The following is a 119,702-nucleotide window of genomic DNA, read 5'->3' as shown; positions in this document are numbered from 1 at the left end:
CGTGCCGGGGACCCCGAATAGGGCTCCCGCTGGGCGTCTCCGGCGGAGCGTTCGCCGTCTCGCTGCCTCTTCTCAAGGGGTTAGGGTCGTGCATTTGATGGAGGCCCAGGCCTGCCCCCGTGGCCTGGCGTCCGCCCGCAGGTGGGCGGCTGTGGGCTGGTGTGGCCAGGCCGCCCGAGCGCTGGCCGGATCGGGTACCCCGCGAGGGGCACCTCGGAGCCCTGCGGGCCCCACCTTCCGAGAAGGGACCGAGCTGGCTTTAAAGTCAGTATCCCCTCGCTGGTCAGCACGTGCATTGGTTCCCTAAGTCCTTTAAACAAAAATCAGTGCCTTACCGAGGCCTGGAAAGAAGACGTGACAAGTCCAGGGTCACACATTTCCAGAGTGTTGGAACCATGAGGACAATCGACAAGCTTGACTTTGCCGGCACCACCCTGCTTCGGCCCCCTGCACTTCGGCCCACCTTTGCCCCACGTTTGCGCCCCCCCCCCCCCCCCCTGTGGGGCTTGTGGGGCCTGAACTCTGGGCCTGAGCCCTGGCCCTCAGCTCTTCAGCTCAAGGCTAGCACTGTACCACTTGAACCACAATGCCACTTTCCAGCATTTTCTGCTTATGCTGTGCAGAGGAATTGAATCCAGGGCCTCACGCATGCAAGGCAAGCACTCTACCACTGAGCCACCTTCCCAGCCCCACCTTTGCCCCTTTTCTTTAGGTTTCCCCAACAGGTCTGTCAACATTTCAGGTGTTAGACCGTCATTTTATTTCTTCAGAAAAATGCCTCACAAGGTCTGGGAAGAGTGCTTGCCTTGCATGCATGAGGCCCTGGGTTCGATTCCTCAGCATCACATAAGCAGAAAAAGCTGGAAGTGGTGCTGTGGCTCAAGTGGTAGAGTGCTAGCCTTGAGCAGAAGAACTGAGGGGCAGCGCCCAGGTCCAGAGTTCAGGCCCCACGACCAGAAGAAAAAAACCAAAAAACGCCCAACAGGAAGTTAGAGTATTAGAGTTTGAATATTCAAATATTTGGTGTTAATGGTGCTTCTGAAGTGTAGATAATTTCAAGTGGCTTCACAGATTCCTTGATTCCTCATTTAGAATTTTCCCACAATGTTATTAATGCTAATTCTTTTGTTCTGAATCCTTGGTGCCAGCTCTATCCAGCAACATCTAAAGAAATTCACTTAAGTTACAGGCTCACAACATCCCGTAGTCTTTATGTACAAATGATACTTAAAGATCACCAAAGATGGGAAGAGTGGTAGGTCATCTGTATTCCATTTACTTGATGCCTACTTTCTCCTTTATGAATACCAGAATTTGGTTTTGTAAGAGAAAAGCGACACAGCTTGTTTGTTACGTTTTAGGTGAAAAGCAGAGAAAAATAAGTTTTGAAGTAATTGTGTGTGATCACAAAAATGTCTCCTGTGCTTAAAATTCTCCTATGAAATCATAGTTGTAATGCATAGCAATATTTTAAGTTGATTATTACAGTAGATTATATCACAGTTCTTAGTGGGTTTTTTTTGTTTTTTTGATTTTTTGGGGGGGTTCAGTTGTGGGGCCTGGACTCTGGGCTTGGGCACTGTCCCTCAGCTCTTCAGCTCAAGGCGAGTGCTCTACCACTTGAGCCACAGCACCACTTCTGGCTTTTTCTGCTTATATGGTGCAGAGGAATTGAACCCAGCCCTCATGCATGCAAGGCAAGCGCTCTACCACTGAGCCACCTTCCCAGCACCAGTTCTTAGTTTTTTTTCACTACTAAAGTCACATTTTATTTTATACTCTACGGTAGTAATAGTAGTGCTTTCGTCACTTGGATGTTATATAATTATATCTCCTGTAATTGAGAATATGAGTCTCCCTTTGATATTTATCTGTTTTTGAAATTTTGGCATTATTTGCCAAAATAATAATGTGTATGGAAATAATGTGGTTGAAAAATGAAAACAAAGTCAGGTCTATAATTTTTCTTTTCTTATTTTTTTCTGTTCTCCTTCTTCTCCTTCCCCTCCTTCTCCTCCTTCTTCCTCCTCCTCCTCTTCCTCCTCCTTCTTCTTCTTCTCCTTCCTCTCCTCCTCCTTCTTCCTCCTCTCCCCATCTCCCTCCTCCTCCTCTTCTTCCTCCTCCTCCTCCTCTTCTTCCTCCCCCACCTCCTCCCTCCCCCTCCTCCTCCTCCTTCTTCTTCCCAGCACTAAGGCTTGAACTAGAGCCTGGGTGCTATTCCTAGCTTTTTTTCACTTAATGCTGGCACTCTAGTACCTGAGCCACACCACCACTTCTAGTCTTTTCTGTGGTTAATTGGAGAAAATAGTCTCCCAGACTTTCTTGCCTGAGATGGGTTTGAACCACAATCCTCAGACCTAAGCCTCTTAAGTATCTAGGATTACAGGCATTAGCCACCAGTGCCTGGCTATATTTGGTTTTATTATATTGCTAATTGTATTTAAAATTTGCATGCCTTTTTTAATGAATGAAAAGCAGAAACTGAATTTAAATGATTAGATCTCTTAAGATGTCATTTATTATTTGTAGACTGTGTCATATGATGAATCCATATGTCATCAAGAAGCAATCTCTGCATCAGTTTGTACGAAGATCCCCTTTCCCACCACATCCAGCCTTGCATCATGCAGGTAAAGTTTCACCTCTTAGAGCAAAATATGACTGAGAAACTAATGGAAGTCTCAAGGATTTTTATGAAATATGAATTTGCAGATTTTTTTATTCAGGGATTTTTAAAAATGTAGTGTTTTAGTTTTATTTTTCTCTTGTAACTATTTGCACAGGTTATATCTAATAAACCTGTGAAATCTTAGATTCCTTTTAACATATCCCCTGGTGCATGAGTTGCTTGACAAGTGATTTCTGAATTGAAACTATTGTAGAAAGAAGTTATACATGAAATTTGTTTCCAAGAATCAGGCATATTTGAATCTATAGCTTTCCTTATTTTGATAGGAAAACTTCTAAAATCAAATTTATGGCTTTTATCTAGACCTTCAGATTTTAAATGTAGTTTTCTTTGTCAAAATCAATTATTGTAGATTTGTTGGCAGAATTGTGGATAGTCTTTGATTTTTTTAATATTGGAAATAAGTGTGAAGATAGAAGTTTAAAACAATTTTGAAGAATAATCACTGTACTATGGTTAGGGAAGCTTGGGAGAGTGTGTCTGTTTAAATGCCTCTATCTGTGGCTATGGGCTGTAAGCATATGATTCAAGTTGTCTCTCTTTTTATCACAATATGATCACCTTCCTTTGGCTATAGTCAGGTTTTGACTGCAGTGACTCAGGGCATGCCCTTAATCAGGATAACATCTTACCTCTTCTGTGCACTGGAGGAAAAGAATGCTTCATGCTTGCCTATTCCCTTGCACAAAAGAGTTTAGGTGTGTATAATTGAGTAACTCAGCACGTCAGACCTTTTTAATTAGACTTAAAATTTTGCAAGACTAAAGTATATGGTCATATATACAGGCTTTATATTGAATACCTGCTAATTTTAATATTGTTACTGATTTTAAGCACCACCAATCTGTTGTGGATGTCATAGCAAGCATAAAAAGAAAAATATTTTATATCAGATTCAACCTGTTTTAACTCTTAAGACATTTTCAGGAATATTTTTCTGGATGCTAGATCTAGGAGTCTTATTTGAAATACCTAATTAAACCAATTATGATTTTGTTATTCAATTTAGTCTTTTAAAATGGCTTGTCAAGTATGCAAAGAGAAAAGTTATCTGGTAATGTTACATATTTTCACAATTTTATTTCAGGCATTATGTAGAGAACATATGTTCATTTGGGGGTGGGAGCTGTAGTGGAATTTTGAACTCAGACCCATACACTTGCTAGGCTTTACTTGAGCCCTCTTATGATCTTAAATGATATGGTTGTTGTCTTTCACATTTATAGTTTTTATCTTCAAGTATTTCGTTGTGTAAGAATAATTTTCCTCAAGTGGACTGTGAAGCCAGATGTAATTCTTCAAATATTAGTAGTAGAGTGCCTAATATATGCAGAGACGGTAACTAATAAATTGTTAAGACGGAAAAAGAAAAAAATTGGTTCAGAACCAGTTGAAGGAACTTTGCAGTCCTTTATTCATAGAAAGTGATGTTACTTTTTTTTTGCCGGTCATGGGGCCTGAACTCTGGGCCTGGACACTGTCCCTCAGCTCTTCAGCTCAAGGCTAACACTCTACCACTTGAGCCACAGCACCACCTCCAGCTTTTTCTGCTTATGTGATGCTGAGGAATCAAACTTAGGGCCTCATGCATGCAAGACAAGCACTCTACCACTGAGCCACTTTCTCAGCCCATGATGTTACTTCTTTCTTTAATATTTCATTTGAAAAATTGTTCCCTTATAATGCAAGCTTCTCTTAGGAATGTCTCAGTTGGAGGCATAAATATTTTAAATAAAGTGCTTGAACATTGAAGTTTGATTTTTTCTTTCTTTGCAATTTATCTGGTCAACATGTCAGCAATTGATGTCAAATTAGGACATTAACTTAAGCAAAAGGTACAGGAGTTTAATTTCTGCTTCATTTAGAAAATGATTTAAAATCATTTCTCAGCTGTCAAGCTAGAACTTTCTCCCTAAAATGGCCAAGAAAAGCACTGAAAGGCAGTGAATATAACTCAGTGGTAAAAACATTTACCAAGCATGTGCCACCTACTATATGTTTTACCAAATTTAATCACTTTCAATTTAAATATAAAACTATTTCTTTTGAGAATTTTGTTTCTCCTAAAATATATGGCATGATGATAATGGCAAAATAGGAAGACTGATCTTAAGCCCATTTTCCTTTGATGCTTAGCATTAACTGATAAGAATTAACAGTACACTGGTTAAGATTCAGTACCAGAAATTTATCCAGATTTGAGTTCTGGTCATTTCACTGACTCTGAATGATTTGAGCGTTAATTTCCTCATTGATAATATAGGGCCCTGGTGGTTCATGAATGTAATTCTAGCTACTCAGAATGCTAACATCTGAGGAACAAGGTTCAAAGACAGCCTACGCAAGAAAGACTGAGATTCTTATCTCTAACCACCAAAAAGCCAGAAGTGGAGCTGTGGCTCAAATGGTAGAGCACTGTCCCTGACAGTGCCCAGGCCTTGAGTTCAAGCCTTGGAACACACACAAACACACACACACACACACACACACACACACACACACACACACACATGAGAAAAAGGATAAAGCTGGAAACATTTCAGCAGTATAGTGCTTACCTGTCATGCACAAAGCCTTGGGTTTGGTTCCTAGCACTGCTGATAAAATAAAAAGAAAAATAGACACAGTGTTTCTGAGATTTATTTTGTAACTAATAAAGGTTTGTTTAACCAGTGTGTTTATTGTTTTCAAATGATGAAAACTCCAATGCTATTTTTTTGTTCTGCAAGTTTCCATAACTGCAGGATAGTAAATTAAAGATACTGTCTGTTCTCTGTTGCATTAATGAATTCATTCCAAATATAATCATAGTCCTAGAAGAAATACACACAAAATGAGTCTATGAAGATACTATTTAAATATTTCAGAAAATAATTCACATAGATGTTCACTTATATGATATTTTATATTGTTACCTACAGTAATATTGGACAAGTTACTTAACATCTCTGAAACTCATTTCCTTTATGTGGTACAAAATGGCAAAAATAGTTCTTCCCCTGACTCCTGCCCAGGTTTCACTATGTGGACCAGGTTGTACTTGAGCTCATGATCTTCCTGCCTCAGTCTCCTTAGTGCTGGTACTACACATTTGTGTTTCTATACCTAGGTCAGTCACCTTTTTTTTAGTAGTTCATGAGGCTTGAATGCAGGGCTCAGGCACTGTTCCTGAGTTCTTTTGCTCAAAGCTATTGCTCTACTACTTTGAGCCAAAGGCCCACTTCTGATTTTCTGGTGATTATTTGGAGATAAGAGTCTCATGGACTTTACTGCCCTAGGCTGGCTTTGAACAACGATCCTCAGATCTCCACCTCCTGAGTTGCTAGTAACTTTTTCTTTTTCTTTTTTACTTCTTTTCTTTCTTTCTTTTTTTTTTTTTACCAGTTGTGGGGCTTGAACTCAGGGCCTGGGCACTGTCCCTGAGCTTTATTTATTCAAGGCTATCACTCTACCACTTGAACCATACTGCTACTTCCGGCTTTTTCTGTTTATGTGGCACTGAGGAATCCAACCCAGGGATTCATGTACGGTAGGCAAACACTCTACCACTAGGCCACATTCCCAGCCCAATAGTAACTTTTTTATAGGGTTGTTAAAAGCATACATTCATTTTACTTTTTATTTATTTATTTGTTTGAGTTGAACAAATTTATTTTTCAAAGTAGTGTTGTTAGAAATAAACACAGTGGGTTTAAGGTGTAATTGATTACATAGGGAAATTCCAAAAATAAAGCATACATGCATTTTAAACACTTGCCTATGTATCTGGCATATCATAAACAAATATTATTGCTGTTATAAATTGTTGAGCTTATTGTTTTTTTAAAAAATAGTAGTATTTTGGAAAGAAGTGACTATGCCATTGTATTATCTTAGTGTCATAGTGATGGAAATCTATAATTAGTACTAAGATAGCCATTGGTTCCAAACTGCAAAACAGATTTATATGACTTCTGAATTGTGATGTTTACTTAAGAGTAATATCCTATTTAAGAGTAAGATATTGCTGAAATCTGGTGAATAATAAAATTTTCTAAGTGATCATCATATTAGTATAAAATCCAGTGCAGCTATCTTAAATATAGGTGTATTTCTTTCTTGTTTTAACTACTGCTTGTTTTCTCAACTTGGAAAACAAAGCTTTTGGGGCTTCTCTTTTTTCTTTTGGTTCCCTGAAAAATGAGTACTTCATAGTCTATAAACTTGTTAGCTCCTCTTTTTTTTTTCCTAGCATAACAACCTCCTTCTTTTTCTTTTTTAGTGCGGCACATGTTTATTCAAACACAAGATACCCCAAATCCCAACAGTTTAAAGTTTATACCAGGAAAACCAGTTCTTGAGACAAGGACAATGGATTTTCCCTCACCAGCTGCAGCATTTTGCTCCCCTCTGGCTAGGTATATTACTGTTTTGGCTTTTACTGAAAAACATAAACAATTGATGTTGATGTTAAGACAGCCATATTTACCTATTGCAATTTTATGTGGCATTGCATTGATTTCAACATATTACATACTTTATTTTCTTTTCAGTTATGAGATAAAAGAACAGTAAGACTTGATGTTAGAAAACTTTTCTCGTGAGCTGGGGATATAATTCAGTGGTAGAGCTCCTGCCTTTTATGTGTTCATGATAAATTTTATGTTCTCTTTATAAATCTGATGGTTACAAACAAGAAAATTTTGCTCAATTCATTTTATAAGTGCCAAATATTTCACTCAGAACTATAAACTATTAAAATTATCAACTATGGCATAATTTTTTAAAAATTTGTCAATAGAATAGTTTTTAAATTCACGAAAGACAAGTTTAAATGTATGTCAGAAATGAGAAAGCACAAGTGATAAATTTTTAAAATGCACATCTGTTGAGCCAGTAGCCACAGGAATCATTTATAAAAAGTAATATTAAAGTCAAACAACATCAACTAAATGTTTTTCTTTTTGTGCATGCTAAGCACCCATTCAACGACTCAATTCTACTCCCAACCCTAATTGAAATATTTTGTCACTTCATCCTAATACTGATTGCTAAAGATATTGTGAACATAAAACTGAGATTACTGGGCTCAGTGGTAGAGCGTTTGCCTTGCATGCTCGAGGCCCTGGGTTCGATTCCTCAGCACCACATAAGCAGGAAAAAAAAAAAAAGCCAGAAGTGGTGCTTCCGTGAGACTCTTATCTACAATTAACCACTAGAAAAACCAGATGTGTTGCTGTAAGCTCAAATGGTAGAGTGTTCACCTTGAGCTGAAGAGCATAGGGACAGCCCGGAAGTCCAGAGTTCAAGCCCCACAACCGACAAAAAACACTGAGATTACTATTTTTATACAGATTTCTATACAGCAGTTTTGTATATCTCATTTAAAGGAACTAGAGACAAGTCACAGAAATAGATTTTAAACTTTCTAGTTATTAAATATGTATATTTCCTTTGACTTAAACATAAACTTCCCAAAATATGTCTTAGTGCATTTATTTTTTCACACTTTTTGACACTAACTATAATATGAAATGTTTTACTTGGTAATGAAATACATGTATGTGAAACATGTAGAGGAAATAGAAAAGGAAATACATTTTTGTCATCATGGGGTTTGAAATCAGTGCCAGGATGCTGTCCCTGAGGTCTTTTGCTCAAAGCTAGTGCTCTTCCCCTTGGAGCACAGCACCACTTCCAGTTTTCTAGTGGTTAATTGAAGATAAGAGTCTCATGGACTTTCCTGCCCAGGCTGGCTTTGAACTATAACCCTCAGGTCTCAGCCTCTTAAGTTGCTAGTATTATAGACATGAGCCACTAGCACCTGGTAAAATGAATTTTTGGTCAGTCGTGGGGCTTGAACTCTGGGCCTGAGCGCTGTCCCTCAGCTCTTTAGCTCAAGGCTAGCACTCTACCACTTGAGCTACAGCGTCACTTCCGCATTTCTGATGGTTTAATGGAGATAAGAGTTTCATGGAGTTTCCTGCCCGGGCTGGCTTTGAACCATAATCCTCAGGTCTCAGGCTCCTAAGTAGCTAGGATTACAGGCATGAGCCACCGGCACTCGGCTTTGAAATGAATTTTTATATCTCCTTTTTTTCTTATAATGTTCAGAATTATTTTTAAGTTATCATTTTAAATAAAATAATAAAATTCCAATGACTACATTATTGATTTTGCAAGTATATGCTAGAGTTTAGGAACACTGTCTTACAGAATAGTCACACATGTACACATAGTATGTGTTTATTGTAGCATAGTTGGTAATGGTCTGAAAATAGGGCTAGGAAGTTGGCTCAGTGGTAAAATGCTTGCCTCACATGCATGAGGCCCTGGGTTCAATTCCTCAGCACCATGTAAGCAGAAAAAGCCGGAAGTGGCGCTGTGGCTTAAGTGGTAGGATGCAAGCTTGAGCTGAAGAGCTGAGGGACAGTGGGTGCCCAGGCCCAGAGTTCAGGCCACATGACTGACAAAAAAAAAAATCATCTGTAAGCCAAATGTAAGCTCCTGAAAAGAAGGCTATCTGTCTCCCTTATCATTGTCTTGCTAATGCTTCAGACTCAGCTTGTTATTCAAAAATGTCCAAATATTTGCCGAGTGAATGAATGACTGAGTAAATGAATAAATACATAGTATTCTATCTTCAGGAAGGCTTTTGACAGTCATCCTTTCGTTTGTATCTAAGTAACTCATCTCTTTATTATTAAGTCCTACTACATTTTTTGCATGTACCACAGTTGTTTTATTCACTAGTTGATGAACATTTTCAGGGTTTGGGGGAGCTGTTAGAAGTAAAACTGTATGAATATTCATGTACAAGTCTTTGTGGAGCATATATTTTCATTTCTCTTGAGTCAGTACCTAGAAGTGGGATTGATGGATTGATGGATAAGAAGATGAAACAAAACTGGCCATGAGTGTATTAGCTGGTGATAGGTAGATGGAAGAGGTTCTTTTACTTTTATTGCTACTTTTCTATATGTTTGAAATTTTTCATATAAAACATTTTTGTTATTTTCTGTATTCACAGGCAGTTATTTAGAATCGAAGGAGTAAAAAGTGTGTTCTTTGGACCAGATTTCATCACTGTCACAAAGGTATATAGAGAATTATAGAAAATAAGGCTTGAAGTATTTATAGCTTTTTTGTAGTCCAGTGCCCTTTCCTAGAATCTTCATTCTTTTTTTTCACCTAGTATAGAGTTCCCATTCCTATTGTCTTTAACACATAAAAATTTTTAAAAATCAGATTGTCTTTTCTAAAGTCAATCATTTAAGAAAAAATTTTAAGTTGAAATTAATTAGCATCCAGACCTAACTACACTCTGAATGCTTCATTTTTCAGAAAAAAAAAAATCCTTGAGCCACAGCAAGTCACATGCAGTGTAGACACTGCATGTTGGCTAGACATATATGACTAGCCAACAGTGAGACAACACTCAACCTTGGCAGGACTAGAATTCAGTTTCCAAGTGTTATTTCAAGTGTCTTTACTTGTTGTTTAAAATGTTAATTGTTCTGAATTCTCAGAAAGCCCTTTCTTGGCTATGATAAAACAATACTCCCTACAGGAGTGAATTTGTTTTTTTTATTACATTTAACCACTTAATATTTGTTATTTTGTTACCTGTCTTTCCTTCCTATACTAGAATGAAAACTCCATGAAGATAAAGATTGTCTCCTAAAATAATGACTATTACATAGTAGGCATAAAAAGTCATTTTTTGAAGGAGACAGTGATACAGAATTTCCTGAACTAAATTTTGTGCTTCTAGTGCTTTTCCTCAAATGAAAGGTTATGGTGAGCAAATGTGGGTTGACTGACCCTCAGCCATTACCTTTGTAACCAATGGATAGATTTCTACCCAACCCAACCCAACCCAACCCAATCTTTGCTATATTTTAGTTTGTATTTCTCTCTCTTTTCTCTCTATTTATTGAGATAATTCCATTTGTTGAGGTAGAATTCTATTCCAGTTGTCAAATAATTCATTAAAATATTACCTGTGTGGGTACAAGCCTGTAGTTCCAGCACATGGAAGGGTGAAGCAGGGACATCACAAGTTTGAGGCCATCCTAGGGTATGTAGCAAACCCTTTCTCTAAGCAAAACAAAACAAGCTGGGCTCTGGGGACTCAGGCCTGCAATTTTAACTGAGTATCTCAATTCTAGGCCAGTCTTGGCAGAGAATGTGATGGTCTCTATCTTCTGGAGGGTAGTTGGACACAGCGGCATATTCCGTGATTCTAAGAAGTCTAAAGATTGGCAGATTACAGCTCAGGCCTGTCCCTGGGTAGGAATTAAGACCCTATCCTAAAAATAACCAGTGAAAAACCAAGCTGGGGCATGGCTAAGTGGTATCATGTTAGCCTAGCAAACATGAGGCCCTGAATTTAATATACATTTATTTTCCTAAATCCTAGACATATTACTAGTTTCATGCTATGTCCATAGCAGTGCCTGCTTCTTAAACCTTTTGTTTATTGCTTGGTACTAAGTTCATGACAAAAATAATCCCTTTATCCACATTGAGTCAGTTTTGAATAGTATTTTAAGTGTAGATTCTAGCTAATAGCATCTTAATCTAGACTATATTTCTATTTTCTCAAAAAGAAGTTTCCTTAAATAAAATAAAGAATAATCCATGTGCTGATGGCTCACACTTGTAATCTTGGTTACTTAAGACGCTGGGATCCAGAGGATCGAGATTCAAAGCCTTTCAAGGCAGAAAAGTCCATGAGACATCAAAGTAACCAGCAAGAACTGAGCTTGGAGGTATAGCTTGTGTGGTAGAGCTAGCTGAGCCAATATGAGGCCCTGGATTCAAACCTTGGTATTAGCAGAAAAAAGAACAAAACATGTTATATTTTTATTTTGAAGACATTGGTATTATTTAGGTATTTACTAATGATCTTTTTATTTATGGAAAAAATGTTGTCTAAGGATATAGATCAAACGATTTTATGTAATCTTTTTTTCTAGCAGAGTGGCCATTATTCCACAGCATCTTTGAATTTTTTCAACATTTTTTATGGAATATAATATAAATTGAACTTTTGAATAGCCGTGGAATGGCCTATGTATTTGCTTAAGTAGTTCTAACTTATTTTTGTTAAAAGAATGAGAGAATCTCTTTGTCTTTAAAAATAGAGAATCTGGGCTGGGAAGGTAGCTCAGTGGTAGAGTGCTTGCCTTGAATGCATGAGGCCTTGGGTTTGACTCCTCAGTTCCACATAAGCTGAAAAAGCCAGAAGTGGCGCTGTGGCTCAAGTGGTAAGGCGCTAGACTTGAGCTGAAGAGCTGAGGGAGGACTTGCAGGAGCTTACCATCATGGAGAGATCTGTCTGCCGGAGCCTCAAGACACCAGAAGAAATAGATTGATAGTTGATGAAGACCTCAGTGATACTGAAAGGGCTGTTTATCTGCTCAGTGCTGGTCAAGATATCCGGAACAAGTGTGATTGCAAATCTTCCAGTTTTGATGCGACAATCCCACTGCACCTCAGAGAGTCTTGCCAAAAGTCAAAGAGGTCCTGCATGTTGCCAGTATGGAAATGCAATTAACTGCTATGGTGTCATTCCTGACCATCCTGCAGGAAGAATGAGTGCCAATCCATACCCAGAATTCAGGCACCATAACTGACACACATGCACAAAAAAGATAGAGAATCTGTTCAATATTTTAATTGTCTGCATCATATGGTATCTTTTAATATTTTAATAATTCTTGCCTGTATAAGGCATGGTACATACAACACACTTGATAAAAGTTTGATGAGTGAATACATAGTAGACTGTTCCATTGTGTCTTTTAACTCTATATGTGATTCTTAAGTAGAGTCACATATTTTGTAGAAATGGGTGCTGTTGTAAAGTCTATATAGGAAATGTGCTTGGAAGGTTCACAGTGGTATTCTGAATTTGTCTTTGCCCTGGGTTTGAAATACAGAATTTCCCTTTATATGTTTGTAGGAAAATGAAGAAATAGATTGGAATTTACTGAAGCCAGATATTTATGCAACAATTATGGACTTCTTTGCATCTGGCTTACCCCTGGTTACTGAGGAAACACCTGCAGGAGAAGCAGGTAATATGTTGAGTAATTAATATTTATCTTTTTCCAGACTTTTCTATTTTGTTCACATTTGTCGTGATTGTAGAAGTGATAGGAATACAGATTTTATCATTTGATATGTTTGGCTTTGGTGCCAATATCAGAAAGGGTAAATATATGTATGGTTTTATTTATGCTTTTTGAAAAATTTTAATGTAAATTTGATGATTGCACAAAGGTAAAACCTTCCATTATGAATTATTTTTCCTGTGGTGTTTGGGATAAACCCAGGGTCTTGAACATAGTTTGACAAGCTCTCTATTACGGAGGTAAGTCCCTAGCCCTCAGTTACAAAGTCTTTGTACATGAAAGAAATAATGTAATGATCATTAGTTTGTCCTCCACTTACTTTTAACAGATATTAACTCTGTGTGTATGTGTGTATGTGTATATATGTGTGTATGTGTGGGTTGTTGAAGATCAGACAAATGCTCATTTTTTGCCATAGTTGCTTTAGATCCTTTTTTACTTTTTTCTGGTTGGTCATGGGCTTGAACTCAGGGCTTGGGCACTGTCCCTGAGCTTTTGTGTTCAAGGCTAGCATTCTATCACTTTGAACTACACTTCCAGTTTGGGGGTAGTTAACTGGAGATAAGAGCCTCATGGACTTTCCTGTCTGGGCTGGCCTCGAACTAAGATCCTTAGATCTCTGTCTCCTGAGTAGCTAGAATTACAGCACTAGTTTTTAGGTCCATTTTGAAATAAAATATTAATGATAATACAAATACTCTTATTTTCCCTTACCTTTTCCTTTTGTATTTACAGAGATGTGTGAACTTGGTTTGTTGTTATACTTTACTATGCATGTAAGTCTGCAGGGAATATATAGTATTGCTTTTTTTCTATAGTCCCAAATTCTGGGATTATAGACAAGTGCCACTATGTCTTCTTCTCATGTTTGTTCTTAACCTTTGAATAACTTGTGTTATACTATTACTTTATCATTACAGTGTGATATCTTTGAAATATATCCATTAAAAATATAGTTTTAGTTCATTTCAATTGGTGAATGATATTCTATTACATGAATAAACTACAGGTAGTTTGTTCCTTTTTACTTATGTTCCAGTTGGTCACCTGTATTGATTTCTATTAAAAAGACTGATGCAGGGGATGTTCTTATGTAAGTCTTTTGTATATGTGTAAAATATGTGGAATGCTTTTGTAGAATATGTTCCTAGAAGTGGTTATTGTATCATAAATGCTAATTGACATTTAGATCAGCAGTATATAAGAATTGCTGGATTTTAAAAATAATTACTTTTATTGTTATAAGGGTTATGTAGAGAGGTCACAGTTAACATAAGTCAGGTAAAGAGTACATTTTCTTGGTGTGTATGTATGTGTATGTGCCAATCCTAGGAACTCAGGGCCTAAGCATTGCCCCTGAGCTTTTTTTATGCTAAACACTATCATTCTACCACTTGAGCCACAGCCTCATTTCCATGTTTTGTGTTCATGGACTTTCCTGTCTGGGCTGGCTTTGAACCTTGATCCTCAAATCTCAGCCTCCTGAGTAGCTAGGATTACAGGTGTGAGACACCAGTACCAGGCTAAGTTTCATTTTTTTTTGTCATTACTTAGTATTCTTTTCTTCCCTCTGGTCTGCTTCCTACTTCCCTTTCTTTCTCTCTATTTTTGGGTCCTAATAACCAGGACTCATGCATGCTCAGTGTGTACTTTACTACTGAGCCAAACCCCTAACTCCTTTTGCTCTTTTTGTTTTTGAGACAGGGTTTCATTCTACAGCTCAGGTTGGCCTCATACTTGCTATATAATTCAGATTTGTCTGTCAGGACTGGCTTAGAATCATGATCCTTAGATCTCAGCCTCCTAACTAGTGAGGGTTACAGGTGTGAGCCACCAGTGCCCTGTACTATTTTTTTAGTCCTTGAAAATGAGCAAAATTTATAGATGTGCTAAAACTCTCAAGCTCTGACATGATAAGTATTTAAATATGCTCAACTTCATTACTAAATGTTCAGTGGATCCGTATTTCTTGTTTTCTTTAGAGAATCATGTTGTCCCCAAACTATGACGTATTTCCAACTTACATGTTGTTTGATTCTATGTTTTTAATGAATCATTAAGTCAAGAATTATCCTGTTTTCTCTCTCTGCTGTTTTCTAGCTCTTTTCTAGCTCTTCTCTTTTGTAGCGATTTTCTCTCTTTTCTAGCTCTCTCTTAGCTCTTTTCCCCAGCTCTCTCTTTCCCAGCTCTCTCTTTCCCAGCACTCTCTCTCTTTCCCAGGCCTTTCCCCACCGCGTGGAGGACCAAGATGGCCTGGTGCCAGCTAGTATGATGAATAAACCTACCCTTACCTGAAAAAATAGGAATTATCCTGTTTTAATACTTGTATGAATACAAAATTTCTACTATCATTTGTGATTGTTTCTAGGTTCTGAAGAAGATGATGAAGTTGTGGCAATGATTAAGGAATTGTTGGATACTAGAATACGGTATGTGCTCCTCTTTCTACCCCAAATCAGATGCTGCATAGGCAATTTTCATTATAGCAATGTACTCTTACTTGTCCATGAAGTTATAGTAGAGTGCCAAAATAAGCACAAATTAATAAAAGCTACAATAAGTAACTATAAAAATTGAATTTACGGTATATAATTTTTGTATTCATCCAAAAATATAATACACCTGCTAGAAATGTGGCCTGAGTGATAGAACCTGCCTAGCAAGCCAAAGCTTTGTGTTCAAACCCCTGTAACCATTCACAAAGGAAAAACATGAAGATTACAGATAGCTCTATGGTAGAGCACCTACCTAGCAAAATAAAGCCTAGAATTCATTGCCACCACCACTGGGAGAAAAAAAAAGATAACAGGTCTGTGGTGTAGCTTAGTGACAGAACACTGATGTTCAGTTCTTAGCTCTGTACAAGACAAAATACAACAATTAAAATACCCATAGTCAAGGATAAATTTCCTTTACAGTATTGATTTGGCATTGTTATATTGGCAGTACTGGGGAAGCCAGCAACTTCCTTAGCTTGCATTCTATCACATGAGCCATGCTTCTGTCCCTACTTTTTACTAGTTGCTTTGGAGATGGTATCTAGCAAAGTTTTCTGTTTGGGCTGGCATCTAATTTTGATCCTCTAGATCTCAATCTCCTGAATAGCTAGGCATGGGTTACTGGTGCCTGATAGTATTAACTTTTTTAGAAAGATAAAGGGGCTTTAAATTTTTCTTAGAAAATTAAAAATATCTTAATTTGGAGAAAATTGTGAGGAGAAGACTACCTACATTTCAGGCAATTGGCTATAAAGATTTAAGTTTAAGGAAGTAAAGAATAGTAGACTATGCTTTTGCTTACAGTAGACCACTAATCCATATTTTTTCAGATAAATTGTTTAAAGGCTTTAGATAAGCTGTCAAAGCCACCTAGGGTCCACGTACAAAGATGTGGTGAGAAGGGAAGCCCAGTGAAACTTTCCTTCAGCACTTTCTGATTGTTGGTATAATGCCAGGATATAAAAAGCTGGGCAGAGTATAGCAGCAAAGAATCAAAGAAACTATTAAGCTTTCTGAAAGTTTGTTTAGATGGGAAGAAAATTTAAATTCTGGGTTACTAATGCAGTCTTGGTTAGTAAGACTAAGATCCCAGAGAGCAGGGAAATTAAGAGGGTAAATTTACATAGTTAGTAACAATATTATATTCTAGAAAATCACCAAGAGTATGTTTTTTAATGTTTTTACCACAAAACATGCTAACTATGAAGTAGAGAGGGAGATAAGGGAGAATGATGTAGAGGGTGACTAATGAAGATACATTGTAAGCTCTTGAGCTATATACCATTCTATAGTGTATATATTGTAAAATATCATGTGTGCATTTTAAATAAATATATACATCAATAATTTTATCAACTAAAAATAATTAGCTTAAAAGAAAGGAAGTAAACATAACCCTCAGATTCTTCATTATGGGAATGCATTTACTTATTCTTAGCTGTGTAGGGGAAGAGATAAGTCAAACAAGCAGCAACTGGAAAGCCGAACAGACTTTTGGCAGTTTTATTGTGCTAGGGACAAAAATTGGAGTTTAGGCTGTGTCAAGGAGGTTGGACCTCAAGAAACAACTAGACTCTTGTTTGGACTTCTGGGAGAACTATACCCTTGAAATGGAATAAAGTAGAAATAACTAAGCTAATAGAGCTGCTTAATTCAAGAATAGATTGCTCTGGGTACCAGTGGCTCATTCCTATAATCCTAGCTACTTGGGAATCTAAGAATGAGAGGCTCAAAGTTCAAAACCAGCTCAGGCAGAAAAGTACCCTTTTCAACTCAAAGCTACATGGTGTGTGCCTGTCTTTTACCTTTTTAGGAAGTTGAGATTGTGAGGACTGATGGTCTAGGCTAGCCTATACAGAAAAGTTCACCAGACTTTATCTCAGTGGAGGAAGCTGGGTACATAGTTTGTGGCTGTCATTGCAGCTATTACAGGAAGCCTAAAATAGGTAGATCATGGTCCAGGCAGGTACCTGGATGGAAGTGAGATCCTCCCTCAAAAATAATCAGTGCAAAGAAAAAGGATAGTGATAAAATGTTTAGAAAGTGGGAAGCCCTGGGTTCATAACCCAGTACTGCAAAAAATAAATAAAATAGAACAGATGATCTGTTGCTAGAAGATAGGAAAAATCCTATCTGATGTAATATAGTACTGAATCACCTTATTTTTTTTCTTTTTTTTTTTTAGAGGGGAAATCTTTGTTTTTTTTTTTTAATTGTGAAAATACATACAGAGGGGTTACAATTACATGGGCAAGATAGTGAGTACATTTCTCATCAAGCATTGTTGACTCCTCCTTTGTTTCCCCTTCCCTTCCTTTTCCCTCCCCCCCCCCAGCCAACATTGTAAAGTTCGTTTTTCGACATAACATCTTGTACATCTCATTGTTGTAATGGGTTCACCTGTAACCCTATTTAAACAATTTGCTTTTCCCCTTCCCCTCCACAAATTATATCAACATCAAATACAGTGAAAACAGGGCTTATACCATGGGGGAGGGACATACAAAACAACAAAGAAATCATCTTATAAATATGTTGGAAACAATCGCAAGAAAGAAAAAAAAACATTTGAATCCTTATCTTGGGGTTCATTTCGCCTAACATCAACTTGTCTGAGTTTCTGTTTGTCTCAGACATATACTAGTTATTGCAAATCTAAAGGCTACTCAGAGGCAGATGATTCAAGCCATTCAAGGAGTCAGAAATTGAGACTAGCTGGTATAAAACTGTCCCCCAGTATGTCCTGGCCTGATTCCCATTAGGACTTTGAAAATAGATCATTAGAAAATTAGCTCACAACATCTATCTGCTTTATATTGTTGTATCTAATGCCAGGCCAGCAAGAAGACCCTGGGGCCACGTAGCTGTTTTTAGCAAACAGGAGTACCACATTTGTAACATAAACCTTTTTTTTTTTTAATATGCTGGTATTGGAGTTTGAATTCAAACCTTATTTTTTTCATAGAGTCCATTATTTAGTAAAAAAGTTATGTCATATATTGAAATTAGAATAAAAGAATAAAAGATCCATAGATAACCTATATATTAGAACTATCATACTGGTCTTTAAGATAACTATGACTAAAAAATTCAAGAAAATAGATGAAAAGATGAAGAATTTCATCAGAGAACTGGAATCTGTAAGAAAATAATAATTCTTGAGCTAGAAGTAAAATAACTTAAATACTCATTTAATTATTCTAACATCAAATTAGTTACAGCTGAGGAATGGATTTGTATACCAGAATATAGATCAGTAGAAAATATCCAGGTTGAAGCACACAGAGAAGAGAGAATAGGAAATTCAGGGAAAAAAACATGAGAGACATAGTATATGACAGAAGGGATCTAATAGTGCCCTGTAGGGTTTGAAATATACCTAGAATTAAAATAACATGACCTAAATATAAAATGTGGAGAATGTAAGTGTTTTAAGGTCTTGGAATCTAGGAAAACAATTCAATATTCTGTAGAGAAAACTGTAACTAGTAAAAGATTCTATAACAAATAACTGTGTAGAGGGGGGAAATTAAATACTAAAAAATACTCGATTGATCCAAAATGATAAGATAGTAATATAACCGCAAATATCTTGATAGTTGCATTTAACAGTATGTTGGTTGTCAACAAAAAATAAGGTTGTAAGATTAAATGTGAAAAACATGAATGTGCTACTTAGGAGTATGCACTTTAAATCAAAGGTCACAGGTTGAGAATAAAAAGATGAAGAAATGTATACTAATTGAAGAATGAATTAAAAGAAACCTATGAAGGTATATAGATATCAAAACATGTACCTTACAGCTAAAGATAGTATTACAGATACAGAGAGATCTTTTTGTTGTTGTTGTTGTTGGTGGTGGTGGTGGTGGTTGTGGGGCTTGAACTCAGGGCTTGGGCTCTGTCTTTGAGCTCTTTCACTCAAGGCAGTACTCTACGCTCTACTTCTAGTTTCCTGGTATTTAATCATCAACTTTCCTGCCTAGGCTGGCTTTGAACTAAAATCCTCAAATCTCAGCCTTCTGAGCAGCTAGGATTACAGGTGAGAGTCACCAGTGCCTAGTGACTTTCTTGTCGGCAAGACTTTCTTGTCATCAAAGGATACTTTTATGGTACAAGATGAAACAGTAGATTTTATTGTATATGTAGAATGTGTAAGGAACTACAAATTAAAAAAAATACAGATACAGACTGGACCGACAAGTATTTTATAAAAGACGATAATCAGATACCACTAAGCATAATAAAAAAGGGCTCAGCCTCAATCATTACAAAGCCACTAGAATGTTTAAAATCACAAAGATTGAAACTTCTTTACTGCTGTGGGAATGCAAGTATATATAACTCTGGAAAAATATCTGGCACTGTTTACTAAATCTGCATGCATTCACACTTTTTTTTCTACACAGAAATTTTTATTGTAAGTCAAATACATTTACTTAATATATGTATTCCATGTTTTTTGTTTCTTTTTTATATATTTTTATTGTAAAATATACTGTACAGAGGGGTTACAGTTATATGAGTAGGGTAATGAGTACATTTTCTGTTGAGCATTGTTACCTTCTCCTTTGTTTTTCTCCTACCATCCCTTCCCTTCTTACCTCCCCAACTCCGCCCCCCCCAAGTTGTAAAGTTAGTTTTCAACATAGTGTCTTGTACATCTCATTGTTACAATGGGTCAACCTGTATCCTTGTTTCAGCATTTTATTTCCCTTCCCCTCCCCAAATTAGAAAAATGTATATACAAGATGAAGAGGAAATAAGAATGGCCAACAGACACATGAAGAAATGCTCAACTTCTCTAGCCATAAAAGTAATGCAAATCAAGACAACATTGAGATTCCACCTCACCCCAGTTAGAATGGCTATAATCAAGAACTCTAACAACAACAGATGCTGGAGGGGATGTGGCCAAAAGGGATCCCTACTGCTTGTTGGTGGGAATGTAAACTTGTTCAACCACTTTGGAAAGCAGTATGGAGGTTCCTCAAAAGACTTCACATAGTGCTTCCCTATGACCCAGCAATCCCACTTTTGGGCATTTACCCAAATGATCACAAACAAGGTCATACCAAAGCTACCAGCACACTATGTTTATCACAGCATTATTCACCATAGCTAAGATACAGAACCAACCCAGGAAATGTGACACACACACACACACACACACGAATTCTATGCCTCCATCAGAAAGAATGACATTGCCCCATTTGTTAGAAAATGGAAAAACTTGGAAGTGAAGTAAGCCACACCCAAAGAAACATAGGTTCTATGGTTTCCCTTATTTGCAATAACTAGCATATTTCTAGGACAAGCACAAAAGGTCAAAAGCTATGTACATATGACCATATAAGATGATGCTTAAGTGAAATGAACCCCAAGATAGGGACACAAGTGGTTTTATCCTTGCTGTTGTTTTTAATGTATTTATAATGTACCATGTGATTTTTTTTTTGTTTCTTAAGTATGTTCTTCCCCCATGGCATAATCCTTTTTTTTTTTTTTGGTCCAGTCGTGGGGCCTGGGCGCTGTCCCTCAGCTCTTCAGCTCAAGGCTAGCACTCCACCACTTGAGCCACAGCGCCACTTCCGGTTTTTTTTTTCTGCTTATGTGGTGATAACCCCTGTTTTCACTGTATTTGATTCCGGTCCCCTGCATCTTGTATGTGCATTCACACTCTTGACTCAACAGTTTTGTTCTCAAGCATTTTCCACGTAGTAAAGACATTAACAAGAATCTTAATTGTGGTGTGGGAATGTGGCTTAGTGGTAGAGTGCTTGCCTAGCATACATGAAGTCCTGGCTTTGATTCCCCAGTACCACATAAACCAAAAAAGTGCTGTAGCTCAAGTGGTAGAGTGTTAGCTTTGAGCAAAAGAAGCTTAAGGGCAGTGCCCAGGCCCTGAGTTCAAGCCCTAGGACTGGCAAAAAAAAAAAAAAAAAAAGAATCTTCATGGCTATTTAGCTATTTGTAAAAGCCAGAAATTAGTTATCTAGTAATACTAATTCAAGTATCTATCAATAGTAGAATGGATAATAAATTATGGCATATTAACTTAGTGGAGTATTATGCAGCAGTGAGATTGGATGATTTAAGAGAAGAAGAACCCAGATACAAAACAGTGAATACACTTTGATTTAGATACAGAATTTGTCTTTGTAAATGATAAATTGAAGAGTAGACAAAGCTAATCATTGGCCATAGAAATTAGGATGGTAGTTATATCAACAAGGGAATGATTAAGACAAAGGGAGACGTGGTAACATATGTCTATAATCCCAGATACTTGAACTGAAATCTGGGCGTCAAGGTTCAAGGCAAGCCCAGGCAAATAGCATCTCAACCAACAAGCCAGGCATGGTGAGACACAGCTATAAGCCTTATGAGAAGGTGTGTAGGACCAAGGTCCAAGGCTGGTCCTGAGTAAAAATGTGAAACCTACCAGGCACCGGTGGCTTATGCCTGTAATACTTCTTACTCAGCAGGCTGAGATCTGAGGATCTTGGTTTGAAGCCAGTCCAGACAGGAAAGTATGTGAAACTCTTACCTCTAATAAACTACTCAAAAAAAAAAAAAAAGCCAGAAGTGATGGTCAAGTGGTAGAGTGCTAGCCCTGTGCACAAAGAGGCTCAGGGACAGCATTGAGGCCCTGAGGTCAAGCCCCAGGACTGGCAAAAAAAAAAAAAAGAAAAAAGAAAAAAAAGATCCTACCTAAAAAATAATTAAAGCAAATTGTTGAGGATGTGACCCAGTTGGTAGAGTGCTTCCCTAGCAAGCAAGAGGCCCTGGGCTCAAACCTCAATAGCACTGACAAAAGAAAAAAAAATCCCAAACTCTGAGCTATATTAAAATTTAAACTTCTGTTGTTTTAAATGTGTGACAAATATTCTGTGGCCCCAGGCCGACTGTTCAGGAAGATGGAGGAGATGTAATTTATAAAGGCTTTGAAGATGGCATAGTACAGCTGAAACTTCAAGGTTCTTGTACCAGCTGCCCCAGTTCAATCATTACTTTGAAAAATGGGATTCAGAACATGCTACAGTTTTATATTCCAGAAGTAGAAGGTGTCGAACAGGTATGCCAATATTATGTTTGTGTAAACATGAAAAAAATATGACCCAACTTTTTCACCAAGGCCAGATCTTTGTGTTTCAGTTGTTATCAGACTTGAAGCCTTTTTATTTTTTTAAACTAACTTTAGTATTTAGAAGCAACAGATATGTGCCAGGCATATATATATATATATATATATATTACTACATTTAATCTCCTAATAACACGGTGTATTAACTAAGTCATCCCCACTTTTTACATAAGGTAACAGAGACTCAGAGACACTGTTGTTCTGATTACAGCAGAGAAATTATGAAAAAGGGATTCAAGACATCATCCCTTGAGGTGGATTTTAGAAGTCTTTCAAAGTGGAAGAGCTCATTTCTCCACATTATTCTTTCCCTGTGTCTATTTCTCTCCCTTTTTTTCAGGCTCTTACGTTGGGCCTCATAGATGCTGTATGTTCCATATCCCTAAACCCTTCTTATTTTAACCAGCAAGGAGCCAATGCAGGAATCATCCTTTGTTGTACTGTGAAACAGAACTTTGTGATAGGGAACTCTTATCTATAGCATATTTGATTTTTTTTTTATCTGAACAGGCCTGAGGAATATAGATAGCACAGTACAACATTTTCTTAGTGTAGTGTCTCTCATGGTAGTGATTCTTAGCCAAGAAGCCTGGCCTTCTGGAGAGAAGTTATCAGGGAGGGGAAGATTATGTGGAGATTAGAAACCTGAGAAAACACTTTAGATAAATCTGTGTCCTTACAAGAGGGTATCTCCTTCCAGCTTCTCTGAGAACCAATTCTGAGTAGCAGTATTGAAATCTGTCCTTTTGGTCCCGTGTACACTAACCTTTCTTTTAAAGTTCTCATCAGTCTTCCATTTGAAATGAAACCCTACTTTAGCCCAAAGCTTCTTTTTGTGTGTCTCTGTCAGTGTTGTTCAGGTCTAACCCTTGAGAAGACTAGAAATCATATCCAGGTCTTTGTATTTCTCTGCAAAACTAGCCTTGTTTTCCAAATGTCCTTTACATATTTGTATGAAGTGAGTATCAGAAACTTGTGCTTTTGGCTCCCACCTGTATACCTAACTACTCAGGAAGCTTGAGATCTGAGGGTCACAGTTTGAAGCCAGCCATGGCAGAAAAGTCTATGAGACACTTGTCTTTAACCAGCAAAAACTGGAAGTGGAGATGCTACTCAAGTTGTAGAGCCTCAGCCTTGAGCAAAAAATCCAAGTGAGGGGCTGGGAAGATGGCTCAGTGGTAGAGCGCTTGCCTTGCATGCCTGAGGCCCTGGGTTCGATTCCTCAGCACCACATAAGCAAAATGAAAAAAGCCGGAAGTGGTGCTGTGGCTCAAGTGGTAGAGCACTAGCCTTGAGCTGAAGAGCTGAGGGACAGCGCCCAGCGCCCAGGCCCAGAGTTCAGGCCCCACAACCGGACCCCCCAAAAAAAATCCAAGTGAGAGCACAAGGAATTCAATACAAAAAAAATATCAAAATCTTATTCCAAATTTAGGAATAATTCCCTAAAATAGGAGTCAATTTATAATTTTTTTCTCTGTCATTTGTGGGGCTTGAACTCTGGGCCTGGGTGCTGTCCCTGAGCTCTTCAGCTCAAGACAAGTTCTCTACCACTTGAGCCACAGTGCTATTTACAGTTTTCTGGTGGTTATTTGGAGATAAGAGTCTCACAGGTTTTCTTGCCCAGGCTGGCTTTGAACCACAATCCTCAGATCTCAGCCTCCTGAGTAGCTAGGATTACAGGCATGAGCCACTGGTGCCTGGCGATTTATAATTTTATAAATCAGATATTGCTTAAATTGGATACACAATATTCCTTGGAAGTACATGTTCCCTTATATTCAATCTAAAAGAAAAACTATGAGAGAATTATTTTTTTCATTGTCTCAGAGCAGAACCAAATTCACTTAGAATTTGGTTAATATTTGTTGGTTGTTTTTTGTTTTGTTTTTGAGATGGAATTTTGCTGTGTTGCTCAGGCTGGTCCAGAACTGCTGGGCTCAAAATAATTCCGTATCTCAGCCTCCAAGTGCTGAGACTTCTTTGCTATCATGTGTGGCTCATCTAGACATTTTTTAAAACATATTTTTTGTTTCATTATCCATTATGGGACTCTTTAAAAAAATTGTACTCATTGATTCTTCCATAGAGTAAAAAAGAAGAAACATTTTTATTCACTTGTCCAGAGGGAGTGATGCATTTTGATTTTAACTTAACTGATTGTAAACATAAATTGCCATTAAAATGTAGTAGGTATGGTGAGGAGAAAAAGCATTCATAAATTTGTATGATTTTTTTTTTTTTGTCAGTCGTGGGGCTTGAACTCAGGGCTTGGGCTCTGTCTTTCCTCAGCTCTTCAGCTCAAGGCGAGCGCTCTACCACTTGAGCTACAGCGCCACTTCCGGTTTTCTGGTGGTTTCTTGGAGATAGGAGTCTCACGGTCTCTCCTGCCCGGGCTGGCTTTGAACCGCCATCCTCAGATCTCAGCCTCCTGAGTAGCTAGGATTACAGGCGTGAGCCACCAGCGCCTGGCTTGTATGATTTTTTTTAATTGAATTATATCACTTATGTAGGTGGGACCAGGGTTCATTGTTACATTTCCATACATGCTCTATATTTCAGTTTCCCTTCCTCCATCACAGTCACACCCTTAGGTAACTTTTCTTGTTTCCAGAGGTATTGCTCTTTCTTATCTGGATATACTTTTACTTATGGAAATGTTAACCTTTTCATTTTTTCTTTAAGTATTCATTAGTATTTTTCTTCCTTGAGTCTTCACACTTTTAAGAGTCAGTTATTTTTTATCTGAATAATACTAAAGTAAGTAGTTGATAGTATGGTATTCTGGGTTTTTCTTTTTTTAAGAGACATATTTTTGTAATACTTTTACAGTAATAGTTTAGCTTAGCTCTACAGTATATATTCAAATAGAATATATTATAATATATAATGAAACTGCTTTAGAAACAATATACAAAGTTACTTCAGTTTTATGACTACATAGTAACAGTTAATTATTTATAGTCTTCTTTACCCAGCTGAGACTTGGGACTCTGCTACTGGAAGCCTCTTTTAAGACACATAAGAGAGATCAGTTCTCTATGCATTTGTTTTTACTTTCTTAGGATACCAAGTTATGATTGTGAATTGTACTTAGGAACTGTTGATAGATTGATTTTTATTGGATTGCCAAGCATTGTTGTAGACTTCTTCAAGCAGGTAATTAATATTAAGACTTTCCAATCCTTTTCTTAATTCTTAAATTCTCTTTATTTTATTACTTTAGGTAATGGATGATGAGTCAGATGAAAAAGAAGCAAATTCGTCTTAAAATAATCTGGATCTTTTTGGTGGCACAGCAGTTGAACTTACTGATAACAAATAACAGGCTTTTGTTAATAATATGCTAAGGTAAAAAACAAAAAAAATCATATGCTAAGTAACTTGAGGATTAATAAAATATGCCCTGTCCTCAGAGAATGATATATAAATATTATATTTTGCTTTACCACATGAGTTATTTATAACCTCCTGAGTCATCTGTACACGTGGATTTTTTCCAGGGATATTTTTATTTTTGTTCATCATTTCTCTTGCTGCCTTTTTTGCATACTTATATGAAACAGTTTGAAAATAATTTTCTCCCACCTAATTTATTTGCTTTTTTTGTACAGAATAAATAGGGAGAATGCTTTTGTTGTGTGAGCTGTCTATAACAAGTTTAGTTATTTTCCACTTGTTAAAAAAAAAAAGGTAGAGACATGCTGGTGACTCATGCCTATAATTGTAGCTATTCAAGAGGCTGAGGTCTGAGGATTACAGTTTGAAGTTAGCCTGGGCAGGAAAGTCCATGAGACTCTTAACTCCAGTTAACCATCAGAAAACCAGAAGTGGTGATGTGGCTTGAGTGATAGAGCACCCAGGTCCTGAGTTCAAGCTCTAAGACTGGCACTCCCACTCCACAAGAAAGGTAGGCCAGATAGCTCACATCTGTAATCCTAGCTACTCAGGAAGCTGGGATCTAAAGATCGTGGTTCAAAGCCTGCCCAACCAGAAAAGTCATATTCCATCTCCAAAATAACAAACAAAAAGCCAGCTGGAGGTATGGCTCAAATGGTTGAGGCCTAGCCAAGCAAACAAGCAATCTGAGAAAGTATGAAGTCTTGAATTCAAACCTTGGTATAGTTGAATAAAAAAAGAAGTTAAAAAATTAAAAATAAGCCGGCGCCGGTGGCTCACGCCTCTAATCCTAGCTACTCAGGAGGCTGAGATCTGAGGATTGTGGTTCAAAGCCAGCCTGGGCAGGAAACTCCGTGAGACTCTTACCTCCAATGAACCACTAGAAAACTGGAACTGGTACTGTGGCTCAATTGGTAGACCACTTGCCTTGAGCTGAAGAGTGCAGGGACAGCGCCCAAGCCCAGAATTCAAGCCCCATGCTCGACCCCCCATCCAAAAGGAAGTCTATCTTGTGATCCTGTGTACAAAAAAATCTTTTTCCCGAGAGAATGCAAAGTCCTTGGGTGATGTTTACTCTTTTCTTTGATATTTTGTAACCTATGTACTATGATGAAAAGTTAACAAAACTTCAGTACTAATATATAGTATATCCTAAATTACATCTAAGAGGAAGGAACAGAATACTTGACTATATATGTGTATATACACATACATATAAATACAAACATTTAAAATGGGGAAGATGGATGACAGTTATAGTCTTCATTTCTGTAAGTCGCCACATGCTTTCGACTGGTATTTATCATTGTCTCCTTCCATTCCACATCCTGTATTTGCTTTGCCTTCAGTAAGCAACTCAACTGTCATTCTTACCTGGTGAGGCAACCTGAACCATCATCCTTGAAGGGTCTGAGCTATCGATGGTCCTTCCTGAACTGGACATTAATATAAAGAAATGTCTTATAATCCAGACACATTGTTAATTATCTTCATTGTGAAGTAGAAGTCCAATTTCCCCATTGTAATCAGGATCATTCATTCTATCCAACACAATAACTCCCTTCTTTGCCTTTATAGAGACATAAAAAAACTCAAAAGTGGCCAGGAGGCAGTCTGACCTAGTTCAGTGGAGTAATTGTTAGGTCTTTTAATGTTTCCTCCCTTTGGAACTCCAGGCCAGAGGAGTATGAGATCCTAGGAAGCCATGATTTTGCTAGTGGGTCACTAGGATAATAGTATTGCCACCCCTTAAAAGAACTACCCTCCTTCACAGACCTGTGAATATTGGCTATGGAGAAAGTATCATATATTGGGCACTGATTCAGAGCACATATAGCATTCAGGATATCCTGACCCCAGTCTTGAAAGGAATTGTGCCCTATCTAGTGCTGTAGCTAAGTCTTCAAAAGCCATCAGCTTCAAGGGAGAGGGAGCTATAGCTCAGTGAATTCAATGAGCACAGGCCCACCATTACACTTCATTGCTGAGAGTGAGTTACATAATCAGAAACAGTGCTGTGTGTGGAATACCATGATAGTAAATTGAATATTTAAGTGTGAGTGGTAATTTTGGCAAAGGCATTGTGTGCAAGGATGACACATCTATATGCAGAAAGTGTTGATTCTAGTAATGAAACATTGCTACTTCCATGATAAAAGCAGTCCAGTGTAATCGGCCTGCCACTAGGTATTGGCTGATCACTCTGGGGAAATGTTCCACTCTAGGGTTCAGTGTTGCTGACACATTGGACACTCAGCAGTGGCTGCAGCCAGGTCAGCTTTGGTGAGTGAGGCAATGACAGGAGTGTGTGGGAAAAGAGGCTGCCTGGTATACATGGACATGTCATCCTATCTGCTAGATTATAAAAATCCTATGCTGAAGTCACTCTTGAGTGAGCAGCACATAAGACACAAATATCTCCTCATTTTTTTTCCCTGCTGGAGTAACCTACCCCAAATCTTAAGAGTCATTGTGTAGGAATTGCCAGATATAAAGATTTACCCTTTCCTTAGAAAGAACCCCTAGAAATGCCACAAAGGTAGAAGACCTCTGAATTTTTCATTTACTTTCTGTCCTCTCACATTCATATTTCCCACTAAGAAGACTAGAGAGTTCTCACTCTCACACCATTACCTTAATGGACCAATATGGTATGTTGTGAGAGAAAGGGCAATCTCTGCAAACTAAGTTATGACATAAGGTTGGAGATTGGATGTACTACTAGGAGAAGAAAATGAATGTGTATGCTGACCTTGCCAGATGAAAGCATGCTTTTTTGGGAGGCTAAGTCCAAAGGATCAAGATTAAATGTCAGCACAGGAAAGAAAAGTCTATGAGATTCCATCTCTAAATAACCAGCAGAGGCTGGGAAGATGGCTTAGTGGTAGAGTGCTTGCCTTGCATGCATGAGGTCCTAGGTTTGATTCCTCAGCATCACATAAGCAGAAAAAGCTGGAAGTGGTGCTGTGGCTCAAGTGGTAGAGCACTAGCTTTGAGCTGAAGAGCTGAGGGACAGCGCCCAGGCCCAGAGTTCAGGCCCCATGATCAACAGAAAACAAATAACCAGCAAAAAAAAAGATAGGCTGGACATGTGGCTCAAGTCGTTGAGTGCCAGATGTGCTAAGTTTGAGGCTATGAATAACCAGTAATTTTCAATAATAATAATAATAAATATTTTCTCATGATCCAACTACTTATTTTGCATTTAGGTGCAGCAGTTTCTATTTTGAATTTGCAGAAATTGATCTCAAAGCTCTTTAAGAATGCTGAGGCTCCTCTCTCACACAAAATTATTTCTCACAATCACAATTTGAATTTTTTAAGACAAGTGAATAGACCTTTAATAAATTCATGGAGTTGGTGATTAAGCTCAGTAGAAATACCAAGTTTAAGGACCTGAGTTTGGTCCTCAGCAATACAGAGAGACAGACAGAGGCAGGCAGAGAGAGAGAAATTCACTGTAACATTCTAATTCTCTTATGCCTTATGCCTTTGAGTTTTTGAATCTGTTCCATTACAAAGCAGGTCCAGAATTTGAGCTCACTTACTGTGGGCCTGTGGCTTTAGGCCAGTAACCATTTTAAACATTTAACTCCCCAACTTGAATCATTAGATACAGAATTTCTTCTTAGGGTCCACATCCATCCATCTTATAACCTTAATATTTCCACACATCAGGTTCTTCACACATCCCCTATTCTAATTTTCAGAATTCTGTTCCTTTCCGGTTAGTGTTCCTAGTTTAACTTTAGGCATCTGTGAGACAGGTTATTTATTAACTTTACAAGATGTCAGAGCTAGGCATCTGTGGCTCATCCCTATAATCTTAGCTACTCAGGAAGCTGATTTCAAAGGATTGAAGTTTGAAGCCAGTCCATGTAGGAAAATCTGTGAGACTTTTATCTCCAGTTAACTAGCAAAAAGCCAGAAGTGGAGCTGTGGTTTGAATGGCAGAGTGCCAGCTTTGTGCAAAAAAAAACCCTTAGGAAATTATGTAATCACTTAATCACAATTTAAAAAAAAAAGAACCTGGGGAAGGTAGGGAGGGAAGGGATGGTAGGGGGAAAACAATGGAGGGGGTAACAATGCTCAATAAGAAGTGTACTCATTACCTTACTCATGTAACTGTAACCCTCTGTATAGTATCTTTACAATAAAAAAATTTTTAAAAAAAGCCCAAGTTTGGGCACAAAATAAAAATAGTCATCACAATAGGTAAAGTTTGTTTTTGTCACTAACTTCTGACTTCTTCCATGTCTTGATTGCCTTTGTCTACAACAACATACTAAATTTCACACTTGCTTATCTCTTTCTTGTTAACATATCTACCACTGTGGTTTGTTCAGCTTTGTCCTCCTCCTGATTTCAGGATTATTGATCTCATCCCAATCATAACACCAGTTTGGGGCTGGGAAGGTAGCTCAGTGGTAGAGTGCTTGCCTTGCATGCATGAGGCCCTGGGGTCGATTCCTCAGCACCACATAAGCAGAAAAAGCTGGAAGTGGCACTGTGGCTCAAGTGGTAGAATGCTAGCCTTGAGCTGAAGAGCTGAGGGACAGTGCCCAGGCCCTGAGTTCAGGCCCCATGACCAGCAAAAAAAAAAAAAAAAAAGACTCAACTCCAGTTTGCCAGTATTGTTTTCTCAATTGTTAACCAAATAGAAAGTAACCCTATAATCAAGTGTCTACTATTAAACTATTTACTGTACAATGTTAATAGCTGATAATGTCTTAGTGTAACTATTCTGTAGTATGTGTATGAGTATGTATATAGGTAAAGTGAGGCAGGTAGAGTGATGAGTGTGGAAGTCTTTTTTTTTTGTCAGTCCTGGGGCTGGAACTTAAGGCCTCAGTGCTGTCCCTGAGCTGTTTTGCTCAAGGCTAGCACTCTACCACTTTGTGGTTTTCTGGTGGTTAATTGAAGATAAGAGTCTCACAGCCTTTCCTGCCCAGGCTGGCTTTGAACCATAATCCTCCCATCTCAGCCTCCTGAGTAGCTAGGGTAGGACTACAGAAGTGGGCTATCAGTGCCCTGACGGAAGTCATCTTTGACAAGGGAATTTTCTGGTCCTATTTTGTAGGTACTTATCTACTTTTTTGGTGTGTGCTGGTATTGGGCCTTGAACTCACGGCTTGAGTGCTATCCCTTAGCTTTTTCACTTAAGGCTGGTTTTCTATCACTTGAGCCAAACTTCTAGGTTTTTGGTGGTTAATGGAAATAGTCTTTCCTGCCTGGACTGGCTTCAAACCATGATTCTCAGCCTATTGAGTAGCCAGGATTACAGGTATAAACCAGCAGTACCCAGCAATCTTCTAATTTTCTTTTCAAACCTTAACCAGTTAGCATTTTTCTCCACTCTCACCCCCTGCTTTTATTCTCAGAGCTCAGGTTTTTAAAAACTGAACATATTACAAAAGAAATTTAGTCAAAAAGATCAAAGCCCATGTCATCATTAGACTTCTGAGATTCTTTCTCCTACTTCCTTCTCTTCAGCTGAGCCAGCAGGAGTGGAAGACAGAACCTCCTCCTACTGCCATAAGGCTGCTGGAGGCAGGCTTGCCAGCACCTACATTGTAGATGAGGCTTCAGATGTTGACCTTGGCCAGGGCCTTTGCAAACAAGTCAGGCCCCAGAAGTACATTTCCACCAGCTACTTTAATGACAGCATGATTTTACTCTCTGTGAAACGCACTTCAATGTCATGCAAGATGAGTAGATACAGAGGAATTTGGTGAGAGTTGAGTGCTGGGCTGACACTTCCTATGAGCATGCCAGACACCTGATGAATTGAGGGCCTCACCTTGTTGTAACCGTAGCTTTCTTAGGAATCCTAAACTGTTGATGATAACTGAAGAAAATCCCTGGCTCATTTTTCACTGCTTCTTTTCAGTGGAGCACATGCATAGAGTTAAGAGTTAGTGGTGTATCTATAATCCTAGCACTTTCCAGGATGAGGGGGGAGATTGTGAGTTTGAGACCAGCCTGAACTACATAGCAAGACCTTATCCCTAAAACAAAATGAAACAACAACAAAAACAAACCGAAATGCAAAGATATCAAAGATTGAGACAGTATTCTTTTTTTTTTTTTTTTTTGTCAGTTGTGGGGCTTGAACTCTGGGCTTGGGTGCTGTCCCTCAGCTCTTCAGCTCAAGGCGAGTGCTCTACTGCTTCAGCCACAGCACCACTTCTGGTTTTTCTAGTGGTTTATTGGAGGTACAAGTCTCACGGACTTTCCTGCCTGGGCTGGCTTTGAACCAGGATCCTCAGATCTCAGCCTCCTAAGTAGCTAGGATTACAGATGTGAGCCACTGGCACCCGGCTGAGACACTATTCTTTTTCAGGGAGCTTCCCCTTCAGGAGGTAGTAGGAAAAGGCACTGATAAAACTGGTGGGAGTGAGGTCATGAAGAGTTGTGTGCATTCATAGGAGTGTGGGGCTTAACTTTATAGGTGAAGGGTATACTGAGAGCAGTGTGAAACTGATGAGATTTGTATTTTATTCACCTCCTGTAAATATATTTAGGATGAATTGGCATAGTGGTGGGACCAAAGTACTTTAGTGGAGGGGACAGCCCTGATGGGTACCTTTTGTTCTTGTCTTCATGGCTCCTACTTATATGTCTCAGGAGTTCAAGTTATTTCTTTTCTTTTGATATTTGTTACCATCTTTTCTATCCCTTCGGTACATTTTCTACAAAATTCCTTAAAAATTGGCACATATTTTCATTATACATTTCACATTTTAATAATTTTATTGCTAATTCTTAGAACTCAGATAAGGGTTAACCAAAATCACAAGCAGGGGAATCTTTTCTTAAAAAAAAAAAAGAAAGTAAAGTAATGCATATCTTGTAATCCTCGTTTCATGAAAGGCAACGTTAGGAGGATCACTGTTTAAGTCTGACTAGGGCAAAATATACGACCCTATTCCAAAAGTAACTAAAGCAAGAAGGGCAAAGAATGTTGCTCAAGTGGTAGAGCACTTGCCTAGCAAATGTGAGGACCTGAGTTTAAACACTTGGACCTCCAAAAAAATCAATGGCTTTTTGATGATTTAGAAATGGCAACTAGAAGTCTTGATAGCCTTGAGCGCAAATATATAGCCTTCAGCTATATATCAGGGAGGACACAGGACCATCAGTTTTCATGGGCCTAAATATATGAATAGAGAAGTGGATTTACATAAAGAGATGATAAAAAAAGACTCTTCTAAAATTATTCTTATTTGGCCAGGCACCTGTGGTTCATACCTGTAATCCTAACTACTCAGGAAGCTGAGATCTGAGAATCGAGGTTCAAAGCCAATCCAGGCAAGAAAGTCCAATGAGACTCTTATCTACAATTAAAACTGAAAAAGGTGGAAGTGGAGCTGTGGCTCAAGTGATAGTATTAGGGACAGGGACAGCACCCAGGCCCGGAGTCAAAGCCCCAGAACTGGTAACACACACACACACACACACACACACACACACCCTTTTTTTCTCTCTCCACACACACACACACCCTTTTTTCTCTCTCCACACACACACACACACACACACACACACACACACACACACCCTTTTTTTCTCTCTCCCGAACTGGTAAAACACACACACACACACACACACTTTTTTTCTCCCTCCCGAACTGGTAAAACACATACACACACACACACCCTTTTTTTCACACACACACACACACCCTTTTTCACACACACACACACACACACACACACACACATTTTTTTTCTCCCTTCCCTGGTCTGCTCACCTTTTCCTTCTGTTCATTAAATTTGATTAGGAGAGAAAACTTTTCTATTTCCTTAATTGTCCAAATTAGTTCCAGTTCCAGATGTTGCCTTTACTTCAGAGATGATTTATTTTCTCTTTTAGGTCTTAATCTTAAAGGCCCATCTAAGGCCTTTAGGTGCCTTTAAGTCAGGCAAAGTGCTTCCCTATCAGTATCTTTATTGGCACATAGGTACAAAGGTTTCTTTATTGTAGTGGATTAATGAGGTTGTTCATAGCTGGGATGGGAAAATATTGATCTTTAAAGTTTCTTCCTTTCAGCCTAAGTGCTAGTGGCTCATGCCTATAATTTTAGCTTCTCAGGAAATCAAAATCAGGGGATCATGGTTTGAAGCTATCTGTAGACTTTAACACTTAATCACCAATTAGCTGACAAAAAACTGGGCTGGAGCAATAGAACACAAACTGTGAGCAAACAAGTTGATCAAGAGTATTACATCCTGAGTTCAAGCCGTGGTAGTGGTACAAAAATATTTTTTTCCTCCTTTTAAGTGGTGCTTAAGTATCTTCCAAAATAGGTGTAGACAACTGGATAGCCATTGTGGAAGGATGGCAGACAGAAGAGAAAAGCAAGGGCTCCAACAGATGACAATAGTTGGAGAAGAGGAACTTTAGTGGTACTGTTGGTATCTTCCTGGTGTTCTTCACAGGTTTGTTGTCCATGAACAAAGACATTGCATAAGCATTCAAATCACATACTTTAACTCTTGAGCATTATCACCAAAGTCTGACCAGAACCTATACTATCTTTTTTAAGGCTTTGCATAACAAAGGGCTTTTAGTGAGAAATAAACTTAGTTAAGTGTGACACTTCCTAATCTCTTTAAAATAAATGGTAAAAAGCCCCCCCCATTTACTCCTATAAATAGCCTTGTAAGTTCAATTCTGCCCAGACTTGACCTGCTTTTTCACTCACTCAAAAATTATGCTCCTTTTATTGTGCATAGCTAGTGTCTATGCTAAGTGTTATATATAGACTCATTCTTTCCTCAAGAAACATTTAGTTTAGTGGGGACTTATTTAAAAAAATGATAAACTATAGAAGCATATTGTATTTAAAGGGCCAAGTTCTATGGAAGAAAAAAAGAGACTTTTCTGAAAAGGTAGCATATAAACAGATAAAACAAAATGTGTTTAGATTTAAGAGAACTTCTGATTTGCCTGTGGGAGTGTGTAGAGTGCTGGGTAGGAAGGAAATGCTGAGGTGTAGGATGAGGTTAGATCACTTATCTCAATAAGGTGGTAACACTAAGATGTGGGTGTGTCCTTGATAGAGGCCTGGTAACTATCTATCTTTAACAGAAGATGCAATTTACTTCTTCCTGGAAGCAGTTGCCCAGGTAATAATTTCACAGAACCATTTTTCCTCTCCAACCAAGTCTCTCTTGGCAGAAATGGTGCATTAATTCACAGAATTTCATTTGTGAGTCAAACATACAGATAGTCCCTCCAGGAGGGTCATCAGAAACAGACTGGCCGAGTTGAAGTCTGATGCAGTGTTGAGACAGTTTATCCTTCCATTGCTTTTCTCTTCTCCTTCTCTGCAATAACGTGGTGTGTGTGTGTGTGTGTGTGTGGGGGGGGTGGGGTGGGGGGTGCAGGGCTGGGGGCGGGGTGCTGGGGAAGGCAAAGGATGAGGTTGAGCATGGCTGTAATGTGTGGGACTTAGGTAGTAGGTTGTTGAATGGCCGGTCACCAGAAGGCTGGGCTGCGCGTGAATGGCGCTCAGCAATCAAGAATTCTGGTTCCTGTCTTCCTGACCTTACCTTTGCTGCGGTTCCTTAGCCTTAGGTTCCTTTTGCGTCCTGCCTTGTCTGTCCCTCAGGATCGCTTTTGAAAGCCTCTTTCTTTCCTTGGGCGAGCTATTTGCCTAGCTAACATTTACATCCTTCCCTGCCTGGCCTTGAGTTCTGTTTTTTTTTTCCTCCCCTCCCTCACGTCCTGGTGAGCTGCCTCGAGGCGGGCGGCTCCAGGAACTTCAGACGGATGCAGCCACGAGCCGCTGCCACGTCTCCACCGCTAGTAATCCAGCGCCTACGTGGGCCCAGGGGGCGGGGCGGCGCGGGGAGGCGGGACCTACCGTGAGTAGCGCGGACACGGCCCAATGGGGCTTGCCTGCGGCGGCGCGGTGCGCGCTGGGGGGCGGGGCCGGCGGCGGTTGGGGGCTGAGCCCGGGAGGCGGAGGTTTGTCGTTGCTCCGGCCGCCGCATCCCGGAGGGAGTCGTGTGGTCGCCTGCCCAGACTCCGGAGCTCCTTCCTCGTCGCTGCGCTCGTGTGTGCACTCCGGGTCTCGCTAGCCGCTCTCCCCATCGCCCAGCGGGCCGCGCCTCCGGCAGCATGTGCGGTAAGGGGACCTCGGGTGGGGGCGTGTTGCCGGGCGGTCCTGAGGTGCGGAGCGCGTCGCCGAGGCCCGCGGCGCTGCCGAGGCCGGGCGCGTGTCTGGGATGGGCAGGGGGCGTTGAGCGGCGGCTGCGGCCGCAGCCGCGGGAGGTGGGGGTCCCCAGAAGACACCTGGGAGGTTGGGTGGGCCTCTGAGCGGGGCCGGGGGCGGGCTGCACCGGGAAGGAGCCGAGCGCGGCGGACAGAGGCAGCTCGTGCTCTCGGGCCGGAGACACCGAGGTGTGGACGGGGCGCCTTGGAAATGGGCCTCCAGGAGGGGAGCGAGGCAACCTGTGAAACCGAGGGTGGCATCCGCAAACTTAGCCTTCATTCTGCGAGAGGAAAAGCGGATTGCAGCCGCCGCCGTCCTGACAGGCCCTCTGGAACTAACCGGGGTCCTATCACAATGGCATTTATGCATAGCATCTTACTTCCTGCCACTCCCCGCCTCCCCAGAAAGCCTCACCAATCGATAGCTCAGAGAAGCGGGCTGAGAACTGCCTGATCCCTGCGTGGAAGAGGTTCAGAACTGTTCCTGGGAACAGACCACACATCCTGGGTTATTTGCATGTACTTAGGGGAAACATGCTTAGTTATGAGTAATATTTATCGTCTATCATTTGCGATGGGTACCCATTTCAAATAGTCACTTCAAAGAATTTAACCAATGGCTTTTCTAGAACATTAAGAGATCCCTGTATTCCATGTGTTGAGAGTTCTTTTTATTATCATCTAAAAGTGTTGCTGAAAGGGGTTGTGTGAATGACATCCGACGTGACATTATACTTTAAAATTTGTCTTTTCTTTTTGAAATTGCTTTTCTTTTTTGAAATTGACCATTGATGTTACCTTCTGGAACTCAAAACACTTTTTAAAGAGAGGTAAGGTGGTAATGGAGTTGTTTGGGAAAGTTAACTGTGTAGCCTTTGACATGAAGAAACTGGGTAAGATTGTACTGATTAATGTCTTTTGTCCCCCTGTATTCACTTTATGTTAATTTCAGCTTCTGGAAGTGAGGAACAGGTTTAAATTTAGAGTAGATTAAAAAAACCCACAAAAACAGAAACACCTATAAATAGCTTACTGCAATTATTAGAGTTGGCTTCAGAATCAGTTATACTTTTGCTGTGTCTAAGTAGAAAAGTTTTGTAAAACACATGATTTAAATTAGTGTTGTAATATAGAGAATTTTCAAACTGGTTAAATGCCAGTGTGCTTCATTTGGTAATTAACTGTTCTTTAGTGACTAATTGTGTGTGTGTGTGTGTGTGTGTGTGTGTGTAGTACCCTGACATTCTGGTTGCAGGTTACTTAACTGTTCTTTAGTGACTAATTGTGTGTGTGTGTGTGTGTGTGTGTGTGTGTGTGTGTGTGTGTGTGTGTGTGTGTGTGTGTGTGTGTGTGTGTGTGTAGTACCCTGACATCCTGGTTGCAGGTTATTTCCTCATCTTGCTCCAGGAAGAAAGGATGTTGAGGTATTATAGAAGAAGAAAATCAGATCTGGTTTAGAGATGGGCTCAGATAAGGAAGAATTTTAGGGTGGTGTCTGAAGTGCTGGGAATTTTTATATAGCCAGTCAAGGTAACCGTTAGGCAAAAGTTTTACTGGTAAGGAAATAAGATTATGAAGAATAAATAGGCCAGACAATTTGAGGCATGTCCAACGTCTAGCTTTAACTAGCCCATAGTTGTGCTTAATTCCAGAATAGTACTCAAAATTTCCTCTCTAATGAAAAATTCAAAAATAAGATATGTGCAATTAATTTCCTCCCACATTTGTTTGTTATTAATTTTTGTGCTAGTCCTGGGGCTTGAACTCAAGTTGTTTTTCTCACAGCTAGCCTCTACTGCTTTAGCCATAGCTCTACTTCCAGCGTTTTGGTGGTTAACTGGAGATTAACCACTTGGGCTGGTTTGAACTGTAATTCTCAGATCTCAGCCTCCTGTGTAGCTAGGATTAAAGGGTGAGGCACCAGTGCCCGGTTCCCAGTCCTTTTTATTTAATTTGAGACTGAGTTTTGTTAAATTATCCAGGCTAGCCTACAACATACTAAACCTCCTGCCCTCAGCCTTCTTAGCATGTGGGATTATAGGCATTTGCCACCAATCCTGGCTTATTCTTTATGCTAAGAAATAGTTTTTTTCTTTTTATGGTCTTTGTGTATTTGTTTTTGTGTCTATATTTGGGTTTGAACTCAGGGCCTCACACTCATAGAATCATGTTTCCACTTCTGACTTTTTTCAAGTTAATTAGAGATAGGAATTTTCAGGATTTGTTTGCTAGGCTGGCTATGAACCTTGATTCTCAAATCTCAGCCTCCTGAGTAGCTTGGAATATAGGTGTGAGTGGTACCCAGATGGCTTTAGTTTTGCTGAAGTATCAAATATCAGGTCACTTAAATGTCTACTAGCTTTTCATAAATTGTTTTTCTGATTATTAAGTAAATGAATTATACTCTTTTGATTTTTGGAGTTTTGCAACTGAGATTTTGCTCAAAAGCTGCTAGGGGGGCTGGGTAGAGCTCTTGCATGAGGCCCTGGGTTCCATTCCTTAGCACCACATAAGCAAAAAGAAAAAAGCCGGAAGTGGCGCTGTGGTTCAAGTGGTAGAGTGCTAGCCTTGAGCTGAAGAGCTGAGGTACAGTGTCCAGGCCCAGAGTTCAGGCCCCACAACCGGACCCCCCCCAAAAAAAAAAAAAGCTGCAAGGGGACTTGCAATTTAAAAGTATCTTACAAAGGGATAAGAGGGATGGCTCACACCTATAATGCCAGCTACTCAAGAGGCAGATATCCAGAAGATTGCAGGCCACAGTAGGCAAAAAGTTATCAAGACTCTATCTCAGCAAACAAGTCAGGTCTAGTGGCTCATAACTGTGATAACAGTTTTGTGGAAGGCATAAGTAGGAAGATGGCTAAGGCCAGCATAGTCAAAAACCCAAGACCATATTTGAAAAGTAAGTACCAAAAAGGGGGTGGGTGCGGGAGTGGGTTTAGTATGGCCTGGTTCAAGTGGTAGCAAGCCTATCTAGTAAACTTGAGGCCCTGAGTTCAAACTCTAGTAATGCCTGCTTTCAAAATAAGATAAAACAATGTATTTGGAAATCAAATCCTTTTTTTTTTTGTAATTATACTGTCTAATGGTCTTGGAGGTAATTGAAGGATTTTGAAACTGGTTGCTGGAATGAGTCATAAAACCAGTACTAGTAACATCCTTAGATATCATATTGGATATAAAGTTGTAAGAGAAGATAATTAATTGCCTAATAAGCATTTCCTGTATTTTGTTTCCTAAAATGGGAGAAGTAAATAGATGCTAGTAATGAGAAGCAGAAGGTGGAAGGTCTTGTAACATAAGAGTTCTAGGAAGCCGGGCGCCGGTGGCACAACGCCTGTAATCCTAGCTACTCAGGAGGTTGAGATCTGAGGATCAAGGTTCAAAGCCAGCCTGGGCAGGAAAGTTCTCGAGACTCTTATCTCCAATAAACCGCTAGAAAACCGGAAGTGGTACTGTGGCTCAAGCGGTAGAGTGCTCGCCTTGAGCTGAAGAGCACAGGGACATCGCCTAAGCCCAGAGTTCAAGCCCCACGACCGACAAAAAAAAAAAAAAAGAGTTCTAGGAGATTCACAAAAAGATTCCAGAAAACTCCAAAGACAAACCTGATTACTTTGCTAAACTTGGTATCTTTTGAACTTTTCATTATGAAATCTTTTTTTTCACTTCATAACTTTTTAAGATGCTTGTTGAATCTTTTTAGAAGCTGCAAATTTTGACTGTGTATGGTCGGGTATCTAGAAAATATTAGAATATACTATGAAGATGGCCTTTATGCATTGGCATTCTGTGGAGAGGTGACTAAAACAAGGTATTGCCTTCAAGGAATTGCTCTCTGGTCAGAGGAAGCAAAGTGAATGCACATCCTTATTCATTGCCATTTCATAGACTACTGTAGAAGTTCAGGCAGGAGTGCTCTGGACTTGGGATATCTATGTGAGACCAAGAATATTCTAGATGATTGGGCAGGACTCTTCAGAGAAGGTGTTGGTTGGTAGGGATTAGTGTACAATGATGAGTTACTCATTAAGGAAGAAGGAAGTTGAAGGAAGAAATAAAAGTGCAAGGAAAGAAACCAAAGGACAGTTGTATAGTGGGTAGTGGCAGAAGTAGAGCTGATTTTATAATCAGACTTTTGCTTGGTCTAATTAGTGGAATTGTTTTATCATTGCATAGTCTACAAAGGTAGAAAAAGGGCGTTTGTAGGTTTTCTTTTTTCTTCTTTCTGTTTCTCTCCATTTCTCTCCTACTCTGTTTCTTCTACATTCCTACTTCTCACTTCAGTGTGGGGGATTGAACTGAGGGCCTTGTGAATGGTAGCCAAGAATGATGCATTAAGCTGCACTCCCAGTCTGAGTCATTCATGTTTAATGCTTCAGAGAAGATTGTTGCACTTGAATATGAAGAAGTCATTGTTAATCCCATATATGAAAGTAGAAAGGCTTGAGTTTTGTGGAGGAAAAGGTCAGTGAGTAATAATGAAGTTTAGAAGTCCTCTGAGAGTTTTGAAAAGTTGAGTGGTTTCTGACCTGATTATTTACTACAGAGTGCCCATTGTGTGATTTTATATTCTAAATACTCTAAATAAAAATTGTTCTAGAACATTGACCAATGAAACTTTAATCTACAAAAGATTGAATATTTATAGGGTTGGAGAAACATTTATCAAGAGAAGAACGAGGGGGGATAAACAATGTTTGACAAGAAATGTACTCACTACTTTATATATATAACTGTAACCCCCTTTGTACATCACTTGACAATAAAATTAAAATTTTAAAAAGTGTAAATAAAATTGTAGGTAAGAGAGATCAGTTTCAGAAGGTAGTATGTGGAATATGTCTCTCTTTTTTTTTTAGCAATTCAGAAAGGATTAGAGTTAGAGTATTCAGTTGTTGAATTGAAGATAAAGGCTTCAGTTCTATAGTACATATCTACTAAAAGTGAGAAAGAAGAGAAAATGAGAAATTTGAGAATAGTAATATTCTAAGTTCTGAAATAATATATGGGCCAGGTGCTGGTACCTTATGCCTGTAATCCTAGCTACTCAAGAAACTGAGATAGGAGTATCATGAGCAAGAAAGTTTATGAGATTCTTATATCCAGTTAGCTACCAAAAAAAGCTGTTAAGTGGAGCTGTGGCTCAAATGGTAGAGTACTAGTCTTGAGCAAAAATGCTCAGAGACAGTGCCCAGGCTCTGAGTTCAAGCTCCAGTACTTGTACACAAAAAATAGTAATATAGGGCTGGGAAGGTGGCTCAGTGGTAGAGTGCTTGCCTTGCATGCATGAGGCCCTGGGTTCAATTCCTCAGAACCACATGTGCAGAAAAGGCTGCAAGTGGCGCTGTGACTCAAGTGGTAGAGTGCTAGCCTTGAGCTGAAGAGCTGAGGGACAGTGCCCAGGCCCAGAGTTCAGGCCCCACAACCGGCAAAAAAAAAAAAAAAAAAAAGTAATATATGGGGAAAGTTTGGAAGTTGGACAAGAGAATGGGATTGCTTAGCAATTGGAAGGGCTCATAAGAAAGTGGACAGTAGTAGATGAATGAGTTCTATGTGTTTCACGGTCCAGTACAGGTGTGGGGCTCAGGATTAAGCACAGTGGACCCAGAGGGGGCTGACATGGCAGGATGATGAAAAGTCATCTGAGGTGAGAGGTCATAGAGAATGGGAGAGAGAGATGAACTCTGAAAGCTGAGAGAAAATGCATGTTTTTCTTTTGGGAAACATGATATAGGAAGACTGAGAGGGAGCGTGTGATTAGAAACGTAGAATCTTAAATGATGGTTTGAGTTCTAGACTGGTGAGTGTCAAGGAGTTCATTCAGTTCCTGTTCTTGGAGAATGATACATGGAGTACAAACATCTGCTTCACCAAAGGAAAATTTTATCCCAAGTATGAGTCATAAATAAGAAAATTTACACTGAAAGCCCATGCCTGTCTGGGGGTAGACAGTGTCTCTATTCATCCAGCTTCTGTGTGAGATACTGAAGCATTTATCCCATAGATTTCCAGACTTTCATAGTTGCCTTGAGAAGATCTGTTCATTTGAAAGTTTGATATGCTAGGTCAGAGATCTGAAAATAAAGATTGAACTAGTGATTTCTTTTCTGACTAGCATCCCTATGAAAGCACCTTGTGTGGTAGCTAGTGATTTGCTGCCATTATACTTTTCTAACCACTCTGAGATGACAGATAATCCCCTTATTTTAGCTAATGAACTGTCTTGGACTGATAGTTCTAAAAGCAGGTCTAGAAAACTGACAGACTGACTTATTAGTTCTGATTTTCCTAAGTAGATATTGTTTAAGCAAATCCCTTATCCTATCTTCTCCCAGCTGTATTACTTCCATCTTAGAAAATTTCTTTCTTGGTATCCTTCATCCTTTTTTTTTTTTTGACGGTCGTGGGGCCTGAAGTGTGAAGCCTGGGTGCTGTCCCTCAGCTATTCAGTTCAAGGCTAGCGCTCTACACTTGAGCCACAGTGCCACTTCTGTTTTTTTCTGCTTATGTGGTGCTGAGGAATCAAACCCTGGGCCTCATGCATACAAGGCAAGCATTCTACCACTGAGCCACCTTCCCAGCCCCTCCTTCATCCTTTTATTGCTTTCAGCTCCTGCCCAGTTTTAGAAGGAAAAACGTTGCTTGCACCTCTGTATCCTCTTTCCTCCTCCTTCCCCCACCCCTCTCAGTAGCAAACCAAAAAATGACAATAATGATTATTGCAGTAATGCTACTTTTATCAAATAAAAAGCATTTTTAAGTTGTAATATAATAGATGCTATTTCATTGAGTCTAAGATTCCTAATTGGAGAATACACCATTATTTAATGGATCACAGAGAAAGAAAACATTCATATCTTTAGATCAGTGCTATCAGTCTCTAAACCTACAAAGGATTCTGAAGGTGTTTCAGAATTTCATAGATTTAGTAATCTGATTGTCTTTACTTGAAACCAGTGATGAATCCTACCCTCATCAATAGGGGATGACTAGACAATATACATACACTCCTGGAACCATTCTTGTTTGTACTCTAGTTCCCCCCCTCCATTGGTCATGGGGTTTGAACTAAGGGTTTGGGTGCTGGCCCTGAGGTTTTTCACTCAAGGCTGTCACTCTACCAGTTTGAGCCACAGTGCCCCTTCTGGTTTTTAGATGGTTAATTGGTGATAAGTGTCTCATGGACATTTCTGCCCTAGCTGGCTTGAAACCATGATCCTGAGATCTCAGCATCCTGAGTAGCTAGGATTATAGGGGTGAGCCATCAATGCCTGGCTTAGTTCTTAACCTAAGACTATCAAGTCTTTTGATCCATTTTGCTGGAAATTCAGGGGTTAGAGGAACTGGTTAGATAACATTTTGGAGACAGTTGGATACAACCTGGAGGTGTGACACTCATCAAGAAAATTGGTCATGCCTTGTTTTGGGGAAAATGGGGCAGCTGAGGGGGTGCAAATTCAGGTATCAGAGACTTATGGGCTTAGCAACCAAATGTGAGGGGTGATCCTTTTTAGATCTTTGAATAAACAAAACTGCTGTAAAAGGATTTTTTTTTGGTAGTAGGAAAAATTTGAATGTAAACATTGTGTTAGGTAGTGATGAAAACCTTATTACCATCTTAGGTGTGCAAGATAATGTGGCTTTGTAGAAGAATGTTCTTAATATTTTTACTTGTTATTAATCCTTAATAATATATTCTGAAAGCAATATGCTCTTTTGCCAGGATTTCAGCTTTAGTTTTGTAGTTAAAGAGCTTTCAAAATCATGTAAGTGGTGTTACAAAGAACTGAGGCACAGAAGAGAGGTATAGTCTGTCAGGTATGAGAAAGTGCCAGAGGGGTTGGGAAGGTGGCTTAGTGGTAGAGTGCTTGTCTAGCATGCATGAAGCCCTGGGTTCGATTCCTCAATACCACATAAACAAAAAAAGCTGGAGGTGGCACTGTGGGTCAAGTGGTATAGTGCTAGTCTTGAGCAAAAGAAGCTCAAGAACAGTGCGTAGGTCCTGAGTTCAAGTCCAGGACTAGCAAAAAAAAAAAGTGCCAGGGCCATCAGAAATGGCTTCAAAGCAAATGAAGGAGGCCTCAAATATCACAGATAATGAGCTAAGGGGTATTGTACAATACCTAGACTATCAGAGGTAGCAAATACAGCCTTTGTGTTAGTATGCCTCATAGGTGTTGTGAATCAGTCATAGTTTTCTTTCATTTTGCCAGTCTTGGGGCTAGAATTCAGGGCTTGGGTGCTGTCCCTGAGCCTCTTTGTGCTCAAGGCTAGTGCTCTACCACTTGAGTCACAGTGCTACTTCTGGCCTTTTCTGAGTAGTTTATTGGAGATAAGAGTCTCATGGACTTCCTTGCCTGGGCTGGCTTTGACAACACTATCTTAGATCTCAGCCTCCTGAATAGCTAGAATTACAAGTGTGAGTCACTGGTGCCCAGCTATAGTTTCCTTTCCTATTTAGAAAATAGTGCTGCTGAATCTATGTTTATAACTTGGTGCTTCCTGGGGAATGTTGTATCATCTCAAAGTTCATTTTACAGAAGGGAAAAGTGAGGCCTGGTGGTAGAATAAAAAGCTGATTTAATGACATGTTTGAGGACATACCTTGAGCAAAAAATCTCAGGGACAGCACCCAAGCCTTAAGTTCAAGCCCTAGTATTGGCCCTGGCACACACAATACACACATGCACACACACGCATGCATGTGTTTACATACTGAGGCTTGAACTCTGCCTCATATTCTGTCTTGGCTTTTCCACTCAAGGCTGGCACTCGACTAGTTGAGCCACACTTATTTTACATTTTTTGATGGTTAATTGGAGATAACTCAGATTTATTTTCCTGGGCTGACTTTGAACCATGATTCTCAGATCTCAGCCTCCTGAACAGCTAGAATTACAGGCATGAATCACCAGCACCTGGATTGTTTTGCCTGCCTGCCTTTCCTTCCTTCCTTCCTTCCTTTCTTCCTTCCTTTCTTCCTTCCTTTCTTCCTTCTTCCTTCTCCTCCCTCCCTCCCCCTCTTTCTTTCTTTCTCCCTTCCTCCCTCCTCCCTCCCTCCCTCCCTCCCTCCCTCCCTCCCTTCTTTCTTTCTTTCTTTCTTTCTTTCTTTCTTTCTTTCTTTCTTTCTTTCTTTCTTTCTTTCTTTCTTTCTTTCTTTCTTTCTTTCTCCAGTTTAGAGTTAGGCACTAATTTTAGTGGGTCTCTCAACAGTGATTTTCAGCCTTTTGGTCAGCCTCTCAACCTGAGCATTTGGGATGCCAGACCCAACCAGCTGTAGTATTGTTGTGGAAGAATTATGTTCTGTATATTGTTTTCTTTGGTCATTGAACTTAGGATTTTGCTTTACCACCAGGTGAAACTCTCAATCATATATAGTTTATGTGTGTATGTGTGTGCGTGTGTGTGCGTGCGTGAGTGCACATGTGTGTGCATGAGTACGACCAGGGCCAGTACTGGGGCTTGAACTTTGGGCCTGGGTGCTGTCCCTGAGCTTTTTAAAGCTCAAGGCTAATGTGCCACCTCTTTTAGCCACAGCTGTACTTCTGGCTTTTTGGTGATTGATTGCAGATGAGAATCTCATGTACTTTTCTGCTTAGGCTAGCTTTGAACCACAATTTTCACATCTTAGCCTCCTGAAGAGCTAGGATTACAGGTGTGAATCACTGGTGGTTGGCTAAATTTGGTAATTTTTAAAAATTTTACTTGGCAAAATGACAGTCAAAAAAAATAAGTTACCACCCTTATAAGCTTCTTTTAAAAGCACTGAACATAGCCACGTCCTGGTTGCTCATGTCTCTTAAATCTAGCTACTCTGAGGCTGAGCTCTGAGGATTGTGGTTTGAAGCCAGCTGGGAAGGAAACTCCAGTGATACTTGTCTCCAAATAAACGCATGTACGCACATATATGCACAGATTTGTCTCCAAATAAGCACACATACACACAGAGTCAGAAGTGGAGCTGTGGCACAATTCTAGCCTTGAGCAAAAGAGTTCAGGAACAGGGCTCATGTCTTGAGTTCAAGCCCCAAAACTGACATAGTACACTTGCACGTGCACACACATACACACTAAACATTTATTTCGACATACGTACAAGAAGTTTACCTTTGAAAAATTTCACTTGTTTTAAAACAATTTGAGGGCTAGGAAGGTGGCTCAGTGGTAGAGCACTTGCCTTGCATGCCTGAGGCCCTGGGTTCGATTCCTCAGCACCACATAAGCAAAAATAAAAAAGCCGGAAGTGGCACTGGCTCAAGTGGTAGAGCACTAGCCTTGAGCTGAAGAGCTGAGGGACAGTGCCCAGGCCCAGAGTTCAGGCCCCATGACCGGACCCAAAAAAATAAACAATTTGAAATGAAGACTTTTTTAAAACAAAAATGAAGAGGGAAAATGTGGTGGTTCATGCATGTATTCTAGCTGCTCAAAAGGCAGAGATTGCAAAGATGATGGTGAAAAGCTATTGAGACTTAAGCATGGTGGTACAGTCCTTTGGTCCTATCTATGCAGGAGTTGTAAATAGAGGATAAATGAAAAACATGATATCTGTTTGAAAATAACGCAAAGGACTGACTATTGAAATGTAGAAGGCCTACCTACCAAGTATGAGGTCCTGAGTTCAAACTTCAGTGCCACATACAGGCACACAAAAAAGGATTTAGCTTTTTATTTTATGTATCCTAAACATAATTATGTCAATTATTCACTAATCAGAGTTTTCTGTTAAATGTTTGTTTGCAGGTATATTTGCTTACTTAAACTACCATGTTCCTCGCACAAGACGAGAAATCTTAGAGACCCTAATCAAAGGCCTTCAGAGACTGGAATACAGAGGATATGATTCTGCTGGTATTTCCTTTTAAATGTCTTATGGGTGTGCTTGATTGTTGAATTTATTCTTTTTTCTTATTTGACTCTAGCAATGTCTGTTGTGTTATAGATTCCAGTGTGAAGAATTTTTGTCTTTTTTTCATGTTTAAAGGGTTTATGTGTTTCAACAGTGTTGCTATCTATGTGTAGCATTGCTTCTGAGATGATCTTTACTGTAAAAACACAAATCACACAGGCATTTTTATGGGAGCAAATTCTAAAGTCTTACTCTACAAATTCTGCCTTTCATTACTTTTTATCATGGAAGAGGGTAAGTCTGAGAGTCATAAGATCCTCAGATTCCATCATTCCCCAGGGTGATTTATGAGACCCAGCATATAGTTAACTCATAGCTACAGTTTATTACAGCAAAGTAATGCAAAGCAATATCAGCAAAAGCAACAGATATATGATGTGAAATGAGGAAGAAACTAGGCATGAGCTTTCAAGAACTTCCAGTGTGTGGTACTTACAACGTCCTTAACAATGAGTTGTATAGCACATGAAGTGTCACTTGTGAAGGGAACTCATTAGTAACTTAGTGCCCAAGGATTTTATTGGATCTGGTCCCATAATTACCATATGTTTAGCATGCAACAAAATTCCTGATTCACCAGGATAAAGCAGGTATTTGGGACAGACTGAATAGTTGCACAAAACAAAGATATAATGAACCATTCTTACTCCTTGAGGATGATGGGAATTCTGAGACTCAAGCCCCCAGATACCAGCCAAGGGCCAAATTTGGAAATAGGGAGTTCTTTTGTTTTTTTTTTTTGTCGGTTGTGGGGCTTGAACTCTCGGCCTGGGCGCTGTCCCTCAGCTCTTCAGCTCAAGGCAAGCGCTCTACCACTTGAGCTACAGCGACACTTCCGGTTTTCTGGTGGTTTATTGGAGATAGGAGTCTCACAGTCTCTCCTGCCCGGGCTGGCTTTGAACCGCAATCCTCAGATCTCAGCCTCCTGAGTAGCTAGGATTACAGGCGTGAGCCACCAGCGCCCGGCCAAGTAGGGAGTTCTAAGAGTAGCAGCGACACATCCCTTTTCTGTACACTTCACATTTTACATTTTACATTTAGTATGCTTCATATTGTGCATTTAACTTCCTTAACTGCTCAGTGATGAAAATTCAATCCTACAAGTCCTTTGTTATTAATGTTTTCCTTCCTTTTCTGGCAATGTATCTTTCCCATGTGGATGCTATTTGTTTTCTGTATGCTTTGGGTTTTTTTTAAAAAAAATAAGGAATATCTTTAAGGTTATTTCTTCAGCCCACTGTGTTACTTTGTGTTTTTATGGGTGAGCGCTGACATACCTTTTTCCCATACTCCCATATATTGCAATTTATAATACATGTCTATATATCTACCTTCCCTTTCTTTCATCTGTTAGTGGTTTTTTTGTTTGTTTTGTTTTTGTCGATGAGGGGCCTGAACTCTGGGCCTGGACGCTGTCCCTCAGCTCTTCAGCTCAAGGCTAGTGCTCTACCACTTGAGCCACAGCTCCACTTCTGGCTTTTTCTGCTTATGTGGTGCTGAGGAATCAAACCCAGGGCCTCATGCATGCAAGGCAAACACTACACTGAGTAACCTTCCCAGCTCTACTTTTTTTTTTTTTTTAACTTGTTGCGTGCATGAGTGTATGTGCATGCTAGTCCTGGGTTTGAACTCGGGGCTTTGGCCCTGTCCCTGAGTTTTTTTCTCAAGGCTAGTTCTCTGCTGCTATGCCACAACTCCACTTCTGGCTTTCTAGTTAATTGGAGATGAGAATCTCAAAGATTTGCATTCCAGGGCTGGCTGCAAACCGTAATTCTCAGATCTTAGCCTCCTGAGTAGCTAGGATTATAGGTATGAGCCACCGAGCCTGGCCCTGTAGCATTTTTTAAAAGTTATTGATAAAGATTCTTGCTGTGCTGGCCTGGAATTTACTGTGTAGCTTGGGCAGATCTCAAAGTACATCAGCCTCTCAAAGTGCTAAGAATACAGGCAGGAGCCACCACACTTAGCTTCTTATTTTTTTGGCTGGGGAGGGGGTCTGGTCGTGGGGCCTGAACTCTGGGCCTGGGTGCTGTCCCTCAGCTCTTCAGCTCAAGGCTAGTGCTCTACCACTTGAGCCACAGTGCCACTTCCGGCTTTTTTCTTTTTGCTTATGTGGTGCTGAGGAATCAAACTCAGGGCCTCATGCATGCAAGGCAAACGCTCTACCACTGAGCCACCTTCCCAGCCTGCTTCTTATTTTTTTTTCCCCTTTGTTGGTAGAGGGGCTTAAACTCGGGGCCTGGGTACTCAATGTCCCTTCATTATTTTTACTCTAGGCTGACACTACCACTTTTGCAGCGCTACTTCCGGTTTTTTGGTGGTTAATTGGAGATGAATGTCATAGACTTTTCTGCCCCTGATGACTTTGAACCACAATCCTCTGGTCTTAGCTTTCTGAGTAGTTAGGATTATAAACATGAGCCTCCAGTGCCTAGCTATCCTATTTATTTCTAAAGTGTATTTCCAAGCTGGGCACTGGTGGCTCACGCCTGTAATCCTAGCTACTCAGGAGGCTGAGATCTGAGGATCTCGGTTCAAAGCCAGCCCGGGCAGGAAAGACTGAGACTCCTATCTCCAATAGGAGTCTAGAAAACCGGAAGTGGCGCTGCAGCTCAAGTGGTAGAGTGCTTGCCTTGAGCTGAAGAGCTGAGGGATAGCGCCCAGGCCTAGAGTTCAAGCCCCACACCGACAAAAATAAAAAGAAAGTGTATTTCCAGCTGTATTTCCCAAGTGTGTAGACTCATGTTTCCACCTGCTTTCTTCCTGTGGAAGCACATGTTACAGCCTTTGAATGTTTGGAATTGAACTGATTACATTGTATTATTCACCCATACCCCTTCAATTCCCTCCACATTCCTTTAATAATCATTATTGTCTAACAATTTTTTTTCAGAATGACAAAACGTATTTAATTACCTCTAAGTTACCTAATCTCGTAACTCCTTTGAGCCTAGCAAGTATCTTAGACTGTCTTGTACTGTCATTGCATATCCAGTCAGTTCTAGTCCTCATGATCACGTTCTCCATCTTCATTGCTATTCTTTCGTTCAGGCCTATTCATTTTTGCTTTGTCCTCTCTCTCCTCTGCACTGTTTTTACAGTTTGCTAATTGTTTTTTGCAGTATTTTCTGTTGAAATGACTCATTGCTTTCCTGTCTCTTCAAAGATAAATTCTTAAGATCCTTAGCAACTTAAAAGGTAGTCTCAAAAGTTGCTTTTCTCATGTTGCTCTTTATCCTTCTTCTAAGGTGTATGCCTCCCCCGCCCTCCTTGTTTCATTTCTCCATCCTCCTTCAGCTGTGACTTGAAATATTTCATTATAACTTGTAAATATGTATGGTAATTGCTTGTACAAGTAGTAACTTCTGTAGCAATTAGTCCTTTCTTAAATGTTTTTTTAAAGGCTGTTGGAAAATGGCAACAGTAACTGAGTCCTCCTTCTTCTTCCCTCCCTGCCTCCATCTCTCGCTTTTCTCCTTCTCTGCCTTCCTTCCTTGCTCCCTTCCTCTATTTTCCTACCCTCTCTCCTTCCCTCCTCAACCTTTTGCCTTCTAGGCATGTCTGCTGACCCACACAGTCCAGCCTTGTTTTTGTTTTTGTCTGGAACAGCTGTCATGACTGGTGCATAATGTGTTTTCAATAAATGTTAAATTAATTAGATGAAAGTATAATTTTAAATTAAAAATTGCCTTATATAGATAATTTTAGCAGAAGCTACTTTCTAAATCTTGCTTTCTTTCTTCTTGATTTAGGTGTGGGATTTGATGGAGGCAATGACAAAGATTGGGAAGCTAATGCCTGTAAAATCCAACTCATTAAGAAGAAAGGAAAAGTTAAGGCACTCGATGAAGAAGTTCACAGTAATATACTTAGTTTGCTTTTTGTCCTTTTCCTGTTCTGTGCTCTTGCCAATACCTCATATTTTACTATCCATTTTGAGGATGATATTTAAAGTATAAGGGAAGAAATAAAAAGTGATTTTGTTATTGCTTGACTGGCTTTAAATTGAGCCCGAGCTGTAAAAATAGTCATAGTACTGGGTGCATTGGCACATATCTGTAATCTTACATACTCAGAAAGTAGAAATTGAAAGGATTGTGGTTTGAGCACAGACTGGGAGAACAGTTACTAATACCTCAACTCAAACAGCAAAATGTTCTTAGTAGGGGATGGTATGATCCAAACTGTGTGGGAGGCTGTTGGTAGGAGGATCACGTCTAAGGCTAGCAATGGACAAATTAGAAAAATGAGTATGCTATCTGAAAAATAACTAAAGCAGAAAAGGGCTGTGATGCGGTGCAAGTGGTAAAGCATGTACCTAGCAAGTGTAAGACTAAATTCTTCAGTACTGAAAAAAGTCACAACAATTAGAGAAGGAACTTAGTTAAATACATTGGTATTTTTTTGGTAGTACTACTTATGTACTACTTATATGGAGGTAAGTACTATTTATATGGAGGTAACTTTCTCTTATTTAGTAATGCCCCAAATGCAAGAGCATTGCTTGCTGCTGGAGGTTCAGATGTGCCATTGGGAAGCCATCAGTGCTGCCTATAAATAGGACAGTTAATAGTTCTGTGCTTAACAAGGAAAGAAGAAAAATATACCAAGGCTGCCAAATGCAGCCTGTCACGTCTCAGGCTAAAGTGTTCTGGCCACAGGGCATGCATGATAAGTTCTTAGTGAAGATGGAAAAGGTATAGCATTTGTGTATGTATGAGTACCTTGAAACATATTTCTGTGGATAAGGCAGAGGACTACTTATACTTAACATGGCTTCTAGCATTTTTACAACTTTATTAAATACAGAATTTCTTTTTCAGAACAACAGGATATGGATTTGGATATAGAATTTGATGTCCACCTTGGAATAGCTCATACCCGTTGGGCAACTCATGGAGAACCCAATCCTGTTAATAGCCATCCCCAGCGCTCTGACAAAAATAATGGTTTGAACAGATTCTTTGTCCTTTGAGATGATTGCAGGGGGCCAGTAATGGTTTTGTTATTTTAATTTTCTTTCTATCTGGAAAATTTCATACTCATTGACAAATAGTGTATAGAGATCTTGACTCTCCTAAATCATTATCCAGCTTTCTCATTTATGCAGTGTGTGAATTATGTATTCCTGATATAATTCATGTATTCCTGATAAAACATTTTTAGTGTTGATATGGTATTCTCTCTCTTAAAAGTCAATTAAAAAATGTTTGTTTTGTTATATAATTTGTAATACATTCAGCTCAAGTTCACTCACTTTCAAACCAAAATCAGATCTTTAGGTATAATAACATTTTTAAAATTTGATACAAAATTAGATTCAAGCCAGGCTTGAGTGACACATATCTGTTACTCCGATTACTGGGGAGGCTGAGGAAGGAGGATCACTTGAACACAGAAGTTGGAGGCCAGCTCGGGCATCATAGTGAGATCCTATTTCATAGAAGAAGAAAAATTTGGATTTAGTAGTAATTTTTCTTTAGATGTATGAATTTTAAATTTATAATTTCAGTGGCTATATATAAGAATCTGTATTACCAACTTTTGATTATCCTTATACTTTTCAGTGTTGTCATTTAATAAGAAATAGATAAAAATAATCCCGAGAACATTATTTTCTCTTGGAATGATGTTTTAACATTTTTATGTGACAGTTCAGGAATTATTCAGAAATTTGCTTGCTTGAGCAAGTAAAGTTAGTTATAGATCCAAATAGCTGCATCATTATTTTTGGCAGATTCTTATACTTGTTTATTGTAAGTTAGGTAATTGTTCTAGTTTGAAACTCATGTCAAGAGTAAATCAAAGAGACATGAGGATAACAGTTATTTACCTCAGATGTCTTATTTGGGAAATGGCCCAGTAAACTTGACCCTTTCCTGTATTAATGTAGGAACTCTAGTTTAGCCACAGATGAAATTGATGTTTCTAGACAGCAGTTCATTTTATTTACTCCTTGTAAACACTGTATGCTTCTGACAAGCCACATAGCTGATACACTATTTTGTAATTTAGGTGATGGTAGGTATCTAATCAGGAGAAGTAGGTGATAGTATGTTATAACATTTTGACTTAACAAAATCTATTCATAACAATAGCCATTACTAGCATTTATCAGGCTTCTAATTTTTGTCATTAATACTTTTATTTCTTACAGAGTTTATTGTTATTCATAATGGAATCATCACCAATTACAAAGACTTGAAAAAGTTTTTGGTAAGTAAAGAATACACTAATCTTTGAGAATACTTTCTTTGGTGTGTATGCCAGTCCTGGGGCTTGAAGTCAGGGCCTGGGCACTGTTCCTGAGGTTTTATGCTCAAGGTTAGTGCTCTACCACTTGAGTCTCAGGTCCACAGCTTCTGGCTTTATTTATTATTATTTTGTTGGTCATGGTGCTTGAGCTCTGGGCCTGAGCATTGTCCCTGAGCTCTTTAGCTCAAGGCTAGTGCTCTAACACTTTGAGCCACAGCACCACTTCCAATTTTCTGGTAGTTAATTGGAGATGAGAGTCTCACAGACTTTTCTGCCCGGGCTGGCTTTGAACTGTGATTCTCTGATCTCAGCCTCTTGAGTAGCTAGACTTACAGGCGTGAGCACCAGCATCTGGCTTATTTATTTATTTTTTAAGTGGTTAATTGGAAATAAGAGTGTCACAGACTTTCCTTCCCAGACTGGCTTTGAGATCTTTAGATCTCAGTCTCCTGAGTAGCTAGGATTCTAGGTAAGGGCCACTGGTGCCTAGCTTGAGAATCCTTTTAATAGGAGTCATGAAATGGTGTGTTGGGATGTGCAGCGTTATCTACATAAGATTGAGTAATCCTAAAACAATTGTAAGGGTATTGTCATCTGTTGGACTTTTCTCTGACTGCATTGGAACAATCCTGTTTTCTTATGTAAATACTGTTTTGTTTTGTTTTTTTTTTTAATGGCATCAGTGGCCCTGACCTATAATACTAGCTACAATAAGGCTGATGTCCAAAAGATGATAGTTTGAGGCCAGCAGAAAAGTCCATGAGACTAGCTTCAAAAGAACTAGCAGTTGGGAAGGGTAAACAAAGGAGGAGGCTACAATGCTTGATAAGAAATGTACTCACTATCCTGCCCATGTAATTGTAACCCCTCTGTACAGTATTTTCACAATAAAAAAAAACAAACTAGCAGTAAGCAGAGTGCTGACATGGCTCAAGTGGTACAGTGCCAGCTGAGCAAGCATGAAATCCTTAGTACAAACCCCAGTTCTGCCTCCTCTCAAGAAAGGGAAGTAAGGGGCTGGGAAGGTGGCTCAGTGGTAGAGTGCTTGCCTTGCATGCCTGAGGCCCTGGGTTTGATTCCTTAGCACCACATAAGCAGAAAGGAAAAAGCCAGAAGTGGCTCTGTGGCTCAAGTGGTAGAGCCCTAGCTTTGAGCTGAAGAGCTGAGGGACAGTGCCCAGCTCAGAGTTCAGGCCCCACGACCGGACCAAATACAAAATAAAAAAAAAGAGAGAAGTAATAATTTGACTTTATTATTAGTGACCAACACATGAGAGAACCTAAGTTTGATCCACCAGCATGGGGAAAATAAAAGTTTTTGGAGCTAGGGCTAGGAAGTTGGCTCAGTGGTAGAGTGCTTGCCTTGCATGCAGGAGGCCCTGGCTTCGATTCCTTAGCACCACATAAGCAGAAAAAAGTTGGAAGTGGTGATGTGGCTCAAGTGGTAGGGTGCTAGCCTTGAGCTGAAGAGCTGAGGGACAGCATCCAGGCCCAGAGTTCAGCCCCCACAACATCTTTTACTCTGTGATAGACCTTGTTCAGTATTTAATAAAAGAGTTTTCTAGGGCCAGGTATAGTGGTACATACTTGCAATCTCAGGCTATGAAGATCAAGGTCTGAGGCTGGCCAAGAGTATGAGAGATCGTATTTGAAAAGTAAAAGAAAAAAAGTGTGCCTCATGTGAAAAGTAAAAGGGCAAAAAGAAGTGTGCCTCATGTGGTAGAGTGCTTATCTAGGAAATGTGAGGCCCTGAGTTCATTCCCTAGTATCTCTCTCTCTCTCTCAAACACATACACACACACACAAAACTAAAATATTTCTAGACTGTATGATAACTGGAGCAGATTAAAAGTAAAATCTATGTCCTAAATAGTTATGTGCTATGTTGTTACAAAGTGCTGTCAGTACCTTTCTAAGTTCCTTTTTCTCAGGGCTGTCCAATTAAGCTTTCTGCAGTGATGCAACATTGTGCATTTATGCTAATGCAGTAACCACCAGGCACAAGTGACTGTTAAGTTACTATGACAGAGAAACTGGATTTTTGGGGCTGGGAAGGTGGCTCAGTGGTAGAGCGCTTGCCTTGCATGCCGGAGGCCCTGGGTTCGATTCCTCAGCACCACATAAGCAAAAAGAAAAAAGCCGGAAGTGGCTGTGGCTCAAGTGGTAGAGAGCTAGCCTTGAGCTGAAGAGCTGAGGGCCAGTGCCCAGGTCCAGAGTTCAGGCCCCACGACCGGACCCCCCCCCCCAAAAAAAAAAAAAAGTAGATTTTCAACTCTACGGGGTTTTAGTTAGACTTAAATAATCACATATAGTTAATGGCAATTTTACTAGAGTGTACGGTAGCATCATCAATGAAAGAATTGTTATATTTATTATGAAATTAGTGTTTTTGTTTTTTCCTCTTGGCCCTGGAGCTTGAACTAAGATTCAGGGCTCCATCCTTGAACTTTTTTGCTTAAGGAGAGTGTTCTACCACTTGAGCCACAGCTCTGCTTCCACATTTTTGTTGGTTAATTGGAGATGACAGTGTCAGAGACTTTACTGCCTGGGCTGGCTTCAAACCATAATCCTCAGATCTTAGCCTTCTTAGTAGCTAATATTACAGGTATGAGCCACTGGCACCCAGCTTTGAGTGTTTTATATATCATTTTAATTATTTAATTCATATGTGGCATATATTTATGTAACTTTAAAGTGTTCAGCAATATAGAACTTATCTGGAGGTCACTATAGTCAGATGATTACCTTAATTTTAGGTAAATGCATTATAGTATTCAAAAATACTAGATACTAAAGCTACCAGCACAACTCTGTTTATCGCAGTATTATTCACCATAGCTAAGATATGGAACCAACTCCAGATGTCCCTTAGTAGATGAATGGATCAAGAAATTGTGATATATACATATACAATGGAATTCTGTGCCTCCAGAAAGAATGATACCACCCCATTTGCTAGGAAATGGAAAGACTTGGAAAAAATTATATTAAGCGAAATAAGCCAGACTCAAAGAAACATAGGTCCCGTCGTTTTCCTTATTTGCAATAACTAGTATACATCTAGGATAATCTTACAGACAAGCAGAAAAGGTCAAAAGCTATGTACATGTGACCATATAAGATGATGCTAACCGAAATGCACCCCAAGATATGGACACAGAGGTTTTTTTCTTTGTTGCTGTTGTTTTTAATGTACTATGTGATTTAAAAAATTTCTTTTGTATGTTCTTCCCCCTATGGTATAACTTCTGTTGTTACTGTATTTGATTTCGGTGTCTTGCATCTTGTATGCACATTTTTCAAATTTGGGTAGGAGTAGGGAAATAACAAAATGCTGAAACAAGGATACAGTGGACCTATTGTAACAATGAGACATGTAAGACACTATGTTGGAAACAAACTTTACAACTTCGGGGATGGGGAGGGAGGGGTTGGGGAGTTGAGGAAGTAAGGGAAAGTAGGGGAAAAACAAAGGAGGGGGTAACTGCTCTATACGAAATGTACTCATTACCTTACTCATGTAACTGTAACCCTTCTGTACAATATCTTCACAATAAAAAAATACTAGATATTAGGGAGATTTTTGAGGAAAAAATTCTGTAGAGAGGATTTGGTTATCATGGATATTTCCTGAAGTTTGTCTTTTCCCTCTACTTGCAGGAAAGCAAAGGCTATGACTTTGAATCTGAAACAGATACAGAAACAATTGCCAAGCTGGTGAAGTACATGTATGACAACTGGGAAAGTCAAGACATCAGTTTTACTACATTGGTGGAGAGAGTTATACAACAATTGGTATACAGATAAACTGTTGATGTCGATACTGAAGCTTATACTTTCACTTGGGTTTTTTTACTTACGGCTGGTGCTCTACACTTGAGCCATACCTACAGTTCTAGCTTTTAGCTGGTTAATTGGAAATAAGAGAGTCTTGTGGGTTTGTCTGTCTGTGATAGCTTTGAACTGAGATTCTGAGATCTCAGCCTCCTGAATAGGAGTACAAATGTGAGCCATCAAGACTTGGCTAAGCGACACTTTTAAAGATAATGATAGCAACATTAACTGCGAAGAACTTTCTTAATGAAAAAGAAATCTGTTAATCAGGAACTGTGCTAATTTCTTGATGTTTTATTTCCTATGCATACAATTCAACTTGAATAATTTTGAGAGTCTTATTGACCTGTCTTCACTAGCACTTAAAATTCTATTTAGTTCACTATAGTTTGTGGTCATGAGATTGAAAAGCTTTATATCCCCAAACTACACAGATCCAAATTTATCCATACCACACACAAACATGTACACAGGGCACACAATGGAGAATTTATCACTTTCTTGCTTTCAGCCAATAACAGCGCAATGTCTTTTTTTTTTGCTAGTCTTGGGCTTAAACTCAGACTGGGTGCTGAGACTCTTTGTGCTCAAAACTAATGCTCTACCATTTGAACCACAACACCACTTTAGGCTTTTTCTGAGTAGTTTATTAGAGATAAGAGTAACATGGACTTTTCTGCTTGGGCTAGCTTTGAACTGCAATCCTCAGATCTCAGCCTCCTGAGTAGTTAGGCTTATAGGTGTGAGCCATTGGCTCCCAGCTTAAAATGTAGTCTTTATTCTGAGATAATGTCTACATGTTTTTGTACTAGCACAATAAACTACATTTCTGTGGCCCTATATTTGTAGGTAGACATGATGGTTCATGCCTGTAATTCCAACCTTTTGGGAAATTGTGATAGAGAGTATTGTGGCTTGAAGTTAGCCAGTTACACAACCATCGTCTCCATAAATAATTGGTGTGGTAGGGGAATGTCTATATTTTTTCAGCCATGGGGAGGCACAGATTGGAGGATTGAGGTCCAAAGCTGGCTTCTAGTATAAAAGCAGGACCCTATCAAAAAAATCTGGAAAGCAAAAAGGCCTGGGGACATAGCTCAAATGGTAGAGCACCTGCCTAGAAAGCAAGCATGAGACCCTAAATTCATACCCCAGTATTGTCAAAGAAGAAAGAAAAGTCCCCCCCCAAAAAAGTATTGTTTTGATTCCACTTCAAAAGTCCAAGTTCATAGTGATGCCTTTACCTTCTTCCCCAAGCTTAGACCTTTCCCATTTTCTCTACTAAGATGCACCCCTCCTTTCCACCTCCACTAGATTTTTTGACATCTACAGCAGGAGTTAGGAAAACAGAATATACTGATCTGTTTTTTCTTACACAAGGCAGATTTGCATGCCTTTCTATTCCACTCCTATTCTTATTCCTGTTCCCTGTGAAGTCTACTTCATTCTGTAGTGGTTCTTTGCTCTCCTCCTCATGTTCTTCCTTCCTTTCTTCTTTTTAGATACTATTATCCCTGAGGAGGCTGATTGATAGGGTGGGATGATTGTTAATCATTGTGAGGGATGTGTATTTATGTCTCTAATCTTGAGGTCAAAAAGAATGGGAGGATCTAGGTGCTGGTGGCTCATGCCCATAATCCTAGCTACTCAGGAGGCTGAGGTCTGAGGATCACAGTTTGAAGCCAGCCCAGGCAGGAAAATCTATGAGACTCTTGCCTCCAAAACTACTCCCTGACCCCCTTCCCCCCAAAAAAAGCCAAAAGTGGAGCTGCGGCTCAAATGGTAGAGTGCTAGCCTTGAGCAAAAGGAGATCAGAGACAGTGCACAGACCCTGAGTTCAGGCTCCAGGACTGGTACAAAAAAGAAAAGGAAGGTAATGTGATGTATAATTACTAGACCAGAATATGGATTTTGGATGTTTAACTTTGGATGTTTAACTTTAATTCTGTCTTCCTACTGAATTTGTATTATGAGAGATGGTGTATCTATTGAGAAATTTTGGTAGCATATACAAAGGCGAATTTTCAACTGATCGATTTTTTGAGCTATTAACTGTTAAGCATACTTTGAAAATGAGCCTGGTTACAGAAGCTGGTCTTTTGTGTGCCACATCTCAGGAATGTCTCGGTAAATTTTTCTTTTTTCTTTTCTACTGGTCCTGGGGTTTGAACTCAGGGTGTCTGATTGCTACCCCTGAGCTTTTTTGCTCAAGGCTAGCCCTCTCCCACTTGAGCCACAGCTCTATTTCAGGCTTTTTGGCAATTAATTGTAGATAAGAGTCTCACAGACTTTCCTGCCTGGGCTGACTTTGAACCATGCTCCTCAAGTCTCAGCCTCCTAAATAGCTAGGATTACACCAGTGCCTGGCTGTCTAGGTATAATTTAAATGTGTTTGTGAACTAGTGAAGAAAAGCACTTGTGTGAACAATAAATTCCTATGCTAAAGACAGTATATTTTCAGCATTTCATTTCTGATAATTGATTATGCTAAGTATTGCTAATTCTTTTTTATTTGCTTTTTTGCCTCCATAGGAAGGTGCTTTTGCACTAGTATTTAAAAGTGTTCATTTTCCTGGGCAAGCAGTTGGCACAAGGTACATATAAATCTATTAAGAATGAATTCTTATATGTATTTTGGGACAAATCCTTTACTGGATTTACTGGCCCTGCCCTTTCTTAGATACATTTGTATGAGTATTGTTGCTCTCCATAATCCAGGACAACATGACAGGATACTGGAGCGAAAAATTAAACAATTGGGGACCAAGGGTTATAAAGGCTCACCAGCTCTTGAACTCTGAACTCCTGTAAGCAAGCCTATTTATTTAGTTCACTAGTACAGGGAAGGTTACTATAGGTACATTCAGGAAAGAAGGTGTCAATTTATCTTGTGATTCCAGTCATTAACATGAGAAATATTTTGTGTATATAGTAATAATTTACTCCCTATTGTTAGGGAGCAGAAGGGAAGCAGCAAACATTTTTGAAATCCATAGCTAATATAAACCTACATTGTCTCAACCTTCATAGGATCCAATCAACTCTAACTTAAACATAAGGTCCATTCAACTGTGACTTAGACATCAGAAGTTCCAATTAATAGTAATTTACACATTTATTTTGCCTTGTCTTTTGTAACTGTTCCAGGGCCCAGTTCTCAGTCTTCTGAGTACTGATGAGGCAGCATCCCAACTTCTTATCCCTTTCCTGGTCTCACAGCTTGGCTTTAGTGTTCCTACAGAGTATATTTATTTCCACATACTACTTTTGTCTATTGTGATGCCACTTTTAACAAGGTCCCTTAATAAAGCAAATGTATTTTGGCATTTAAGATTGGCCTTCTGTGGGAGAACTGTGTAACTTTGTGAATATAGATATTGAAAAATTTCCAGTTTCAAGTCCGAAGCATTAGCTTTCTTAATATTTTTGAAACATTCTAGACAGATTCCTAGCTAGTAGTACCATGATTACTTTTGCTAAGACATTTAGACTGATTATAAAGTGAGGCACTTAAAGATTTGGGGAGAAAGATGCTTTTAATCTGAAGGCAAAGGTGATTTAGGAGAAAGTGCCATGTGTTCATTTATGCTGACAGTCTATACAATTGGAAAAAGTTTCATTTTTATCTTAAAAGAGAGAACAAGATTCTAAAATGGAAGTTGGCAGGTTTTTGGGGGAGTATTGGTTGAATAATGAAAATTTTAGGCTTTCTGAGCCACATAGCCTCTTAGTTACTACTTGCTATCCTAATGTGAAAGAATGCAATCGGATATGTTTCAGTAAAACTTTATGTAATACTATTTAATTTTTTTTTTTGGTTGGTCATGGGGTTTGAACTCGGGGCCTGGGCACTGTCCCTGTGCTCTTCAGCTCAAGGCAAGCGCTCTACTTCTTGAGCCAAATACAATTTAAATTTTATCAGTTGAGAAAGAATAATGAAAGCTGTTTGAAAACAGACAAGCGTGGTATATAGCTCTGCCAGCCGAGTTATTTTGTTAATTAAAGTTGAGTTTGGAGGAAAAATTAAAACATAATTTGAGTATTAAATTTCACATTTAACTGTTTAAAATTTTAAGTTGCTAGTGCATTCTTTATAAAAATAGTTCATTCTGATTCATCTTGCTCTTATAGGCGAGGTAGCCCCTTATTGATTGGTGTGCGGAGTGAACACAAGCTTTCTACTGATCACATTCCAATACTCTATAGGACAGGTAAACTGCTTTTATCTCGTGCTTGTGGAAAATGTAGAAATTGAGTGTTGTAACTATAAGAATTATCTTCCTTAAGTGAGAACAAATACTTTTTGGTTGTATACATGTATATGTATATAGCACATACACAAACACACATATAAACATGAAAAAGGTTTGTTTTGTGAGTTCTCTGACAAGTAGTTTTTTTTTTTCTGTTGTATATCCTTAGCTAGGACTCAGATTGGATCAAAATTCACACGGTGGGGATCACAGGGAGAAAGAGGTGGGAATTGCATGGATGGAGAGGAATCTTACCCTCTTTTGTTCATTCTTTACTAATTCTTTGTTTTTGGAGTGAATGAATGTGCCGAGCCTCTAAAACTGCTTATTTTATGGGAAAATATATTTTGACAATTTATTTTTCTAATTTGCAGTATTATATTTTGTCTGTTTGCTTTCCCCATTTAGAAAACTGCTTTTTGTAATTCATTTTATTAAAATCTAATATTTGAGGAAATAGTTGAAATTGTACATTTTTTTTTCAGTTTCAAAAATGGTCATGCAGGTTACATGCTTAGAATAAGGAAAGAGAATTGTTCATTCAGTTCACTGTTAGTTTTAATTGAAATGCGCTTACATGGTCTTTATGCATGATATTTTACTTTTACACTTACATTTGATATTTTGATTGGCAATATTTGGAATTCTTTTTTACTGTTCATGTTTGAAGTTAGTTTATTTCTATATTTACTTGTGTAACTGGGAATTAAACCCAGAGCCTTAACACATGCGAGGTAAATGCTCTATCTCTGACCTGTATCCCTAGACATGTTAGTTTTTAAAATAAGTCTTTTAGCTATACAAACTCTGAGCCATTTTATTAACATAATTACACAGGAAAGTAAAACAGCTTGAACCATATGGAAGAAAGACAAGTAAAAAGCCCTGAGTTCAAGCTCTGGTAACAGCATACACATTTTCCACTGCACAGTTGTGATTTTAATATTTTTAATTCCTGTGAGAAGTATAGGCATATTAACTTACATGTATTAAGTTCAGAAAGGTTGATGTAACATTCAATTAAAATTAGTATAAACTTTCCAGTTTTAAAAGTTAATGATAAAGAATAAAGCTTTTACATGGCTGAGAATATTACAGTGAAATATTTATAATGTAGCACTGTTATATGCACTATGTATATTTTTTCTTCTTGTGCCGTTACTGGGGCTTGAACTCAGGATAGTTGGGGTGCTGTCCCTTAGCTTTTTTGGCTCAAGACATGCTTTACCACTTGAGCCACCCTTCCACTTGTGGCTTTTTTTGTGCTTATTTGGAGATAAGAGTTTCATGGATTTATTCTGCCCAGGCTGGCTTCAAATTGTGATTGTCATATTTCAGCCTCCGAGAGTAGCTAGGATTACAGGTGTGAGGCACCAACACCCAGCTTTGCTCTGCATTTTTAATAGTTGCTATTTCACCCTATACTTTTTGTTTTTCACTGTTGTTTTGCATGGAAAGAAAGATGATCTACCTAGCACTTAAAATTCTTTTGTGTTGCTATGGGTTTTAAAAATTACTTTAGTTGATTTATATATATTTTCTATATTGGCCATCATTTTTACATGCTTTTTGACTCAAGTTAATTTTATGCTCTAGGCAAAGACAAGAAAGGAAGTTGCAATCTCCCTCGTGTGGACAGTACAACTTGTCTTTTCCCTGTTGAAGAAAAAGCAGTAGAATATTATTTTGCTTCTGATGCAAGGTTAGCTTCTGTAATTGATTTAAAGAGAATTTTTAGTAAAACTTCTCATGCTGCAAGAAATTGAGAAGTCATTTTGTATAAATCTAGTCATACTGTATAAGAGAATTCTTTCAATCCTCCCCCCCATTCTCTCTCTCTCTTGCTCTTTCTCGCTCTCTCTCTCTCACTCTCTCTTGCTCTCTTTCTCTCTCTTGTTCTCTCTCTCTCTCTCTCTCTCTCTTTCTGTGCTGAGGATATACTCTGTATGTTAGAAGTACTCTGCTACTCGGCCATACATCAACCCTGAGTATCTTCTTTTTTTTTTTTTTTATTGTGCTGGTTGTAGGGCTTGAACTCAGGCCCTGGGCACTATCCCTGAGCCCTTTTGCTCAATGATAATTAATGCTCTACCATTTGAGCTGTACCTCTATTTTTGGGTTTGAGTGGTTATTTGGAGACAAGAGTCTCATGGAATCTTCTGCCTGGGCTGGCTCTAACTTTAATCTTCAGATTTCAGCCTCCGAAATAACCGGGATTATAGGTGTGCCGCTAGTGCTCAGTTAGAATTTTCTTAAGAGTAGAGGTAGTCAAGTATAGTGGCCTGTGATCTTGTATATATGGGAGGTGGAGAAGGGAGGATTGTAGCTCAAGGCTGGTTTGGCAAAAGTCATTAAGAGTCAATCTTAAAGAACAATCTGAGTGAAGTGGTACTTGTCTGTAATCCCAACTATGTGAGAAAGAGGTAGAAGACTTGTTCCAACACATTTGCTTCAGGGTGTTGTTTCTTCAGGAAGATTACCCAGGTTTTGTAGGGAGGAGGATTGGAGAATACCTTAGTTGGTATCTCATCAATTCCATTACAGTTGTTGAACCACTGTAGTTTTAGTGTAATATGGATTCTTGTCTTTTACATGTAGAATGAACTTACAGCATAAGTCTTTAAAGAAACAGTACTAGACTAAGATATTTTGAAAGAAAATAAGGTAGAATGTTTAGGTGTACTTATAGATGAAATACTATAGAAATGAAGATAAATTGGGATTGCTTGAATTACCAATAGGTATTGTTTCATTTACTGTACCTGAAAATAAGAGGAAGTAATAAAAAAATGAGAAAAAGATACCATTTCAGACAAGAAAGGAATGTATTCTCTCAGAGGGAAAATGAGCTTTGCTGGTTTCCAAGTGTTGCAGATACGTGAGATGTGTAGTCAGCATTAATATGTGTCACTGCTGTCATTAACTAGGTTGATAGTTATAGCTTAAATAACTGGAAATTGCTGAAGCTTATCAGCCTTTTTTCATTCATTCTTACATTCATAGTGAATACTCTGAGCAAAGCCATATGCTAGCCTGAGGCATAACCGTAAGAAATAAAAATACCTTTGACTTTATGGAGTTCTTCCACAATAGAGAAGACAGATTTTAAACACTTACATAATTACAGAATTCTCACTATGACAAGAGCTACAAAATGCTTATTAGAGGTTTATTTATCCCCGGTACATAGGTGTTTTTTTAAAAGGATTGAAGCTTGAACTGAGAGTTAGAGGAGATTAAGAAGTAATTAGATTAAGCAGTAGACAGAACATTCTCAGAACATGATTTGTCCTGTTACAGTTAAGGAGAGAGATAAGTGGTTAGAACTCACAGGGAGATGATATTTGGTGGGGCATGGATGTTTTCCTCAGAGCCAAAGAGGTACCAAGTAGTTTGTTGGTTTAGAGAGACATCTTGCTTAGTATGCCTTTTGGTAGGGATTTTGGCAGACAATAAGAAGGGGTGGAGGGAAATAAGGGAGAACATGAGTAGTTAGGAGGATGCTGAGTTAGTCAGCCACAGAGTTGATAAAGATATATTTCAGGATTAAAATTACAGCATTTGTTGATAAGTAGAATGAGACAGAAATGGCCATGTCTCCTGACCTAATCTAATGTTGTTAGATTTTTTGCACAGAGATCCTTTTATTTTTTTGTTCTCAGGGACCACCTCCCCATCAGTGTTCCATATGTGATGACATTTTGGTAACCAGAAAGTTTAATAGAGGTATTGCAAGATGATAGTATATATTTTTATTTGATCCTCCTGTCCTAATGACAGATCCACTTGTGATAACAATCTTGGTTATTGATTGTAATCTCTTGTTGAATATTATAGTGCTGTCATAGAACACACCAACCGTGTCATCTTTCTAGAAGATGATGATGTCGCAGCAGTGGTAGATGGCCGTCTTTCTATCCATCGAATTAAACGAACTGCAGGAGATCACCCTGGACGAGCTGTGCAGACCCTCCAGATGGAACTCCAGCAGATCATGAAGGGTGATAGTTCTTGTTATGTCCTAGCTTGGTGTCCTTAGAGGCAGGAGACATTCTATTTCCTGTCCTGCCATTGAACCTAATAATGCTAGGTGGAATCTCTTGAACTGATGAAGGGGTAACCCCAGGAAAAGGGATGGTTCTTTGGAGAACATACCTCTTGGTCTTAGAGTAATTCTTTATTCTAATGCCTGATCTCTTGTTTTTGACATAAAAAAGGAGATTATCTTAATAGAATCTGATGTTTTATAGATAACTTGTAAGTTTCATATTATGTTGCTTTTTCTTCTATTTTTTTTCTATTCCCTCTCCAGTTTTGTCATATATACTGTGGGGATACTAAAATCTATCATTAAGAATGTTTTAAGTGTGTTTTAAGCATTAAGATGTCTGTTGAGTACTGTGCCCTTAGCATAGTACCTTGCAAACTTCATGCCCCCTTTCATAATGTTGGCTGTTATTAACTGTTGTGATTACTATGATTTTTTTTTCTACTTTCTGACTCGGTTGTGGTAGGAATAACATTCTTGTATAACTATCACATGTGAAGTTTTTTCTATATTAATCCATACTACAGCCCACACTGTGAAGTAATTGCTTGTTTTGCAGAGAAAGGAATTTCCCCAGTTGGGATAGTGAAGGATAATACCATGATTTTTAACCTAGACCTGACTCAAAAACTCTTGACGTATTCCTGTTTTGCTATAACTGTGTTATGTTTTAGTTAGCTATGAATAAATAAAAGTGGCTCTGCCCCAGTTGCTGTTTTCTCACAAGAGTGAGGCATATCCATCCAGTCCTGTAGATACTCAAACAGGAATATTGTTTTCTATCGTATGATATTTTGTTTTATTCAGTTTATCAAGATTATGTTAAAGGAGATAGTGTGTAATTTTTTTATCCTTTAATATATTACTTTTAATTTTAATGATTTTTTTCATTGTAGGAAATTTTAGTTCATTTATGCAGAAGGAAATATTTGAACAACCAGAATCTGTTGTGAACACAATGAGAGGAAGAGTTAACTTTGATGACTACACAGGTAATAACATATGATTTATTTTTATTTCAGGATCTCTTAAGGCGACTTAGCCATTAGTAGAGCCTAGTACATATATAGTATATAATTCTACTTTCAGTAGGTATCTAGGATGCTCAGATTCTAGACAGATAGTAAATAGCCTAATGGTTACTAGGAGCTTAAGTGAAGTGAGATGAAATGTTAGCATTTAATGAGTACAGTTTCAACTTGGGATGATGAAAAAGTTGTGGAGATAGGTAGTGGTGATAGATGCCCAACAATCTGAATGTACCTAATGCCACTAGATTGTGTGCTTAAAATAGTTAAAATGGTAAATTCTATGTTTATGCACCTATTGTTTCTGTCAGAGGCAGTTTTTGACTCTTTCCTAGACATGGTAAATTCTAGGAGAACTGAGAGGCTTGGGGGTGTCTATTTAGTCTAGCTTGTTCTTCATAAATAAGCAAAGGTGTAAACTTTACCAGAGATTTTCATGTGTTTCTGACACCATGTGAAGTAACCTATACCCTCCTCCATGTTTAAGGTTCAACTCTAGTCTTGTTTATCAAAATTCTGTCTAGACCATGTGTCAAAGGAGATTAAAGTACTCATAGAAGTGAACCATAGCAAAGTAATGTCTGATATAGTTTTGCCCTTGAGGTTTTAATAATCTAAAAGGACAGTTAGCTATATAAAAAAGGTAAAGTATAGCATATGGCACACATTTTGATGTTGAAATTAAAGTTTAGTGCTGAATTAAGGAAAAGTGAAGAATGAGTCTGGAGGGGGTTTGAGGTGAATGGAGAACTCATAAATAAGAAAGTGTGGGTTCTGAAGGATTGGGAAGGCTTAAGCAGGTGAAGAACAGATGGGAACATCCATCTCACTAAAAGAGGATTAGCTAAAGGGAAATAATAAACTATTAGATAGCTGTTTATGGGTTTATTTTCTTATTTGTTTATTTTTATGCTAATATTGCGACTTGAACTCAGATATCTGTGCTCTTGTTGCTCACATCTTGCTTTCTCCACTTGAGCTACACTCCCCTTCTAGCTGTTTGCTAATTAATTGGAGATAAGAGTCTCTCAGATTTATCTGCACAGGCTGGCCTCTGAACTGTGATTCTCAGATCTCATCCTTTGGATCAGCTAGGATTACAGGCATGAGTCAGGTATCCTGCAGGAATAATTTATAATCAGCTTTGTCTGCCACATAGATCTTTTACTTGAAGAAGAATGAAAATAAATTAAGTCTAGGAAAGAAGACGAGAGAAACTGTGGTGGAGGCCTTGAATCTTAGGGATTAGATGAGAATATTTCCTTTGACAGAAACTGAAAAGCTCTCAATGGCATAGGAGTCAGGTGTGACCCTAACTGTACTTAAGTGAGCTGGATACTAGTCAGCAGTGAGTGGTCAAGCTACAGTTTTCAGTTGGGAAGTTGTTCTGTCTGGGGTACAGTGAAATGAGAAGGAGGTAGTGACCAGGAGAGAAACAGGAGCAGTATAAGCCAGGACTCTCCCAGTATTGGGGAGGGGTTGGTGAAAATGGTTAAGGGAAGCAGCAATGGGAAATAGTGGTAAAGATCACTTACAGTTATTTGTGAAATTAAGGCCAGAGAAATAGATGTTAGGAAAAAGAGACAAACTAAATCCCAGCACTTGGAAGGCAGGGAGGATAATGAGTTGAAGGCCCACTTGAGCTAAGTAAGACCCTATTTTAGACCTTGTAGAATTATCCTAACCCTCATCATTCACTTTGGGAAATAGGTGGCCACTTAATCCCAGTGACTTACCCTCTCTGTGTTTTCTTGGTTACCTCTTCAATGCCATTTCCTCTAATAATGGCATTTCTTCTAGTCTTTTATTCTGAGTCACCTTGAGAAGTGAGGATAATAAATGTAATGAAGATAATCTTTTTTTCAGATGGGTTTGCTGAAATGTAACTAGAAATACTATTACATTCTTATTGTAAAATTCTGTTTTACTTTTTTTTGTTTTGAAGTGGAATCTTGCTATGTTGGTCAGGTTTTAAATGATTTCCCTTGCCACAACCTCTTGATAAAATTGTGAGTTTTGACAAGCCTCTGAAACATAGTCATTTTCTTCACCTCAACTAAGTTCAAGATACAGAATAGTTCCATTTCACTAGAATTTCCTGTACCCTTTCCACAACTACAGCCTTCAACATCTACTGATTTGTGTTTCTAGAATTTGGTTTTTAAGATAACTTAATGTAAAGAGAGGAATGTAAAAATGGCTAAAAAGAATTAAATAAGGCCAGACTTAGTGGTTCATGCCTGTAATCCTAGCTACTAAGGAGGCTGAGATCTGAGGCTCCAGGTTCAAACTCATCATAGGCAGCAAAATCTATGAGACTATCTCCAATAAATTACAAAAAAAAAGCTGGAAATGGAGCAGTGGCTCAAGAGTGTTAGCCTTGAGCAAAGGATCCTCAGGGACTGTGCCCAGGCCCTGAGTTCAAGCCCCAGGATGGGCACCAAAAACAAAACAAAACAAAAAAACCCAAATAAATTCTGTATGTGCTTGCAGAATTTGAATAAGATGAGTATAAGTTTTGTAGGTGCTAATTAAATTTTAAGTTGTGATCTATAAATTTACCCTACTTTTCATATCTGTGAAGCACCATGCTTCCTAAAAGGACTATGAATTGTTCAAAGCAATAGAGTTATTTCTCATATTGACAATGGACACTCAAAATCAGTGAGTGCTTGTTTTATATGGTTCTTTTCTAAATAATGATGTACACAAACTTTTATTTCAGTGAATTTGGGTGGTTTAAAGGATCACATTAAGGAGATCCAGAGGTGTCGGCGTTTGATTCTTATTGCTTGTGGAACAAGTTACCATGCTGGTGTGGCAGTAAGTGACCTTTTAGTATTTAAATTATGTTATGTCAGGTATCAGAGTATACCTATATTTTTATTTTGCCGTGGCAGACACCATATAGATAGAGGGGCTTTTCATAGCTGCTTAGATTATTTATCAAATTAGAAGGGCTTTACACTCACAGATAAATTGTGCAACTGATTTCATGAAAAGACTGAGAGGGAAGTCTTCTGTGTAGAATAATAGCCTAGGGAGCATACCTACTTTTATTAGAGTAGTCACTGAGTCTTTTGTGTTGCTTTGATTCTTTTTGTGCCAGTATTGGGGCTTGAATTCAGGGCTTGGGTACTGTCACTTAGCACAAGCCTGGCACTTTACCTCTTGAGCCTCATTTCAACTTCTGGTATTTTTGCTCTAATTGGAGATAAGAATGTTATGAACTTTCCTGTCCTTGTGACTTCGTGCCATAATCCTCAGATCTCAGTTTTCTAGTTGACATTGTAGAAATTAAAGAGCTGAATGGCCTTTTAGACAAGCAAACCAGATCCACATGTAGTTTCTTTATAAACAAACATATTACGTGTTGCTGATATACAAATGACCCTTTCAGTTTCTGCCTTTAGAATTGATTTCCAAAGTTTATGACATAGTAATTTTCTTTTTTTGGTCAGTTGTGGGACTTGAACTCTGGGCCTGGGTGCTGTCCCTGAGCTCTTCAGCTCAAAGCAAGTGCTCTACCACTTGAGTCACAGTGCCACTTTAGGTTTTCTTAATTGGAGATAAGAATTTCATGGACTTTCCTTGCCCAGGCTGGCTTTGAACCATGATCCTCAAATTTCAGCCTCCTGAGTAGCTAGGATTATAGGCATAAGCCACTGGCACCTAGCAATAATTTTTATTTGATGAAATATACATACTTTTATCTTACACTATGGGAACCAATCATTTAATGAGTATATGAAGGTGTCTGATCACTAGCCATTGCAAAGCAAGCTTTTTTTTTTTTTAAATCTCTAAAGCCTCTTCCTCCAAATATTACATGGTCCTAAAAGGAAAGACTATGCAATGTTGAAAGGAAGAGGTCTAAGAAGATGAAGGAGAGTAAGCTAAAGACACTAGTGAAAATTAAAGAAGACCTGAACTAATTCACTGGTGCATCGTCTCATATATATATACATATATATATATATATATATACTACACACACACATACACATATATGTATATTTCCCCTTTTCCCCCTTCCCCACCCAGTACTGGGGTTTGAACTCAGAGCCACATGCTTCTCAGCTTTTTCACTCATGGCTGGTGCTCTCCCACATGAGCCACATTCCACATTCCACTTCTGTCTTTTTGCTGGTTAGTTGGAGGTTAAGAGTCTTCCAGACTTGGTGCTGGCTTTGAATAATCCTCAGATTTCTGCCTTCTGAGTAGCTAGGATTATAGGTGTGAGGCATTAGTGCCAAGCTAGAAATTTAAAAAAAATTGATTAAATGCTTCATTTAACAATAAGCCTTAATTTTGGGGTCTAAATTATATGTTGTGTTAGAATTTGCCATTTCAGGGGCTGGGGTGGTAGCTCAGTGGTAGAGCGCTTGCCTTGCATGCCTGAGGCCCTGGGTTCGATTCCCCAGCACCACATAAGCAAAAAGAAAAAAGCCAGAAGTGGCGCTGTGGCTCAAGTGGTAGAGCGCTAGCCTTGAGCTAAAAGAGCTGAGGGACAGTGCCCAGGCCCAGAGTTCAGGCCCCACGACTGGACCCCCCCCCAAAAAAAAAGAATTTGCCATTTCATCCATTGTCTTTAAATGTGACATGATACAAGGTTTTTGTTTTGTTTTGTGGGTGCCAAAATTATTATCATGGACAAGGATTAGAAATTCTTTTAGTCATTTTATCATACAAAGTAGTGCTATTACTCCAGTTCTATTTTATGGGTGTTTTTTGGTATGTGTTTAACTGCGAATGAATGTGTTTATATGTGAATGACATGTAGTATAACTTCTTTCCACATACTCTGTGTATACTAAAAAATAAAAACTGACTACAGTCAAAGCATTTGGATTATAGCATGCTTCTCAAGATTTTAATAATCTCTTAGTTTAACAGTTGCATAGTACATTTGTAACATTGTTATTCTCTTATGGTAAGAATACATCATTCTGTTTATAAAGAATTGCTTCCTCCCACAACAAACTCTTTAGTGTAGACTAGCTGGTTTTTTTTTTTTGTTGTTGTTGTTGGTTGTGGGGCTTGAACTCTGGGCCTGTGTGCTGTCCCTCAGTTCTTCAGCTTAAGGCTAACACTCTACCACTTGAGCCACAGCACCACTTCCGGCTTTTTCTGCTTATATGGTGCTAAGGAATCGAACTCAGGGCCTCATGCATACAAGGCAAGCACTCTACCACTGAGTCACCTTCCCAGCCCAGATTAGCTGTTTTTGTTGTTGTTGTTGTTGTTGTTTTGGGTCTGGTCATGGGGCCTGAACTCTGGGCCTGGGCGCTGGCCCTCAGCTCTTCAGCTCAAGGCTAGCGCTCTACCACTTGAGCCACAGCGCCACTTCCGGCTTTTTTCTTTTTGCTTATGTGGTGCTAAGGAATCAAACCCAGGGCCTCATGCATACAAGGCAAGCGCTCTACCACTGAGCCACCTTCCCAGCCCCTAGCTGTTTCTTAAAAGCTTTAATTGGTTATACAGGGGGGCTCATTGTTTTGACATGCCTATTCATGCATCTTGATCATTCACCCCTTCCCTTATTGTTGCCCACCTCGCCCTTTTGTTGGGGTATGTTATTTTAAAATACAAAAGGATCTGGTAGGTTGTCAGAGTTGTGTCTCTATTTTTTAAAGAATGTAATTTTAATGTAATTGGTTACAAAGTTTGTAATAGATGCATTTATTTGAGGGGAATCCTTTAGCATTTCATTGTCAGTGACTTCTTTATGTACAGTTATTAAGTAAATATGGAAAGGAGTAAATAAAAGTAGAAACGTTTGACTTTATAAGACTTTCTGTCCATGCTGTTGGAATATTGCTAACAAGTGCCCAACATAGCTGTTGGAGAACCAAACACAAACTTTTTTTTAGCTTGTGGGCAAGCAAAAGTTCATGGGCTATGAAGTAAGGACACTTTTACAATTTTCATTGAAGTGTGAGGCAAGAGAGGTGACAAGGCTGGTTCAAAGAGGCTGGTATTGGGATTGGGGATCTCTAGCATTAGTGTTAAAGCAACACTATATATCTGTAGGGCTTAAAGGTTTTGGTGCCTGGAAGCTTATTTTTTGTTTGTAATTTTCTGATGTTTAGGGTAAGAGAAATTTAATTAGAACTAAAACTTAGTAAAAGGAATGTTAAGGTGCCCTCTAAGCAGAAGTATACTTCTCCTCTGTCTCATTCCACATGCTACTTCATTACCCCAAAGTTTGCAAATAGTGAGCCACTTAAAGCAGGTTTTCTAAAATATATTGATGTTTTTGGTAGTACTTACAAATACATCATGCTTTTAAGGTGTTTAATTAACTTTTTATGCTACCAGAGATTGAACACAGGGCCTCTCAGATCCTTGCACTTGACATATTTGCTTGCTTGGCTGGTGTTCTACCACTTGAGCCATACTTCTAGCCCAGAGGTTTTTTTGTGGGGGAAGGAGTTGGTATTGGGGCTTGAACTCAAGGCTTCATGCTTTTGCTTGGCTTTTCTCTCATGGTTAGTGGCTTTATCACTTGAGCCATGCCTCTAGTTCCTTGCTTTTTGCTGGTTAATTGGAGCTTAGAGTCTTGATTTGTTTGCCCAGGCTGGCTTCAACTAATAGCGTCAGATTTCACCTCCTGGGTAGCTAGGATTATAGGCATGATCCACCAGTGCCTGACTTTATAGTCTAAATTTTTGCTGACTACTTTGGGAATATAAACTTTTCTGACTGGGATTGCTTCAAATCTTGGTCCTCTGGATCTGTCTCTTGTATAGCTAGAATTATAGGTGTGAGCTACTGACATACCTGATCAAAATGTTTAATTTTATATTTGTGCAGTCTATTTCCTCATTTGAAATTCTTTAGGGAGTTGGGTGTTACATAGTTTTCACTTTAAAGATAAAAAACTATGAAATTAGAGGTAAATCACAACCTGACTCGGAACAATGCTTTTTCTACGTCTCACAATATTTTTGGCTGTTGTGGGGCTTGACCTCAGTGCCTGGGCACTGTCACTGCGCTCTTTTTCTCAAGGCTAGTGCCCTGCCACTTTTAGCCACAGCTCCACTTAGGGTTTTCTAGTGGTTAATTGGAGATAAAGTCTCATGGACTTTCCTGCCCGGGCTGGCTTTGAACCACGATCCTCAGATCTCAGCCTGTTGAGTAGCTAGGATTCTAAGCATGAGCCACAGCACCTGGCTCACAATATTATGTATCATATTAGATGTGTGAGTTTATTTGCTTATATAATGATAATTGTTGTAGGAGTCTTATACTGCAATGTTAACAGCATTTATTCTTTAACCTAGATTGTTTGTATTTTCTAAATTTATTTGTGTTATACTTGTTTTCCCCCAGTCCTGGGGTTGAAACTTGCATGTGCTCAGCTACTCAGCTACATCCGAGCCCATGTGTCCTTTTTATAATCAGAAAACATGAAAACTGTACATTTGAATCCAATGAAGTCCAGTTAGAAAGTATATGAAGGCAAATTGTATAACCTTGTCACTTTTTCTGTACAGACACGTCAGGTTCTTGAGGAGCTGACTGAATTGCCAGTGATGGTGGAACTAGCCAGTGATTTCTTGGATAGAAACACGCCAGTCTTTCGAGATGATGTTTGCTTTTTCATTAGCCAATCAGGTATGTTTCTTTTAAAGACTTGGAAGGAAGGAAAGTTTTTTCATTTTTATTTTTTGTTGGTTAGGTTTTTTAGTTTTTTTACATTTTATTAGCATATATTACTTGTGCGGGGGGTGAGGGGGAGTTGTGGTATTTCCATTCATGCATACAAATTCAAATTAACCTCCTATCATTTCTGCTCCCCCCTTTTTAAAACAATTGTCCATTTTCATAGATGTACATAAAGTTTTTTGATTTTATTTTTGGGGTCCAGTCGTGGGGCCTGAACTCTGGGCCTGGGCACTGTCCCTCAGCTCTTCAGCTCGAGGCTAACGCTCTACTACTTGAGCCACAGTGCCACTTCCAGCTTTTTTCTTTTTGCTTATGTGGTGCTGAGGAATGGAACCTAGGGCCTCATGCATGCAAGGCAAGCGCTCTACCGCTGAGCCACCTTCCCAGATGTACATAAAGTTTTTGACTGTATCAAACCTTCTTCACCCTCTCTTATTTGCCCTCCCAAACCCCTACTGGGGTTTGAATCAGTGTCTCACGTTTGCTTGGTTTTCTTGTTTATAGCTGTTGGTTCATCACTTGAACTATGCCTGCAGTCTAGCTTTTTGCTGATTAATTAGAAATGGGGTCTTACAGGCTTTTTTTGCCTGAATTGACTTTTTCAACCGTGTTTCTCTGGATCTGAGCTATTTGAGTAGCTAGGATTACAAGCATGAGCTACTGGTACCTGGCTTTAAAGTAGTTGGGTTTTTGTTTTTTTTTAATTTAGCATATCTTGTCAGGAACTGGTATTTAAAGATACATTGGTATTGCTGATCCATTGTCAAAAACAAATTTACTTTAATATATTCTTTAATAATTAGTGAAAATGAATACCTTTTATGCTGGAATAGCTGAATTTTCAGATAGGGAAGGAAAAGAGATCCTATAAATTTATTTGGTACATATTTTATTTTTTATTTAAGCAAGCAGTCTGATAATTTTTGTATCTAAGAACCATCAGATGCTGAAACTATTCCATCTGTTACTTTTGTCCTACTTTTTACATAGGTGAGACAGCAGATACCCTAATGGGACTTCGTTACTGTAAGGAGAGAGGAGCTTTAACTGTGGGGATCACGAATACAGTGGGCAGTTCAATATCACGGGAGACAGATTGTGGAGTTCACATTAATGCTGGTCCTGAGGTTGGTGTGGCCAGTACAAAGGTAAATTCTTACCTTCTTTATCTGATGATGACTTAATTATAATATTGGTAAAACTGACTAGTATATAGATCAGTCTGTCTTTTTGCAATTGCTAAAAGAAATAAGTCTTAGGAAATGACTTCTTATCCTCACTTAACAGTTCTATCTGGGTCAGTGAGACACATGGTACAAAAACATACTTTTCTTTTGTTATGAGTATTTGGGAAATAAAAAAGTAATAAATTAAAAACTTAGTTTAAATATTTTTAACATACTTTTATTTACATATTCCTGGTTTCTTATAACTATACTGTTTTTGAAGGCTTGTAAAGAAGAATACACCTTAGTTATAAAAATTGTCATTTAGAAAAGACTTTAAAAACAGTTAAGAAAATGAGCATAACGACAATATCTGTTTCTTTTTACTATTATATCTATGGAGGCTTAAAGTGCTTTGATTTTTTTTTTTAAAGGCTCACTAAGACACTACCTTGGTCTTTGACCTTGTTCAGATGTAGTAATTGTAAAAAAGTTTTATAATGACAGAAGATTTATCTCAGTACAAATGTTTTGCTACTAGTGATTTCAGATTTTCAGTTTCTTATGTGTTTTTCTGCTTACACCTAATTTTTTAAAATTTTCGAATGATATTCTTGGGTTTGAAGTAAAAGTTTGTGAAAATGCTGTTAACATTTGTATAAGCATATTTGAATAGTTTTTTTCCTTGTCAAGATTCTAATAAGAATTTTGTGGTAAATTTCTGATTCTTATGTAAAAACACTGAATAAAGCCTTCATTTTGGGGAATCTTGATATTACGCTATCCTTTACATGGCAGTTGCACTCTTAAGGATCTGTGCTTGGATTTTCATCTTCTGGCTGCTTTTGGCAGCATCTGACTGGGTTTCAGCGCTATGTCCACACAAATGAGTCCAGCTTTGAACAAAAGACTTCAACGTGGCATATGTGGGATATAAGATAACTCAGTTTTTATAAAATCTTTTTGAACTCATCTGCTAAGGGAACTGTTTGATTACATACTTTTAATTCTTTAATTTTCCTTGTTATTATAATTTTTATGTGAACAGCAGAATTAAATTCACAAGCTGGGTGCTGGTGGCTCACGCCTGTAATCCTAGCTACTCAGGAGGCTGAGATCTGAGGATCATGGTTCAGAGTCAGTGTGAGCAGGAAAATCCATTAGACTGTTATCTCCAGTTAACCAGCAGAAAACCAGAAGTGGCACTGTTGCCCAAGTGGTAGAGTGTTCACCTTGAGCTGAAGAGCTCAGGGATAGTGCCTAGGCCCAGAGTTCAAGCCCAACAACTGACAAAAAAAAAAATTAAATAAATAAAAATAAAAAATATATTCACATTAATACTTATATATCCATTACCTAGATTCTACCACTGACCTTTTTCACATTTTATAGAGAAATTAGTTTCAAATCATAACATTCACTGATACATTCACTGATTTTAAATGTACAACTGTAGTAAATTTGACTGTGTGGCTGTTGCCACAACCTAGTTATAATAGAAGACTTGAGTCATATGACAAAGTTCTTTGTTCTTCTTAATAGTAATTCTCACCCTATCCTCTAGTGCTCATGTTCAGTAAATACTGCTTTCTTTTACTATGTATTATTTTCTAGAATTAAAAAAAAATTTTTTTGGTGCCAGTACTGGGGCAACTCAAGGGCCACGGTGCTGTTTGAACTTTTTCACTCAATACTAATATTCTACCACTTGAGCAACAGCTCTACTTCAGCCTTTTTTGGTGGTTAGTTGGTGATAAGAATCTCATAGGCTTTCCTACCTGGGATTGGCTTCAAACTGTGACCCTCAGATTTCAACCTTCTGAATACCTAGGATTACAGACATGAGCCACCAGGTGCCAGCAGATGACTGGGTTGTATAATATATATCTTTTGAATCTGGCTTCCTTCTTTTAGCATGAAGTCTCTAAGGTTCATTCATCTTGTTAGTATCAATAATACTTCTTTTGTAAGTTCTTTAAAATTTTTTTAAAAATATGGACTTACAGGAAATTAATAAGTTGTGTTACTCAGCTGCACATTATTATAACAAAATACCAAATGCACTGAGGATGGGAAATTGTTTATTTTGGGTTATAGTTCTGGAAGGTCCAAAATTAGGCAGTTCGCATGGCAGTGAGATTCTGTGGAGAAACAAACTGTTTACATTATGAGTTGTGAAACACAAACAATCTGAGAGCCAGGGGGGGTGCAAGCGCCTTCAAGTGCATTCTCCCCCCTTTTCCACCCCCCCCCACCAGTGACTAAAGGACCTCATTCTGGGCCTTAGTAAAGGTTCCTCATCTCCTGCTAGTGCCACCTTGGGGACCAAGCCTTTCATGTAGAACTTTGGGGAAAAATTAATCTATTCTATAACAGAGAAATCCCTTATGTTGCTCTCCAATTTATGTCTGCTTACATCACATATAAGGAAATGTATATCTTTTTGTACATTTTGATTTCTTTCAAAAATGACTGTCTTAAAAATTTTAGTAAGTTTGGCAATTTAGTACTGCTTCCTTCCATTTGTCTTGAATTCTACAGCAAAGTAAACAAAAAAAACCCTTAGCTTTCTTCACTTTTTGCTTTCTTAGATAATCCACATTTGAATTATTTAACATGAGTTTGGAGATATTTAGTCATAGATACTTATAAATAGCAAATTTAAGTTATATGTCAATGGGTGATCTGTGAAGTTGATCGTTGGACTGAAACTTAATTGTAATCCTGTTAGGAATTTCCAGCTTTGTCTTAAAAACACTTTTGGATTAGAGGAATATTGCTGACTTTTTTATAATATCAGACCATAGATAAGTTGATAATTGATGGGTACAAATGTGCAGGCTCAAGAGTTTTTTATGTTATTGCAGGTGCTTAAAATTTTACCACCGACGTAAGTTGATTTAAAAAAAATAAACTCATCTAACTTTGTTTTTGGCTGGATCAAAAGAAAACTGAGTTTAAAAGTTCAGTTAACATTTTCCTGGTTAAATGGTTTCCGACCTCAGAATATTCTAAATGGTTTATAGCTTCTCTGCTTCTCATGCTTTTCCTGTTCCTCCTGTGGAGATACTGGGGCTTGACCCCTGATCTAATGTTTGTTAGGCTATTGCTCTATCATTGAACCATGCACTTAGCTCTCTTCTTACTAGTTTTTTTGGAGTTGTAATATCTAACAAATATGCCCCAGCCAGTTACAAAATTGGATCCTCTAGAGCTTACTCTCCTGAGTAGCTAAGATTGTAGGCACAAGCCATTAGTGCTTAGCTGATGTAAGTTTCTTTAAGTGAATTTCTGTCTATGTTATCAGTAAGGGTTCTTCTATTTCTTGGTTTTCTTGGGTATTAGAAGAAGTTTCTGATTAACTGTAAAGACACAAAAATATGTACATCAATAAGCACATTAGTAGAAAGATACGATCCAGTCCAAAGTAGAAAAGAGAACACCAGCCAACCAGTGTTCAGAAAGCTCCCTAACAGCAGAGCTGCAGGCTTCCCAATTGCAGACCTAAAGGATAGTCTGTCTACTTATAGTCCTTTGGGTGAAGAGAGCAGCTTATTTTTTTTTTTTATTGTTTGTTTTTGGGTCCGGTCGTGGGGCCTGAACTCTGGGCCTGGGTGCTGTCCCTCAGCTCTTCAGCTCAAGGCGAGCACTCTACCACTTGAGCCACAGTGCCACTTCCGGCTTTTTTATTTTTGCTTATGTGGTGCTGAGGAATCGAACCCAGGGTCTCATGCATACAAGGTAAGCACTCTACCACTGAGCCACCTTCCCAGCCCCGAGAGCAGCTTATGTCATTGCTCTTGAACCTCATCATCCCTGGAAACCTTCAATACTTGGGTGGTAGAGGTCAGAAGACTGAGAGTTTGATGCAGCCTGGATTATACAGTGAGAACCTGTCTCAGAATAAAAAAAAAATACAAACAAAACCTAAGTTGAAAAATAGGTAAAGAACAATAAAATCAATTCTCAAAAGAAAAAACATAAGTGACTAAACCACACAAAAATCTTAATATTTTGGATTTGAGCTTTGCATGGTGTAGTTGGACATGGTAGTTCACACCTGTAGTCTCAACTATTTGGTAGACTGAAGTGGGAAAAACATTTGTGTTTGAGACTCCTTGAAGTAACATAGGGAAATCCTGTCTACTTCTATTGTCCAGCAGTCAAAATGGTATACATTTATTTAAAAACAAAATTCTGAGTTATTTGCAGCATGTGGCAAAACAGGTACAGGTACATCTCACATTTGCATACAGCTAATAAGAATGAAAGTGGTCTAGGCATTATAACTACAACTTTTAAAATAGCCACAATACTTTGCATAGGAAAGAAAATGACTTGTAGTTTAAGCTTCTGCCAATAAAATATAGTTTCAGTCTATAATTAAGTATGGGGCAGAGGACTTATATGTGTCTTGATTACTTTTTTTGGGGGGGTCAGTCATGGGGCTTGAACTCTGGGCCTGGGCATTGTCCCTCAGCTCTTCAGCTCAAGGCGAGCACTCTACCACTTGAGCCATAGAGCCACTTCTGGTTCTCTGGTGGTTTATTGGAGTTAATAGTCTCATGGACTTTCCTGCTTGGGCTGGCTTTGAACCGCAGTCCTCAGATCTCAGCCTCCTGAGTATCAGCTAGGATTACAGGAGTGAGCACGCAGCAATCTTGATTACTTCTAATGACAGTCTTGTTGCTTGTGCCCTTAACTGGAGGGCACACATGCCATTCATAATATCATGCTGTTAATGTAATTATTCCTATTAATAGGGTTAGAGGTTATTTTCATTTCTTGTTACTTTCCTACAGTTAAACTTCCTTATTTTAATGTTAGCTAAACTTTTTGTTGTAAAAAATGTGAATGAGGAACAGGCATAGGTAAAAGTAAAAAAACTGAACAATGGAAAGGAATTCAACAGTACCAGTGCCAGGTATCCCTGGCATAGTCTCTGAAGCCTTAGTCTTCCACCTGCTGGAAAGTCTTCATCTCCTCAAGCATTTGCAGATTCCTTGGCTCTCCTTTCTTTGCATGTTTCTTTTCTATCCTGCCTTAGCAGTGTTAGGGATCTCACAAGCATCCAGTGCATTAAAAGGGGTTTTGCTTTTGTATCAGAAATAAATGCTAAGTCATTTGCTCGTGATTAGGAAAAGGAAAACGGTGGTAGTTTTCCAAATACTGGGTCATTTAGCAGTTTCTAGTGTTGCTTTGAAAGACAGTGTAAAGTGTCAAAGTAGTGGGGATTTTCTTTTCTTTTTTTTTATTTCCTTTTTTTAAAGATTAAAGTTTCCAAGTTATTTTTCTGCTTTTGTTTGTTTGTTTGTGTGTGTGTTTTTGTGTGTTTGTATATGTGTGGTGTCTCAGGCATACACCAGCCAGTTTGTTGCCCTTGTGATGTTTGCCCTTATGATGTGTGATGACAGGATCTCCATGCAAGAGAGACGCAAAGAAATCATGCTTGGATTGAAACAGCTGCCAGGTAGGAAGATACTCATACATACTTTTGTTTTCTGAAGGAGTGAATAGTGAATGAGATTCTCTTCTTCTTAAAGATGTACGTTGTAGCTACTTAGTACCTTTTTTGCTTCCGTTTCCATGTGCTAAAAAATTCCTATACTGATACCATGTAAGGATAGAAATGCTGATCTTTTGTTGGTTGCTGCTGTATGTTACTGCTGTTCAGTTTGTGGTCCATTTTTTATACATTTTGTTTTCTTTTAAAATAATCTTTAGTTGTATGAAATGGTTTCAATTCTACATGTCAGTTTATGAGTACAATTCAGCTCTAATACTCACTTCTTAACAGATTTGATTAAGGAAGTGCTGAGCATGGATGATGAAATTCAGAAACTGGCTACAGAACTATATCATCAGAAGTCAGTCCTGATAATGGGACGAGGATATCACTATGCTACTTGTCTTGAAGGGGCCCTGGTATGTTTCCTCACTTATAATTATTTCAATGTGATAATTACAGACCTGGCACAGTCATTATTTATTTTGCATTTCAGGGATCTAACCAAGAGCCTTGCACATGCTAGGCAATCACTAACACTGAGCCATACCCCGGCACCAACTGAACTCTTAGAATAAATGAATGAAATAGGTGGAACTTTGTAAATTACCACTGTATTAATTCCTTATGCTTTGTTTACTTTGGGGAGTGCTGTAGAACTTAATTCAAAAGTGAAAACCAAGAAGATGTTTTAGTATGATTACTTGAGTTTAGCAAATGATTTGAGTTTATGTGTTGTCCAAATATGAATAAAAGATTAAGTTTCTCTAGATAAGGAATGAACTTGAAATTCAATGTAAAGCTGGTAGGAGAAGTTAGGAATGTGCATATAATCATGATAGTCTGGGGGTGGAGGCATGGTTCAGGTGGTAGAGCACCAGCTAATGAGCAAAAGTGCCAGATACTGAGTTCAAGTCTCAGTCTTGGACAGAAAAAAAAAAAAAGAAAAAAAAAGAAATATTCCTGATAGTCTGAAACCTTGAGGAAGTTTTGTGGAACTTTAAAACTCCCAAATACTTGTTTGGTTTTATAGAAAGAATGATCACTTATTAGGTACATTTACAGATCACTGGTCCTTTAATATTTCTGAATTGACAATGACTTTCCTTACCCATGTTTGTATAATGTTTACTTTAAGATGAATTTTGAAAAATGACTGAAGGACTTACCCTGGTTCTTTCTTACTAGAAAATCAAAGAAATTACTTATATGCACTCTGAGGGCATCCTTGCTGGTGAATTGAAACATGGCCCTCTAGCTTTGGTGGATAAGTTAATGCCTGTCATCATGATCATCATGAGAGATCACACTTATGCCAAGTGTCAGAATGCTTTTCAGCAAGTAATTGCTCGGCAGGTAAGTTAGGTGACTGTGAGGACATCTCAGGGATCTAGAAGTTAGGTTATAAAAGCTTATTTGGATATTACATTTAAAGTGAGAAAAGTACTAGTTGACTTAAAAACATGTTTACTTGTTAACTTTTTTGCTTTTGGAATATGGCTTTTGAGGTTTAATACAAGGAATGTGCTGTTTGGTTTTTCTATCTTGACCTCCCTTCTCCTTTCCTCTCTCCTCCCATCCTCTTTTTTATTAGACTTGGAATCTTCTAGTTATGTGAATTTTTAAAATTTATTTAATCCCATAAACTTCTGTTTCTGTCACTATGTGATATCAACCAGACTTACTGCATAAAACTCTGGATTTTACAAAGATCTATGAGCAGTCAGGCTTTGGTGGGTCACACCATAATCTAAACTACTTGAGGGATTGGAAGCATCATGGTTCAAAGCCAATCTGGGTAAAAGAAAAGAAAGAAATATTAGTAAGACCCCAACTCAGCCAAGAGCTGGGTATAGGGGCATGTGCCTGTCATCCTAGCAGTGTGAATAGGAGAATACTGTTCAGCTTGTTATGATGGGGGTAAGGGTGGTGGGGAGGTGGGGTGGAGGGGTGGAAGACGGGATAGAGGAAAAACCAAAACCAACAAAAATGTGAGACCCTATTAAAAAGTAACTAAAGCAGCCTGGGTGGTGGCTCACACCTGTAATCCTAGCTACTACCCAGGAGGCTGATAATAAGAATTGAGGTTCAAAGCCAGCCCAGTCAGGAAAGTTTCTGAGACTCCAGTTAGCCACCAAAAAACCCCCAAAAAACAAACAAACAAAAAAACCCCAAACCAACAAAATCATAAGTGGAGCTGTGGCACAGGTAGTAGAGCTCTAGACTTGAGCAAAAAAGCTTACGAACAGTGCCCAGGCCCTGAGTTCAAGCCCTAGGGCAGCCACAAAAACCAAACAACAACAACAACAAAACCATAGAACAACAACAAAAAAAAAAAACTAAAGTAAAAACGTCTGGGAGACGGCTCAAATGATAGAGTTGTCAGCCAAGGAAGCTATGACATCCTGAGATCAAATCCTAGTACTATCAAAAAAGAAATCCACCAGTGAGACTGCATGTGGATTATGTAGTATAAAACTTGTTCATTCATGTGTTAGAGCCCCGCATTTGCTTTCTAGTGACTGTGTCTGTGTGCGCAATTGTCTTTCCCAGGGGCGCCCTGTGGTGATCTGTGATAAGGAGGATACAGAGACCATCAAGAACACAAAGAGAACCATCAAGGTTCCCCACTCGGTGGACTGCTTGCAGGGTATTCTCAGTGTGATCCCTTTACAGTTGCTGGCTTTCCATCTTGCTGTGCTCAGAGGCTATGATGTAAGTGATCCACCAATGGCAGACATTTAGGATTTTTTAAATTGAGATTCAATTTTATTATTGTACAGAGATTGCCATTTCATAAGTCAGGTAATGGGTACTTTCCTTTTTTGGACAATGTCACCCCTTCCCCTAGTTCCCCCTCCCATCCGTGCTTACAAGTTACATAGGTCATTTTCCACATAGTGTATACTTAATAATATGATTGCATTTGTTCCTCCCTTTCTGCCCCTCCCCTCTACACCCCCTTAAAAAAAACCCCAAAAAACAAACACCACCATCACCACAAACAGTAATAAGAACAACACAAGTATATTTCCATTTCCTGGAGACTTCATTTCAACAAATAGTATTTCAGATGTTCAGAGAAGTTACACCTTTGGGTTCCTCTCCTAAGTCTGTGGTTGGTTTTTCCCTGGATCCATTCTGGTATTTTCTTCTAAACTTTTAACAATAATAGCATTTGAGAAATCCACCTAATATGTCTGTCACAAATTATCTTTTCAAGGTCCAATTTTTATGTTACATCACCATATCTTCTTTTTAAAAAAATTTTTAGCCAGGCGCCGGTGGCTCACGCCTGTAATCCTAGCTACTCAGGAAGCTGAGATCTGAGGATCTCCCTTCAAAGCCAAAGCCAGCCCCGGCAGGAAACTCTGTGCGACTCTTATCTCCAATAAACCACTAGAAAACCGGAAGTGGCGCTGTGGCTCAAACGGTAGAGCACTTGCCTTGAGCTGAAGAGCTGAGGGACAGCGCCCAAGCCCAGAGTTCAAGCCCCACAACCGACCAAAAAAAATTTTTATTTTGCCAGTCCTGGGGCTTGAACTTGGGGCCTGGGCACTGTCCTGGAGCTTCTTTTGCTCAAGGCCAGTGCTCTGTCACTTGAGCCATAGTGCCACTGGCTTTTTCTGTTTATGTGGTACAAAGGAATCGAACCCAGGGCTTCATGCATGTTAACTAAGCACTCTGTCACTAAGCCACATTCCAAGGCCCATCACCATATTTTCTTACAGAACTTGAAGGAATCTTAGAGATCTCTTCCAAGACTAGGATTCTCCTTGGGGAATTTTCTGTTTTCTTAGTATGTGTTTTTTAACGGAGTAGCCATTGATATTTTGGATAAGGCAATCCTTTGTTTTTTAATACTCCACTACAATGGATGTTAGACATTTAGTGTTCCTGTCTCCCAGTTATTGTAGCAATAACTCATCATTTTCTTTTTTTTTTTGAAGTTTTGAAGGTAATTGATATTTGAGTTTATTATAGTTTTTTAAATTTTTATGTTTTATTTATTTATTTATTTATTTTGGGTCCAGTCGTGGGGCCTGAACTCAGGGCCTGGGCACTGTCCCTCAGCTCTTCAGCTCAAGGCTAGCACTCTACCACTTGAGCCACACAGCACCACTTCCGGCTTTTTTTCTTCTGCTTATGTGGTGCTGAGGAATCGAACCCCAGGGCCTCATGCATGCAAGGCAAGCGCTCTACCACTGAGCCACCTTCTCAGCCCCTATTTATTTATTTTTATTGTGAAAATACTGTACAGAGGGGTTACAATTACATAGATAAGGTCAAGCACTCATCATTTTCTTACATTTACCATTCCCCCTGTGAGGACTGCCAACTGTATAGAAGTACAGATCCTGGCACCTTTACAATTTAGAATTCCTTTTCCTCACTTCAGTTTAATTTCAAGATAACGTGATATTCTTTTCTCTTTTTCTTTGAGCCACGTTTGCTATGTTTCCCAGGCTGTTCATGAACTCCTAGGCTCAAACTATTTTCCCATCTCATCCTCCTGCATAGCTGTGACTATAGAAACACAACATGAAGCCAAGCTCCAAACAAAAGTAATTTCCATATAGCAAATGCTTTTTTCTCCAATGTGTGTGATTTCAACTCTTGCTCTTTTTTTTTTCTTTAGGTTGACTTTCCACGGAATCTTGCCAAATCTGTAACTGTAGAGTGAAGAACATTTGAAACATGGAAAAATGCAGCAACATAAAACACCTTTCATATTTAAAACTTTGATTTAAAATATCACCTCTGGAAGACTTTTTTTTTGTTTTTAGTAAATCTTTATGTATCACTCAATTTGTGATTTTGTGAAATTGACTCAAATTTTCCAGTACTATATATAATGAATGAGTTTGATGAGTGGAATCTGTATTGGAATCTATCTCCAAAAGATTTTAGCTATCATTTTCTTTCAAGAACTAGGTACTAGGTTTCTGAGCCCTCCACTTCAGTCTGAGAGAATTCTTTTGTTTTTTAAAATTATTACCATTTGCTTTTATTCATTTAGACTAGTGAAAGAGCAATGTGTTTAAATTTGATTTTTAAAGCCAGTGGCAATATAGGTTAATTCTTGGACATCTACTGAAGATTTGCTGAAGATATATAATAGATACTGTGATTTATTTTGAAACTTGCTTCTGTTTCATTTTAAATCAATCTGTACAACACATAGACTAAACACTTTCCTTGGGATTTGTATCTAAGTTCATTTAACCTTAGTTCTTGTCTGTTATATGTAGCTGGAGCTAATTTAGGAAGCAAAATATAACATTGCAACAATGTCCTCCAACCCTAACTAGAACACATGCACAATTTTATAGAATAAACGTTAACTTTGAACTATATAGGACAACTGACAATATGATTTTAAATTTGAGGATGGAACATTGGGTGTCCTTGATCCATGTGTTTTCACTTCCTAAAAGTAGAAATTACAAGTTATTTACTTCTTTAATATGTGGTAAATGACCCTTTTATCTCATTATCTGAAATCACAACCTAGAGCTGCTATTTAATGTCTTAAATAAATATTAATAATTCAGTATTCTCTTCAACTTCATTGCAAGGAAGGCTTTTCTTGCAGTTAATTTGTTCACTATCTTTTTGATAGACTAATACCCATACCCTTAGTGCCAGTGTGGAGATTGCAGAACTTTGATTAATTGTTTGACACTAAATCTATATGATAGACTGGACTCAGAACAATTAAGCGCTTTCTACTTATGTTAGTGAATAATGGCATCATTGAGTATTTAACATTTTTATCTGTGTTTTCTGTGTTCTTTTAAATTTTTTTGGGAATGAAGACAGAATAAGTAAAGTGATACTGAGGTGCCTTCTGCTGATTAGTGTCAAAATGGTACTCAACAATTTGATCGAAACATTTAAAATGGAATATTTGACAGCCCAAAAGTATGAATGATAATTCCTTTCCACTGCTTTTTGGACCAGATCATTGTGGCTGTAGACGAGTGTGTGCATATTTTTGTTAAGTCCTATTCTCTCAAAAGTTTTCCCTGTTAAATTGTGAAGGTGAACTATTTAACACAATTATTAATAGATGCAGTCTTTTTTTCCTATTTGAACTTGATAAGGTTAAGATTATCTAGTAACAAGTATTGCTGCAAGAGAAGCATGCAGTTTTGCTAGGATGGGAGGGTGCATTTTGAGGCAACTTGCAAGGGCTCTCACTAATGGAGACAAGAAACTTGACTTACTTTTTTCTATCATGTCCACAGCTTATTTTGCTATCTACTCTGTTTATGAGATTTTCTTTATACCTCCTGGCTTTAGTATATGTACAATGTCTTTTTTTGTTTTGTCTAATAGACATTTGTGATGTGTATAGTTTTGTAGAATTTCTTTGTTTTCTAAATTATTTTGTTGACAAATTATTGTGAATTCTGATGGGATACAGTGTGATGTTTTGGTACATTTATACATTGTAAAATGACCAACTCAGGCTACTTAGGTTATCCATCACCTCAAGCATTTATTGTTTCTTTGTGAGAGCATTCAGAATCCTTTCCTCTGGATATTTTGAATTGTATGATTTGATACTGTTGGCTGTAGGCCCCTTTCTGTGTAATTGAATGCAGCACTATCACCTGTCTGGTTGTATATATTCATTGGTCTCCCCTTTTACACACACATTCTGTCTCTGTCTGTTTTCCCTCACCTCGAAGCTAGGGTAACTTCTAGACCGAACACCAGAAACACAAATGAAGAACTAGAACTGAAGAACAAAGAGGAATTTTTCAAACAGTAAAGATTGTCTCCTCATCTCATGCTCTAGCCTACTGAATGTAGTGACTTTAAATGCTTTTATGAATTCTCCCTTTTCTGTGTGCTGGAAATTAAACCTAGAGCCTTGTATATGCTAAGCAATCACCCTTCTCATTTTTAAAATCATATATTTATTATCCTTAAGTAGCTGTATGAAGGGGTTATAATCTTTATACCATTGAGCTATATCTCTGCCTCTTAGCTTTTATTTTTTTTTTTTTGTCAGTTGTGGGGCTTGAACCCTGGACCTGGGTGCTGTCTCTCAGCTCTTCAGTTCATGGCGAGCGTTCTACCACTTGAGCTACAGTTTTCTGGTGGTTTATTGGAGATAAGAGTCACACGGACTTTCCTGCCCAGGCTGGTTTTGAACCTCAATCCTCAGATTTCAGCTTCCTGAATAGCTAGGATTACAGCCATGAGCATGAGCGACCAGCTTTTTTTTTTTTTTTTTTATATCAGTTGTAAGGCTTGAACTCAGGACCTGGGCACTGTCCCTGAGCTTTTTTGCTCAAAGATTGTACTCTACCACTTTGAGCCACACACCATTTCTGGTTTTCCTGGGTTAATTGGAAATAAGAGTCTCATGGACTTTCCTGCTCTGGCTGGCTTTGAGCCATGATCCTTAGAACTAAGCCTCCTTAGTAGCTAAGATTATAGGCATGAGCCACCAGTGCTTGGCCCTTTGGCTTGTTGAGCCAGTGTTTTTGTTTTTGAGATATTGAGGTTTGAACTCCGGGTCTTCTGCTGAGCTACTCTTCCAGTCCTTGAGGCAGAATTCTGATGTAGCCTAGGCTGGCCTTGAACCTCATTTCTTGTCTCTACCACCCAACTGCTGGGATTCTAGGTATATGCCATAATGACCAGCTTATAAATTAACATACACAAGAGATTACAGCGAGGCAAGGCACTAAATAAATCAGCATGTCCAGTTAAAACAAATGTAATGTGGGATATAGAAATCTGATTTTTTAAGGAAAGATAGTCCTTTCTATAAAATGTTCTTTCTTGGAATACATTTGAAGTTTTAAGTTCAGAAGTTTTAGGCAGAAATACATTTCTAATTCATGGCCCAACAAATGATTACTTTTTAAAAATGTTAATCTTTAAGCAGTTGTATGAAGGAGTTGCCATTCAACAAAGTATACTATATGAATACAATAAATCTTGATCAATGTCATCCCTTTCATTATTCCTGTTCCAACCCCACCTCTTTACTCATTTTTTTTGAATTTTGTAAATTATATATTGAATATTATGACTACATATCCCCCCCCCTTTCTCTCTTCATTCCCATTGATTCTCCTTTTGAGTACCTATTTCCTGGTGTTTATTTTGTTGGACTGTGAGCCTTTCTAAGGAATTACATAATTACTAATTTTGAGTTTGCTTTTCTACCTGTTCCTGTGACAGAAATAAGGATAGGAGAAAATTTAATGTTAACTCTATAATTTGTTGTAAATATGTGGGGATAAGTCATAATAACCCATTATGAGCAAGTTAACTGTGCTAGGTTTTGAAATCACATCTTTTGAGCAGTATCCATCTGTCGCCAGGTGAACTAATCAATTGTGAAGACTACATTCATTGGGAGGTACAGGGTGAGTGGATGCAAAGATGGAGTTGAGCTGAGCTGTTGTTAAATGCAGAAAGGAGATTAGTTTAAATAATGGTCCAAGTTCTGAGGCATACTATAGGGTCATAAGTAAAATGCATTTTCCCAGTAAGGTTTTTATCGTGGCCTATAAATGAAACAGATCAGTGATACTCTAGGAAACAGTCTGCCAAGATGAGTAGAGTCATTTGTTCCTGCTCCTCTGAGGGAGTGCACTCCTTGGATAGAGTGGACATAGAGTTCTGTTGCAGGCGGGCTGGTGGTGCGGAGAGCTAAAAAAGCTTTTCTCTTTGATGCTACAGGTGGTTTCTGAGGTGATAGTGTGTTCTTTTTGGACTAGGTCTCATCCAAAGTTAGTGCCGAGGATTGGAGGAAAAGAACCTGTTACAGACTCCTTTGTAATATTCATCTGATGTAATTTCCTTCCCTCCCTCCCTTGCTCCCTCTCCCCCCTCCCTCTCTCTCCTTCCCTCTCTTCCTCCCCCCCCCCCACGTTGGTCATGGGGCTTGAACTCTGGGCCTAGGCGCTGTCCCTCAGTTCTTCAGCTCAAGGCGAGCGCTCTACCACTTGAGCCACAGTGCTACTTCTGGTTTATCTGGTGGAGATAAGAGTCTCAGACTTTCCTGCATGGACAGTCCACTGGCACCCGGCTATCTGACATAATTTCTATTACTCATATTACTCTTCAACAAAGGAAAACTCACTGAAATGTTTAACATTTTAATGTTTTGGGGTCAGTTTTTCTTTTATCTTTTTAAATTAAGATATTCTGTAGCAATAAGAGACTCGTGTTTCCTATTTACTATCTGCTGTATCTTCACTGGTTTTTTCTAAATAAAGCACAATGGCATTGAAAAGTATTTATTGAAAAAGAATTCATAATGTTGAATTTCTGAAGGGCAAAAAAGTTGAAGGAAATGGTTAAAGTGTATTATCTTTATAGAATCCACGTACTTAGTAAATTGTGTGTTATAATATCAGGCAATGTTTTAACTATGAAAACATCTCAGATTGTCTTGTTTTACTGTCTTGAGTTTAGAAGTTTTTACATGCAAACCAGTTTTCCTTACTAAAAGGTTATTAACATTTCAGTATCTTCCTAGCTTGATGATTTTTAAATATATCTCAGATCTTCCTAGCTTGATGAATTTAAACTTCAAATATAGGACAGTGACATTAAGACAAAACAGTAATATCCAGGGTTACAAACCATAGTTAACCAGCAGACCAGTAAGTGTTGCCATCTTAATTTAAAAGTAGTTTGATATCAAAATGTTATATAATTCACAAGTAATGGCTAGTATATCGTAGAAAATGGAGATTCCCTTATTTTCTATACTAGTTTCAAAATGAATATTGAAATGTTCCTTTTAGTCTTTTGAATGTTCCATGGTTGAATGTGTTTTTGCTTAAATGAAACTTTTTGGATTGTTTAAATAACACTTCTGTTTGGGGAGGGATGGGTAGGAGATTTTAGAATCATCCTTGTTTTGTTTTGATTTTGTGTTCGTTGAGATGAGTGTTCAAATTTCTGAGCCAGTCATTTTGTCCTCTTGTTAAGCCTGATGACTCCAAGCCAGACTAAATAAACTACCAAAAACTCTTGAGTATTTTATTTTGTGGAATTTGCTAATATTTGAAGCATATAAATGTATGTACTTGTTTTGAAATTTGTGCTGTACTAAGAATGTTCCCAACATTTTACTTGGTAGTAAACAGTTCTGATACTAAAAGTTTATTACTGCCACTCTGCTACTTGAAGCTAAGAGATAATTGCATAAATGTTATCAACAGTGACATGAGGCATTCTTGAGAGTGACACACACAGTCCCCAAAGGATGGGACTGTGCCCCAGTGACCTTGGCCAGGCAGCTGAGCTCCTAGATGGAGGCAGTGCGGCCCACTGTGGGGAGGTTAGCAGAAAGGGAATTGATGACGATTGGAGGAGGCTAGAAAGAAAAAAAATGTGACATGTAACTGGACACTTGTGGCTCATGCCTGTAATCCAAGCTACTCAGGAGACAGATCTGAGGATTGAGTTTGAAGCCAGTCTGGGTAGAAAAGTCCCTGAGACTCATCTCCAATTAACTAGCAAAAAACCATAAATGGAACTGTAGCTCAAGTTGTAGAGCATTAGCCTTGGACATAAAAACTCAGCAACAGCACCCAGACCCTGAGTTCAAGCTCCAGGATACACGCATGCACACACCACACCACACTGGAAAGTTGTAGAAGTGTGTGTGTGTGTGTGTGTGTGTGTGTGCTCATGTGCATGCGTGCACATGTGTTTGCTGATACAAGGGCTTGAATTCAGGCTTTCAGACTTGCTTGGAGTTGTTCAATTCTCATATCTTCTAATTTCCATTATGTGTTTTGCTTTGCCTCATGAGTTCCTTAGAGGAATTTCTTCATCAGACATAAGGTTTTAGTTATCTCTGTGTTCCTGAAACTTAGTATGGTTACAGAACATGCTCTTAATCTTTGAACTGTTGCATATTTGCTTTTGTTGTGGTATATGGTTGGTTTTCCATGTTTCCTGTTCCTGTGCATGTCTGGGTTTTGCTGCTGCTGGTCACAGTGTTGTGACCATGTGCATTAGGTGATGGTATTCTCTCAGGTGGACCCTCACTGGAGTTCCATTTTCTTGTTCTGTCAGTTACTGAGAGAAGTGTTTCCACATCTGTCATCATGGAATTGTTTCATTTTTCTCTCATATTACTGTTTTATATATCTTTGCTATTTGCTTCATGCGTATTTTGATACTATTTTTAGGTGTATGCACATTTAAAGTTGTTAGCTGAATTTTTTTCTTGTGAAAGGACCCTTTTTAATCCACTTAGAATGTTAACTTTTAGTTCATTAGTTAGGATACAGTAGCAACAATTCCTCTGAATAACATTTGCATACTATGTTTTTCATATGTTTTCAAATTTTTGAATATTTATTTTAGATAAAAACTTATAAATAATGTCATTGGATTTTTAAAAATTCAATTTGAGTTTGTCATTTAAGTGGAGGATTTAATATATTTACATTTAAAATAATTTAGGCTCATGTCTTCAGTACCTTTCTGTATTACCTATTTAAGTTTTTTTCTCTATTTTGCTTCTTTGTGGATTAGATGCTTTTTTTTAACATCTCATTTTCCTTTCTATCTATTTGGATGTTATCCTCTGTTCCTTTGGGTTACTGTAGAAACTATGTTTATCAAAGTCTGAATTTATATTATTATCTTGCTTCCAGAATATGGAAGGACCTTAAGAAAACTGACTTTATAGCTCTCATTTTTATTCATATGTATTATTAGATAAATTATTTTTTATTTAAGACTTCAGAAGTTACTGTTTCATACAGTCCATACTCATTTAGGTTTTTCTTCATATGCCTAAGTTTTCCTGCTTGTCATGCCTTGTGTCTGAGATCACTTCCTTTGGATGTCCCTAAGTGACTGCTGGAGGCAAACTGTTTTCCCTTGTCTGAATATATTTTTATATGGATGAGCAACTAGTTGTTTTCTTTTAGCGTTTTATCTCTTGGCTTCTACATGGCTGTTTAGATATCAGACTAACCCTAGGTTATCAGTTGTTTCTCTGTAGTGTCTGTTAGGGTCCTCTCTTTATTTTGGTGGTCTGCATCTTTGCTACATTGTACCTAAGTGTGGAGTCCTTTGTATTGACTGACCATCCTTGCAGTTCATTGGATCAACAGATTTCACACTGGACATTTTTCACTTGTTTCCTCTGAACAAGTAGTTTCATCTGCTACTCTTGACTAGACATGAGCTAGATGATCTCCCCCATTTTCCATATCTCTTAATCCCTCCTGCATGTTTTTCATCTTTTTTGCTTCTCTGGGTTTCATTTGAATAATTTCTCTAATCTGCTTTCCAGTTCATTAATTTTCTTTAAATTCTGTCTAATGTGTTGTTAGAGAAACTTTTGGATTTTTTTTTTGGTAACAGGTCAATTGAGGGAAACTTGCGTGTTTTTATTGCATAACTCCATAAACTATAATGACTTCATGGAGTTGTGTAAGAACCACAGTCCAGTTATAGATTCCATCACTTACCACTCGAGTAAGTTCCTTGCTGCCTGACTGCAGTCAAGATAAGAGTTTTAAATGTCAGTTATATGTATATACATGCATGCACACACATATATGCATATGTACATATGTGCACATAAATATGTGTATATATGCATATATATACACACATATTCACTATGTTGTCCAAATTGGCTTTGAACTCTTGATCCTCCTATTTCCGTCCCCCAAATAACAACCTATAGGTATATGCCATGGTGTCCTCTATGTATTTTGGTTTATTTTGGTTACTTGCAACTTTGGTCATTATTTGGTTTCTTTTCCTTGAAGTTATTTTAAGCTTGTCTTCTTTGAACATAATAGGCAGAGGTTTTTGTTTTTTTGTTTTTTTTTATTTGTGTCGGTACTGGAGCTTGAACTCAGGGCCTGGTGACTGTCCTTTAACTTTTTTTACTCAAGACTGGCACTCTACCACTTGAGCTACAGCACCACCTCCAGCTTTTTCTGCTTATGTGGTGCTGAGGAATGGAACCCAGGGCCTCATGCATGCAAGGCAAGCACTCTACCACTGAGCCACCTTCCCAGCCCAGGAAAAGTTTTATTCACTGTTAAATTAAGACCTTTGAAAAGTTTCAAAGAGAAAGCAAAACTATAACAAGAATAACAGAAGTGTGAAATTTGACCCAGTTTAATAACAGCTTTGATTGATTGTCCCATCAGAGTCACTGTTGGTCTGCGTCCATGCAGTCTACTTCCTTGCTATCTCTGAGACCATTTCAGGCCAAAGCCACACGTGATGCTCAGCCATAAACCTCATCTTTTATATACTTGAAAATAATAAAGTTCTCTATTCCAGTTCATTACATTTCTTCTATATTATTAATGCTCCTGTCCTTTTGAAAACTGGAAAGTGGACTGCAATGTGGCAAATGTGGGAAAGCAATGTGGCAAAAGCTGTAGGAAAATAATCTGATGTCAATTTGTTTTTCTCTTGCAGTGGAGCAATCCTTCCCCCCCCAGTGATTGGGCAGAGCTCTGCACAGCTGCCACAGGCAGCCACCTCCACCCTGCATTTTCTAGTGGTCTTTGTCTGTCTGATACCCATACTAGGGCTTGAACTCAAGGCCTGAGCCTTCAACTTAAGCTATTTCAATCAAGGCTGGTGCTCTACCATTTGAGCCACAGCTTCCCTACAAATGGTCTCTTTTTGGGAGGGGGGTCCGGTCGTGGGCTTGAAAGCTGGGGCTGGGCGCTGTCCCTCAGCTCTTCAGCTCAAGGCTAACATTCTACCACTTGAGCCACAGCGCCACTTCTGGCTTTTTCTGCTTATGTGGTGCTGAGGAATCGAACCCAGGGCCTCATGCATGCAAGGCAAGCGCTCTACCACTGAGCCACCTTCCTAGCCCCAGATGGTCTCTTGTGACATGAACAAGGGTGAAGGGTGAAGGCATGAATGGCCTCAGGGGCAGACGTGGGGAGCTGGTTCTCCGCTGTGGAGAGGAGTCCAGTTCAGAAGAGGCACCACTTGGACTGGTCCTAGGCTCTGGCTGAAGTCTTCACATGGCAGGGAACTGCGAGGAAACTTTGAAGAGCTTCCACTGAAAATGGCAGTGACAATGCTCACAGAACACTGTGTGTCACAGTCAAGTGAGATGCTCGTCTGGGTTGGCTCACATACGAAGTGCGTGGGGTCCCCAGGAAAGCACAGAAGTGATGGAGTCAGGAGGGCTGATTGGCATCACTTTGGACAAAGGGCACTGCAGTGGGAAGTGATTGGTGAGGACCACATCTGAGCACACCCCCTTGAGTGCTCAAGAGCAATTCGCAGAGGCTCACACCTTGGTAAGGCAAAACCCCAGAGCACATGGCTTTCCAAGCTGTGAGGCCCCTAGAAACGTGGGTTACATTAAAAAAGGGGAAACATACTGTAGTTTGGCAAATAGGATGCATCTTTGTGGTGTGTGTGTGTGTGTGTGTGTGTGTGTAAGAGAAGCTTTCATTTAAAAGCTTTGGCAGTATCCACTGCTTCCCAGTATTTTTTAAATGATATTTTTTGATCTTGGATACTAAGCAGGCAGATCATGGAATGTTGGCTGGAGGTTTTTTTTTTATTAAAAAAATGTAGGCAGGCAATGAAAAAGGAGGTGGTAATTTGGCTGTGAAACTTTTACGGGCTGCAGAACAAACCAAGTTGTTACCATGGTGGCACTTCTATGTTTATATAAACAAAGGTTTTTTTTTTCCCTCTGACAAACATACTTCATATTTTATAATCCTCAACCCACAGGGGCCTCTTCTCTCTGTGTGTAGCTAGCTCATGCCATTTGGATTTGTGTAGAATTCTGATGTGTGGTTTTCTTGCATGCGAAAAGCACTTCAATATGAGCTGTTGAGCACTGGTGTCTTGAGGGGAGAGTGGGAAGTGATTGTGGGGATGATTAACTTCCAGTGTGAAAATGCAAAACCAGACTCCACTGAGCCCGAGTCTCCCGGACAGGCCCACTAAGCATTTGGGAACATAGTTTCTACTTCAGTTCATGAGCCTGACAAGGTGGAACTGGCAAGGTGGAATCTGGACTCCAACTTCCTAACTTCTCTGTCTCTTTTCAAAGCCCCAGCAACCTCTGTACCGCCATTGTCTGAGAGGTCAGCCTTCTTATTAGCTCACGAGAGCTAATTATTTGTGATGTCTCCACAAGATCAGGCATTGTATGAGGATTCATTTGGCTATAAATGACAAACCTGCACTTCATTGAACTGTGAATAAATTCACAGAGTGAATTTATTATTGGGTCGTGTAATTGAAAAAGGAGCCGTATAACTGGAAAGGCAGGGACAGGAATCAGTGGGTCCAGCTACTTCTCAGAGAAGCCCAGGAGGCTCTCTCTGCCATGTTTGTCTTCACTGCCCTTGGGGTCAGTTGCTAATACTGAAGGTCCATCTCAAACCCCAAAGCAGGAGCCAGAATTCTCCACAAACGTGGCTTCCAGGAACAGAGTTAGTTGACCAAGGCTTGGCTGCTTTAGAGGTCCTCATTCTTTGCCTTTTCTTTATGTTCAATTAAATTTTACCAGTGCAAAATACGTTCTGCAGGACTCGGGGCATTCACACGGTGTCACACAGTGTGACCAAAGGGAGGAACAGAAAAGGCCTATGTGCATCTGGTCAGACAAAATAATATTTTTAAAAATGAACTCTAGGAAGTGAAAACGAGTCCCCCCCTTTTTTTTGCCGTGTTTGTTTTCTCTTTTGTTCTATTTGTTCCTTTATATTTCTGCGGGAGTGTAAGAGGAGAAATGGAGGGACATAGGGTGAACAAATGCATCAGTGGTACTCACTAGACACCATGTTGAACATGAACTACGCAGCCTCTGGGTGGGGGTGGGAGGGGGAAACTGTGCGTGTAATAACAATAACGATGTAAACGTTACAAAAGTCTCCTCCCTTATAAACTTCGCAGGGGCTTTTGCCCGTGGAATCGTTACCCCAGCTAGCTGCCAAAGGGACTGGGGAACCTAGTGGGAAGAAACTAGCTGGGAGGGGACATCAACTTGACCTAGCGATCGTGGAGGGCCGGGGCTGCTCGAGAGGAAGCAGGTCTGCAGGCGAAGTCCCGACGGGGGCCGCAGCAGAGCTCAGACCTCACTCCCGAGGAGAGGGGACTAGGCGCTGGCAGAGGGTCGCCACGGCCCCTCAGCAAGAGACGGGGTGCTGTCAGAGCGCGGCCACAACGCCCTCGAATTTACGGAGTGTAATGGGTCGGACGTTTTCGGGGTCCTCGGAATGGGTCATTTCGCAGCTGGGGCCAAACTGGAAGAAAGAACGCTGTTGAGCGGTGGTCTTTGGACGCTCTGCGCGGACCCCTAGGTGGGCGAGACCGGGACGCAGCCGTCCGGAGCCGCGCCGCAGTGGCGGTGACGGGCTTCGGCCGGCAGGGGGCAGTGCCTCACCAGCCTTTCGGTCCCGACGCGGCGCCGGCCTGCGGGCGCCTGGAGGGCGAGGAGAAACAGCCCGGCGCTGCGTCCGTCTGGATCTGTCTGGCGGCCTGTGCTAGGTTCTCACCAGATCGGCATCTCTTGCCCTCTGCAGGCCTGGAATGCTTCTCCCTAGTGGGCAGGGGTTGCCCCGCAGCAGCTCCTCCCTCACCCGGACTCCTGGACCCCCTCGTGCCGAGCCCACTGCAGAAGGAGCCCGGGGCCCCCGCAGCATCTTTTGTCCTGGGCTCCCGGGCGTGGCTGCATCACCCGAGGCGGAAGGGCGAAGCTGCAGGGGCGCGCTGTGACCACCGGAGGGCGCCCGAGACACGAACGGGGCGAGATCCTGGGGCGCACACGCTGGGGCCTCCTGTAGGGCTAGCTGGGCTTTCCTGGACCAGCCCCCTCTGCGCTGATCTGAAGGCAAATTCCCCTCCTTGCTCTAGATTTCTATCGTTTTTTTTTTTTTTTTAAGATCTGGAGCTAGGGAAGAGATATTGGTGATAGAGAGTGGCCTGAGAGAGTTGCGCCCGAAGCCCCAGAGGCCGGGGACGTGCCCCCTTAGACCACCATAGCTGAACAGGTTGAATGAGTTATCGGATTTACACCCAGAAAGTTCTCTCCAGCGACGTCCAGTCCTTGCCCTTCTCTTTTCTGCTGATTTTGAGAAGAGAATTCAGGAAGCTGGCGCGACTTTCTCCTGCAGCCCAGAGGGCTGAATGTTGGACATCTGATTGCAAAATGGCATCTTTGCAAAGTTTCATAGCTCAGGGGTTGGTGAGCCTTTGCATATGTCTTTCTCTTTACAATGTGTTTTTCCTCTCTCCCTCCCCCCCCCCTCTTATATTCCTTTCTGGCGCAAGCTGGGCTCCTTCCTGGTCCCAGCACCTTAGGGAGCAGCCGGGTGCACACGTCCTTTTCTGGGAAGCGCACGGTCAGCCTCGGGCTCCTGGCCTCAGGGGTGATGAGGATGGCAGCTAGGAAGAGGGTCCAAAGTGAGTGGATGCGGTGATTCAAAAACAATTCTGAATTCCTTGGCGTTGAGGTGGCTTTGGCATTGCAGGTCCCACTTAAGGCCAGATTCTTCATGCACCATGGAGAGAAGAGCCAGGATTCCCGTCTTCTTGTTGCCTGTGCCAGGATCTCCCTTTGCTAGGATACGTGGCACTGGCACCATTCACCCAGTTCCTGCAAGGAAGGCAGCCCCATGTTCAGAGGAGCCTGCCCTGTCCCCCCCCTCTCCCCCTAGGCAACACCAAGGTGCTGGGTGCCATCGGCACATAGACTGCCGGGGGTTCCCTCTATCTCCCTCGGTGCCATCAGAGTGCATGTCTGCCTACAAGATCCACAGTCAGGGGTCCTGTGACTTCACAGGGCTCCGCAGGGATACCACAGCCAGCATTTGCTTCATTGGACGTGATTTTCCTAGGAAGAGGCTCCTCTGACTTGGGTGGCTTTAAGTGTGACCCCCACCCCCACCCCTGTAGGCACATACACTGCTTGGAGCCTTAAAGGGCAGCTTATGTGGAATTAAAAAAAATTCTTCTCACTCAGGTCCCAGAGAGAGCCTTACTTTATGGGAGCCTCTCTGCTCGTTTACCTCCTCTTCTCCAGACCTGCTATTTTAAGGCTCTCCATTCTTTTCAAGCCTCCTACTCCACTGCCAGTCCTCACCTCATTTTTTGTAGTGAACCTAATCAGAGGGAGGAAATGAAGTCAGAAGGCACCATCCCTGTTTCCCATCAGTGTAGCTATGCAGGTAGTGGCTCTACCTCTTGTCCTATTCACCAGCTGCACTGAAGAACGCTCGCGGTCCTGCCAAATCTGGAGGACAACTGCACATATAGCCTCTATAAAGACTTGGCTTTCCTCTTGCTTGTTCTCTTCTTGTTCTTTGACTTTCTTGTTCTACTGGAGGCTGTAAGGTCCGCTTCTGGATGGCAAGCAGACCCCACCCTCCTAGCAGCAAAGTCTGCACCCAGTACCTGCGTTACCTAGGCAACTGGCACACCTGGAAGAGGTCACATCTGCATCCGCTGAGGTCACGTCTGAATTTTATGTGGCCACACCTTTCTCCGCCCATACCCTAGATAAGGGCTAGCCCAGGCCCAGACTCTCTCTCTCTGTTCTTTTCTTGCTCTCTCTGCTCTTTTCTAGCTCTTTTCTCTCTTTCCCAGCCACGTGGAATGCCAACCTTGCCTGGTCCCAGCAGGTCTACTGAATAAACCTACCCCTTACCTGAATACCACGTGAGTGCTGCTGTTCTTACCTCTCTCCCTGCTCTTTTCTTACTCTCTCTGCTCTCTCTGCCCTCTCTGCTCTTTTCTAGCTCTTTCCTCTCTTTCCCAGCTCTCTCTCATTCCCAGCCGCGTGGAGTACCAACCTTGCCTGGTCCCAGCAGGTCTACTGAATAAACCTACTCCTTACCTGAATACCACATGCGTGCTGGTGCTGTTCTTACTCGGCTACCTCTTTTTAAAAACCTAACAGAGGCCACTGACTGTATTGTGAGCTGCCTTATGGAGACAGAAGCTAGGGAACCCAGTTTCTCAGTTCAAAAGCCTGCAAACCTGGCTCAGTGATTGTCTAACATGCACAAGGTTCTGGTTATGAGCCAACGTTACCAAAAACAGATGAACAGCTAAAAAAGTTAAAAAAAAAAACCAAATAAGAAAACCCAAATTGTGTTAACAGCCAGGTGAATGTACTGAGGGCAATGAACCCTCCTCTGCTAAGCCTTCACATGAGACCACTCATTCAGCTTCCTCACTGATTGCCACTCATGAGAGGTCTGGAGTGAAAAGATCCGGCAACCCAGGGTCTGTGAGAAATCCAATGGTTCTTATTTTCAGCTGCTAGATTTGGGAGTAGTTTATCCATTTCATACACACACATACACACACATCAATTAAACTTATTAATTTCTTAGCCCTGAAAATATTAGAAAACTTTAAGGATTTACATAAGTTACCCATCTTTTTATTTTATCAATACATCTTTAAAATAACATTCTTTTTGCTCATTCTTTTTATAAAACAAGAAACAGTTTCAGCTTTTTAAAGTGTCATTCGTATAGAATGGAACTCATCCATCTTCAGTGGGAGGAATTTAATAATCATAAACAACAGGGCTCAACATATAGAATTTTGTCTTTATCAGAAAAATGTTTACTTCTCAGTCAAGTTACTCCTCCAAACCCAAGCCCTAAACAACTCCTGATCTGTTTAAGAGGAAGAATGTTTCAATACAAAAAAATTAGGAATTATGTAAGCTCAAACTAAAAGGCATCTTCTTTCAAAGTATATTTAAATTTATAAGTAAAGGTTTATTTTTACATGACTATTTTACTTAGAGACTGAATGTAATATAGGTGAACCAATGGAGACCTGGACAAAACTGGAGTTGTTAAGAAGCACAGAGGAGCAGGTGAGGAAGCCGCAAGGCCTTGAATTCACACCTGTTCTTGTCTTTCATACAAATGACCCATTAACACCTGAATCAGGGCTAACCATCACTCATCATTAGGGAATGCAAATCAAAGCCAGGTTGAGGCCGCACTTCTACACAGCAGGAGCTGAGGAGGAGGAGGAGGACAAAAACAGAGTGCGTGTCAGGATGTTGGGTTGTGCAGAAACAGGAACCTTTGTGCATTACTGGTGGAGAGTAAAATGTACAGCCATTGTGGAAAACATTCTAGCAGTTCTTTAAAAACGGAACACACAAAGTCATTATATTCAGTGTACATTATGTAAAAATTGAACTACATAACTTAAAGATAGGAATGGAGGATAATAGGGAAAGTGAAGGGTGACTGTTCAAAAGGCACTGTACTCTTGGAATTGTAATCTCTTTGTACAACTACTTAATATAATAAGAATACAGAAGCCATGTGCCAGTGGCTCCTGCCTGTAATCCTAGCTACTCAGGAGGCTGAGATCTGAGGATTGTGGTTCAAAGCCAGTCTGGGCAGGATATGTCCATGAGATTCTTATCTCCAGTAAACCACCAGAAAATGGGAAGTGGTACTGTGGCTCAAGTGGTAGAGCACTTGCCTTGAGCTGAAGAGCTGAGGGACAGCGCCCAGGCCCAGAGTTCAAGCCCCATGACCAACAAGAAAACAAAAAAAAATCTGAGCTTAGAATCATCTTAATATCTGGCAATTGCATTCTCTAGTATGCATGCCAAAGAGTTGGGAACATACATTCACAGCAGCCAAACCAGGGACAGAAGAAATGCAATATACACACGGGACAAGATTATTTAGCCATGACAATGAATACAGTTCTGACACCTGCTACAACAATCAATAAGCTCTGAAGACATTACACTAAGCTAGAGAAGTGAGAGAAGCCTTAGGCATAAAAGGGTAACTGTTGTATGATTTCACTTCTGTGAGATATGTAGCATAGGTCAATTCTGAGAGCAAAAGTAGACGGTGGGGAAAATGGGGAGTTGTTGCTGAAGGTGTGTACATACAGATTTGGCTTTGCATGGTGAAAGACTGCTGGAGAGGGACAGCGGCGATGGACACCCAGCGTGAAAACCATCAGCATGGCAGAGTTTAGTACATTTCTTTTTGTTCTTGTTCAGGGTGTATTCTTGAAAACAGTGAAATCGGCCCATTTTATGATAGGGATAACCAAAAGTTAATACCTTCAGGTTTAAGCCCTCATGCTTGCAAGCCCTGTTTGCTTGAGTGCTGGACATTTGAATCAGATGATGTCACCTGGATTCACCTGGAATTCACCATGTGGCAAACCAGAGTCACCTGCGACCTGAGCGTATGATATCCCACACTGGGCTCAGTTTGAGGTCCCGTTCCCAAGCTTAATCAGTGGCCTCTATACCCTACTGGGTTGGGAGAGTTCAGCTCCCCATGTCAGATCAGAAGTGTGTGTGTATGGGGGCGGGGAGTGGGGCTTTCCTCCTCAGCCACAGGCCCAGGAGTCCTCCCTCCTCTCAGTGTCTGCAGCCTTCCAATCCCAGACCCAACACCTCCTCCCCTCTATGAGTTCCCAGGTGAGCCTTGTGTCTTTTTCTGCTTTGAGCTCAGTGAAGAACCGTCTATGCCTGTTGCCAGGTTTGGGACAAGGAGCTCAGCTTCCCTTTAGAGCTCACAGTTCTGCCTGTCAACGATTTTAGGGAGGAAAAAGCCTGCTCAAGCTGCCTGGGGTCCTGGCACACCCCAGGACTTTCCTTGGGTAGGACCTATTAGCCAGCATCCAGCCTGGTCGGAGACTATTAAATGTGTTGATAATTATCTCAGCCTGGGCTGTGAGGAAGGAGGGGGAACAGACTCTGGGCAGCAGTCAGCTCACGGCCCTGAGAATAAAGGGCTGCTCCTGATGGAGTCATAGTTCCTGCCTGCATCTCCAAGTGTGGGGCCGTGTAAACGTTTCTGCTTCCTCCAGCACTTCTCCCCCAAACACCCAAGGCCATTCTCTAGGGGAACCATCAGGAAACCTCACTCCCAGCTCCCTGAACCCAAGCCTAGTGGGAACGGGGACTCAATTGCATTTTGTAGCATAGCAAGTTGTATTGTCTTGAAACCTAGTAGATCTGAACAATCTTTGTGGTCTCAGTTTCTGTGGGTCAGGACATAGAGTGGTTTTTCTGGGCCCAGGGCTCCAGGGCTAGGCTCAGGCCCAGCGACCATCTTCAACAGGCCTACCTGGATGGGGCTCACTTCCAAGTGTTCTCACTGGTTTGTGGCAGGAGCAGTTCATGTTGACCAGTGTCTCTGTTCCCTATCATGAGTGGGCCTCTCTGCAGGGTAGCTGGCTTCTTCAAGCTAGTAAGCTAGAGGAGGAAGGGGGGAGAAAAAGAGAGAGCTAAGTGAGTGTGTGAGAGAGGCATCTCAGGATTTTCTTCTTTTTTCGTAGCCCTGGGGTTTGACCTCAAGGCCACGTGCTAACTTGTAAGTGCTCCACCCCTTAAGCCACCAGTGCCTTTCACTTCAGTTTTTTTTTTTTTTCCAGATAAGGTCTTGAAGTTTTTGTCTAGGTGCTGTCAGACCACAACGGTGACCATCCTACCTCGTTTTTTCCCACCTAACTGGGATTATAGACATGAACCCCAACTCCCACTTTATTCCTTGCGATAGCGTCTCACCAACTTTTTGCCCAGACTGACCTTGAACTATGATTTTTCTTCCTCAGCTTCTAGCATAGCGAGGATTACAGGCATGAATTGCCACCCCTTGCTGTTATAATCTCTAACCTAACCTCAGCAATGACGTCCCATCGTTCTTACTGTATTCTCTGCCTAGAGGCAGCCATTATCATTAGGTCCAGCCACGTGCAGGGCACAAACCCCAAGTGTGTTAGAGACATCTCAAGATATTGGGGTGTCATCTAGGAATGAGAACACTGACTTGAATGGAACTTGCTAAGGCAACTTTACTACTGTGCAGAAGGGCACATGGGTGCCCTAACAGGAGTATGCATACATACAGCGGGCACTGTACCAACTTTTTAAATCCAGACATAGTGAGCCCTGCCCCCTTACCTGGTTTGGTCAGACACTCTTTTGCGATTCATGCCTAAAATTTAAGTCAATGGACCGGAGTCTTGTTGGTTGGCTTTTCACAAACCTAGGGTCTAAGGAGGGGTGCAGAGGGTGGGGGAGAAGAGACTGGGCCTTACATCTCGGTGGGCAAATTTTACAGACAAGGGGAGGAAAGGCTTAGCAAAGTAAGAACCTAGAAAAAGTGCAAGTAAAAATGGAGTCTTAATGGCTAAAATAAAGAACTCTAATAACAACAGATGCTGGAGGGGATGTGGACAGAAGGGAACCCTACTGCATTGTTGGTGGGAGTGTAAACTTGTTCAACCACTTTGGAAAGCAGTATGGAGGTTCTTCAAAAGACTCCACATAGAGCTCCCCTATGACCCAGCAATTCCACTTTTGGGCATTTACCCAAATGTTCACAAACAAGACCACACTAAAGCTACCAGCATGACTATGTTGATTGCAGCATTATTTACTATAGCTAAGATGTGGAACTCACCCAGATGCCCCTCAGTAGATGAATGGATCAAGAAAATGTGGTATATATACACAATGGAATTCTATGCCTCCATCGGAAAGAATGACATTGCCCCATTTGTTAGGAAATGGAAAGACTTGGAAAAATTATATTAAGTGAAGTAAGGCAAGCCCAAAGAAACTTAGGTCCCATGGTTTTCCCTTATTTGCAATATCATAGTATGTCTGAGTCAAGCAGAAAAGGTCAGATAAGTTGATGTTAAGGAAATGAACCCTAAGATATGTATTCAAATGTTTTTTTTTCTTTCATGCTATTGTTTCTAACATATTTATAAGATGATTTCTTTGTTGCTATGTATGTCCCTCCCCCACGGTATAACCCCTGCTTTCACTGTATTTGATGTTGGTATAATTTGTGGAGGGGAAGGGAAAAAACAAATTGTTTAAATAGGGATACAGGTGGACCCAGTGCAACAATGAGATGTACAAGTCTTTATGTTGAAAACAAATTTTACAACTTTGGTGTGGGGTGGGGGGCAGTGGGGGGGAGGGGTGGGGGACGAGGGGAGGATGACAAGGGATGGGAAGGGGAAACAAAGGAGGAGGCTACAATGCTTGATAAGAAATGTGCTCATTATCTTGCCCATGTAATTGTAACCCCTCTGTACAGTATTTTCACAATTAAAAAAAAAATGGAGTCTTACAAGCTGGGTGCCCGTGGCTCAAGCCTGTAATCCTAGCTATTCAGGAGGCTGAGATCTGAGGATTGCAATTCAAAGCTAGCCTGGGCAGGAAAGTCCCTGAGACTCTTATCTCCAATAAACAACTAGAAAACTAGAGGAGGTGCTGTAGCTCAAGCGGTAGAGCACTTGCCTTGAGCTGAAGCGCGCAGGGACAGCGCCCAAGCCCAGAGTTCAAGCCCCACGACCAACTAAAGAAAAACCCCCAAAACAAAAAAAACCGGAGTCTTACAAAGGAATCTCAGCCACTGTGTAGAAAAGACTAGCTCCCACGGAAGATACAGAAGGGGCATTGGTGCAATTTTAGGAGCTGCCTATTACAGCACCTAAAATGACCACCGAAAATTTCCTTTTGGCTTTGTGAATTCCATTTTGCAGGGAACTCTGCTGACCGGCAGTCCAACGGCCAGTGCTTAGCCGTTGTTGCTCCGTAACCCTGTGCTTTCCTTACCACCAGTGTCAGCTTTGCTGGTTGGTGTACAATACAGGTGATAAACTGGGCCTCATGACATGTGCTTGTGATGCGGGCCATGAGGCAGGCATAGGGGTAGCAGGATCATCATCAGCCTTTGGCAAACACATGAGACTCTATCTAAAAACTACCTAAAAGAAAAAGGGCTAGGAACATGGTTCAAATGGTCACCTGCCTAGCAAGCATGAAGCCCTGAATTCAAACCCAATTAAGACAAAACCAAATAACTAACCAACCAACCAAAACCCCCAAATTAAAACAAACAAACAAACAAACAAAAACCCTAACCTGAAGTTGCATACAGCTTCAGGAAGGCAGATTCTCACAGAAGGAAAGAGCCAAGATTCTCTGTCTTTGGTCTGAGGCCTGCAGGTGGCTTGGCTTCTCTGTGCTTTGTGCACAAAGGATCTCCATGGTTAAGCTCCTTCATCACATGAAGCCCCTGCAGGGAAGATTTCTTTTTTTTTTTTCCCCCTCTTGCAGGGAAGATTTCTAAGTGACTCACTCATTCACCAAAATAAGTCTCAACCAGTACATGAGCAGAAACCCACAGGACCTTTGCCCATGCCATTCTCCACCTGAGTGCCCTGCCTACCTTCCTTCCTGCCTCTCCACCTTCCAGCTCCTTCTTCTAAGCCTGTCTGCTTGTGCTTGTCCACACAGGCTTGACCTTCACTCTCTGAGGTTTCAGAGCAGATAGTGTCTGGACCATGCAGGGAAGCTCCTGGTTGCATCCTCCCTGTGGGCTTCTTTCCTTGGTATAGGCCTTAACCCCACCCCACCCCTACTCCCCAGTTGCTGTGTAATTCCTTCAGACCCACTGTGGATGGGACTGAGCTGGGGTCAGCTCTGAGGCCTGGGAAAAGAGGTGTGCAGGGCTTGTATTTGCAGCCCCCTCTCTCCCCTGCAACCCCCTTCCTCCTCTGTGGTCTCCTCCTAGGATGCCTGGTCCCTCGGGCTTCCCTTTACTCTCTAGTCTGCTAGAGTCTGTAGCATTTGCTTGGATAGCACCTGTGATCCACTCTGCAGTTCCAAACTTTGAGAACAAGATCAAGCAGGCCCTGGTGCTTCTGGGTGGCTCTGGGACTAGGAGGAGAGGTAGCTGGGGTGGAACTGTGTGTCCTGTGAGTATGGGGATGCTGAGCTTGCCAGTGATTGCAATAGGGAAGCAGAGCCAGCCCCACCCAGAACACAGTGAGCCTGCTGGGGGCCAGGCTTTGGGTGGTGGCTGCTTAAAGGGCAGTGAGAGGAGGCTAAATGTGGAAGGCCTGTAACATGCGAAATCAGAGACAGAACAAAGTGATTGATTATTAAAAATAGGGAAAAGCGTGTAATGCCGAACCTCTTTGTAGAGAGAATGAATTAGAGAGTGAAGTAACAAGTTAAACATCAGGTTACTGAAATATAGTAAATAACAGCAGAATTCAGGAAAAGCCCAGATACTGGGAAGGAGAGTTGGCCATAGACTTGGTAAATAGGAAGATTGGGATATGTAAAATGTGTTTTGGTAAATAGGAAGCTTGGAACATGTTTTGGTAAACATGAGTTAGACCCCTAACAAAGGGAAAATCCAGAATGTGGTCTTTGCTTCCGATTTATTGCTTTGTTTATTGGAAATTGCTATTTGTGATTATTGACTGTTGATTCTGTTCTGTCACATACACCACCACCTGCATGTGGCCTTTTCCTTTATAAGCCATTCTGTGATGGAGCTTGCTTTGCTCCATGACCCAGCGAGTGGGGTGGAATCATTGTGTGGCTAATGAAAACTACTTGCCCTTTTTTCTGAGTAGGTAAATGTATTTGCAGAAACCAGGATTCTACAGGCCCAGATGTGGCAGACTTCCACCTCTCCCCCCCCCCCCCCCCCCCCCCCCCCGCCCCCGACTCTGGGACAGGGACGGACCATCCTGTCAGAGGTTTGGTGCTCCATCTGAGCTCAAACCAGAGGCATCAGGCAGAAGGTACTTAGCAAAGCTGGAAACAGCCTGAGCCAGGCAGATAGACAGGTCTACCAGGTCCTGGCAATTAGCAGACAAGTCTGTTAAGCCCTGCTTTTCCATCAAGGAGACTGTGGGTACTAAGGCTGGGTGGCAGAAAAACGCACAATGTATTCAGAGGGGCTGTGGGAGTTTGCTCTAGCTGACTGTGAGGGTTTCAGACTGGCGCCACATAGGTTTGTGTTTTACAATGACTGTGGTCTGTGTGGAGAGAACCCAAGAAGATGGACACAGCTTTGGTTATACCCAGACTATGACTCTGTGGTCACACAGGTGAGGGATTCCAGACAGAAAGCCCAGCAAGAAATGAGGGGGTGGGACCAAGTTCCTGCTGACTGTCGTGTGTGTGTGTGTGTGTGTGTGTCCAGTCCATGTTTGCTCACTTGTGGGAGCACATGGAACGAGAGGGGAGCTGGGAACTAACAGTGACTGAACTTCCAGGGACTTGAGGCTCAGAGTTGTTACCTTCCTTTCTTCATCCAATGAATTTGTGGGGGCCCTGCCCACACAGGTTTGGGCATGCTTTATGTATTTTACATACATTTAATCCTCACAGAAACATTATAAGGGACAGATCACTATCTTCCCACCTTCCAGATCAATAAACTGAGCCTCAGGGACCTAAAGATAGCTTGGTAAAGCAGGACACTGCTTCCTCTGTCATAGGGAAGGAAGGAAGGAAGGGAAGGCGGGTGATGAGAGGGCTGTGGACAGGGCCTCCGGGGATCTGAGCTTCTTGCTGAAAAGGGGCAGATTTTCATCTGAAAGTGAAAGGAATGGGGGTAGGAAGTTTAGGAAACACTACTATAAGGAAAGAAATAGAAATATCTAGAATAAAAAGGGAGGAGAAATAACGGTCAGATAGCCTGACCCATGTCATGTGGTATGGCTGAATGCTAGTGTCTGTCCCCCATATTCGTTTCCATGTTGGAACTTGATTCTCAGTGTGGTAATATAAGAAGGAGGGCCTTTGGGGGATCGGTTAGCACAATCCTTGCTCTCAGGCAGGATTAATGTTCTTGGGGAGATGTTGAAGGGGGCTATCTTCCTCTTCCCTTCAGGTAGAGGTACAGCACAAGGAACCATCTTTGAATCAGAGAGTGCTCTTACCAGACACCTCATCCTCTGATGCCTTAATCTTGGGCTTTCTGAGAGCTATGCATTTCTATTATTTGTAAGTGACCGAGCTGAAGACCCAGCTGGCCCCCACCCCTCATACCATGTGACCACCTCGCATATATTTGCTCATTCTCTCCCTTCCCCTGCCCCAGCCACTTCAATGGATGTAGCCAATACTTAATGTGGTGTCATTTTTTTTTTTTTTTTTGCTGCTGTTGGGTGACACCTTGTCCTTCAGAATTTCTTGTCTTTTCTCTGTTTCACCCTGGCATCTGAATCCAAGACAAAGCACTTTAGTCCATAGGTGCTCTGGGTGTTGTCTTTAGTCATCCTGAGGGAGAGGATGACCTCCATTTTCTCAAGTTTTGGGGAATCTGTGTGAGCCTTGTGTTTGGCTCGGTTCACCAAAGCACAACCCCCAGCCAGATCTGGAATTGTGCATCCAGAGCACAACTTTGTCTTAATCTCAGGTTTTCTCTTTTGAGAGGAAGAATCCAATTAGGTCAGTCCAAGCTGTGAATTGGTTTCACCTGGGCCAGGTATACATTTGCATTTCAAAGATCTCTGGCCAGAATGTGGGCTTACAAACATGGTTCATATACCTACTCATGGCAGGAATTGTCATAGTGTTCAAACAAACATAGTGTTCTCTCTATAGGAGAGTCTGCTAGAGAAATGGACACCCTCAAGAGAGTTTAAGACCCAGAGATTTGAGCTGTGATGAATGAAATTATTTTAGAAAAATTCCTTAGGTTATTTCTCTGGGATGTTGAAAGATCCCTAAGGGTTAGCAATGGATTAGCTGATAGCTCCCAAAGACACTTGACCATGAGGTGGAGCTCCTCAAGAGGAGAGAAGTGAACTTTCCCATAATTTCTAGTATCTCTGAGACCCCCAGAGGCACCTGTTTTGTGTGTGTGTGTGTGTGTGTGTGTGAATTTGGAGGATGAGATGGCAGAAGGAGACCCTGGTTTGGGGGGGGGGGAATTGGTCATTGCTGCCTGCCCAGAGGTAAGGGAAGCAGAGATCATAGATTATAAATCTGGCTGGGGTTCTCACTCCATCTCATTTTTCCAAAGAAAGGAACTCGGGATTTGGAGTTGGAAGGTCTTGTTTGAATCCCAGCTCTGCTCCAGAACATTTTAAGTAAATCTTCATCTCCTGGAGATTGTATCACACAAGAGACAGTATCTCTTGATGGATGATACCTTACGTTAAATTCACAATAAATTGTGCATGAGAGACTACCTGAAGTTTTCCTGGACTGGCTTCAGATGCCAGAGGGGCGACAGCCCTTTGCAAAGGAGGATGGTGAAGGTGGTGTGCAGGGAAGACAGCACTAGATCCAAAGGTCAGGACATGTGTACACATTTACCTTGGGCCCATTACTCTCAAGACTAGATGTGTAGGCACAGCACCCTTGGCTTTTCAATTTAGTATCTATATCCTGTCACAGAAAGTCACCCCTCGGGCTGTTTGTAAGGGGCGAATCTCTCTCATGGACTTAGAAGTTTGAGCTCCGCTTTCCATGATGGTGCTTCCTTGAGACTTACTGACTTTGCTTGATATCACACACCAATCCTATTTCAAAGAGACAGTTTCCAGCATGGTCAGTGTGCATCAGTGACCTTCAGCCAGCTGATCCCTGAAGGTGTGTGTTTGCTGCATGACAAGCCAACCTCCCAGATTCAAACCCAATGAAACTAAAACCTGAAATGCTTTCTTCCTAAAGCCACAGCAGCAATAGCAGAGCAGCACAACCTCTCTGGTTCTTTCTTTTTTTTTTTTTATTTTTTTTTTTGGGTCCAGTCGTGGGGCCTGAACTCTGGGCCTGGGCGCTGTCCCTCAGCTCTTCAGCTCAAGGCTAGCGCTCTACCACTTGAGCCACAGTGCCACTTCCGGCTTTTTTCTTTTTGCTTATGGGGTGCTGAGGAATCGAACCCAGGGCCTCAGGCATGCAAGGCAAGCGCTCTACCACTGAGCCATCTTCCCAGCTCCTCTCTGGTTATTTCTTAAGGAAAGAACATGTTACAGGCATTTCTGTTGTAATGGATTCCTGATCTAATTAATGTCTCCCCAAAGACCTTTGTAAGACTGATCTCATTCCATGAAGTTGGCAGGGAAGAAGCATTCCAATTCTATGCTGCACAAGAACAGAAAGGTGGTGGTGAAGCAGAAATCATGCAGTCAGTAATCAGTCTTTTTCACAGGAAGGTCAGATTCTGGAGATGCTGTCTGCAGGCTGGGTGTAGCCGACTCCTGGCTTCTTTCAGAGCTTCTGAGGAATTAAAAAGAATGCAGAGAAGAGAATGAATATGGCACCTTCCTACTACAAACAGGCAGAAATTAGAAATGAAAGAAAACCAAGCTAGTCCAGTTGCTAGAATTGAAGATGGAATGGAAAAACAGTGAGACATGGTGAGCAGGGACCACAGCAAGTCTGGAGTGGGTGTGTCTGTCTGTCCTGTTATTAGGCTGATGTGTGGGACCCATGCAGGGAGGAGAGTTCCGGTCTTAGGTCAGTGTCATGCAGGAACTCAAACAAGAAAGCAAAAGGCTGGGATAAGTCTAGGGCTGAACTCTCAATGAAAGGAAAATTAGAGGAAAAAAATAATGAACACACCCATTGTTAGGAAGATGACAAGAAAGTTTGTTTCTGCCTGGATTGCTGGTGAAAAGAAAATAGGCCTTTTGTGAAAAAAAAATTCCAAGCTTACTTTTGAAAGGTTTTGAAAACTGAATTTATATTGCCCATGAACTGTAGACAACCTAAGTTTGAAAATGCACATAAAGAATACTCTGGGGTACATTGTAACAATGAGACGTACAAGACACTACGTTGAAAATGAACTATACAACTTTGAAGTGGGGGGGGTGGTGTTGGGGAGGTGTGGAGGGAAGGGATGGTAGGGGAAAAACAAAGGGGGGGTAACAATGCTGGATATGGAAATGTACTCATTACCTTACTCATAGAACTGTAACCAATCTGTACAGTGTCTTTACAATAATTTTTTTAAAAAAAAGAATAGTCCAGGTTATGCTGCTGCTAGTTATCTGTAGATGTTGAGTGAAAATGACTTTAATACTAAGAGATTTTCATAGAAAAATAAAACCTCAGATGAAGATGAGCTTCCCCTGGGGAAAAACGTTACAATACATCTGGAAAAATCCACCATGGACCAGCCTGCAAATAGGCTCACTGAAAGAGTCAGCAACTCCAAACATGAAATCACAGGAAAACAACCCCAAAGAGACCATAAAATGTAGGAATGTTTGAATTATTAAAGAGATAAGACAATAACAATAAAAAAGAGGATACAATGGAAGACTAGCACATTAGGAAAAACTATGGGAGTAACAGTAGTAATGAAACATACCTGTGCTCGTGGCTAGATTCTAGAGACAAGTCCACTAAAGCTGAGGAAAGCAGCGGTCTGCCAGTACTGTCCCCACCCCCCCCCAATAAAAACACTTCCTTCAAAACCAACAACCAAACAAGACCTCCTTATCCCTTGAAATACTCAAAGTACAAAAAAGTCCTTCCAAATCTAGCCTTAGAGAGAGAAACTAAGAAACTTACATATTATTCTTGCACATTTTAATGGACTGAAGTTTCATAGTTCATACATCACACCCTTGTAAAATACACCAGATAGAGTTTGGTTTATCCTGATCAAACAAAAATGCAGACATCAAATTTTGTTGTCTAGACATGAAAATAATCTTTGTTTTATAATGACATGAAAATGGAAGGAACTGGGAATACTAGACCAGTAGAGTTTCTGGGTAAGAAGCCTCTATCCCATGGTAGGAAGTACTTATTGAGAACCAAAGGGGAATCATGGGAAAGTTAATTGGGACAAATGGAGGAGAACAATGGACAAGATGCATTATACTCATAAACTGACAAGTTAAATTGAAACCCATTTGTACAACTACTTAAAGATTAAAAACATAAAAATGAAAAGAAAAAAAGATTAAACTTTGTATGAGTTTGCACATACATTCAAGCATGCATGTCAAGGAATGTGGGCGCTGAACAGGCCTGATTGATCAGTTCCCACCAAACAATGAGTTGACATTAGTTTGGCTTCATCTATTCTACTGTTGCTAAGGGTAAGTGGACTCTTACTACTTTTGAGCAGTGTTGGGGTTGCTGTGATTACAGAAAAAAAGGAGAAAAAGCTTGTAATATAAAAATTAAAACTCATTGTTTGAGATTATATGCTGAGCAATATAGAACCTCTATAAAAATGATAGGTAAAGTTATAGAAGTTATGTAAGAAGTTAATAAGGTTGCTAGAAACAAGCTCATTGCATAGAACAAAACTTAGAACAGCTATAGAAATATGTGATATGAACAGCAACAACAGAAATTCCATAAAATAAATATATGAAGATATATGAAACAATAAATATATGAACATAAGACTTCTATGGGGAAGAAAGGTCAAAGCAGTTCATTGCAAGATATAAAATAAGATTTGAGAACATAATGCTATATTCATGGATCACAGACTTAATATAAAAGATACTATTATTCCCCCAGTTATGGTGGCACATACCTATAAATCCAAGAACTCAGGAGGCCAAGACAGGAAGATCATGAACTTGAGGCCAACATGAGCTATAGAGTGAGACTGTCTTGAAAAAGCTATGGGCTGAGGCTGTGGCTTGGTGCTAAGAGTGTTTGCAAAGCATGCACAAAGCCCTGAGTTTGATCCCCAGCACTGAAAGCAATCATTTTTCCAAAATCAATTAAAATAATTTCAGTTCCAAGTTAATTGACAGAAATTTACAAAATAGAAAAAAAGATTTATGCAAAAGAAGAAATAGCAAAACAACAGCAACAAAAAAACCAACCCTTAATAACCACAATAATGACTGCTACCATACCAGATTTCAAAAAGGTATACAAAACTACAGTGATCTGATTTAAATAATGGGAGAGGTGACACTGATCAAGATGCGTTGTGCCCATAAATTGACATGTTGAACTGAAACCCCTTGGTACACCTATTTAAAAAGTATAAAAATAAATTTTAAAAATGCTACAATGATTTAAACTGAATGATATTGACCTGGAAACAGAGAAACCCATGGGACAGAGTGGCAACTGTGGGGGCAAACTTAGGATCACTAAGAATTTGGTGTATGACGTTTGTAACAGGATGTTGGGAATAGTGAAAACTGCATATTGTGAGGATAAAGCTTCTAAACAAGAAAAGTAGACAAAAAGTTAAAGAGAGGCTTGATAAATTTGATTCCATGGAAAGGGGAAGATGTTTGCAATGTAGGTAGCTAATGAGGAATCAGTGTATTAACAAAGAAGTTAGAGCCGCGCACCGGTGGCTAACGCCTGTAATCCTAACTACACAGGAGGCTGAGATCTGAGGATCGCAGTTCAAAGCCAGCCCAGGGAAAGTCTGTGAGACTCTTATCTCCAATAAAAAACCACTAGAAAACTGGAAGTGGCGCCGTGGCTCAAGCGGTAGAGTGCTCGCCTTGAACTGAAGAGTGCAGGGACAACACCCAAGCCCAGAGTTCAAGTCCCATGACCGACAAAAAAAAAAAAAAAACCCCAAACAAACGAACAAAAAAACCAACGAAGGTAGAGACAGGCAGCCTGTGCGCACTGCACAGAAAACAAAAGAATGAGACTGGATAGTGAATGCCCCATCAAAGTTATAGGAAGGAGTCAAAGACAGAAAGTGAAAATAGAAACAAACAAGAAAGAACAATTGAAGGAAGAAGTTAAAAAAAGAGAGAAGTGATTTTACATCACCAGACTGACAGCAATTGAAAGTTGGAAGACATTAAAAGTGGTGGTTAGGATGGGGGCAGCAGAAGCTTTTCTGGGTGCTGGAGGTCATGGGAAGCAGAGCCCTAGGAGAACTCACGAGGATCTGCAAATGGGGAGGAGCAGTAGGCTTTCACCCCAGCAACTCTGCTTCCGGGAATGCATTCTGTAGTTATGTGCAAGAATAGTCAAAATTGGAACCAATTTAGTTATCTGAAAACAGAAGGGTAAAGTATCCAACAACAGGCAAACATTAAAATGCATGATGCTGATCTGAATCACAACAGATAAAACTGTGAAAGTAGATTATTTAACAATGCAAAACTGGAAAATGGTATTATAACGGGATATTGTTTTTTTTTCAGTTGTCAGTTGTGAGTCATTCATTTGTTGGTTGTGAAATCAATTTAATGGGTCACTGTCAGCATTACAAAATAAAGTTAGAATACAAACAAAATATTAGACTGTGCTGCAAGTAGCTCGTAGAATTTATTTTTGTTTCAGTTTACATATGACATACACAGAGGTACATGCATAAAATGCTTTTTTTTTTTCTTTGTAGTACTGGGGTTCAAATCAGGGCCTTTGTGAGCCAGGTCTCCAACCCAGCTTCTTTTGCTGGTCATTTTTCTTTTTTCTTTTCTTTTCTTTTTTTTGTTGATTGTGGGGGCTTGAACTCTGGGCCTGGGTGCTGTCCCTCAGCAATTCAGCTCAAGGCTAGTGCTCTACCACTTGAGCCACAGTGCCACTTCTGGCTTTTTCTGTTTATGTAGTGCTAAGGAATGGAACCCAGGGCCTCATGCATGCAAGGCAAGAACTCTACCACTGAGCCACCTTCCTAGCCCTTGCTGGTCATTTTTGAGATGGACTCTCTTGGAATTTTCTGCCTGGACTAGACTTGAAAACAATTTTACAACTGTCAGCCCCCTAGGATTAAGGCCTGAGCCACTAGTACGTGGCTCATAAAGTTATCTTTTAGTGTCTTTGGGGATTGTTTCTAAGAGCTTCTGTAGATTCAAAATTGTAGATGCTCAAGTCCTTTACAAATATGTAATCATACCCACCTGATATAAAACCTAGTACAATGTAAATGCTATGTAAGTAACTGTATTATATGGTGACAAGTATGTGTGCATTCAAAATGTGAAATGCAACTGTTAGAGCAAATGTAGAAAAGTTTGAAAGCTGTATTTTACATGCAGAGCTGGGTGCCAGTGGCTCAGGCCTGTAATCTAACTACTCCGGAGGCTGAGATCTGAGGAGCACGATTAGAAGCCGTTCTGGGCAGGAAAAGTTCTAGAGATTCCTATCTCCAATTAAGCACCAAAAAACCGAAGTGGAGTTCTTGATTATAGCCATTCTAACTGGGGTGAGGTGGTATCTCAATGTTATTTTGATTTGCATTTCTTTTATGGCTAGAGAGGTTGAACATTTCTTCATGTGTCTATTGGCCATCCTTCTTTCCTCTTCAGAGAAGTTTCTTTTTAAGTCTTTAGCCCACTTATTTATTGGGCAGTTGTTTCTTTGAAGATTTGTTTTTGGGGGATTTAATTTTTAAGTTCCAGGTATATTTTAGATATGAGACCCTTGTATGTTGTATGGCTAATGAAAATCTTCTCCCAATGTGTGGGCTTTCTATTGATCTTGCTAGCTATGTTCTTTGCCATGCAGAAGCTCTGCAATTTCATGCAATCCCATTTGTCCAACCTTTCTTTGATTTGTTGTGTTTCTGGGTCTCTATTAAGAAAATTTTGGCCTGTGCCAAAGAGACCTAGGGTTTCTCCTATTCCATCCTGTAATGTTTTCAGAGTGTCTGCTTTGACTCTGAGGTCTTTGATCCATTTGGAGTTGATTCTGGTGCAGAGTTATATATAAGGATCTAGCTTTAGTTTTCTACAAGTAGTTAACCAATTTTGCCAGCACCATTTACTGAAGAGGCTGTCTTTCTTCCATTCAATTTTTTTAGCTCCCTTATCGAAGATTAGATGGCTATAGGTCTGTAGGTTCATTTCTGGGTTTTCAATTCTATTTCATTGGTCCTGGGTCTGTTCTTGTGCCAGATGTTGGAGGGGATGTGGACAGAAGGGAACCCTACTGCATTGTTGGTGGGAGTGTAAACTTGTTCAACCACTTTGGAAAGCAGTATGGAGGTTCCTCAAAAGACTCTACATAGAGCTCCCCTATGACCCAGCAATCCCACTTTTGGGCATTTACCCAAATGATCACAAACAAGACCATACTAAAGCTACCAACACAACTATGTTTATTGTAGCATTATTTACCATAGCTAAGATATGGAACCAACCCAGATGCCCCTCAGTAGATGAATGGATCAAGAAAATGTGGTATATATACACAATGGAATTCTATGCCTCCATCAGAAAGAATGACATTGCTTCATTTGTTAGGAAATGGAAAGACTTGGAAAAAATTATATTAAGTGAAGTAAGCCCAAAGAAACATAGGTCCCATGGTTTCCCTTATTTGCAATATCTAGTATATGTCTGAGTCAAGCAGAAAAGGTTAGATAAGTTGATGTTAGGGGAATGAACTCCAAGATAAGTATTCAAATTTTTTTTTCTTTCATGCAATTGTTTCTAACATATTTATAAGATGATTTCTACGTTGCTTTGTATGTCCCTCCCCTACGGTATAACCCCTGCTTTCACTGTATTTGATGATGGTAAAATTTGTGGAGGGGAAGGGCAAAAATAAATCATTTAACTAGGGATACAGGTGGATCATTGCAACAGTGAGATGTACAAGACATTATGTCGAAATACAAACTTTACAACTTTGGTGGGAGGACTGGGTGGGGGGTAGGGGAGAGTATGGGAAGGGATGGGAAGGGGAAACAAAGGAGGAGGCAACAATGCTTGATAAGAAATGTACTCGTTGGGCTGGGAAGGTGGCTTAGTGGTAGAGTGCTTGCCTTGCATGCCTGAGGCCCTGGGTTCAATTCCTCAGCACCACATATGCAAAAAGAAAAAAAGCCGGAAGTGGCGCTGTGGCTCAGGTGGTAGAGTGCTAGCCTTGAGCTGAAGAGCTGAGGGATAGTGCCTAGGCCCAGAGTTCAGGCCCCACGACTGGACCCCCTCCCCAAAAAAAGAAATGTACTCGTTATCTTGCCCATGTAATTGTAACTCCTCCGTACAGTATTTTCACAATAAAACAAAACAAAACAAAAAACAGAAGTGGAGCTGTGGCTCAAGTGGTAGAATGCCTTGAGCAAAAGAAGCTCAGGGAAAGGTCCCAAATCAGGAGATCAAGTTCTAGTATCAGCACACACACACACACACACACACACACACACACACACACACACACACACACACACACCACGCGCACACGCGCTCTAATCAATATCCTAAAGTATGTGTAAGAAAGATTAAAAACACCAAGGAGAGGGAGGAAAGAGGTGTGAAAGATTTTATTTCATCTATCTCGATAAGTGACAAAATATATATGAAATGGATAGTCAAATGGGAATATCTAAGTCTAAGATACTCACAATGCTTATTAGAGTATTACTACTTATAGAGCATATCCAAGTGCTGAAGATATTCCACAATCAAAATAAAAACATTAAATAGGCCTGGGAATGAGGCTTAGTGGTAGAGTGCTTGCCTAGCATGCATGAAGCCCTAGGTTTGATTCCCTAGTACCATATAAACAGTAGAAGCTAGAAGTGGCGCTGTGGCTCAAGTGGTAGAGTGCTAGCCTTGAGCAAAAGAAGCCCAGAGACAGTGCCTAGGCCCTGAGTTCAAGCCCCAGGACTGGCAAAAATAATTAACAAAATATCAAAATGTCAAAAGATATGGAAATGTTGGTTGCCAGTGGCTAATGCTGTAATCCTAGCTACTCAGAAGGCTGAAATCTGAGGAGAATGGTTTAAAGCCAACCTAGGCAGACAAATCTGACAGACTTATCTCCAATTAATCACCAAAACACCAAGTAGAATTGTGCCTCAAGTAGTAGAGTGCCAGCCTTGAGTGAAAAAAACTAAGGAACAGAGTCCAAGCCCTAAATTTAAGTCTCGGTATTGTGTGCCTGTGTGTGTGTGAATGAGCATGTGTGCACACACACACAAACATGCATATACACATACACACAGAAGATATAGGAATGTGGACATGAGAGACAGGAACTCTGATGGCCCCCTGAGACTCCTTCCCAGCACAAGTTGCTCTCCTCTGTGTGCAGCAGCGGCGGCTGGGGAGCTTGTCAGTGTGGCTTGTCAGTGTGGCCTTGCTTTTGTCACTTCACTGTTACCTGGTATTGCCACCTATTTTAGTCTTCCTCATCTGAGGACTCACTGGATCTTAAAGCTTCTTCCACCATTTTCCTCCATTCAAATACCCCGGGCCAGGCTCACTGTTTACCTACCCAGTTTCCCCCAAGAACCCACCACATGTCAGGTCTTAGAATTCTCAGTGGAAGAATTCTCATTTCTTGGGCTGGGAAGGTGGCTCAGTGGTAGAGCGCTTGCCTTGTGTGCATGAGGCCTTGGGTTCGATTCCTTAGCACCACATAAGCAAAGAGAAAAAAGCCAGAAGTGGCGCTGTGGCTCAAGTGGTAGAGCGCTAGCCTTGAGCTGAAGAGCTGAGGGACAGTGTTCAGAGGCCCAGAGTTCAGGCCCCACAACCAGACCCCCCCCCCAAAAAAAAGAATTCTCATTTCTTACTATAAAAAGTTTCAAACTTATTCAAAGGTTAGCGATAATCTGATTGATATTTATATATCTGCCACATAGTTTAGGAAAGTAGGAAAAAAGCTGAGCACTGGCGGCTCACGAATGTAATCCTAGCTACTCAAGAGGCTAAGATCTGAGGATTATTGTTTGAAGACACCCTGGGCAGGAAAGTCTGTGAGACTCTCAACTTCCAAAAAGCTGGAAGTGGAGCTGTGGCTCTAGCGGTAGATTGCTAGCCTTGAGCAAAAAGAAGCTCAGGAGCTGGGTACTAATGGCTCACACCTGTAATCCTAGCTACTCAGGAAGCTGAGATCTGAGGATTGCGGTTCAAAGCCAGCCTGGGCAGGAAAATCTTTGAGACTCTTACCTTCAATTAACCACCAGAAAACTGGAAATAGCACTGTGGCTCAAGTGGAAGAGTGTTCACCTTGAGCCGAAGAGCTCAGGGACAACTCCCAGGCCCAGAGTTCAAGCCTCAGGAATGGCATAAAAAATTAGGAAAATGCACCTGAAACGTCCTATGACCCCTCCCCATCCCACACTGCCCCCACCCTCTAGTTGGTACCTATCCTAAGTCGGGCATATTCTCAGAGATTTATAATTATACATGTTTAGCTGTAGAAAATATATAACATTGTTCTAGTATTGTTTTGCATGCTTGTAAATGTTCTATAAATGAATACCACATACATGGTTCTATACATTGCTACATGTGTGTGTGTGT

At 40.0% G+C, this 119,702-nt stretch overlaps 2 protein-coding genes across 2 annotated transcripts; both read left to right on the top strand.

Moving 5' to 3' along the window:
• The first annotated feature begins 1,218 nt into the window (after positions 1–1,218).
• On the top strand, positions 1,219–26,097 carry Nfu1 (NFU1 iron-sulfur cluster scaffold). The gene is made up of 8 exons (XM_013022583.1): positions 1,219–1,255; positions 2,530–2,630; positions 6,951–7,086; positions 9,699–9,765; positions 12,639–12,753; positions 15,179–15,239; positions 22,212–22,386; positions 25,679–26,097. Exons 2-8 carry the CDS (start codon positions 2,540–2,542, stop codon positions 25,721–25,723), a joined length of 690 nt encoding a protein of 229 aa, XP_012878037.1. The 5' UTR covers positions 1,219–1,255; positions 2,530–2,539; the 3' UTR covers positions 25,724–26,097.
• A 9,747-nt stretch (positions 26,098–35,844) lies between these two features.
• Positions 35,845–87,751, top strand: Gfpt1 (glutamine--fructose-6-phosphate transaminase 1). Its single transcript, XM_013022558.1, has 19 exons — positions 35,845–35,986; positions 46,813–46,920; positions 50,731–50,838; positions 51,802–51,927; positions 53,136–53,194; positions 56,893–57,027; positions 59,599–59,660; positions 61,198–61,277; positions 62,916–63,021; positions 65,157–65,320; positions 66,264–66,359; positions 69,121–69,218; positions 73,895–74,015; positions 75,057–75,214; positions 80,588–80,702; positions 81,030–81,157; positions 81,927–82,094; positions 83,292–83,453; positions 85,378–87,751. Exons 1-19 carry the CDS (start codon positions 35,980–35,982, stop codon positions 85,420–85,422), a joined length of 2,046 nt encoding a protein of 681 aa, XP_012878012.1. The 5' UTR covers positions 35,845–35,979; the 3' UTR covers positions 85,423–87,751.
• Positions 87,752–119,702: the final 31,951 nt, after the last annotated feature.

This window comes from Dipodomys ordii, unplaced genomic scaffold (assembly GCF_000151885.1).
Source record: "Dipodomys ordii isolate 6190 unplaced genomic scaffold, Dord_2.0 Scaffold63, whole genome shotgun sequence".
Classification (NCBI taxonomy): domain Eukaryota; kingdom Metazoa; phylum Chordata; class Mammalia; order Rodentia; family Heteromyidae; genus Dipodomys; species Dipodomys ordii.
Note: the sequence above shows the minus strand (reverse complement) of the source record. Positions and strands in the feature narration are given on the sequence as shown.

Bases quoted from the DNA above. Each gene is read 5' to 3' on its own strand.
- Gfpt1 (XM_013022558.1), top strand. The intron at 46,921-50,730 runs GTATTTCCTTTT...TTCTTGATTTAG, and splicing joins CAGAGGATATGATTCTGCTG to GTGTGGGATTTGATGGAGGC. The intron at 65,321-66,263 runs GTGATAGTTCTT...TTTTCATTGTAG, and splicing joins ACTCCAGCAGATCATGAAGG to GAAATTTTAGTTCATTTATG.
- Nfu1 (XM_013022583.1), top strand. From the start codon at position 2,540: ATGATGAATCCATATGTCATCAAGAAGCAATCTCTGCATCAGTTTGTA. The intron at 2,631-6,950 runs GTAAAGTTTCAC...TTTCTTTTTTAG, and splicing joins TCCAGCCTTGCATCATGCAG to TGCGGCACATGTTTATTCAA. The intron at 12,754-15,178 runs GTAATATGTTGA...GATTGTTTCTAG, and splicing joins AACACCTGCAGGAGAAGCAG to GTTCTGAAGAAGATGATGAA.